Source organism: Rattus norvegicus, chromosome 14 (assembly GCF_021556685.1).
Source record: "Rattus norvegicus strain SHRSP/BbbUtx chromosome 14, alternate assembly SHRSP_T2T, whole genome shotgun sequence".
In the NCBI taxonomy this organism is placed as follows: Eukaryota; Metazoa; Chordata; class Mammalia; order Rodentia; family Muridae; genus Rattus; species Rattus norvegicus.
In genome coordinates this window covers 65,344,712-65,488,890 of record NC_141547.1, presented here as the reverse complement: position 1 = coordinate 65,488,890, position 144,179 = coordinate 65,344,712, and the positions used below count along the sequence as shown (strand labels likewise).

Below are 144,179 nucleotides of genomic sequence, written 5' to 3'. Positions count from 1 at the left end.
AGAGGGCACTCAGCCCAGCCCTTTGCAAGCACCTTCTGGCCCATGGGAAATCCTCATTGGTCTTTCTTCCCACCACCTGTACTTGTTGGCCTGCCTCAAAGCTGTGTTTCTAGAGATGAGGTCTATGTTCTCAGTTCAACTAGAGACCAGCTTTCTTTCCTTGTCCCCATGTACTTGGCTTGACTGTTTTGATTCTTCTTTGTAGCCCAGAAATCACTGAATTGATCCCTCAGCTGACACAGAAGTAGGGACCATTACTTTTTAGCACCATGCAGGTAACGCTCACTGAAGTAGAAATACAGACCTACAAATGGATCTTCATGAATTGCTAAATTCCTAAGAGTCTTCTGTTGGGACAGAATATATCTGATGAGAAAAATTTCAATAGTCAAAGGTGAATAGTAAATGAAGGACCTTCTCTAGGACATAAATGTATTGTGAAGGTAGTATTTCTGCTTCTGTATGGCTTTTCGATCTTTGTTTATACCATTCCTTCTTGAATTAAGACTCTCAGTCAGCCAATCTCCTGTTCACATGAAAAAGAATAATTTTAGCTGGAGAGCTACAAGATATTCAATGCAGGTCTAAGATTGACATACTGTATTTTGCCCTCCAGAAATATAGCTATTCTTTCTTAAATTCTTCTCTAGTAAAGTAATTGTTAATACATTTTTTATCCACAAAATTTCATGTAATTATATCCGTAGTATTTAGTAGTTTCAGTCAAATGAGAATTAAACAGAATTTATCCAAAAATGGATTTCGGTACTAGACTATCGGGTGTGAAACATTCCTTCCTTGATACTAAAATTCAGTCTTTAAGAACATGGCAAAAGCTGGGGTTGGGGATTTAGCTCAGTGGTACAGCACTTGCCTAGGAAGCGCAAGGCCCTGGGTTCGGTCCCCAGCTCCGAAAAAAAGAACCAAAAAAAAAAAAAAAAAAAAAAAAAAAGAACATGGCAAAAGCTGAGACAGAATTTGCACTGCTACGTTGTTTGGTTTGGATTCTTTTTTCAGATCAAGTACTGAAAATTAGCCTCTACTAATAAAGTAAGAAAGAAAGAAAGAAAGAAAGAGAGAGAGAGAGAGAGAGAGAGAGAGAGAGAGAGAGAAAGGAAGGAAGGAAGGAAGGAAGGAAGGAAGGAAGGAAGAAAGAAAGAAAGAAAGAAAGAAAGAAAGAAAGAAAGAAAGAAAGAAAGAGAAAAAGTAGACTGGGGATTTAAAACAGAATATCTGTCATGACGTACAGGCAGAGAATGCAGCCAGGCTTTGGGAACTGCTGGGCCTATGTTTTCTCTGCCCCATGTATCTTTCCACAGCAATCTGCCTCACTGCAGTGTAACTTGTCAGAATGACACGACCAAACATACTTTAAATTTAATAATTAAATCATTAAAAAATTACTTGTAGGGACCCCTGGGGCAAGTCCAGCAGTAATGAGCTGTGCCCTATCCCCCATGTGCTCTGTTTTTCAGTCCACCGCTCTGCCTGCATTCCTAGATGCCAGCTGGCACCAGGGACAGCCAGTTGAGACCTCCTCCCTGCAACCCACCACTCCTGCTACGACCCCAGCAGTGGTGATCTGTGTCCTGTCCTCTGAGGTTCATCTTCCAGCCCAAGGCTCTGCATGCATTCCTGGAAGCCTGGAGGCACTAGGGACAAACAAATAAGACTTCTTGCCCCCATCCCCTGCCTGTCTCCAGGATCCACCTGGGGCACGCCCAGCAGTCAGGAGCTGTGTGCAGTTCCCTGATCTCCCATTTGCTGGCCCACAGCTTTGGCTCCATTCCCAAAGGCATATCAGCACCTGGGACAACGAGGTGAGACCCCAGTCCCAGGTCCCTTGCTTTCCAGGTCCCCTTAGGCACAGCCAGCAGCAGAGGCCTACACCTAGTTCCCTGCACTCCATTTTCCAGTCCACAACTCTGCCTGCATTCCTGGAGACCTGCTAGCACCAGGGACAACCATGCGCTAAAAACCAGGGTAAGAGCACAATCAACAAGAGACAGGGAGTACACTACCAGAGTCCACCAATCCTAAGCAAGCCCTGGGTATCTGAACACAGCTAGAGCACAGGAAAATGACTTTGAATCTAGTCATGTGAGGATGATAGAGGGCTTTGAAGAAGAAATTAATAAATCCCTCGAAGAAATATAGGAAAAAACAATTGAAAAGATTAAGGAAATGAATAAGATTACTCATGAACAGAAAATGAAAATAGAAGCAATAAAGAAATGAGAATCCTAGTGATGGAAAGCCTAAGAAAGTGAACAGGAACTACAGATGCAAGCATCACCAACAGAATATAAGGGATGGAAGAGAGAATCTCAGATGTAGGAGATTTGATAGAAGAAATCGATACATGGGTCAAAGAAAGTGTTAAATCTAAAAAGTGCCTGAAGCAGAACATCCAGGAAAATCTGAGACACTATGAAAAGACTACACCAAAGAACAATAGGAATAAAAGAATGAGAAGATCTCCAACTCAAAGGTCAGAAATTATTTTCAACAAAATTGCACAAGAAATTTCCCCAACCTAAAGAAAGAAATACCTATACACACACACACACACACACACACACACACACACACACACACACACACATACACACACACATGGCGCTTATAGAACACTAAACAGATTGAACCAGAAAAGAAAATCCTCCTGTCATGTAATAATCGAAACACTAAATGAACAGAACAAAGAAAGAATAATAAAACCAAGTATCATATGAAGACAGACTTAATCAGAATTACACCTGACTTCTCAATGGAGACTCTGAAAGCCAGAAAGATATGGGCAGATAGTGACAGTCTCTAAGAAACTATAGGTGCCACCCCAGACTACTATATCCAGCAAAATTTTCAATCACCATACGTGGATGGAGAGAGGAAACTGGGTGGAAGAGGGTTTGGGGAGGGGAATAGGATAGACCAAGTGTGGGCAAGGTGGAAGGAGAGAGAACTGGAATTGGTTGAAGAAGATTGACACGTAGGACAATGGAAACTCACAGGAATCTATGAGGATGACCCTAGCTGAGCGTGCTAGCAATAGAGGATAGATATGGACTCTGAAACAGCCACCCCTGTAACCTAGGCAAGACTTTCAATAAAGGAATAGGGACACCAACCTAGTCACAAAATGTTCAATCTATATATTTTCCTGCCTATAAGATGTTCGAGGATAAAGAGCAAGCAGAAATTGATGTAATAGCCAACCAATGACTGCTCCAACTTGAGACCATGCCATGAGAGACAGTCCACTCCTGACACTATTAATAATATTCTATTAAACTTGTAGGCAGGAGCCTCGTGTAACTATCATTGGAGAGGCATTTCAGAGTCCCACAGTTGAACATTACGGGAGCCCTGGAAATATTGAGGAAGAGGGGTAAGGATTAAAGGAGCCAGAGAGGTCAAGAACAACACAAGAAAACCTACAGAATCAACTAACTTGGGCCCATTCTGGGCTCACTGGGACTGAACCACCAACCAGGGAGGCTGTATGGACACACCCTGGCCCCTAACCACATGGAACAGATGTTCACCTTGGTTTTCATGTAGGATCCCTCCCAGCAGGAACAGGGACTGTCTCTAACTCTATTACTTGCCTTTGGATCCCTTTCCCCTCACTGGGCTGCCTTGTTTAGCCTCAATGGAAAAAGATACCCCTAGTCATGCCAAGGTAGGTCGATATTCATGTGAAGCCTCCCCTTCTCTGAGGAGAAAGAAAGAGGGATAAAAGGAAGGAAGGTAAAACAAAGGGACTTGGAGGAGAAGAAGGGAGGGAAGGAGGAGAAGACGACATCATAGGAATGTAAAGCAAATGATTTATTTATGAAAAAATATTTCTAGGTTCAAATACCTAGGGAAGACACTGCCTACGGTAACGTGGGTCCTATATTAGTTAGGGTTTCTATTGTTGTGATAAAACAGCAGGATCAAAAGTCACTGATAGTTGAAAGGGTTAACTTTTAGCATACAATTCTTACTCCATCACTGAGGGAAGACAGAGCAGGAATTTAAAGTAGGAGCCTGGAATCAGGAACTGATACTAAGGCCAAGTGGTGCTTACTGGCTTGCTTTCCATGGCTTGCTTAACCTGCTTTCTGCCCAGGGTTGGTACCACCCACAGTGAGCTATACCTTCCCACAACAACTGTCCATCAAGAAAGTGTGAGACAGACTTGCCAGCAGGCCAATCTTGCAGGAATATTTTCTTAACTAATGTTCCCTCTTCTCAAATGACTCTAGCTTGAATCAAGTGAATAAAACTAACCAGCACACACCCTGCACTTCTTCCTGCAACAATGAATGCATCATGCATATCATCACACCTTACCATGAACACTCTGGCTGCATTCACATAAATGAATGGTAACATGAAGGTGTACAAAAGACCACCATAGCAGGTTGTTTAAAGGTGTTTTAACATGGCTTTAGCTTTGTCAAAAACCAAGGAGGCTCTTCATATCTGGGCACCTAAATCCTTCAGTTCCTTCAACATTTTCAAGCTTTATTCTTTGCTTAACTTTATCTCTGAATTGGTACCTTATTAGGATGTTTGTAATACTGCCATTTCTGGTTGGATATAATTGCAGTTGAAGGTAAGGTTAAACAGATAACCACCATATCTATTAGAAATAACCTGGCAGAGGTAACAATTCAGAGGCCATATTGGAACCCACAGACTTAATGTTTCCTCTCCTTATAAGGATAGATGTCTTCCTTTGAGTGTAGTCTCCAGTGGATCTCATCTTTCATTGATAATCTTCATACCAAATCCCAGAATTTCTACCACACCATCTGTCTCTGTCCTGTTATGTAGAGGATAGTCTTAGTTAGGGTTTTACTACTGTGAACAGACACTATGACCAAGGCAGCTCTTGTAAGGACAACATTTAAGTGAACTGGTTCAGTCCATTATCACCAAGGCAGGAGCATGGCAGCATCCAGGCAGGCGTACTGCAAAAGGAGGTGAGAGTTTTACATGTTTATCTGAAGAATAGCAAGAAGACTGGCTCTAGAGGGGTTAAGGAGGAGGGTCTCATTGCCCACCCCCACAGTGACACATTTCCTCCAACAAGGCCATAACTACTAATAGTCCCTCTCCCTGGGCCAAGCATATTCAAATCACCACAGGGATGCTAGGAAATAGGATCTGTAATTGCTTTAAAAAAAGAAACACACATACACACACACACACACACACACACACACATCTTGCTCTAAGATAGAAACCAAGCTGGAACCACATTGGAAGCTTTCTGTTGGCAAACTTTCATGATTTCCGGTGTTATGCAGAATTCCGGGCAAGAAATGACATCAACAGTTTAACCCAATTGTGAACCCTATGAATGACAATATCACTTTGACAGGCAAGATGTCCCCGTGGTACAATAATGACATGGCAGTTACTATGGCACTCAGCCACTGCCTGATTATATTTGAGGCCTATTCCACAGGAGGAATTTCAAGCTTGGTACTTATCAACCCAGTTCAAAACCCATGGGGAGACAACACAGGCAAGGGAAAATCTTACTACAGTTGTTTACTAAAATTGGCATGGTGTCAAACTGCCTTCTAAATAATTTGTATTTATGCCCATAAACAAATGGTACTCTCCACGTTAATTAAGGAAGTTTCTGTTTACAATGCAGGTAGCGAATACAGACACCCTTCACTTCTCAAGTGACTGAGGAAAACAGTCAGTTGTGTATAGAACAGCTGTAAAAATGGTCCACCAAGAAATATCCAAGGCTCAGGCAACATAATTATACTTCCATTACTCAGGGAGCACCATAGATGGAATGGAAATACTGTACGAGCTGGAAGATTGGGAGAAGGTGACCACATCCTATCTTCTCTCCATGATACAGTCATTGAAATCAGAATCTCACTGCAGCTGCCTTTGTCTATACTGGGCTTGTATAACACTGGACCTGTCAACAAACAGTAATGCACGGGAAAGAACCTTATGGAGCATAACTACTGGCTAGATTCTGGGAAGAGGGCTGGTGTCACTATTAGCTGTATAGACATTGGATAGCACACATGCATGGATACACAGGACACCTCTAGTTAAACTCAGTGAGTCACACACATGAACACACAATGCACACAAAGATATGAACACTACACCGCAAAGGGAAGTGCAAGAGGAAGAAAATGTTGACAGGGGTGGGAAGGAGTCAAAGCAAGGATGGGGTGGGAATAACTGGGATGCATTAAACATGCATATGAGCTTGCCAAAGAACAAACTCAATACTGAAAGAAATGCCTTTAGTTTAAAACAAAACAAAAAAAAACAAAAACAAAAACAAAAAAAACTCAAACCAGAAACCAAGACCAAAAGACCTAACAGAATCTTCTAGGCATTTCATGATGTCTGTCAGTCTCCTAGTTTATAGTGAAATCAGGGGCTGGGGAGATGACTTGGGTTGAAAGCATTTGTTACTCTTCTGTAAGACCTGATTTTGTTTCTCAGTACCCACATCACAATCATAGTAGGAGATTCACAACTGGAACTCCTCAATCCACAGGATCCAATGCCTCTTCTGGCCTCTAAGCACACCTGGCATAAACGCACAGACACCCACATATTCATAAGTAAACCTTAAAGTTGATGTCAGTAAAATGTACAAGAAGCCCACATGAACACCACTTAGCAATAAAACCATGTTTACAGTGCAAAGTAAAGTTTATTGTCTGAACCAAGTGATTTACCCCTTATACTGCAACTCTCATAAAGCTAAACTATTTTGGGTTTTTTTCTGGGTGAGAAGATGCTTTTAAGTCATGTGACTGGAGAAATGGTTAAACTGGTAGTTTTAAAATGTAAGCCCTTGGAGTCCTTGGTAGAAGAGTACTATCACCTTAAAAATATCTTTCCATTGTTCTTTAGGGGAAACACAAGTAACCTGGTTTATGTTGCTGTTGTTTTTCTGTCCCTTCCACTGCTAAGACAGTTCAAAGGAAAGAGCATTATTTGGGGTAAAGTTCTGGATGTGTAAGGCTAAAGGTGCAGCCAGCATTGCCCTTTGCACTGGCAGTCCTGGGGCAGCACAGAGCTCATGGGGCAAGGGGCGAGATGCTTCTGCGTGTCTCTTCATTTTCCTCTATCTTCTGTCAAGTCACTGAGTTTCAAATGTCATACTCTATCCTATAGCTTCTTTGGCCATGGCTTATGATCACATATGAATTCAAGGGTAACAGGTTTCAAAGTTTACAATAACTGAAACTCTATTCAAAGTCAAATATGGGAGAAATCCAAGGTGTTCCCAGACTCACCCAAGTTGCATCATGCGATTTTAGCCTCAGTTCTCGGCACGCAGCACTTGCACTTTGCAAAAACTCCGGTCAGATGCAAGCTTAAGATTAGTGTATCTCAAGAGCTACACTGGCTTTTTTTTTTTTACTGTGCACACAAGGTTTTCTGCTCTTACAGAAACAATATGTTTCAAATTACAGAGATTATAAATACTTTCAATAGTTTCTTACTGTCACTCAGCAGCACCCGTCACATTGGTATGACTTAAGTTGTGTACCTTTACAATATTTGCTTTAGAAAAATAGCTGTTTGAACAGCAGCTGAATTGAGTTTCATTTAAAAACCCCTTAGATGAGGCCTGGGGACGCTGCTCAGCCATTTAAAGAACACATCCCGATATGCAGGGGCGCTTGGTTTATTTCCAAGAATACACATGGTAGTTTATACCTGTTGTCTGTAACCCTGTTTCCAAGGGATCTGGTGGTGGTGGCTAAGCCTCTGTTCAGAAAGGTGCACCACTGTAACCCAGATGGCTCTCCTTATGACAAGGCCTCAGTCGGGTCCCCACAAGGCAAGGTCCTGCGGGGATACTTGGGAAGAATCTCCTGGCCTTTCCTGAGGGAAGGCTTGGTTCTCTTTTGCCTTCCATGTGCACTTTTGGCTTGGCTATTGGAAGTTTTGACTTTTACTTTGTCTGTGACAGATGCTTCCCCACAATCAGAAAAAGAAAACTCTGATGGTGAATCATTCTTGTCTGTCTGTGAGGATTGTGGGAGTGGAACAGATCACTACTCCTGTGTTTGTTAATAATGGTGATGCAGTCTAGTCAACATGAGAGCTTGGACTAGATGCATCAGCTAATGTCCGGATGTTCTCTTCAGATGAGAACTTAGTTCTGACAACAGTCCCCACTAGCCTGTTCCAAACAACAGGTAGTTGATTATCCAAAGGTTAGGAAGGTCTTGCTGGATCACTGGTTCCAAGACTGAATAGGAAGATTCAGAGGTGAGCCAAGTAAGGAGAAGGAACCAATTCAGGTTACCAATTTGTGGAGAGCCCTGACATTAGAAGAAAATGGATCTCATGATTGGGATATGAGGAGATGCTGGTTGTCAATAATTAAATCAGAATACCACCTCTCTATGCTGTAACTACAATTCTCACTGCCAGCTATAGCCACTTGGTTATGCACCGATGGTTAGATATTAAATGCTTTCTGAAGCTACATTTTCTGTTTCTTGACGCAGTTGACAGGTCAGCAAGAAACAGTGGGGATTGAGAAGGAGACAGAAGAGGCAAAGTACAATGTGCGCATGATTGTTGAGGGCAGGAAGTTCTTAAAAGAGACTGTACGTGGAAAACTGAGATGGTGAATGCAAAACCTTTTTAGCTGTGAAAGAGTAGACAGTTAAGTACAGGGGGCCCGCCTGAGTGTACAGCGCCAGTGTGGGACCTGCACGTCTCAGTCCAAGTCTTCCTTGCGGATTCCTCACATCCTCCTCCAGGATCTGAATCCCCACCCCCACCCCCGGCTGGATTCCAGGAGTCTGGCACCCACTCCAGCCTCCTTAGGCAGAGGGTATATATGCAATGGAAGCACATACAAGTTAGCAAAACATTCATACACATAAAATAAAAATATATTTTAAAATAATAAAATGGACATTTTTTTTTTTTTTTGCTTTGAATTAGGAAATTTCTCTGAAATTGTCATGGATACACATGGGCCAATTTGTACCAGGACTTCGGTGAAGCAGCATTCTCAGCAATGGCTACTTCAAAATCAGAACGCTGTTCAACTCTGAAGTAGTGCAGATGTTCCAACCCCTACAACATGGAATGCTCATTCGAGATTTGGCCTTTAGGCAGAAACAAGCAAGAGAACCATCCTGTCAGATGCATACTCTTTTTTGTCTTTAGCAAATAGTTAAGAGTGTATCAGACTCTAAAAATAAAATTGTCACAATTGTCGGCAAATATTTGATTTATATGCTTATTGTCTAGACCTGCATACCTGGTGTCACATGAAAATTTTTCAGTTGAAAAGGGACCCTGGATAGACATAGCTCAAACCCTGTTCTTTTCCAATGACTCTGCAAATCCTCATCTTTTCCCAAGGTTTCCCACCTCCACACATCCTCTTAATCCTCCACCTCACAACAGGGGCTACATTTCAACAGATCAGTTCCCAGGAATGACACAGAAACCACCTTCAAAGACAGCAAAGGTGTGTATGCAAGCTCCACAGAACTTAGATGTTATTCAAAAGTAGAGATGAGGCCTATGCTTGCCCTAGTTTAAAACAATGTGAAAAGAAAACATGAACCAATAAGTATATATATTTAAAATAAATGTTTTTTTTAAAAAAATGATGAAGAAGCTTGGACAAAAACTAATGACATAAATTCCAAAATGGTGGTAAAAATAAAATACTGAGGAGCAAAAGGCACTGCATTAAAAACAAAAACAAACAGTAGCAGAGGTGACTTCATGATAAATGAATTCAAATGAGAAGAACACTAGTGATGCTGATTTTCATAAAAACAAAATAGGCAGTGTAAAGGGAAAGTGGTGACGGCAGAGCTCATCTTTAATGACGAGAGGCTCTGAAGAATACTCTGGTAAAGTAGTCAACATGGGGGAACAGGGATCGCAAAACAGCACAACTAGATACACCAAACGGACAGACACAGGGAATTTGTATTGTTTGACACTCACAGGTTCATCATGTAGGAGACATTTGTCACCTTGACACTTGCATTTATAAGTAAAGAAACCATCTTCAAACTCTGTAAGCAACATTGTTTTTGTTTTGTATCAATTATATCCTGAAAGAAGTTAATACAATGCTATACATCTGTATTAAGCCATTAACATTTTTCTCAAGTATTTAATTTTAATGATTGTTATTTTGTAATTTAATTTTTCTGAAATAATCTTAGATACTAATATAATATTAATGTCTCATTGCTTCTTCAGTATTCTTGAAACTTTTTAATTTTACAAATTTTTAGCCATCCTATATTTCCTTCTATGATTATACTCATGTGAATACTGATTTCAACCTTCTCTGATCTCAGTAAATTTCTATACTTTTTACCTGTTCATGCTTTATCCCATATAACTTACTTATAATGTATGACAATTTAATACTTTTTTCTTAGTTGCTAATAAGTCTACTATTAAATAAATATGCTCATTTTGGTTCAAGCAGCAGAAGTAAAATTAAGTTAATACGAAGAGAAAGTGCTCACAAACAAAAGCCTAAGGCTCAAAATGACTTCATTTGAAGATTTCAACTTACCTCCAAATACTATGTCCTAGTTATAATATGATTTGAACCTTGGAGAAGTCCTCTCACAGAAAATGCAGTGACTAATGCATTTTTTTCATCTTTGTTAACTTGGGTGTTTCTTATTTACACTTTGATTGTTATTCCCTTTCCCTGTTTCCTGGCCAACATCCCCCTAAACCCTGCCCCTCCCCTAATATATGGGTGTTCCCCTCCCCATCCTCCCCCCACCACCACTCCCCCCCCCCAACAATCACATTCACTGGGATTCAGTCTTGGCAGAACCAAGGGCTTCCCCTTCCACTGGTGCTCTTACTAGGCTATTCATTGCTACCTAAGAGGTTGGAGCCCAGGGTCAGTCCATGTATGGTCTTTGTGTAGTAGCTTAGTCCCTGGAAGCTCTGATTGGTTGGCACTGTTGTTAATATGGGGTCTCAAGCCCCTTCAAGCTCTTCCAGTCCTTTCTCTGATTCCTTCAACAGGGGTCCCGTTCTCAGTTCAGTGGATTGCTGCTGGCATTCACCTATGTATTTGCTGTATTCTGGCTGTGTCTCTCAGGAGAGATCTACATCCGGTTCCTGTCGGCCTGCACTTCTTTGCTTCATCCATCTTATCTAGTTTGGTGGCTGTATATGTATGGGCCACATGTGGGGCAGGCTCTGAATGGGTGTTCCTTCTGCTTCTGTTCTAAACTTTGCCTCCCTATTTCCTCCCAAGGGTATTCTTGTTCCCTGTTTAAAGAAGGAGTGAAGCATTCGCATTTTGGTCATCCTTCTTGAGTTTCATGTATTCTGTGGATCTAGGGTAATTCAAGCATTTGGGCTAATAATCACTTATCAATGACTGCATGCCATGTGTGTTTTTCTGTGATTGAATTACCTCACTCAGGATGATATTTTCCAGTTTCATCCATTTGCCTATGAATTTCATAAAGTCATTTTTTGATAGCAGAGTAATATTCCATTGTGTAGATATGCCACATTTCTGTATCCATTCCTCTGTTGAAGGGCATCTGGGTTCTTTCCAGTTTCTGGCTATTATAACTAAGGCTGCTATGAACATAGAGGAGCATGTGTCTTTGTTATATGTTGGGGCATCTTTTGGGTATATGCCCAAGAGAGGTATAGCTGGGTCCTCAGGCAGTTCAATGTCCAATTTTCTGAGGAATCTCCAGACTAATTTCCAGAATGGTTGTACCAGTCTACAATCCCACCAACAATGGAGGAGTGTTCCTCTTTCTCCACATCCTCACCAGCATCTGCTGTCACCTGAGTTTTTGATCTTAGCCATTCTCACTGTTGTGAGGTGAAATCTCAGGGTTATTTTGATTTGCATTTCCCTTATGACTAAAGATGTTGAACATTTCTTTAGGTGTTTCTCAGCCGTTCAGCATTCCTCAGCTGAGAATTCTTTGTTTAGCTCTGAACCCCATCTTTTAAAAGGGTTATTTGTCTCCCTGCCATCTAACTTCATGAGTTCTTTGTATCTTTTGGATATAAGCCCTCTACCAGTTGTAGGATTGGTAAAGATCTTTTCCCAATCTGTTGGTTGCTTTTTTGTCCTAACAACAGTGTCCTTTGCCTTACAGAAGCTTTGTAATTTTATGAGATCCCATTTGTTGATTCTTGATCTTAGAGCATAAGCCATTGGTGTTTTTTTTTTTTTTCAGGAAATTTTCTCCAGTGCTCATGTGTTCGAGATGCTTCCCCACTTTTTCTTCTATTAGGTTGAGTGTATCTGGTTTGATGTGGAGGTCCTTGATCCACTTGGACTTAAGCTTTGTACAGGGTGATAAGCATGGATCAATCTGCATGCTTCTATATGCTGACCTCCAGTTGAACTAGCACCATTTGCTGAAAATGCTATCTTTTTTCCATTGCATGGTTTTGGCTCCTTTGTCAAAAATCAAGTGACCATAGGTATGTGGGTTCATTTCTGGGTCTTCAATTCTATTCTACTGGTCTATCTGTCTGTCTCTGTATCAATATCATGCAGTTTTTAATCACTATTGCTCTGTAATACTGCTTGAGTTCAGGGATAGTGATTCCCCCTGAAGTCCTTTTATTGTTGAGGAGAGTTTTAGCTATCCTGGGTTTTTTGTTATTCCAGATGAATTAGCAAATTGTTCTATCTAATTTTCTGAAGAATTGGATTGGTATTTTGATGGGGATTGCATTGAATCTGTAGATCGCTTTTGGTAAAATGGCCATTTTTACTATATTAATCCTGCCAATCCATGAGCATGGGCGATCTTTCCATCTTCTGAGGTCTTCTTCAATTTCTTTCTTCAGAGAATTGAAGTTCTTATCATACAGATCTTTCACTTGCATGGTTAATGTCACACCGAGGTATTTTATATTATTTGGGACTATTATGAAGGGTGTCGTTTCCCTAATTTCTTTCTCGGCTTGTTTCTCTTTTGTGTAGAGGAAGGCTACTGATTTATTTGAGTTAATTTTATACCCCGCCATTTTGCTGAAGGTGTTTATCAGGTTTAGTAGTTCTCTGGTGGAACTTTTGGGATCACTTAAATATGCTATCATATCATCTGCAAATAGTGATATTTTGACTTCTTCTTTTCCAATCTTGTATCCCCTTGGTCTCCTTTTGTTGTCTGATTGCTCTGGCTAGAACTTCAAGAACTATATTGAATAAGTAGGGAGAGAGTGGGCAGCCTTGTCTAGTCCCTGATTTTCTAATTTACTTTATGGGGTCAGTAAGTACTACTTGTCTAAAGCCTAATGAGCACATTAAAACAAAGGGAAATGTATACTCACTTCTCAAACTGAATGCAGGAAAACAGAAGACAAACAGTAGAGAGTGACTAAATAATACCTCTAAAATGAGGAACAAAGCATTTCCATCACAGCATTTTTCCGGGCATGAAAAGTCAGAATGGATTTATGTTTTAAGTGCTTGACAATGGCGACAGCAATGGGAGAGACTCATTGTATTATTCAGGTTTCTGTGACTGCAACAAATCCCTGGTAACCTACTTGTAAAGAGAGGAGGTTTGCTTTGTTTGGAGATTCCAAAGAGAGAAAATGGCGAAGAAAAGGTCCTCACCAGATGGATGATGAATGGGGGAAGAAGAGACCCAGGCCCCACAGCTGTCTTCAAAGGCATGCCACCAATAATGTAACATCCCCACTAAGCCCGCCTCCCAATTTCCGTCACCTCCTAGGTGCACCAATTCTTTAACTAGGCCTTTGAAGATTTGTGATTGACATTCTAGATGAAAAATACAGTACCCAGTTACACATTTCACTAGATATAGAAAAAGTACATGATAAAAGCAAAATCTTATTCATGTTAAAACCTCAAAAAATTAGGAATACTTAATTATCACAAAGCTCTCTCTCTCATACACACACACACACACACACACACACACACACACACACACACACTTACTTATATCAAATATTAAAATAAACAAGGGCCAGGGTTGAGCTCAATGACAGAGTGCTTGCCTACATTCACAAGTCTTTGGTTATTGGGATAGGGAAAGCAAAAACACGAAATGAAACACTGGATGATTCCTGACACAAAATGTTTAAACAAATAACAAACAGAATCAAAGCAACCCAAAGTCCAAGGGCACATTATAAACATTATAGACTATAACCCATGTTGTATAAGGATGGTTCCATCTGTGAAAATTATTGTAATACACTAATTTAGGAAGGGGATTTAGGAAATATATGTCTCACTTATACAGTCAATGCATTTTATAAAGTCCATCACCATTTAAAGACAAAAACAAAAACAAACAAAAAAAAAACCAAAAACAAAAGAAGAACAAAAACAAATCCTCAACAAAGTAAAAACAGGAGAAAAGTTTATTGACATAATAAACTTTAAGAAAAGGCCTCAGCCAACATTTCACAGTTTCACAGTGAAAATGAAAACCTTTTTCTTAAATATCAAAGACAAGATAAAGAATTCTGCTTTTACTACTTGCATTTTTCAGGTATTAGGTGTATTTGGGGATGAATAAATATATATTTTACTAGACTGGGTTGTAGAATATGTTCTATGTGGTCCAATGATGTCTGCCTTTACATTGGAGAAGTTACAACTCTATCCATGAGGATAGAACACTTCAGTAGTTCTATTCTACTGCTGAAGCCTGGAGGATTCTTAGACACTAGTCTTCAGTTCCCACTGCAAGGTCAAAGAAGCTGTGTTCTACTGTCCATGAAAAATAACCTCAACAGTAGTCCCAGAAGCAGGAAGATGTCAAGTGTAGGAGAACCAGCCATCTTGATATGAATGAAGAGAAGCACACAAAAGAAAGCTTCTGATTTTTGGACTTCCATTTATCTGAGCTGCCACTGGTAGATACCACCCAAGATTTATGGTTGTCACACCTTAACCTGAGAAAATCCTTTATATGGCTTCTCTGTTAGTTGATTCTAGATTCAGTCACATTGAAAACCAAAGAAGTATGTTAGCTAAATTCAAAAGAATTTGTTCTGTTTGATGTCTTTTTCTGATCTCATTGAAACAAAATCCTCTAAAGGTGATAGAGAGGGAGAATGGGGGTAAGAGAAAGAGAGACAAAGAGAAGAAACAACAGAGGGGCAGAGATCAAGAAGAAAACAGACAGGGAGGGTTGGGGAGGGGAGGCAGCAGTGGAGGAGAGAGTGAGAACTCATGAGTTAATAATTCAGGAAGGCTGAGGGATAGAAAACATGCATACAAAGTCAACTAATTCTGCACACGAGGAACGAACAATCTGAAAAGAAATTTGAAAACTCATCCTTTTTCACAATAGCATTAAAGAGACTAAAACATTTAAGAATAAACTTCACTGAGGAAGCAAAAGCTATGCTGTACACTGAAAACTCTAAGAGATTCACGAAAGAAATCTAAACACAACAGCAAGTGGAATGATAGGCCTCGGCAGGTTAAATGTCAAAATGCCAAATTAGCTGAAGTTATCTATCGATGAAATGTATAGTTATAAATGTATAGTTAAAAAATTCCCAATAGCTTTTATTTCGGCAGAAAATGTCAAATCTCAAGGGACTCTGAATAACCAAAATAACTAATATTAATTATAGTTTAGGTTTTAATCCACCCAGATAAATAACCAGAGCTAAATTGAATACTTCAGAAAGTACAGTTGAAAGCAATTTATAAACCGTTGAGCAAGTTAACATAATGCTTTAAGGACAGATCCTGATCCGATCTAACTGTCCTTGTAAGATGAGACAATCTGGAGAGAGCCGTCTATGTGCACTGTGTGTGAGTACAGAGGAAATGTCACATGAAGACATGCAAAGTAGCCAGCATAGCCAAAGTGGAAGACTCCAGTAAACACACCTGCTAAGGTCTCATCTCTTCAACCAATGTTTTCTGCACTAAGAAGCAAATAGCTATGACTTAATCCACCTACTCTATGTATTTCCAGCAGCCATGGCCTACTAATACAGTCAGCTTAAGAAAACAAAACTAGAACTAAGGGAGCACATGTCTATAGTATCAGCATCAGGACACAGAGGCTGGAAGATTACACGCAGGCTTGAGGCCAACCTGGGAGACATAGTGAGTTCCCATCCACTCACAGTTACAGTTCAGGACCATGGGTGTCTCACAATTAGTAAATGAGAGACTGGACCGACTGCTATGTAATCATGGGAACTGGAGCTCGGGCCCCAACACCCACGTAACAGGCTAGATCTTTCAAACACCTCTAGTTCCAGCTCCAAGACATCCAGCATGTTCCTCCAGCTCCTGTACATAACCAGTACACACCCACACATGTTCACATACACTCATTCACATACTCACACAGACATAGATACATATCAACATAAATAACACATACATATAAATAACAAAATAAATCTTAAATAAACAAAAGGAAGAAGGTTGGAGAGCTCATGCTTTCTAAGTTCAACACTTACCAGGAAACTACAAAAAATCAAAAAAGAAGACAGCACCTTATTTCTTAACACATTCAAGCCATAAAAACTAATTTGAGATGGGTTATAGATCCAGATATGCTAACATGATTGAGCTTCTAGAAATCTGAGGGCACACATTCATAACTTTATGGCTGGTAATCACTTTTTAAACAGTGCACATAAAGTGCTAGTTGTAAAATAAAAATTTATAACTGCTTCATTAAAATTAAAAACTGTTACCTAACAAAAGACAGTATTAAACTAGACAGGGTGCTGTGCTCTTGAACTTGGCAAGCTAAAGAGAAAGGCTTTTAAGTTCTATGATGACCTGGGTTATATAGTGAGATCCTGTATCAACCAGACACACAAGACAAACATGACTTTGGAAACTAATAATGCTGGAGGCTGGAAAGGGGGTTCTGCAGCTAAAGGCACCTGCTGTTCCTAAAGTGAATCTGGGTTTGGTTTTCAGAACTCACAGGCTAGCTCACGGGCAACGGTGAGGAACTGCACTTCCCCGAACTCTGATTCCGTCTCTGACATTCTTGGGCACCAGGCACACGTGTGGTATACAAACATTCATGTAGGCTAAACACTCATGCACATAAAATAAAATAAATATTTTCAAAAGGAAAACATTAACTTAAAAAAAAGACAACTACAAGATTAAAAGGGTCTGGGGAAAACACTCAAATGTCTGACAAAGGCCTTGGAGAAGAATAAAGCCTGACAACCCACTTATTAAATATAATCCTGAGCTAGTGTCTAACTAAAGAAAGGATCCAGGCGATCAGCAAGAACGTGAAAAGGTACACACGTCAGCAGCAGCGAAATACAGATAAAGTCTTGAGAGACTGTGATGGTTTGAATGAGAATGGCCCCACAGATATGTTTGAAGGCTTGGTCACAAGGGAATGGCACTACTTGAAAGGAGTAGGAGGGTGGTCTTGTTGAAGAAATATGTCACTGGGGGTGGGTTGAGGTTTCAAAGGCCCATGCCAGGCCCAGCGTTTCTCTCTACCTGTGGATTAGGACACAGCTCTCAGCTACTCACCAGTTCCTGCTTGCCTGCCACCATGCTCCCCACCATGATGATAATGGACTAACTCTCTGAAACTGTAAGCAAACCTGCAATTAACTTTTCTTTTATAAGCACTGCCTTGGTCATGGTGTCTCTCCACAGAGGATGACGTTGTCCAGCATTGATAGGAGGAAAAGCCCTGTGAAGACTTGTTGCCCCAGTGTAGGGTAATGCCAGGGCGTTGAGGTGGGACTGGGTGGGGGTGGGAACATCCTCATGGAAGCAGGGAGAGGGGGAGGTGGTATGGGAAAGTGGAAAAAGGGGATAACATTTGAAACGTAAATACATAAAATATCAAAGAAAAATTAAATTAAAAGAAAAAAATAGAGATCAATCTACCCAAGCAGAGCAGATGATGGCAGTGAGTATGTGTACTTCAAGGACTCTCCTATGGCACTGGTGGTCATGGCTTAGCTCTAGAGATTAAGTACATGTCTTATAGTCTTTATATATACAAGAGATGAGAGGTCTTACATCTACCAACAGACAAGGTAAGAATATTGAAACTGGAAGGGCACAGTTCTGGGAGACACTTAATGGAATGCTGCCCAGCCTACGAATAGATTCCACAACATGGATAAATCCCCCACGTTCTACAGAAGCATAAATTGAGCATAAAAGTGGTGCACAAAGATGATTTATCTATAAAATACAAAATCGAGGCAAACTAACAGATGGAAGGTTAGAGTGGTGGTTATTTTGGGAGAACATACTGGCTAGGGTGGCCACACTTTTGGGTGATAATTGATTATTTACCTATGTGATGCCACCGTCAGAGGCACACATAACATTTGTGCATTTTACTGCGCTCTATATAAAAAGGAACAATTTCAAAAATAGCTCCAAGGTAATTATTTTTTGGACCAAATGAACTATAGGCTAGTACTTACACATTCCAGTGAGCAAGTCAAATCCACAGGACATGAACCTCTTAACAGGGCCATTTTAACATAAATATTAGAGATATGGGTTATTAGAATAGATGCTATTTTTATCATTGCTAAATTATTTGTAGTGGTGCATCTAAATATTGGCTACATTAATAAAGATTCTCCCAAGAGGAGACATAGATAGTGCAGATATAAGAGAAATTTATTAAAAGGAACTAGTCTAATGAACAAGTCTTTATAGAGTCTACTGGTCAAATGTTCATGTCATCTGGACGTGGAGGCCACATGTGGAGGACTAGCGTTACATAGGCATCCAGCATAGAACCAGAATGCACTACCCTCTCCCCAGACAGTGGGGAGAGCTTTGAGTTGTGTTAAAACCTGATACACTAGAACTTAAAATAAACAACACCTTTATACTAGGATATAAGGTCAGTGCTCCATGTCAAAGGAATGCAAAGAAAACCAAGATTATTTGACACAAACGTGTCCATTCACAAACATTTAAAGCAAAATGAGAAAATACCCTTACCATTTGCAGTTGTCATGTCTGCAGTGGGTCACTTGGCTGCGGCTCATGTTTTCTCCTCCGGTCATTTCTGAAGGGTGCTGACATGAGTATGTGACTACTAGTTTGCTACTGATTATGATCACAGGACATAAAAAGGATGACAGACATTCTGTTTCCTCTGTGGCGTCAAGTCTAATATTCACTTAGTAATCAGGATCAGTCACTGCAACCAACACCACAGCACTTCTTTGCTTACCAATTTAAAGGCAGGAGGAGCCCCAAATCACCATGGAGAACCATAATTCTATTAGATGCCAACATCCTCCCTATGGGAGGAAGATCTCTGGGGCAGCTAAACACAAAAGGGTATGAACAGGAGTAATAATTAGTGAGACATGAGGGGAATGTGTTAGTGAGGGTGCCAGTCTCATTTGGAGTGCTGAGGCAGAAACTAAAGACTACTTTCAGTCTTAATGTGTAATATGATTTCCCTCACTAGGTTTAAGCTTACTGAAGATATTCACCTGTCCCTCATTCTGTCTCCTGTTTGGAATAGAGTTTCATGCTCTGTCTATTCCACTATTGTGTCTTAGAAATACACACTACTCTGATTTCTGTTTCCTGGTGAAAATTTGGTTGATGATATAGCCCAGCTCCTATCAAATTTACATAATATGCAAATACAATATTAGACTTTAAAATGGAGTTGGAAATAAAGACTTCAGAGGGTTAAGGGAAGGAGTGAATATATTTTAAATTTGTGAATGATATGGGTTATGAAAGAAGCTTTGGACTGTTTGTGTTGTCCTCAAAATCCCTATATTGAAACCCCAGACCTCCTGTACTGATGTATGGAAATGCTCTATCTGGGAAATAATTACGTCATGAGATTGGAGCCTGAATGAAGAGTCTGGAAGAAGAGGCTTAATACTATCTCCCCACAAACTGAGAACACAGCAAGCTGAAAGGTCCACTTGTCAGGAAGCAGACTTTCCAAAAAAAAAAAAAACAAAAAAAACAAAAAAAACAAAAAAAAACAAGCATGCTCACATGCTCATGTTGGACAAGCCTATAGAAAACTTAGAAATTCTACAATCTATAACCTTGGATTTGCCATAGCAACCTGTGGCGACTATGATGTTGACCCTGAAACTCATATTAAAACTATCGTTTCTGTTTGGAATCCATAATGGATGGGTACTTAAAAGCAAGACCATGTAAGGGAAAAGACACTGGGACCAAAGCTCAGGTGTTTATGTCTGTATGCCAGTAAGTCTGTTTATGAATTCATTAAACCATCTGCCTTCCCTTCTTGGACTTAAGAGCCTGAGTACATTTCCTGACCTCATTCTTTGTTAACAATGGCTACAATGCCCCCCAGCTATGGAACTGTAGATAGAAATGACCTGTCATCCCCAGGTCTGAAGTATAACACCCTTCCAGATTTGCTACTGTCTGTTCTCTGAGGAAAGTCCTTATGGGAGAGAGATATGGAGGAGTCATATATATATATATACTGAGAAATTATAAAGCATTGCAGTACTGCATTATTATACAGGAGCCTAGACTCAATGTGAAAGATGAGAGTAACAACAAAAACATCAACAAAGAACTTTCATTAAGCAATAAAAAACATCAATCACAATTAATCACTGATTTAACATTTTTTACTTTGTTTATAAAGGCAGGGATGATGCTAACAAAATATTACACAGTACTGGAGTCCAGTCCTTATGTAATATGTTTCAAGCTGGGTTGGTACTCCAGACTACTAGTTCCAATAACAATCCCATATTGCAAATACAGCTCATTTCAACTCTAAGTTCCTGTGTAAAAGCAAATCTTCATCAGTGCTGTACGTCAGGCCAAAAAACCCTGATTATAAAACTGAAAATTGTATTAGTTAGACTCTTTACACTGTTAAAGGAAGCTGCAAAGGGAGCTAAAGAATCCTCTTAAAAATACTCTGTGCCTTTTAAAGATACCGAGATCTCTGATAAAGGTCTTTAGCATCTTCTCACACCAGATGGCAGAGGCAGATAATGGATTAACCCAGATGGCAGAGGCAGGTGATGGATAAAATGCAACATACACATTCTCTATCACTTTATAAATAGGACACAACCAGAAGGTCAACCTGTGTCCTGATCAGCATGAAGCAAAGTTTCCTTCTTCGATGATGCTGAAGGAATATGTCGAATCAAGGCTAACCACTCAGCCATATGAAAGGGGAGTGGATGGTCACCGTCTGCAAAAATGAGAGCTACTTAATAGTACCGAGTCCATCTTCACAGTCTCTTCCACCTTCAGTCAAAGGAGACCTCAGCTTAGTCTACTCAGCTGGGACCTGACCTGACTAGAATGACAAGACGAAGAATATAGGAGACATAGACACATAGAAAAGATAGGATCATAGGGTAGGCCTCCCTTAATCTGCTTACCTCCTTTTTTTTTTTTCTGGATTTAAATAGAATCTTTTATTAAAATTAGTTTCACATACTCATTTTAACTCTTAATGTTGTTATAAGGTAATTTTTAAATTATAAAATAAACATAGGGTTTAGCTCCATTCTACTTCCTGGTGCTGTTTTGTTATTTGAACCATACATTTTATATTTTTCCTTTCTAAGCTTGCTATGCTAGATTAAAACACTCTTCATGAGAGTAAACCAGAGGACAAAGTCTATGCTGGACTTTTCTCAGACTTCCTTTGTCAATGTAATTAATCAAAATCTCTTTACCTTAGCTTCAGACAGACTCTTCAGACAAGGGCAAAGAGCAGCAACATCCTTCACCAAAACAGCCTAAGAACAACCTCCAGAGTTCAAATCATCCTCACCACCAATGTCTTGCATATTCCTACTAGGATGGCTTTCCAAATCCAAAGTCCCCGAATCCACATTCCTCCAAGCAAAACCATGGTCAGGCCAATCACAGCAATATCCCAGTCCCTGGTACCAACTTCTGTCTTAAGGGTTTACTGCTGTGAACAGGCACCAGGACCCAGGCAACTCTTAAAGGGACATCATTTAATTGAGGCATGTTTACAGGGTCATAGGTTCAGTCTACTATCAAGGCAGGAGCATGGCAGCATCCAGGCAGGCATGACACTGGAGGAGCTGAGAATTCATCTTGTTCCTAAGGAAAACAGAAGACTGACTTCCGCAGCTAGAAAGATGGTCTCAAGACCACTCCCAGGGTGGCAGACTTCCTCCAACAATATCATGCATCCTAATACTGCTAGTCCCTAGCAGTATTTAAACCACCACATAGCTGTTTGCTTCCTTCCTCCATTTTTAAGTTCCCAACCAGCTTTAGAGAACCCAATCGGCATGCAGACATACCTTGCCTTCTCCATCTACCTACTCACTCTTCACCAGAATTTGACAGCTCCACTAATGTTTTGCTGTGGGCCTCTGTATCTTTTTCTGTCAGTTGCTGTAACTGACCTACTTTTTAAGTACTTTTGTGTATGAGTACTAGAATTAAATGCTGAAGTAAACGTTTATTAATATTTCAGATGGTTATTAGGTGATTAACTGATTTCTAAATTTATGCTATTTACATGTTATATACATAACAGCAAAATCATGTTCAGTTTATGGGCTCCCAGACTGAACTGACAATCAGGGAGCCTGTATGAGTCTTACCTAGGCCCTCTGCCTACGTTACAGTTGTTAGCTTGGTGTTTTTCTGGGGCTCTGAACACTTTTGGAACCTTTGTCCTCCTACTGGATTGTCCTGTCCAGACTTAATGAGGAAAGATATCTAATCTTACTGCAACTTGATATGCCACATTTGGTTGATATTCCTAGGAGGCCTGCCCTTTTCTGAAGGGAAAAAGGATGAGTGGATAGGGAAAGGAGGAGATGAGGGGGATGGACTGGGAAGAGAAGAAGGAGGGGAAACTGTAGGAGGGACATAACATATGAGAGAATAAATTAATAATAATGATGAGAATAATATTAAACCAAACACAGAAAATGTAGATCCATATAACATTGAGCTATATAAATATAAGTTAATAGTATATAATATAGGATTGGCAAGATGGCTCAAGAACGTAAAGAACTTGTCACAAATCTGACAGCCTGAGTTTGATACCTTGACCCTACACAGTAGAAGAGTCAACTCCTGGAGTCATCCTCTGATTTCCACTCATGCCATCCCATCGGAGAGTAACAAATACAAATGTAATAAAGTATACACATAACGCGTGTCACTCTTGTCATTTGGCACAGTTTAAAGAACAACCTTCATATAATAAATATATTACCAAGTTTTGCTATAAAACTCATAGCAATCAGAAGAAATAATACAGAGTGAGCTCCCCTGGGGCAACAGACACAAAGGCAGCTCTAGGTACAATGGCTCTACCATTAGGAAAGAGGCCCTCATCCCAGAAATGGCGTAACTCAGTAGAAATCCAAAAACTCAAAAATTTGTGAAATCTTGGTTGTCCAATCTTTTTAATGAGAAAAATGAAGTGCTGATAGACTGAAATATCTCTTAATAGGTTATAATTCTATGAGAAATACACAAATCTCGGACAGCAACAGGCCATAAATCATGAATGAGAAAGGTTGAGGTAAAGGAAATGCATTTTTTATACCCTATACACAAACATCAAAATTTAATTCCATCAACTACGACAGATGGAGAAAGCCATTACTCACTGCTTTCCATGTCAAAATAACCCTCCCCACTTAGGCTACCCAGGCAGTCACTCAATACTGAAATCTTCTCCAGTAGTTGGGGGAAAGGAGGCAAGAGGAACAGGCGCCCAGGGCTATCTTTAGCTACATGCAGAATTCAGGGTGAGTATGAACTGCATGATGCTCTGGGTCAAGAAAAAAAATAAAAGCAAATTTGAAAAAAAATAAAAGTAGATGCCTCATTTTGTCCAATTGAATAACTTCTTTCATAACCTGTCCCTGTTGCTTAAATTAGTAACACAAACCAAACAGAACACTTTCGGGAAGTAAGTTTCCTCGTGGTTTTTATCAAGTGCTGGGGAAAGAACGACAGTGACGTTCTCTTCAGGAGTAGAGCTGAGCAAAGTATAGTGAAACAGCCTGAACACTACACTAACAGACGGAGCTGTATCAGAGAAACCAGACAAGCAATAAGAGCCATTGGCTCGGCTCTGGCTCTGCCCCTCAGTTCCCAGCACTTGGCTGAAAAGTAGACAGTGTACCAACAGCAATCTGCTGACTGCTTGCCTTGTTTCCTTACCAAAAGAGACTGTCTCAAGACCTGGCATCACATGCAATAAAGGCTTAGACCTAAGTGTCAGTTTTATTATTGCTAACCAAAAACCAGTTGTTTTCTCTGGCAGCACCCCGACGACTGAAGTGTACTTTGGCTGAGGATGCCCACAGGAGTGAGCACTCTACTCTGAGTCTGACATTTAAGGTAAGCTGAACATGTGCTATTGAGTCTGACTTGATGTAAACTTTGAGACTTCTATTTCTAAGCTGTGTGACTCCTCCCACCCAGCACCATATTTGACAGGAGAGAGACCTTATCAGACTAGGGATCTGAATGGCTAAGGACCACTGAGGCTCTAACTACTGATGTCCCTGTTATCACAATTGTCTCCTATTGACATGGAATATGAAGGCCAGTGCTTTAGCATAAAGTCAAGAACTCTTTCAGTTAAACACAAAGCATAAGGCAACCAATGTAAAGGCCAATGTAGGAGACTCCGGAGTGAAGGGTAGCTTCATTGAGAGCTTCTCTGTATTCAAAGAACAGTACCTGTGCAGAACACAAGAACAACCTCTAAGAAGTTAAACTCAAGGCTACGGATGCGACACGGTTAGTAAAACACCTGACCAGCATGAACAAAGCCCCGAGTTTGGGTCCCAGCACTATGTAAACTGGACCTAATGGTACACATCTGTCATTTCAGCAAGAGAAAGAATGGGAGTCATAGTCAGGTATACAGCAAGTGGGGGTTCAGCCTAAGGTATATGAGACCCTGTAGGAGAAAGGAAGGAGAAAAGGGGTAGGAAGCGAAGATCAACTTTAACTCAACCATAAACTACTGAAAAGCTATGAAACTGTGGAAAATAACATCAATAGGATCAAAGCGATATGGCAAAAATATGCAATTTACACAACAGGTTCCAATGGTATTTCCATTTTTAAAAATGACTCTGTGAGATTAACTCAGAAATCCTTTGACACAAATGTTATATTCAGTAGAGTTAAGCCAAGAGTACATCTGATGATTTATTTATGCTTGATTCACCTTGAAAAACACCATTTCACAAACTTTATTAAAATACAGCTGAAATGCTCTCAAAATGCATGCATGTATGTATGATGTATGTGTATGTATGTATATATGTGTATGAGGTATGTGTATGTATGTGTATATTTGTATGTATGTGTGTATGCATGCATAATGTATGCATGTGTGTATAAGTATGTATATTGTGTATATGTATGTATGCAAGTATGTGTATGATGTATGTATATGTATGTGTGCACATATGATGCATGCATGTATGTATATGTATGTATATGTGTGTGTGTATGTATGTATGTATTTATGTATGTGTGGTGGAAGCCACATGCAGGCCAGAGGACCACTTATGAGGGGTGTCTCCTTCCACCCAGGGATGAGGTCAGTTTACAACTGACAAACCAGGATGCTTGGCAGGCGGGGCCTTTAACCCATGGAGCCATCTCACCAGCTCCTCACATGCTTTTTACAGTGTAAACATAAACCACCAGCACAATGACAAACTTCTATTTATTTTATTAAATACAAACCTCAAATGTTAAGTAGATATAACAGATTCTAAGAAATTATATTTTCAACTTCCAAAATATCTTATTGGTACTTTGATAAGTAAAACAATGTTTAAAACATGTTTTTAACCTCTGGGGAAGGGCAATTTAGGAATATAAAATAAGTAAGTCCCAAAACTCACAAGAATATTCAGAACTGTTTTGTATCCCTGGGGTGGCTGTAAACAGTTTGTTTCTAAGAGTTCATAGCTTAAAGGAATGTGAGTGTCACAGTTTCACCCTGTCTTGGAAGCCCTCGCAGTGCTACACAGTTGTTTCATGTTTCCACAGCCCAGTCCTAATATTGCCAGTAATATCAGTAGCTAGCAGGGGTCCTTCCTGCCCATTGCTTTTAACTGGTCCATTCTGAACAGCTAAGTTCAGGCCATACGACTTCTGCTGGCTTTCAAGGTCAGCTGCAGCTGGCTTCCTTGGCGCATCTTTCTTACTACTAGTTGAAAGAGGCTTTTCAACATTTCGGCCACTTTTGGGAAGTGTGCTACCAGCATCACTGCTGTCTTGTTGGGGCGGGTTGCACTGCCTCTCTCTATAGGCCAGGTAAGCTCTCCGACTCCTCGAATGTCCTTCACTGCTGCCTGGCCGGCTCTTAGGTGAGCCGCTCTGCCCGCTGCCTTCCACACTCGTGGGGACATCATAGGCATACTCTCGCAGGACCGTGAGTCTGCTGGCCCGGTGTCCTTTACTTCGGTTTTTATGATGGCGGCTTGGATGCATGTTTGCTCGAAACTGCACGTCTAAAGGAGCCACATGCATTTTAATATCGTTATCCATCGAGTGTTCGGTCAGGCTGTTATCAAGCTGAGGTGTGGCACTCACAGGTAAGGCATTGCTGTGGTACTGTGCTGCAGCAGCCTGCAGGTTCGTTAGCTTGCAGCCCTGGGAAGAGTTTTTGAAGCTCGATGCGCTTTTGTTTGTGCATGAAGACTCTGCGCTGCTATTCGTGCACTTTGGAGCCTCTCCGTTAGCCGCACTTGAGGTGGGAGGCTGGACATTGACTTGCACCGAGTAGGAGCCCCGTCCCGGGCAGCACATCATGATCCACGAAAGCCTCACGTCCTCCCTGTTGATGCAGTGGTGCACCATGATGAAAGCACTGAAGCTCAGACAAGAGGCTCCAAAGAAGAAGCTGAAAACCAAGTCTAAAGGGTAATCCAGAGAGACCGCCATGGCCCCGAACATCCACAAGGTGATATACAAAAGCAGAGTAAGGCTGGCCCCCAAAAGCTGGGACTGAAAACTGTGCTCATTTTCCAGTGTGGATGTAGAGATGAGAGACAAAGACATGGAGTCCTGAGGATTGATTTCACCATTTTCATTAGCTGCCAATCTCTGCTGCTCTTCTGCCGGCTCCTTGAGCTCGTATTTGCGCTCAGGGTGTCTTTTCAACTGAATAAATATGCTTAGAAAATACATACAGTTTACAAAAGTGATGAAGCTGGCAGGTCCGTAGAAGGCTCCCAAGGACGGTTCCCAGGCCATCCAGCAACTAGGAGAGAACATGGGGAACTAGCTTAGACACTCTGGATTTCAATAAAGCGCTTAGGAGACTGCCGTCAACTGTGCCCACAAACCACCCAGGTAGTGCGCTCAGGTGTACAGAGAACACGGGGTACTCACTAGGGTGCACTGGGCCGGCTGCCATAGTTCTTGATGTTTGCTGCTGCCGTGATACCACACACTATGATGGGGATCCCGCCACCAATCAGGTAGAACCTAGGAGGGACAATGGCTCGTTATCCTGTCTATACAGCTGGTATACTTACTGCAACGTCGAAACACTTTACACGTCATTCTTTGAAGACTAATTACTCTCATTCCAACAACACACTGGGACACTTTCAGTGACTGCCTTTTAAAATGACCTGCATGATTTTGGTTTGAGTCTTTGTCATGCTTTGTTCTGCTTTGCTTTTCTGGTTGTTTCTTTCCTTGTCGAAGGAGTGTGTGAGCTGGGAAAGCTGGTCAGCTGCTGCCACCCTGTGGCCAGATGGAAGAACACTCGCGTCTACCTAGGCTTTAGGCATGTAGTGTTTTCAGGGAAAGTGGCTTCCATTAAATTCAGCTGGTGAGCCAAAACCCTAAGTCTATTACACAGCAACTTTAGAGAGTCAAACACATAAAATACGGTAGGAAGAACTGTGAAGGGTGAGATTTCGCAGACTTCAGCTAGCCAACATTCTTCAGTTCTCTCACACAGTGACAGGCGCCTGAGACAATCCTGCAGCGTGCTCTCCAGGCTGCATGAGCAAACCAGCTGAGCTCAGGCTATCTATCTAGTGTATATGGTGTTCTTTTTCATTCCGTCCATAGTTCATCTACTGGAATCTACCCCAGGATCACCACACTCCTAACTTCTCCCCAGATCCTGCTCAGTGTAAGTGTTTCAGTGACAGCAACTGTGGAAATGAATTGGGTTGAGCATGGTAAACCTCCCTGGGGCTTACTGTGCATGCTATTTTCCTGTAGCATTTCTAGTTGATGAAAACACCATCTGCAGAAGCCAGCTTACTGCAACCATCCAGACATTCTCACCTTTCTGACGCTCACACTCTTCCACCCAGCCAATCCCAGAGACTCCCCTCCCCCAACACACACATCTAGCACATGCTCCCTGGCTCCAGTCCTCCGAGAAAACCCAGGGACGCACTGACATCCCTTATTTTCAGGCGTCCCAACTTATGCTCCACACTAATACCTCACCATCCTAACAGGACACTCTCAGGGCCACTCGCTTCCTGAGGTAAAGCTCTCCAGTAGCTATACTCATTCTAACAGAGCTATCTGTTGTGTACCTCTGGAAGAGGCAGGCATGAAATGCATAAAACTCTCAAGAAGTTTACAAAACTCATGAAGCTTACAACTTACACAACGTAAGAGGCTTTTCCCTGAGGTACTATAGGCAATAAATGGAATTAGTTGGTGACACTTGTCTCAGTCACCCACGTTCCTGCAAGTCAATCTAACGAATCGACGAGTTCCCCAAGATGGACTTGAATGGGCTGAATCGGTTACTTGGTCTCCCACTGCTCAGTGTATGAATAAAAAGAGACTCCCCAGGAAAATTAACGTCAAAGCCCCTCCACCTCAGCCAGCTGTCCCCTGGGACCCAGCTCCTTTGGGCCACATACCCTAGGCTCAGTCAGTCTGATGCTCCTTCATTTAGAGTACGCCTCTACCATTCCCCTAACCCCAAAGTGGCTCATGGCAGCAGCTCAGCACGTGCCCTCCTCTCACGAGGGGCTCCTTTGTATGTGCAATTCTGCACTTTCTGGAGGCCTGACCAACATGTAGTCCACAGTCAGTTCTGCAAACTCTGGGCTGCTTTCAGCTGGGTCGACATCAGGCCTTCAGTGTCTCTACTCACCACTGACGATTTTGCTCATCTTGCACAATCAATCCATTTACAATTCTTTTCATTGTAGAGAGAAAAAATTAATTCTTGAAATTAAGATCAATGACATGTGATCTCAAAAATTTTCAAAAAGCTAGTATTTCACAGAGAGCTGACACCTCCTCTGTGCTCAGCACAGAACCCCGAGACCCTCTCACTCCTCGGAGCCCTAGGGGCACAGTGCAGAGGCTGATGCTCGTAACACTGAGAGCCAGTCAGTCAGCCGTCACGTCTTTCCTTTCACCTCTCCAAGTCCACACCAGTGTAAGTTACCACTGTGGTTCAACTAAAGCAAACCCAACACTTAATGAATACTCAATACTTAATGAAAGAAAATAAAGGTTCAGGATACCGCAGCATGGGCCGTGGGGGGGCGGGCGGCTCGTCAGGATCCTGGCACCTCTTGGCTTTCTTCGTGACTTGTTTGTAGATGTTTCTAGCAGTGACTCCGACCCACAGCACCGTGGCAAGGGTAGAATAATGAAGAATGATCCCAACCTGCAAGTAAGATCGGACATGTATGACAATTAGAAGAACAAGTGTGTGCGGAGTCTGATGGAAACGAAGTAGGAAGGCGTATTGTGACGACTCCTTCATGTGATCAGGGAGAAGTTGAGGCTCATCACGGAAGACCGATTTATCAGTACGTTCACCTCCTAACTGCCACTGCAAGGAGAAGCAGAGAAGGGGAGGCTCTGCCTGAGAGCCACCATATTCCGCATCAGAGTGAAATAATGAGGCAAGGATTAAGCAGGTAAACTCAGAAGTAAAGCTTTCCCTCGGTTTAAGGCTGTATAGGTCTCCCTACCTGACTGAGATTCCAGCCGTCGCACGGGCCATCTCAAGCATTTCCTAAGAGGACACATTGTAAGGGCCATGTTGAAGAAAACAGCGGACCCTGAGCAGGCACAAATCAAGGGCACCTGACAGTGTCACCACAGTGCAGCAAACAACACAGACTGGACTCACTTGCTAATGGTGACAGGAAGTATGCTGATCCCATGACCCCTCTGGGTAAGGTTGCAATGGAGGCTTAGAACCTTTTTTTTGTTTTTATTAAGAAAATGAGCAGCATACATTAGCAGAGCAAGGACACAATCTAGAATCTTGTTTTCTTTTATGGGATAGGGGACAGAAGGTCAGACTAAGACTGAATCTGTAGCCTAGGGTGGCCTGTGACTCACTATGTAACGTATATTGGCTTTGAACTTGCAGCAATCCTCCTGCATCAGCTTCCAAAGTGCTAATATTTATAGGCATGACATATCATGGCCAGCTTCCTAAACTAATGGCTTGCTACCTTTTCCAACAGTTGTTGTTCTTGACTCTTTGCTTATTTTGAAACAGAATGTCGAGGTCTCCAGGTTGACTTTAATGTCACCGTGTCGTGGACACAGACTGTACTCCTTCTACAAGACCCTGAAGTACCGGGCAGTCCACTGCACAAAGCCTTACCTGGTGCTGAGGACGGAATCCCAGGTCAGTACCTTTGCCTCTCACAGTTATTACAACAAGAAAATCTTCCCATTAAAGGGGTAGCTCTCCAACCATCAGGAAACTCCTGCTCACACCGCCAAACCCAGGTGGGTAACAAAAGAACAAGAGCCAGTCTGCAGCTAAAGCCTAGAGGTGCAAAAGCCCCAAGAGGCTCTTAGCCAGGACAGCAGTGACCCAGAATAAACCTTGCAGACTCTGAAGTGCCAGGACAGTGGATCCCACTTAGCTGGACTAGAAAATCAGAAGTCGCCATCTCCTTGGTTCTCAGCAGTTTCACTGACTTGCTAGGTAAAAAAGGTTCGTAGAGAAAATCATCACAACCCTTTGTGCCATCTGAACCATCCTCAGGGCCTTAAGCAAAAGGAGCCCATGCAAACTTGCTACATAGAAACCAGTAAATTTAAGAAGAATCACGGGGTTTTTATTCAAAACGACAGGTTCTATTGCTGGTAAGTTAAGTAAGTTACAAACATTTCAAAACAGAGGGGAAACAAACAAAACACTTTTCTAGGAGAAAAAAAAACTTACTAAATGGCTTCCATGTTTCTATGGCGTTTCTAAGTTTCTAGAAGTGTTCACTCTTCAAAATCTCTCCCACTAAAATGGTCATGAAAATAGAGACTTTCTGGGTCACAGTGACAAATAACAATCCACAAGAACCTGGAGAATGGAGCTGAGGTCCAGGAGAGAGGCTCCTGGTAGTGTGGTACTTTCCCCCCAACACTTGGGTTATGCAAAAAAATACAATCTGGTAGTCATACTTCCAAATAAACCAGAGTCGAGGAATTTTCTCAACAGTTTAGAAATAAGTAATCCACAGGGCACGGAAAGGACATACTAAATGCAATCTATCATTCCTTAAGAAAGATACCTTGGGCCAGAGAGAAGCATTCTATCCTGCAAGTTTGAGGACCACTGTTCAGCTGTGCAGAATCAAAAGGAAAGCTGGGTAGGTGTGGCATCCCCTGTTACACTACTCAGGACAGGAGATCTCTAGAGCAAGCTACTTGCATGGAATAGCCCTGTCAGCAAGCTTCAGGCCATGAGAGAGACCCTACCTCAATCAATAAATACAAAGTGACCCAGGAAGACACACACACACACACACACACACACACACACACACACACACACACACACGTCTCTCTCAATGGGGAGGGTAGAGAGGACAATTACTTCCACACTACATAAAAGGTATAAATGAATGAGCCTCAGGGCTGGAAGATGGTGCCAAGGGTAAAAGGGTGTTCTGTTCCTGCAGAGGAACCAGGTCCTGTTCCCAGTGTTCATGTTGGGATAAGCCCCACTTACTTATATGTTACTGACATAGTAATACAGACTCATATACTTACATTGCCTTTTAAAACTAAGCCACCATAGTATGTATACACCAACAGCTATACCAAAACCAAACCAAACCAAACCAAACCAACAGCAACAAAACCCACCTGTGTGTTGAATATAATCACAGGTGAACAGGCAAAACTGATAAGAAACAGCTTCCAGAAGTCATAGTCATACGCTGTAAGCTACTGACCTAACACTTTTAGCATCTCCATGAGGCCAGCACTACTAATCCAGGGCTGCAAGACAGAGGTCCACTGGCAAGCCAACAGGCTCTTCCCACTCAAGTGTGATGCTCTACAAGGCCCCAGCCCTCAGCAGAGCACAGGACCAGAGGCGGGAGGATCAGATCAAACTTGAGTATTTTAATCACGTCTCTGCTGTGTAATGGCACAATAACTTGGGGCACTTTACCTCTATGTGATTCAGTTTACATATTTATATATTAGACCAAAGGGTCTTCTAGGGTTAATATAAAAGTTAAAGGTTTGGTTGCAAGTAGATAGCTCTTCCTGTTTCCTGATTAGATTTTCCCCACTGGCTCTCCCGGGCCAGCACAGCAATTCTCTAGATAACAGATACAGAAGGACACGGTAGAAGGGCATCTGGCACGGTATTTGTAGATTAGATCACGGGACAGCAGAACAACAAGGAGAGTTAAGTAAGGTGCAGCCGAAGCCCTCTATGCATGGCTAAGAAAACCAAGGGCAGAAAAGGAACAACCAAACAATTACTCAGTGGAACACAGTAGAACACAAATTCCCTAAGTCCGGGCCAGGTCTCTTCAACCTCGCACCTCTGCCTCTGCTTCCTCCAACTCCTTCTACAAAACAGTTAAAGGTAGCAGAAAACTGGAACTGATTAAAGAACCTGGCAGCACTTTCAACCAATCATCATGGCACAGAATGTGCAATACCTCCCATCCTCTGTTGGTAAAGTACGTGATTCCTGAAAGAGGTATGAGAGAGACTGCTACATACATGTAATTACATGCACAGTGGTGCCTAAAAGTGAGCACATTAGGGCTCAGTGATTTCATGGCTGGTCTACTTTGAGACCGTCAAGTACAAAAGAAAGTAGCTAACTGTGGTGCCTATTAACATACGTCTGGCCTGTTGGCTCTCTCAGTATTACAACTACCTGTGCCCCTCCTCACCCTACCCTACCCTAAACTTCTCCAGCTCATGGACCTCCCTTACCCCCTTCTCGTTCCTACATAATCCTGCCATTTATTAGCAAATACCTTCTCTTTAGTCCTCTCTTCGTCTCCTTTGCTGACACTCTTTCTTTCTCTCTCAGCTTCTTTCCTTCCTCTCATGTCCAAGTGCAGTCTGGTGGCCATGTTCAGTGTACTACTTTCTCTCCATGCTCTGGACTCTTCCAGATGCCTCTGGCCATACTCTACTCCATATCTACAAAGAAAACCTTACCCTCAACTATGCCTTGGAACAGTCATGTTCTCAGTTCTATGCATCTCTGCCAAACTCCTCAGTTTATAGAGAAGCAGGGTACTGTGCTAGTCTGGAGCTCTGAGTGTAGACCAGACTGGCCTTGAACTTACAAAGATCTACACCCCAGCCTCCCAAGTGCTTCAATTAAAGGCGTGCCTATTATAGCTCAGTTTTAGAGACAGAAGAACATAAAGATCATTCTATTTAGCCACCCTGATAGATATTTTACAGGAGAAATACAGATGCCTTAACCAGGTAAACTAGAACAAGTGGGTGAGGCAGACACAGAATGACTACCACCCTGAAATCCTCACCAGGTTTCTCCACACACCCTTCCTAGCCCAACCAACTGAATCCTCCCTCTTCCAATGTGAGAGCAGAGCAAGCGGAGCAAGGAGAAGAGCAAGGAGTCATGTACACAAGAACAACACTGCTATGTCTGCTACATCCTGACAGTCTACTTTGTAAACCATTAACTGGAACATGTGTTCTGAGTTCCTGAGGATTCCATGCAATCCCTCTCCCTTTCATTGTAGAGAGGCTATAAAACACCATTTGGTCATCTGTACAATATCTCTTCCTACTCATTTCCTTAATGAATAAGTGAACATGTCCTTCAGGAAGCCCAGGAACACTTTGGGATGAAATTGAGGACAGTTGTACCAAAGTGCTCTGAGGGCTGTACTATCAGGAACCATGCTCAACAATGCCTGGGGCTTGATTTCTATCAACAAACACAGCCTTCTTTTTGTCAGTAACTGCAGAGAACATATCATAGCTCAGATCGTATGTTGGTTTCTTGATAAATATGGACAAACCAAACCATATAATTCTCACTTAGAATCCAGTGGCAGCTTAGAGTCCAGAGACAAGGAAGAGTAATTAGCTATTATGAAATCTTAGCCAGCCCTGACAGAGGTACATAAGAAACAGTATCTCTAAAACTGTGACTGACAGTACCTGCAACATAAGCCAGAAGCAGAGATGTGAATGGTGAGGGGCCAAGAACAAAGCAGCTGCCTTCTGTCTGTATTGTCTGATCCAAGACTTATCTGAAAGTAAGTTTTCAAGGGCAGAGGAATGGCTGATACAAACACATCACACAGCTGAGATGTGACTGTCAATACAGGCAGTGTTAGAAAATACTTACTGAGAAGTTAGTGTAAGTCTGCTACCATTAAAACTCAGTTGCTAAATCCTCTCGGCGATTGTTACAACCACGCAACTATTTTCAGGTAGTTCTTAAGAATACAGTGATGAATTTATCCCCAAAGGCAATAATACAACATGATTGGGCCAAGTATAGCCGGTGTCTGTGATAATAAATTATTGTTTATCATGTAATAACATCCAAAAATCCACCGGCAAGATAAACTTCCTACCTTGACAATAACCTGTATCTAACAGTGTAAACCTGATTCTTAGGTAATTAACAAACCTATTCCTACTCTTCAGTTTTCTTACAACTACCTTGGATGAAAGAAAGTAGGTTACATTATTCATTTTTATCTCAGTAAAAATATTTATCAGCATAAATATAATTCCTCAGCGTTTCTCACTGGCTTTGTTCCTCACTATTCACTGCATGCCCAAGTGTCTCACTGTGCATGGCGGCATTCATTTGGTTGCTTCCAGGTTTCTGCTACTGCACATAACACTCCATGAATACTCATACCCATATGCATATGCACACTCACAAGAGCAAAGGCATTAAGCCCAAGAGGGAGACTGCAGGCTCCACAGTTTGCAAACCTTTTACTTTGAAGGTGAAGCCTCACAGGATGTCCACTCACATTCCCACCCAAGAGAGTCCAAGGGAGCCACATGTTCATCGGCACATGTGTAGAGTAGATGTAAACTCTCTATGTGAGGGGCACAGTAAAGAGACCACTAAAGCAGCGGCCCTATGATTGGGGAAAGTTCTTCTTGTGAATAAGAGAGAGAGCACCCAGAGGCATCTGAAGGAGTTTTGAGCAGAGAGAGAAAGCAGCAGGCTGGATGTGACCACAGCTATCTGTCAGAGATAGAGCAGCAGGGGCAGGGGAACCTTGCATTACACAGGCATTATAATAATATATAAATTAGTCTGGGGGGAGGCAGCCAGTGCCAATAGCTAGCATGAGGGCTTTGAAATGCATAATGGGCACTTGTGAAAAGGACTAAGGGAGCCTGGAGGCCAGCATGGGCTTGCATATGCCACCCCGGGTATATGTTGCTGGAGACTCACAAGTCCTTTCTGTTCAAGGCAAGGGAAATGACACTTTTGGTAAGCAGGTACCTGTTTCACAAGTTCCTGAAGTGTGCTGGCTTTTACATAACACCCGGAAGTCCTAGTCCAGCTGGAGCTGGTTTCTGGACATATGCACTTCCTGAGCCCTAACCCACTCCTCTCCAGTACCATGCAGCACAGCTGCCAATGCTCCCTGCCATTGATCCACTATCGTCTAGAACAACGAGTCTCATATTGAATGCTTTCTACTGTAAGTTCTCTTGATCATGGCTTGCTTGCTTTCTTCCTTCCCTTTTTGAAGGCTGGCCTTGAACTCACAGAGATCTACTGGCTACTTCCTCCCAAGTGCTAGCAATAACGAAAGGTGTGAGCTGCTATGGCCAGCTCATCATGGTGTCTTATCATAGTAATCGGAAAGTAATCTGCATATTGGCAGGAGATTGCGGTATATTACTCACATTTAGTCTTTTTTAAACTTTCATGTCTTTTCTAGTAATATATGTGGGAATTAGTTTTGTTTTTTTTTAATATATGTAATCATATCACCCAATAATTCAATTATCACTTCAATTTGCAGGTCAGAAACTGAGACAGACACACTGACTACATGAATCAGGATTTCAAACTGATATTTATATTTATTTTCACTGTAGCTTTACTAAAGTCACGGGATAGAGACAATTCCTATTTATAATAAATACACAAAGGCACTAAATGGAATGTCATTCGATCACTATAAAGAAGGAAATGTCATGTCCAACAACACAGATAATTACACAATGGTAGAATGTTACATACCCACAGAAGTCATAGGCAGACAAACAAGAGAAGGAGGGGACACCAGTGCTGTTAGAGGGGCGGGACCATGGGAGAGGCAGTTTGGTGGGTATAGGGTGGACACTCTGAGTTCCGTGAAGCAGGAAGTCTGAGATGAGATGCATGCCTAGCACTGTCTACAGCTCACCTGTGTACTGTGAGCTGAGGGCAGATCTCATGTGCTGAGTTTTAGGTTACAATTACAAAACAGTTCAACAAACCGCGCCCCTCCCCACTCAGCAAGGGGCAGAACCGAGATGCACGTCCGAGCAGTCCAACTCCTCATTCCTATGTTACACGTCTTACTCTTAGGTAAGCGATGCACAAGCAAAAGAAGGAAACTACGTATCCCACTCTTATATGGAGGACAGTAAGGTATAACCTTATACCTCAAGAGCAAATGTAAGTTAGAACAAGAAGTAAATTCTGAAGTCTTTACACTGAGCAAACCTAAGGTTTCTCAGTTTCGCCCAGTTCCTCTTTTTTCATCAGTGGATTAAGTCCTCCTTTAAAATCTGTCAGAAAAATGTCATTTCTTTTTCACTCAAAGTTGGGACTTTATAAACATTTAAATGAACTGTTAAACACCGTAAAGGGCCTGACAGATAACAGGCAACTGCTAAGGACAGAGACAAGCTTTTAAAGCTAATCATAGGTCTGGGAATAAATATTCAAAACCTTAAGAACACTGCTAAACTGCTTGGTGGGTAAGTATTAGGCAGGGTTGCAGGTAAAGGGAAGAGTCCAGAGAAACAGGGTTTTCATTTTACAGTTAATGAAACACAAAGTTGTTTTTTCTACTTTCATAATTTCTTTCCACCCTAAAACCTTTCAAGTTTGACTTACTGCTTGACAGACGCTGGCATTTCTGGTCTGGGTTATTCCTCCCACGAACACCACGCAGGTCAGGAAAATATGAAAGCATAAGTTCACGAGCATGTGCCAGCTCTTAAGACTGATTCGAATCAAACTGTGGGGGGAAAAGAGGAACACTCAGTCTGGAACACTGGCAGCAGGGCTCCAGTGAGCAGCTCCAGGTAATTTCAGCTGCACAAAAGATCACGTTTATATGCTTTAAGTTTAAAAACCTTACTAACTTAGCATATACTACACACACACACACACACACACACACACACACACACACACACACACACACACACACACACAGTTTGACAGTCCATTTAACCTAACATTGTTTCTTAACACTTAGCTTACTAAAAAGACATGGACCCACAGCACACACAAAAGTTGTACACATTCTCCATTGTCAGAAGATGGACAACTGTCACTGATGATGTTGATGAAGCCTGAATTACATGCTTCACTATGTAGAAATGTCTTTACTGCACCACTGAGTTTCTGTCCTGCCCAAGCTGGATTGCACACATGGCCTAAATGCCCAATACATTTCCCCCTGGCCTTTTATAGTGAAACGTTGAAGCCTCTCTTCCCCCCCCCCCCTTTTTTTTAAATACATCAAAATCACCTTTTGTTTCTGAAGCAAATGTCAAGAAATGCCATACATGTCCAACTTAAATAGGAAAACAAGTTCTAGCGGAATCCTTTGTAAGGTACGTTTCCTGCTTAGCAAATCTTTTAGTTCATCACTTCCAATCAGAAAATAAAAGTTTCAATAGCTGTGTCTCCAATTACAGAAACCAAATCCTCTATTTAAATGTCATCAACTTTCTTAACAGTGCTGTCTTTAAAGATACCACAGCAGTGAGAAGGTTGTAAAAGACAAATATGGACAGTCTACTACCTAAGACAGCTCTTCAGGGACCACTATACTTGAGAAAACCCCACTCTCCCACATTCACTTCCAGATACAACCCCTGCAGACTGGAAATGGAAAGATGTCCTCCACAGAGGAAAGAAGGGATAAGAAATTAGCTTTGGAGTCTTGAGTGACAGCTCTTCATATCCCAGATGGCATGGAATGAAGGCTGTGGGCTGTCAACAGCAAGCATCGTTATTTTGGTACCACTGGTATCATCACACTTAAGTTTATCACAACTAAGTGTGACAAAGTCCTCCTTCCAAATGCACAGATGAAGATGGTCGGACGCGCTCTCTTACCTGTGGTGGTACATGTAACTGATGATAACGGCCAAGAGACATAAGAGGAGAGTGATGGCGGTGGTATAAACCACAGGGTGCAGGAGACTGGCTGCTGGGGTGTACAATTCGGATCCGGTCAGATCCTGAGGGGACAAAAATTGGTCATGGTTATAGACATTTAGCTACTGGGCATTTCTTGAATGCTTGACATGATGTTGACCAAAACCTCTGGCCCCGACTGACATCTCTGTGTTCTATTTGGACTAATGTCTTCCTATCTTACGTTACGTTAACTATTGTACAGTTTTGTTGGTTTGTTTGCTTAGGGAAGGAAGAGTTTCTCTTGGCTGCCAGTTTCAGAGAAAGAAGAGTCCAACACTGCATGCGGTGGCTGCAGGAATAGTAATCTGGGGGTCTCATTTCCCTCACACACAGGAAACAAAGACAGACGCAGGAAGTGAGGTGAGGCTAATAAATGCTTAATGCCTACCCCGCCGCTGCATGTCCTCCATAAGGGCTCTACCTCCTGAAGATTCCATACCACCACACACCACCATCAACAGTGAACAAAAGACCACTAAAAAACTGAGGTACTATAATTTACACAACACTCAAAATTAGTGTTGGCTAAACAGTGAAACCAAATGTGATAGGAAAATCATACTAGAAAACAAAGACAAAAAGGAAAAATTTGAAAGGGGAAAAGGCAAGTAAAAAGACCCTTGTGAACTTGGGATAGGCTAGGACTTCATAAACAGGATGTAATGATGCTTGATTACAAAAAAACCCTAAGAAGTCAGGCACAAAACCTCTAAGGAATCCTGTTCACACAAGGGGCAGGAGGAGAAAAGGAGTCTGAAAGGGCTCTGCAAAACCTATGTGTACCAAGAGCGTGCATTCATAGTCCACCAAGAACCCGGAAAACAAGCCAGGTACCTTCTGGTTAGCCTTTGCCCTCAGCAAACTCTCTAAGAATCCACATGCAGGCTCAACATCCCAGTCACCACCACTCTTGTAATGCCAGAAACAGAGTGAATTCACTCTCATCAAACTGAAGATTCCAAGGAAGGGGAGAACGACAAGCAACTAAGAAACATCCTCACAGCCAAGATTAAGCTGGTACCAATGACTCCATGAGCTGTGGGGCACTAATGCTGAAGCAGAGCATGGGAATGCTCAGTCCTGGCCTCCCCCCACCCCCAGGACTGCACAATCAGATGCACACACTCATCAAGGTCAGTCTCCACCAATATAATGGACAGATTTCAGGATTTTCATTGCATGGACAGAACTAATGCACATGGACTAAAAAAATACATGAACTGCTGCTTCACACAAAGAAATCTCCCCAATGGGATGTCAGGGAGAGCAGACACACAAAGCAATACCATGTGAGAGCACAGTCACAACTTATCTATGGCACGGAGTGTTAGAAAAGGGGAGAGAAAGCATGGGGCTCCTAAGGGCTGGAGTAGGAACCACGGTGGGGAATGGTGGGCATAACATGGAAATGGCATTAATCCAAACTCCAGGGTTTATGTACTTTGCTCAGCATTGAACGTTAATGAAAACATGAAGAGCTGGTCCCTCTGATCCTTAGTTTCATCTTGCAGAAATATATCCTGTATGGATAAATTACACATCATGAAATGTGTAAAGTGACAGTAAACAAGCAAATGGCTGGAAACAGACCCAACGGAGAAAAAAAAACCAAGGCCATTAAGGCATGGTTAGAAAACACTCCTCAGAGGAAGCAGGGGAAGAGAGGTGTGGGGGTTGGGGGGGGGGGACAGACAGACAGATAGTGTGTGTCTCTCTATGACATGTAAGATGAGGTTCTGCAGCATGGTTAGAATAGTGATACTGGATCATACTGTTCTAGTCGCTGTTCCAAAGCTAACCTACCCTAGTTCCAGACCTAAGGACAGGAGACTAGGACAAGCGCCTATAGCATAAGAACCACAGAGCGTGCCCAACACAGGAGCGCCTGCTGCGGATCAGCTATCACACCTAGCTCCCCTGCCTTAGCAGCAGCAGGAGTGTGTCCAGTGTCTTCTTAAATCACTTTCTTAGATTTTGCTTTGGGGTGGTTGTTGTTGCTTCCCCATGTAGCCTTACCTGCCCTAAAACTCTCTGTAGACCAGGCTGCGCTTAAACTCAGAGAGCCATCTTATATTGAGATGGGTTCTCTCTCTGAGCTTGGAGTTTACCAATTTAAATGGACTGGCTGGTCAGAGCACCATGGGCCCTGCTGTCTCTACCTCCACAGTGGAATTCCTCCATAATGGTATCCACAATGACATCTGACTTTTTACTCCAGGTCCTCAATCTTTCACAGCAAGCACTTTACCTCCTAAGCCATCTCTCCATCCAGGTTGCATGGTTTAGGAGAGCGTACACAACGAGCAATCATGTGGGAAAATGGGTGAAAACAGGGCTACTTATTCATGTTGTGTGAACATAGAACCCTCTTCAATATGCAAGGAGCTATTTACTAACTGTAGTTAAACTGATAGCTGAGGGTTCCCACTGTGTCTTCACACACACACACACACACACACAATTGAGACATCTGATGTGATGAGCGGGCCGTTGAAAGGTTGTTTAGGCAGAAACCTTGCTGGCATTCCGGCCAACTATGTACCAACTAGAGCTGGCTTGCTTTACTTCGCACACTCAGTTAGCATTATTAAAGGAATAAGGAAGTAAGCCACTGGTCTTTATAGCTCAACAATTCAAGCCACAGAGGGAAAGCAGACGGTGAGCATGTTGGCCTCACTGTTCACTGCTGAAGGAGGCGCTAAGGTCCTACATGGTGTCTACTCCTATCTGTAGATGTCTTACTGCCCAGGGCTCCTCTGACTCTTCTGACCCTACTGGGCACTTCTGACAGCAATGCAGCGATCCCAACTTCTGCTGACAACCCCCGCCCCTCAGGACCTGGGCAGCTCTGTAACTGACTGCAGGGATGAGCAGAACCAACCAGGATATCATCTACTCTAGACACAGCAGCAAAATCAGTAGCCGTGTCTCACTCTCTAAAGCACAGTTCTCGACTGGATCATAAACAGAAGCACAAGGCATAGCTCCCTAGAGACACGGGCCTTCAGGCTTCACACAAAGACATAAGGAGACACCATTCAAGAAAAGCAGGGCTATGTTTATGAATCAACACAGGTTAGAAGAAAACAAAGCAGTTTCACCTTTAAAAAGGCATTACTTCTGCCTTCACCTGATGGAGAGGTGTAATTTTCTCTTACAGTCTTGATGAGGGACCCCAGGGATCCATGCGTGCTACACAGTCGCTCAGTGATATGCCTACGTTAAGTGGGTTTTATTCCACCAAAAGTCTGTATGATGAAGAAGCAACTCTAAATTTCCAGTCTATGGTAACTTATTTACAACTTTTCAGCAATCCCAGATGTGTTCCTATCTTCTGCCTCTAGGTGGCAGTTACATCTCAGAAAACAAGATTCTCTGAAAATAGGGGGGAAAGATCTTAGCAGTTTCCCAGCTCTGAAAAACTGTTTCACATTTTTTAAAAGATTAAAAATCTGAGAGATAAAAGAATAGCTTATTCCTTCTAGAAAAGGATTATACTAATTTAAATAGTTTAGAAGAACAGTTAGGAAGTTCAAAAATAGAAGCTTTCAACCAGTATTAGATTAAACAAAAACAAAAGTTTCACATGGTGCAGTATCACAGCAAAGCTTAAAATGCAGTATTTCTTTTTCCTTTATTTTGCTCAACTCTGACTAGTATTATATACATTTCAGACAATCTTGTATTTCCTATTGTTTCTCCTTCAAATGCTACATGGTTTCCAAATATTTTATTCTCAAAATGTGAATGAGAAACATTTTAAAGCCAGAACCAATCAAAATGCAGAATTGTGAAAGAGTCTCCACTGAGACAGCTACCACATAACTATTGCTACCAGAGCTATGCGATCACCAACAAAGGGCAGGTGGGAAGATCTTAGACTCCCAGAGGAACAGGGAATTTACTGTAAGATTCTGTCTCTCAGGTATGTCAGAAGCTTCATCCATGAAGAAGTCTCACCAATGACTCCCCAAACATGAGCTGAGCAAGGACACCAATGGACATGCTAATGTGGAGGGCTGAACTCACAGGCCTTAACCTCACACACGAAAACTGCAGGCAACTAAACAAAGCTGAGAGCCAGAGAAATAGTCTTCTCTAGGGAAGACACACCAATAAGTTGTCTAATACCCAATGGTCAGCCCTGAAAACATCTACAGTAACATTACAGGCTGTACTTATGTGTTTAGAAACACACACACCATCACCACCAATAATAATAATTAAAAGAAAAAGAAGTCATGAATTTAAAAGAGAGCAAAGAAAAAGAGGGAATAATGTAATTGTAATAAAATCTCATAGGGAGGGTGGCTAAAAAGAAACAGTCTCAAACTTTCATTAATGCCCACTTAGGGAACAATCACATTTTACTCATTATCTTGTGTGTGTGTGTGTGTGTGTGTGTGTGTGTGTGTGTGTGTGTAGGAGGGGGGTTTGAATGCCATGTGGCATGGATAGAAGTCAGAGGATAACTTGAAGAAGTCAGTTCTCTTCTTCCCTCATATGTGGGACCTAGGAAGGAACTCAGATCTTCGGGCTTAGAAAAAAGCACTTCACCTACCACAGTCTATTAATGCTTTAATTAAAAGACAGTTGCAAAACAGTGAAAAGAGAATGTACAGAAACCAGACATCTCATTACCTATAAACACTGGTTTAAAGCACAAAAGGGTAAATAATAATAATAATAACAATAATAATAATAAAGTCGGATCTAGCGGTATGTAGCTCATTACTCACTAAGATCCCTAGAATTTGCATGCTGAAGTATAGGTATGTTGGATATGGTTCAAATGTACTGCCTACAGCTGTGTGCAAAGATTCATGGTGTCACTGTCATGACAAACCTATCACCTGCAAAATACTCGCTTGCCTCAGAATCATTTCTTTTGGCAAATGCTATCACATCATTTATATGAATATATGTAGTAAGTATAAGTAATTCTGTCTAGATATCAGATTTACAATTGAAATTAAATAACCAGGGAAGTCTTGGCTATTTCAGGGCAATGTTTCCCTTCATGCAGTGATCTCCCTGTGCTCTACACACACATCCAGGATCGTGGCACCATGTGACAACCGCAAAGTGACTGCAGAGTAGCTACAACAGTAACGAAGGTGGGTCACTTCATCCTGATGTGCTCGGGACAGAGAAGACTGAAGCAAGTGTCTCTAGACTCAGGCAAGCATTTTAGGAGACCTCACTGTATTCACAGAAAACGGTTAACAGGCAACAGCAGTGGTGAACAAGAGTGGGTAGTGGGGCTGACTAACAACTGAGTGATAAACTGTCGTAGCCTCAGTACTATTCCTGCAGCCACTAAACTTACTAAAGTCACTGCCACCCAGTGCCATGGTCATCGTCAACTGAAAAGGCTAAGGATGTGGTGTGTAGTCAGAAGGCACGGCAGTAAGCAACCCTTTGTTACCTAATGTGCATCCTTCAGCCAACAAATCCCCCAGACTGCAGGAATCAAACTGCAGAAACCCAAGCTACCTATCTCTTCGTGTTAAAAGGGTCAGAGCTTAGCTGATCTGATGCCCTTTTGGTTCACTGAGCATCCTCTACAGAATATAATCTCATTCATTTCCACTTGGTAGTAACTCAATTTCCCTTGAAATTCAGAGTCACCTCTTACATAATTAAATGGAGCCGGCTATGTTAAGTTAGAAAGTAAATTCTTCGTTTGGGCTTAATTATGCAGAGAGGACCACTAGAATATATAGTATTTATACGCCAAGCCAACAACAGCCACACCATTAGCACAGCATAGTTGCCCAGGGAGCCGCACTGAATGGTGGTGATGTTCTCATCCGAGTAGAGTATACAGCAGCCATCTGACTTCCAGCCTCCTTGTCCGTTCAGCAAATCAAAGTCCCACTGTGCAGCGATGGCGTCTGCTCCGTGGGCGATTCGCCGCAGCGTCACATTGACAGGGACGTGGTGGGTATCTGTGGTCACACCATCTGGAGAAAACGGCAAGGAACGGGATTTCTCAAACCAACGTCATAAACAATTAAATGCCAGCTTGTACACGGATGGGCACTCCGCAAGATCTTTTTTCACCAGTGATTCATTAGAACAACGAAGAACAAAAGCAAGCATTGTTAGGAAGAGCAACCAATAAAGCCACAGTGCCCAGCAACCGTTGGGCACCATCTACCACACAAACCTATTTTGGTGAGGATCACAGGAGTCACCACTGTCCGCCGCTTGCCATCATCTGCCAACTTGGTTGAATTTCCAGTGGCTGGAAAAAGCTTTCCGTTGCGGAATGCGATGAGTTGAAGCTTGTAGAGGGAGTCATCAGTTGCTCGGACTTCCCGCTTTTGTTTTGGTGAGAAAAGGGAGGAAGGAAGCTGAATAGAGGCCTCCATGATGGTGTTCTGGAAAAAAAAATATACATACATACATATATATACACACACACACACACATACACACACATGCGCGCATACACACACACACACACACACATGCGCGCATACACACACACACACACACATACACACACACACACACACATGCGCGCATACATACACACACACACACACACACACACACACAAAACTCACCATACTAGTATAAAAAACTTGACCAATGTCAGGTAGTCATGAAAATGTTCAAATTATATGCCAAACATGTTTTCAAAAAGTACATACAAAAAAATTAACATTTAAAACAACTGACAAGTTCAGAAAAAAGTCTGAGCAGCACAGAATGGCATAGGTCAGAAGTATAAAACAGAAGTGCAAGTTCTTTTTGCAAGCATTTAAAAACAAGGAAAGTGTTAGTTTTCCTGTAAGAGCACACACAGCTCCAGCAGGCAGCCTTAAGCAGACCAAGAGTTTCATTCATCAGTTTATCATTAACAGGAAGAACCAGGAGGGCGAGCACAGTAAAAGAGCAGAGTTTTACAGAGAAAACAAGTTTAAACTCAGCACACTGTTATGTCAGCAAACCATAACGAACAGAAGGACAGTGCTTGATGGCCACAGAATGTGTCCTCACTCCTTCACCTTGACCTCAGCCAAAAGGTCAAGCAGCAATATTTCCTGTTTTTACTGAGGAGTTTAAGTTACACATTCAACCTTAATAAAAACACATTAACTTTAATAAAGTTAAGCATTCAACTTTAGTTTTAAAAAAAAAAAGACTATATGCTCAGGAGATATAGAATTCAACTACCTTGAAAATATTCACTAAGGGAAGAATTTATCATGAAGTCATTTTCTTGGCCACCAACCCCGTTCTCCCCCCAAAGCAATCTTTAGGGAGCCAAAAGAATTTCCCCTTAACAGACAAAGGTGACTATTATTTACTTTAATAATACTTTCCTTGTGAGGCTTTTAGAATGCTGCCCCCACATCCTAGGCACCATATAATTTGACTACGAGTCCTGCTTCCATCCATGTCCTAGCTCAGACATGGTCACAAGAGCTCCTCAGAGGGAGCCTCTGCTCTCCGGGTCTAGTGTGCTGGGCAGTCGGCCCTGACAGCAATGCCCACTACTCGGCTGCCTGACAAACTCTTGAATCCATCTATTTGACTTGCTGTGTAACAAGGCGGTTCTGTTTACAACAGAAGAGACAGATCAGAACGCATGGCTGGCAGCCAAGAGAAAGACTATACACAAGTCTGAACATCATGCTCTTTGGTGGAACAGCCCTTCAGTGGCTTTCTACGTGGCTGTCCCCTCTTCTGGACTCTAAACAGCCTGCACACCTGTGTTACACAACCAAGGCAGGCAGTTCCAACACATGTCTTACCCTCTGCTTATTAACCAGACAGGAAGAAATTTGGGCTGCAGATAACATTACTAATATCTTTTAGCTCCTATATACTACTTCCTGTCATTTACATTTACTGAAAATAGCTCACTGTTAATAAATTTAACCAAGTCAACATGGCATGCTTACTGAAAAAAAAAATTAAAAGGTTCTACTGAAGCAAATGATTGACTTTGTAATTATTTAAGTGCTCTGCTTACAATGCGGGCACAGCAGATACCAGACAATAATCTGTTGGGTGTTATTTGAGAAATTTACATATTACTTTTAAATTAAAGATGTCATGTATATATGTGTCAGAATTACTAAGGAAAACCATGCAAAAGCTCCCATTATTCTTACAAATATGAAAGAAATCCCTCCTCTCGGAGCCATGGAGAGGAGGGAGAAAGAGCGTAAGGGTCAGAGGGGATGAAGGACGCTGGGAGACCAAGGCCCTGTAAATGAAGTGAACAAAGCACACCGGAACGCAGACTGAAGCAGACGGTACAGCAGCAAAGTGTTGTGAGTGGCCCCCTCATGCTTGGGAGACAGGGTAACACTGCTCCATTTCCTTCAACTTGTGTCTCAACTTCCGAACATGCCCAGTGGACTCTCAGTGGACGGACAGAGGGCACAGAAGCTGCAGAGCTGTGAGTACACCTGACGGGTCTGCGGCGCCTGACGGGTCTGCTACCGGCCTTCTGAGTATTTATCATAGCTATGAGCTTAGTGCTTTTATGGACTCCTGAGTGTGAGAGCAAGTGGATCTCTGACTCCTCTGCTTGTTTTTAGGGCTTTTCTCTTTGATATGAAAATATATACATGTCTTGTAAATGTATAAGAAGGTACCTAAAGATAAAAACCAAACCACCTTTCAACTAATAGTTCATAATCCTACATAATAGACATCTAATCAAGCTTAGAACTACAAAATTCATAAAATAGTCTCACCAAAGAACTCAAAATTATTGGAAAGTAAGCAGAGTTCTCTAGAAGAGTATTAGTAATGATAAGCCAAATTGATTTTTGTGGTTCAAGAACACAGGGCAGCCTGTTGTTGGTCTGGACTTTCCGGCATACTGGAAGCCAGAGGGAAAAACAGTGGGTAAAGACAAAGGAAGAGAGCCTCCAGCCATCCTAACTCAGGCTTACATGCCAAATTGATTATTAAAATGTCAGAACTTCCACTCACCATGTAAAAGTTTGAAATTAAAAAAAATTCTAATCATAAGCTTGTAAAACTAATCAAAACCAATAAAGGAAAAGCTCATAGTAAGAGCTACAGACCCACGGCCTTATATAGTCAGGGCTTCTAAAGGTCCTTCAGAGCCCAGGAAAGAATTACCGAATAATTACGGTTCCATGGGATGAGAGAAGGAGCCCCGGGTGCTGATGAGATGAATTGCAGCTGCATCGCCAATGTCCACAATCACAGTAAGAAAGTAAAATGTGCGTGCGCTTCTTCCTTTAGAAGAAGTTGCTCACCACTGACAGGAAGGCTGCAAATCTAATTCTAGAAACCACTGAAGAACACGTAATTTGCTACATTCCTCATGACTATACCTTTATCTGCTGGCCTGGAGGCAGGAAGCAGTTTATAATTTCAATTAATCATATGTGGGCTTTAAGATGGTGTGGATTACAGCAATGAGCAAGATACACACACATAGGAATCCCGGCTAATAAGTGGGAAACTTCTCTCAAGGAGCTGTGAGACCTGCAAGACTATGGCTTCTAGTGATCGTGTTGGAAGGGGGCGGGCCTTGCTGGGGACAGCAGCAAAGTGTTGTGAGTGGCCCCCTCATGCTTGGGAGACAGGGTAACACTGCTCCATTTCCTTCAACTTGTGTCTCAACTTCCAAACATGCCCAGTGGACTCTCAGTGGACGGACAGAGGGCACAGAAGCTGCAGAGCTGTGAGTACGCTGCAGTGGGAGGACAGCGGTCAGGGTCCAGGAAGGTCCAGAAGTGAACAAAGTCCAGAGCCAGATGTTCTAACATCTGTAGTTTTGTTTCGTATCAATTTTAATACAAATAGGTAAAACATGAACACATATGAAAGGCATGTTGTCGTGGCCTTTCAGTGTCTTCCATGACAAACTATTAAAAGAAGCACATACACATTAACTCCAATCGGAAAGCACTTTGGATAGACATCGGCATCTTACGATGTAATATGTCCTTCCTCCATAAGGAATATTCAAATTTTAAACAATACCTTTAACTTTTATAAAATTCTAACGGTAAAGTCAGGATGAGATAAAAGCTACTGAATTCAAAACAACAAAATACCAATTTATTTACTCAGACAACTGTAAAAAGGTGGCATGTCCTAAGGTATTTTCTTATCCATAACTAGACATTTAACTATCTCTGGCTTATCTACTTGCCATAGATAATGAGGGTGGGGTGCTTTTAGGATTGATTTGACTGATTTTCTTTGTTAAGAACGTTTAACTGTTAATTTTAAACAGTTTTTAAAGATTAGGTTATTTTGTGTTTGGCCCCATGTGGTCACCAAAGACACCAAGTCCTTGCTGTCAATATTCATAATTTAGACAAGAGAGATCACAGTTATGCCCATTGCCACAACCAAGGAAGAATGAAGCTAACCCTGAGAAAGCACTGTTGTAAATGTCAGCATAGGTTCTCCTTTCATCTTACGTTTGGTATCATTTCAGGAGCCCCCACCAATAGCACAGAACTGACGTCTGAGAGTCAGAGACACTGGTCTCTCTCTGTTTACACAGCTGGGGAATAGGGAAGGAGGACACAAGGAATGCAGGCTACCTGTGTAGCTGCAGAGAGCATAGTCAGTCACATCACGTGACCTTGGAGAGCCAATGCACCATCAGAAGACTTGCAACACCTCCAGCAAGTGCACAAAGCACCTTGGGTTAACAGTGACTAATTCTGTGAAGAAGGAAAAGCAGCAGCAGTCTGCACAGACGCCAGAGGGAGAGATCAGCAGAGTGTCTTCCAAACCAGGAAGAGCTACACACACTTGAGAAAGGACAGGAATCAAGGTAGGAAGAATAAAGGCACTTAATGACTGGCATGGGAAATGATGAGCTTCAGCTGGGATAAAGCCCCAGGTGTCTGCGGTCAGAGACGTATGGGATGTTCAAGGATAACTGGTTTCTAGTCAGTTATAAATGGCTGACTCTTAGTTACTCAAAACACTAGCTGACTGCTCACACCCTTGGCAGTTCACTGGCAGTGCACTCTGCTGTATTAGAGGGGCATCCCTAGATTATGTATCAATAGCAAAAGGAATCGCTGGGGAAGGAAACATCAGAACAGTTTTGCACGCAGTACATAGGAGTGAATTTGGGCACCTGCAACTCTTACCGTGGAGCCTACGGAGGCCAGGCTTCAGAATCAATCTGTGGAAGCTGACCTGCCTCACATGATCCTTGTACCCTCTACACACAACCATGACAACAGTGGGCACTGAGGAGAAACCAAGGACCCAAGCGTAGGGTATGAGAGGACTGACCAGATAGTGTTGGCTAAGACTTACTAGAGGTGACATATGCACTGGGTCTTATCATGTAACTAAAGGAACTAGGGAAGTGGGGAAGAGCATAAATTCCAGTAAAAGGGCTAGCATGTGCCTGGACAAGTGTGAAAGACAAACCAAGGCAAGTCTGCTATCATTAGTCAGAGAGGAGAAGCAATGACAAGGGATGTGGGACAAGAGAGCTCAGGGCAGATGCCCAAGCCAATGGCAGACTCTTCCACAGACTTGCTGTCCTTACAAGAGGCACAAAAGATCAACTTTGCATCAGGGTAGACTTGGGGATGACACTATGTAGACATCGTAGCATCAACAGCAGCTACTCACTATGGAAAGATCTTCACAGCGCTCCAATGGAAACCCTCAGGGTCAGTGCGCACTCAAGGGCTGGAGCAGCAGGTACATGGCAGGAGGGGATTTCAGTGCTGCAGGAACTACCAGGTTAACGATGGTGCATGCGCGCATCCAGCAGTCAACAGCCCAGGTAAAGAAAGCATTTTAAGGAATGGCCTCAAGACAGAGGTTGAACAGGAATGTGCAATGGCTTGGCAAATGCAGGCAGCTCCTAAAACATAGCATGACTTCTTTACTTATGAATTTTGACAAAGGAACACACTCAGCAAAAAACACCCTTTGACCTTTGGTTCTCCCTAGGCTGACAATTGGCAGTGTCACACTCTCTTATAATACTGGGCAGCAGCGGCAGCAGCAAGCACAGGTCCCCGCTGGCCATGAGGACGTCAAGATTCCACAGCATCACGTGCTGTTCAGCTAGAAAATACAGGATCTCAAGTACATCCCCTATATTCTCAACGGCATATTTGCAACCAAAACTTGTTCTAAAGGATGAGGCTATACTACAAGCCAGGAAAATCTGCATGGGAAAGTATGGATCTGGCTAGGGTGACAGCATGCAAAGATGCACAAAAGCAAACCCAAATATGCAAGGAGCCAGAAGCCAGATACCTTCTGCTCTGTAAAGGTGCCTTTCATACAAACTCAACTCAGGTGTTAATGTGTGCCCACACTGAAGAGGGGTGCAGTGAATGATCGGATGCAGTAGTTCAAGTAATCTAGGCTGCATATTTCTGATTACACACAGACGGAACAAACATTCCCAGCTTTGATTTTTAAGGGTTAGGAAAGTCCCCTATTAGTGACAGAGCTGAAGTTCATCTGCTCCTACTGACATCCAACATCTAACTGCATGGTGAAGAACATGTTCCTCCCAACCCTGCCTCACCATGACCATCCAGGGACAATGACAGAGTGCCTTGTTCCCTAGCCATGGGATGATCTTAAAAGGAGAAGAGTCTAAGGTGTAGCTCCCGGAGTGTTCAAGAGATGCCCTCACTGTTAGCTGAGAGTGTACTCCTGACACAGAGGAAGCCTGTGAAACCCAGGAAGAGTACGGTGACATCACTTCCGTCCCTTTCTACCAACTATAATCCATCAATCTCAAGTCCTCCTCAGAAACACATGCCTATCTCAAATGCGCTCAGCATGCTGCTCTCTCTGCTTCACTTTACAGAGTATTTTTTGCCAAGAAAGGTACAGGAAGGCAAGCCAAGCTAAACTACAGGTGGTGACTGTGGTATCTTGTGCTCTCACCCGGCCAAGAGTAGCAGATCGATCTGGCCAATTCGCCAAGGCATGGCATCATCAGATGTTCTCGCCCACTCCAGACTGTCTTAGTGGCTACCGTATTCCTACACTCAGCATTCTTGGCTGTCCTTATGAAGGGCATCAGGGTAAACTATGAGGAAATACAGGAGTTATCCATCCTCTGAGTGGACACATATTAGGCACCTTGAGAATGTCAAAGCACTTCTGTGATCAATTATTTGGTAGGCTCCTTCTATTGAGAAGCCACAGAGAACATGAGAGAGCTAAGTGAAAGGCAGGCAAGTGGGGCTGCCATTCTGTTACCAGTGCTTTGTTTCAATGTAGCTGAGACAAACTCTAAAAGTGTGCAAATAAGCTTTGTTTTCTTCATTGCTCAAAGACAGTAACAATAACGATACTTTTGAAAATATATAATGCAAATTTTGGACTTTTTAAAAGAACATGTCACATATTGACATTTCCAAAAATAAGAACATATATCAAGGCTGATTTCTGTAGACACTGTAGGCACATTGTCAAAAGCCATAATAATTCTAAGGCTCATGAAAATGCTTTAAAGCCTTAAAAATCAAAAGTAGAAAACTTTTATATAAAAGGAAATATTTTGATAAATATTAATATATCAGCCTTTATACCATGGCAATCAGAGAAACAGTAGATTTAAGTGGAGAAAGTTAGTATGAAGGCAAAACGTGTGTGACCTATGAAGTCTCCATGGTCTACCTCTGTCAGAGTCTCCTTTAAAACAGCAGCATAATATCCCAAAGCTTCTCACCAACCCCTTTCAAAATACCTACATGAAAAAACAACAAAACAAAAGGCCCAGCTATTGGCAGCATTGCTGAGGAAGAGACCCCTCCCTTTTGCCAGCTGCAGTTGGGAGAGCTGGCCCTGATGAGGTCTTGAGAGAGCACGAGAGCTGGCCCTGGATATAGGGTTGTAGGTGAGCTGGCCCCAAGGGCATGAGTGTCAAAGAGCCAGTGGGCCGAACAACTCAGATACCTCTCAGGCCCTGATCCAAAGCTTTGAGTTGGCTCACACCAACATCTACCCAACTGAGGAACTGCTGGAGAGCATGAAAGTACCTATCCTACAGATCCACAACTACAGGATCTTTACGACATAAGGCAACAAGAGGATATCCAACAGGAGTCCCAGTGAGATTCCAATATTCACAGAGTGGCAGAATCCAGAGGCCTCATACAGACCAACAAGTCATTGCAACCAACATTTGTAAACAAAGAAGTATGGACAGAGGGTATACTGTGGCACACACTATAACACACTGTAGCAGCCACGGTGAAAATTTTTTTCCTCTGCTAAGCGGGAGGTTACAAGGCTATGAGGGAGGAGGATGAGTATGAGGGGAGGGAAGAGAAGTAGTATTGGAGTGCACATTATGACATTCACAAAGAAGCAATAAAAAGTGTAAAACACACACACTTTAGCAAGATTTCTGTGTAAAGTTAGACTGTATTCAAATGTGAGGGGAGGTAACTTTAAGTTGAGCAGTGAAGACAGCACACCTTCAGGGCCAGGCTGGAGAAGGTGCTGGAAACATTGCACTTGAAGCTGAGCTGCTTGTCCAGGTTCCCGTCTGGGTCCCTTCGCCCATAGTCAGAAAGACCTGTGCGGTCGGAGGCAGCCACTTTCTGGAACACGGAGCAGGTCATCCCTGTGAAGCCAGCAGCCTTGATGACATAAGCTTCCAGAGCAATATTGGGCGAATACTGCAAAAGTCAAGCAAACCAGAGTTATGAGAGCTTTAGCATGTGGAGTGAGACAGCAGGCACTGTGGCTCAGAGTAGAGCATTTGCTTAGCACACACGAGGCACCGAGTGTGAACCTCAGCACTACAGATAAAAAGAAATAATAAAAATAATTTGAAAAATACCTTACAGCTAATAAACTAAAATATGAAGGTTTTAACTCACACAATGAGCTGTGAAAACAATCTGTAGCAACCCCCACTCCCAACGCCGATGCACAGAATGACTGCAGAAAGAAGAGGATGGAGTCCTGGTAACGCTCAGCCTACCCACACTGTCTCTTCATGTGGAGAGCAAGCAGGCTGTCTGCACTGAATTCAAAGAAAAAACCAAAAATCTGCAGACTCATTCTAAAGTTGATTTTTTCCCCCTAAAAAACTAAGGCAGATGCTGATCCAAATGGCAGAAAATAAACTGAGTTAAGTAGTAAATTAGGTCAGGATAATTGCCTAAAACAGATGGCACCTGCTGACACTGTAGCTTTAAAGGAATTCAAAGGTGACCTGAACTTAGGGGACCACGCTAAGATGTACAACCTGTCAATACACAAACCACCATGTCTGTATGATGTACAACCTGTCAATACACAAACCACCATGTCTGTACCCTGGAGAACCCCCAGCATGCCTCCCATTCACAACCCATGCCAGGAAAGGCACAGGAAGAGAAAAGGGGACAGTTTCACTTTCAAACCTGCCAAAGTGGCAGGATTAACTGTGCGTCTAACGAAACCGTGGTCACTCGCCTTGCTGGGAGGACGATTATATATGCATTAGCTTTGGCTTCACACAGTAACCCTGTAAAATCAGCATTAATTACACATATAAACTAATAACATATACTCCAAATAACTGCTGGTAACAATGCACAAAAATCCAGTAGAGTTTCTGAAATTTCACATCAACCACAATTGGTGGATGGAATTTCCCCGAGGAATAAGAAAGCTGTCCTTCTGGAGAAGCCCTTGTCTTCATATTCTCATACACCATCTTGACTTGTTCTACCAACCCCCACCCTCACCCTTTCCTTGGTTTACTTCCTCCAGGCTCAGATAGCCGTAGTCAACCATCATCTTAAAGTACTAGGTAGAAATTTCCAGCTATAATACTCATAAATATCTTTCCTCACTGTTAGAATTGTTCCACGCTACCATTGGTGTTATATCAATCTCTTATTGTGCCTGATTTATAAGCTGGGCTTAGCAGGTATGAACACAGAGGATAAAATGGCATATGCAGGGCTCTTGACTACCCATGGCTTCAGGCATGCACTGGGGTCTTAGAATGTTTTACCAGGAATAAGGAAGGCAGCTGTGTAAGCAGATGTGTAACTCTTGGAGCCTGTTTTACATGCAGAAATGGCCTTCACTCATGTGCCATCACTTTTATGATGCCCTTCTATGGCAGAAGGACCTGGGAGGTACAGCTAAGTAATAAGGAAGGCTGTAAGACGGGACCAGGTGTAAACAGCTGGGGAGGCTATTGAAGACAAGTTGGCCTCAAGTCAGGCCCTGCATCCAAGAGCAAAACTGCCATGAACCTAGCGGTGAGACAACAGCTACATTATGCCTCTAATTACATAATTATTTGGGGACAGAATTCTAACCTTAATTGAGCTAACTGTACAATAATGCACAGGATGATCAAAACGGCTTCAGGAACCATAGAACACTCAACTTCCCTGGAATAGTCAGGAGCTGAAAACCATTAATCAGATCACAGAACGATAGCTAAGGGAATAAGACATTTATTTATCACATTTTTAGAACAAATATAAGCAGTACACAAAAAAATTTACAAGTTCAACTTAGCATGAGCATAATTTAATGCTATTTAACTAGAGGTTATTATACTGTACTAACTGCTTCCAAATGTTGGAGGGCAGCCCAGCCCTTTAGGATGGAGCCCGAGGCAAGCTATCAGACATTCTCCTGCAACATCCTTGGCGCTCAGAACTGAGAATTACCTTGGATGGACAGTGGGTGGCATGCCAGGAGAGCCATACAAATAGTTCTTATTTTTGTTGTAGAATTCACTTCAGTGAATTAGACAGTGACAGCCATTCAAATTACATAATACAAACGTATTTCCCAGTTTCTGAGAAAACAGATTACTCAGAAGCAAAATTAACTTCTCAAATGGTTTCAGAGAAAGACATTCTGTGCTTATCAGCAGTAGCAGAGACAGTGACACCATGAGAGGGTAGAGACGAGGCCCTTCTAGGTTGGAGTGGCCATATGCAAATCCTCCTGCGGGCCTATGACGATGCTGTACTTACTGTGGAGTACACGTGAGCCCCACTGGCCAGGCGATGTGTGGCAATGCGCTGCAGACACTGGACAATTCGGCTGCAGGCCTTTGCCTCCCTCTGTGCCAGCCACAGCACCCGCTCATCAGCCAACATGATGTTGCTTGCCACATCAACCATCACATCACCAAGCTACAGAACAGACCAGAGAGGAGAGAAAGATGTTAAAAGCCAAGGCAAGCTGCTGAACAGACTCAAAATAAAAACTTAAAATGAAAAAAAAAAGTTTTAAAGGATGAGATTGGCTTCTGTATAGATCTGATGTATGAAAACAGTACGTGTTTCTCATGAAAGCCCTTGGATAGGAACAGCATGCTCAATTATGGCCATTTGGTAATATTTAGCTCCAAACAGTACTTAAGTAGCCACTACATCACTGGTGACAAGACTGCTGTGTATCATCTCAGAGGAAAAGAAAAGCAATTAGATTAATTAAGGAGGAGAATGTGACACACTGTCAGAGACAGACTTCAGTTCATCACCTAGAAAACCATTATGAACACTTTATGTGCATCAGACTAAACTCCTATTAATTACACACACTACCTACACTATCTCTTCCATCTCCTGGAGTATTCAAAATACCGATCACCTTCACCACCCCCCAGTACCCAAAGTGTACTGTGTACATGTGTGATTTCCCCACTGTGAAGGAACACCCTCCATTCTTCACAAGTCAAAGAGTGCCAGAGTGCCCAAAGCCATGTAACGACTGACCCTAGGAGGCGCTCCTCCCTCTCCTCTGCTCCTTGCATCTACTCGGCTCTCACTTGTTCAATTGCACTTTATAGGTACCAGCATGAGGCAGTAGCAGGAACAGATCACTGACTTCCTGGTTACTGCAGTCAAGTTACCACAGGAAATACACTCAGCAGCCTGTTTGCTAAAGAGACCCACCCACCTCAAGGGAGTTCGGAACAGCATCAGATGTTCATGAAGAGAGATCCTGGCAGAGGAAACGAGAAAAAAAAGCATTCCAGAGGCTGGAGCAGAGCTTTGCAAGCCAGCTTGTTCTCACACCACAAGGCAAGCATCAGTGGCGTTAAGCTGCAATGCCAAGCCAGAAAGCCAGCAAATGGCTTTGGATCATCCCAGAAGAGCCCAGCTAAGGCCCTCAACACTGTTCTGCATCCAATACTCTGTACAAGAAGTATGAATAAGACGGCTGTGGAGGGTTAAGGAGAAGTCCAGTCTACCCTACCATGGTCCACTTAGAAGACAAGTCAAAGGAAAAGCACCAGATGCTCACTCTATGACCATGGCAGAGCAATCTCAGAGGGTGGGTGAATACCAGCACTCTGGATGACCGGCCAGACAGGCCCCTCTCTGACCCAGAGGGAGGGAACTACAGTCCAGTGCCTTCTGCACATTTAAGTGCCAGCAACAAATATCAGGCTCCCAAAACCAAGCCTCACACACAGCAAGAACGAAAACGATGCTGGCCTTTTTCATTATTTTACTAGTTACTTGGGGGGAAAGGTAAAGATAAATAACCATTTTGGTCCCTGAAGCAGGCCTGCTTTCTAAAACAGAAGGCTTTGTATTGGCCAGAGCCATAAGAGGGCACCTCGTTCTTCAGATTTTCTCTGCAGAGTTAACTGGCAGAGTAAAGAAACCTGATGAGGACCCCTAGACTTATCATTTTGGAGGCTCATCTTGGATTTCTTTTGGGGGTCACCTCTATAAGATGCTACTTCACATATGACAAGTTCTCCAAACATACCATCAGCAAATGGCTGTCTGCATCACCATCATTCACATTGGCACGGTTCTATTCCGGCCCCTTAATAGACAGACTTCCTGTTAGGCAGACAGATAGGAAGGGGGACCATGGCTAGGTAATAAAGGGGGTGAATTTCCAAGATGGCCAGCTTCTTCTTCAACGTCTGACTGGAGACAAAAGCCTGGCAACTCAAAGTTCTTGTATGCTTTTGTGTCCCACCAGCAGACTCCCCGCTGAAGACCAAGCTCAAGGACTGCTCACGATCTGTCGTGAAATAGTTGTGGGCCAATCGGCTTAACTTTCTTCACATCTTACATTAGGAGAAAAACTCTTTAGAGGCCCTACAGAAAAGACTGGACTTTTCAGCTTCTGAGTTCTCCCCCTTGTTTCTCAGGGTGCCTGCTGCATGTGTGTTTCTTCAACCACAATACGAGACTTCCTTCGGATGGTAGGAAAGGAGGTGGGGGCACTTTGTATATCTGTTTTTTAAATATGAGGGCTTAATGCCTATTATCTATCACAAACCTGGGTCTAACTATTAACAAGTCCCTAACTTTGTACTGCACAGAACATCAAAGCTTCATTCCGACTTTAATTCCCTATAGTCAGGGGACTAAAATGTATTTCCATATATACCTTAGTATCTGTGCAAGACTAACCAAACTGCCAATAGCTATCAATGGTCATTTAATTCGTGGGTCAATGTTCACTAGTGGTGCTCACTTACATAATCACTAAATAAACACTGACTGACTGTGGCTCGCTATGCTGAGCCGTAGAAACGGAGCACTGGAAGAATCACACATGCTCCACTTTCCAGCTTATAGCACAGAAAGAAAACAACCTTGGAATTCTCATTTGAAAATGTGATTCCCACTGAAATCACTGCCATGACAGACTTATCAGGGTAAAAATGTGACAGAGAATGATGACATATAATCAAAACATTCCATTTCCACTGACTCCCACGCTCTCAAGGAGCGTTCCTCCAAGCATGAAGCAGTATCGGGGTCAACTGACAGAACAGTTAAGAGGAACTAGGCAGGCACAGTGGTTACAAGCCAGACATGTGGAAGGCGGAACTGGAGGACTCTTTGTGTCCAAAAGCTGGGAAGACCAACTTGGGCAGCAGTGAGACCTCCTGTCAAATAAAGAGGAAGAGTAAGAAGAGGAGGAAGTGGAAAGGAGGAGAGGAGGGAAGAGGAAATGAAGAGCGGAGGGCAGGCACAAGAGAAAGGAACAAGAACAAGAGAAAGATGAGTAACTGGAGAAAAAGGAGGGGAAGGCAAACAGGCGGAAGAAAAGGAGGGAGGGGAGAGAAAGGCAAAAACAGGGGAAAGGATAGGAAAGGATAGGAAAGCCATGGCTAATCTGTACAATGTCACTCATTTAACGTCATAAAAAACATGGGCCACCCATATCCTACACTTTCCTACTAACAGGTACTGCGCTGGTAAGGACCCTTATTTCTGAGTATAAAAGATGGCTACAGACTCCTACACCATTTTCTGTACCTGCCAATCAGATCAATCAGACATTTACAAAAATGAACTAATGAACTCCATCCTTACATGCAAATTGAGAATGGCTGGAATAATGTGTTTTATGTTCTACCATTCTGGTTTGCTGTTACTTCAGGATTTTATGCAAAAAATTTAACAGGCAGTGTGATGAAGCCCTCAGACACGCTCAGTGACCATCTGAATTGAATTGCTTTGGTTATGAAAACTTCAGAGATAAAATACACAAAAGCCCTGATTGCACTAAGGCAAAGCCACAAATATGAGCTACTACAGAATAGCATGATTTTAATGAAATGGGCTTTATATTTTATTTTTTACAGAATTAAGCACACGAACTTTCTGAGGATCTGACAGTGAAGCCTAACAGTCATGTCACCACTCCTGAAGCCCTATGGTTATGACGTGAACCAAACACTCTGACCTCCAGGTCATGCCAGGATCAGAAAGAAGCTAATCACTTATATAAAGGAAAGAATGACCCACATAGTAGAAGTCACAAAGCAGCTCTGAGAAGTTCTTTTTGATCACACACACACACACACACACACACACACACACACCCTGATTCTTCTTCTGATCCTTTCATGACTCTGGCGCCCTACAAAGTAGAACCCTAGAAAACCCATGCTTAACATAGGCCATAGTTCCATCCTACTTTTCTTTCTTATACCTGTATGTGGGCTTTCAGGATTATTTTCTGATCTACTGGAGCTTCCCCACAACTATGACAGATTCTGAATTCTTTGCATAACTGAGTCACAGAAGCATGGGGTATTTTGTGACTATCTGCTAAAGGAAATATTCTGGTGACAAATCCCTTTCCTGAGTTCTTAGCCATTCAGCATGGAAGGATGAGAAAAATGGCTCATTCTCCGCTAAAGCAGTCATTCTCGTTGGCTCTCTATCTCCTGCAGATAATGTGCGTACAGGATCCAACTTGGGTTTCCAGGTTTAGCACCGGGCTCCATCACCCAATGAACCAGCCCTAAAAAAGTTCTTTTTGTTTGGAAAAATTATGTAAAACACAGCAAGTAAAGTCAGCTCTTAAATACTCCATTGCTGAGGGAGGGGAGGAGGCTGGGTGGGGAGAGGTGGGAGAGAAAACTAAACCCACAGGCTATATAAATAAGATTGAGGACTGAAAATCCTCCCAGTTAGGTGAGAAGATGAGACAGGAGCTAACAATAACATTTTCAACACTCCAATAAAATGTTCACAGGCGCCTAATCCCAAAGGGAAAAAATTTAAATGAACAATATAATGTAAAAAATGGAGACTCGGCAGCCCCTCTCAGAGCCTCTGCTGAAGAAATCTTGCAGCAGATTCCCTGAACCCATCCTAGGGTAACAGACTCACGCACAGACGGAGACAAGGAGAGCCATCTGTGTTAGGAACACAGCAGGTGACTTCTTCAGGAGGCTCACACTACTAAGCACTGGGTCTTAGAAAAGCTTAGTGAGCAAAGCGTGGCAAGTACGACTAGGTGAAAGAGCTGGGAAACACTGGAAACAAAGATAACCAGAAGCACCAGCATGGACGGCTACATTACTATAGTGTATGTGCACAAATACAAATGGGTAGACAGAATGCACAAAAATGTGCTGAGTGAACCCACAGGGGCCCTTTGTTCACACAGTAAACTGAAGCGCAGAAAAGGACTTGAAGGCAAAACCAATCCTGCTGTTCACGAACCTCTTTCTCATCAGACACATTAAGTATTGGCTTCATAAGAAAACCTCCTCCAGTAAATACAGAGGACACATTTATCCCCAGACAGGGAAATTTGGCTGCCTTTTTATGGCCACTAAATCCACCTTTTAGGTCTGTCCTGGTGGTGTCTCTCAGTAGCCATGCTCCTGGTTTAAAGTGGCTGAACTCAACCTTGGTTTTCAGAACAACAGCAATCTGTGAGCTGTGTACAGAAGCATGGGCCACAGCCATGCACAGGCCTGGCGGAGCGCACTTGAGAAGGCCTTTAATACTGTCATATCTTATGTATCTGCATCTCAGGCCATCTTATCATAATTTAATGCAGTGGTAATTAACTTAAAGCACAGTCCTTAAATCCCATGATTTCTACTTATTACCCTAATAACCAGTGAAAGGCAAAGCCCGCAGTTCCCAAAGGACTGTACAGGATGGTGTTTCCAAGTCACAGGGAATCAGTGTATACTTCCAGGATTCAATCATGAAGCCTATTTTTCCTTTGATTTTTGATAGGTTGACATCAATTCTTTTTGACGAAAACTGTAAACTTTACTGTATTAACCAGAAAGAGACAAAAACACCCGCCAATGAAATGTTCAGAAAACTACCTGAAGCCCTGAGTAGTTCTTAGATCGGGCTGGAGATCAGAAGGCAGGAGGCCATGGGTCAGACCCACAATGCTGTCCAATAATAAAGACATCCATTCCGAGATGGGAACCTTCAGAATCCCATAAAAGGAGACCCAGGCTTGGAAATTACTGTGCCACACTGTTTCTCCTCAGTTCCTTTACTCCTGTATAGAAACTCTGTAAGCTAAACAGAACCAATACCATCCTAGTTTTAGAAGTGAAAAAAGCCCATGATAACCATTAGGTCATAACCCAAGAAGACACTGTCAGCCAAGACAGGGAAGCAGGCACCAGAAGCACCAGGCACTGTTACTCAGCTCACAGCGCCACCCTGCTCATTGTGTTGTGCTTTAATTTTTTTAAAGTTGTATTTATTATTGTCACTCTTGTGTCCTCTGTCCATGTGTGAGTCCAGGTGAGTGCATGCCCTAGGGCGTGTGTGTTTGTAGGCAGCGGACAGTGTTCAGGAATTGCTTCTCTCTCCTTCTACCTTAAGTTCCGTTATCAATCGGGCTTGCACTGGCAGCATTTTTACCTGCTGGGCCATCTCGCCAGCCTCCACACTGCCCTTTATAAGCTGAGAACTGAAAAGCAGTTCTTCACATCCAACTGCAGCACAGACATTACAATGTTTCAGAGCTCACATTCCAAATGTCACTGTAATTATTCCGATAACTCGAAGCACTCCACTTTCTGAGAGTAATAGCAATCGTGTGGGCAGCTACCCTGTGATTATCAGCAACAACGGAGGGTAACAGCACCCGTCAAATCCAAACAGTTTCTCCCAGGGCTAACAAAGCTTCCCAGGGGAAGTGGTTGCTGCCAACAGCCTGGGACAGTTTATCTGAAAACCAGGGTCCGTGAGTTCAGACCACAGCACTGAAAAGTCTCACTGTCCCTCAAAGTTGCCTATTACCCAAGTTCCATTTATATACACATACCATTTTCCCTCCTTCATTAACTACACCCTATCAAGTACACGCCAACTGCAGGAGGGCTGCAGTTACCAAGTCGCTAGCAACATGCAAGACTGCAATATTCTAAAAAAGGAAAGAAAATCCTTGGTTAAATGATGTAGACAAAGAGGGCATATTATTTATCTAAAACACTACCAGCAATGACTCTGTGGTGTTTAGCTAGGAAGTCCCCAGTGGTACAAGATAGGACATGGCTGAGAGCAAACAGCGCACTACAGAACATACTTCTGGGTCCTTTGTGATGACTCCCACGATCTGTGTTCAGTTCAGCCTAACTGAACACTGATACACTACTTCACTTTAACTGGCTTCAGTGTGTACTTGACTGCCTTTAAACCCATCTCAGTTAAGTGGTTATATCATAGGAGAAACAGTGTACAAAGTTCTTAAAGAGCTCAAAAACCACAGCTTAAATGAACATTACTTACCTTTGCCTCAAAACTTAAATATTTTTCTTTTATTTGCTGCTCTGAAATCTGGAGGTATGACTGCCCTCTAAAAATGACACGTTGACAAACATCACAGTTTTAACATCCCTATTTAAATACATATCTTCTCAAAAATCATGACTTCTTTTATTGGACACAGAAATTGAACACGTCTATAAGTACCATGACGTTTCATATAGGTATATGTAAGTTCCTCAGAGACTCTCATTTCTGTTATATAATGAAATATATATGACAGGGAGGTTTAAAACACTGTCCAGGTGACTAAAACAGTGAGAGGGGCACAAGCCTGTGTAGACAATGGGACTCCCAGAGGCTACCAGAAACAGGGTGGAGGCTGCTTCTTCCCTGTACCTCCCTCTGCGATACAGAGCTCCTCGGAGTTCAGAAACTAACAGCTCATCACCATCTCCCAGATACACAGGTCCCCATCACTACTGGTGCATAAGCTTTGCAATGACAAGTTTGGAAATCAAAAAGGTGTATGAAGTCCAAATACGGAAAGCATAAACCAGTTTTAAAAATAAGCACTCCACTCTATCCCATTAGAGGCCACCATTGGCTGACATTTACACTGCAAGTCTGAATTTAGGAACTTACCTCTTTTGATTTTTCCTCTTTGGTAAATCTTCCAAACTTTTCTATCATTTCAGCCACAAATATAACATCCATTTTGTCCGAGAAGTTGGCAGCCTCTACTGTGTAAGCCAGCAGCTGCCGAGCCGTAGCTACCGCATTCGTAAGATTGAGGGGCATCTATTGAGAAAGGCAGTCCAAAAGGACTATTAATGCTGACACTGTTAACCCACTCACCACATCTACTGAGAGTTAAAACCAATTATCAAATAGTCTTTCAAATTCAAGAGTTAGATTTTGTTGTGAATGCTTCACTCCTTCTTTAAATGAGGAAAAAGAATACCCTTGGCTGGGAAGGGAGAGGCAAAGATTAAAACAGAGACTGAAGGAACACCCATTCAGAGCCTGCCCCACAGGTGGCCCATATATATACAGCCACCCAATTGGACAAGATGGATGAAGCAAAGAAGTGCAGACCGACAGGAGCCGGATGTAGATCGCTCCTGAGAGACACAGCCAGAATACAGCAAATACAGAGGCGAATGCCAGCAGCAAACCACTGAACTGAGAATAGGTCCCCCGTTGAAGGAATCAGAGAAAGAACTGGAAGAGCTTGAAGGGGCTCGAGACCCCAAAAGTACAACAATGTCAAGCAACCAGAGCTTCCAGGGACTAAGCCACTACCTAAAGACTATACATGGACTGACCCTGGACTCTGACCCCATAGGTAGCAATGAATATCCTAGTAAGAGCACCAGTGGAAGGGGAAGCCCTGGGTCCTGCTAAGACTGAACCCCCAGTGAACTAGACTATGGGGGGAGGGCGGCAATGGGGAGAGGGTTGGGAGGGGGACACCCATAAGGAAGGGGAGGGGGGAGGGGGATGTTTGCCCGGAAACCGGGAAAGGGAATAACACTTGAAATGTATATAAGAAATACTCAAGTTAATAAAAAAATAAAAAATAAAAAAAAAAAAAAGTTAGATTTTGTTAAAAAATATACTGCGGGAGGGGAGGATAAATTAAACTGAGAAAGAAACAAAGGAATGCTTAAAGACACATGGGAAAACACAGAGCTCTATCTATGCTTTGTTTAACCAAATTCTATACAGAATCTCTCCCGGTTATTGAGGAAAAGCAGGTCCCAGTTCTCTAGCTGAGAGAGGTGGACACACCCCTCACTGCCCAAAGGGACACACACCCCTTACTTACTTAGTACTATCTCTATGCCCATGTTTTTAATTTACTGACACTGTGACAGCAACAACTGCCATAGAAGAGTTAAGCTGGAACTGAGGAATAGAGAAACTGCTAAAACAGACCCCACATTGGGAGAGGGAAGGTTAATAACAGTTCACAGAAGCAACAACAATGAGAGTCAGCAGAGAATTCGCAGGGATTGCTTCTGATAAAGGGGTTATGAAGATATACAGTCAGAATCCCAGATAAGTCTGAGACTCCAGCTGGTCCAGCAGTAACAGAAAAAGATAGGGCCTCACAGAGCAGAGATATAAAGGAATTTTCAGCCCACACTTACTCTTATCTGGCATGTAAAAATACCATATTTCGTACTTAACGTAAGTGAATTAGAATGTCCTATAGTTACCTGATTGAACATATACAGAACTCTAGTGACATCATTTGCATACTGGCACCGAGAATAATCATCATCTGCCCAAAAGCCACCTCTGTCACATCTGCGCCATGCCTTCCTTTCATCCTGTGTGTTTCCAGGATAGACCCCACTGCTGTGGCTGTTCCGGGTACACTGGAGATATGCTGTGATGCCTGCCAGTGTTCTGGGCCACCTATACAGGTAGAAACAAAACAGTCTAAGAAAGCCCAGAATGGCAGGGGCTAGTAAAAAGGCAAGAATTAGGACATGAATATGATCACAGAGAAAACACACACACTCTCTCTCTCTCTCTCTCTCTGTCTCTGTCTCTGTCTCTCTCTCTCTCTCTCTCTCTCTCTCTCTCACACACACACACACACACACAAAAACTTAAGACAAAAAAAAAGTTACAATGGGTCTATGGAGGATGCATTTATCCAGTCTCTCATCTGAGAATATTTTGATAGCATAATGTAATAATTTTTCAAAAATAAGGATCTAAAATCTAAATGCTGCTATGAATGTTCAAGGAAATTATATGAACCCCATGACAAGTGAAAACTGGTGTTATGAATCAGATTATTTTTCTGTTTAATAAGTGTTATTGTATCTTTGGCATTATACAACAAGTAGGAAGTAGGACACGAGAGAAGGTCCTTGCTCAATAAAGACAGAACTTGGTCTTTTGTACAAGTATGGCTAGGAAATTTGACAAGTAAAAATGCTACAGCAGGTCCTTCAGTGCCATCCTGAAAAACCTGTTTGCACAACTGACCTCCTCAGTGGCTGTGGGAACTGGGGTAAGGGTGGGGTGGGGGTGGTAGCTGCCTGTTACTGTAACCAGCTGTGCCTATCCTGCAGGATTAGCTGAAGACCAGCTTCCCTTCTGCAGTCTGAGGGAGGTCTGGGGAGAACCCAAAGGACCAGAGAGAATCTAGCACTCAGCATCACTTAACAGCAGCCGTGGGTACTGTGGCTCTGAGGAGTTCTCCTTGGCAGAAACCTGCGTGAAGGCTGTTGTCTGCTGTTTTCATTCTACTGGAGAAGTGACTGTGTGTGAAGCTTACTCATGGATTCCTCCAGAACCTGACTATGTCATTTACCTTTGAGCTCCAATTATGTGTACTCGACAGCACCATCAGTGTTCAGTGTAATTTATCAGTGAGGAGTTACTGGACCAGGAGTCACTCAGACCTGCTGATGTTGCACATCACCCCTCAGAGCTGGGAGAAACCTTTGGTATGTGAACTCTATTTCTCTAAAATAAAAAATGAGGTTGTGCATACTTAATACAACCTATAACTGATGCATGGCAGTGGGGCTGCTGAGGCAGTCATACCAAAACAGAAACCATAATCAAAACCTACGTAAACAAACCGAGCCACCCCAACCCAAACACCACTAACGCAGCAGTGCTTTTCATACTGCAACACCTTACGGAGCGTCAGAAGATAAGCGATCCACTGCAATCAATTAAACACATAAAACACTCCAAACTGAACAGAGACAAAAACCCAACCTAAGTGGAAAGCATTATTATTACCTCATAAAAGATGTTGAATGTCACAAAATTAACAAATGCTGCACATTATGTTCTGAAGTACTCGGTGTAAGCATCATGTTCAATGTACATGAAAGTCACAGTGGCAATGATGAATGACGAATTACACACACACACACACACACACACACACACACACACCCCTTAGGAAGGCAGAAAAAAACAGAAATGTAGAATATATTGATCGAAAGACATAACCACTGCAGTATTCCACAGATTGGAAAGACGAACACTAACACTAACAAGTCCTTCTTACTCTGAAACTATTGGGGCTACAGCCAAGAGGTAACAATAGCCCCCCGCCCACCAGAAACAATGCAAACTTAGTATTAAATATAGATTTTAAGAAGCAATGTTATTTCTTTTGCTTACACTAAAAACTCATTATTAAAAACCTCTAAACACTAGGATAGGGTAATTTATCTGGAAAGATGAGTAACAACTCTCACAGTAAGAAAGAAAGCCTCAGGGAAAGCTGTCAACGCTACAGGCCCGAAACTTTCCGGGTCTCAACTGCTTCTGCAGCGTTTCCAATGGCCCCGGAACCTACCCGGTCCCAGCAACTGTTTCAAGCTATGAAACCACGTTCCTTCTTAAATTCCTCCTCACTCACTTGTAATAATTATTGAATGGGGGCAGAAAGGTAGGTCTGTGTCTCCCCTGATGATGTGTTATATGACTAAATGGCTTAAGACCAAACACCTGGGTGATGGTGGTGGTGCACACCTTTAGTCCCCGCACTGATCCCGGCAGGTGGGTCCCTGTGAGTTTGAGGCCATCCAGGTGCATGCCCCTTTCAGGGTTCATCATAAAGATTATTGGAAAAAAATACGACAGTCTCATCAACCTGTCAGAAGCTGACTCCCGAATGCAGGAGTCTGTGACACTTGTAACAAGCCATCCAATAAGGTGAAGGGAGAGAGCAAGAGCGGATGGGACCAAGATACACTGCATGCACGTAGGAAAATTTTATAAGGACTTTTTCCCCCCAAAATGATTATCCTTCCAGAGGGTCCTTAATAGTTAGCAAAAAAAAAAAGTTCAAGTATCATTTTTTTCCATAAATAATTCTAAAATTATCACTGCAAAGAATATTCCTTAGACATATACCTATATATGAGTATCCATTTGTGTATATATGGACACACACACGCGCGCGCACGCACATACACACACACACACACACACACACACACACACACACACACAGAGTTTTGTTACTGAAGTTGAAAGACCAATTATGTGTCTTTGAAAATACAAAGCTTTAGGAAAATAGTCTTTCTAGTATTTTCCATGTCACCAACCTGAAATCACCTTTGTTGTTCACAACCCTCTCCGGTGGACAGTATTGGGCAGAGCTTTCTAGTACCACAATATCAACAGTTCTTGTATTATTCCCACGTTTGGTCTGAATATGACAGCCCCAATTTCCAGTAGACCCGGCTTGAATGTTAGAAATGGTCAGGGCACTGCACAAAAAACAGGGGGAAAAAACACTTTAGAGGGTGAGAAACAACTGCGATCCTGAAGATGGAGAGCCAAGAGAGGGGCAGGAACAGAGTGCAATGCTTTGTAACACACAGGCATTCCTGAAGCACGGTAAGGCACAGAACCCACAGCGCAGAAGTGCAAACATTCCTGTAAGTCGCACCATTTCAAAGACTGAACAGAATAGTCACGAGGAAAGGTCAATTAGGAAGTGATTTGAAAAAAAAAAAGCACTGAAGAAGACAAGGCGGAGAAATGGCTCAGTGGTTAAGGGCAGTTGCTTCTCTTAAAGCAGAACAAGGCTCAATTCTCAGCAACCCACGTAGGAGCTCACAAAGGATCTGTACCTCCCATTTCAGGGCATCTACTGACCTCTTCTGGTCAAAGGTACTGCATGCACATGATGACCATAATACATGCTCACATATGAAAGCAAATAGTGTTTAATGGGAAATACTTCGTGGAGAAAACTTATAATAAAAATGAGGGTAGGGGAGGTCAGTGGGCAAAGGTGCTTGCCAGGCAGGGTGACTTTAATTTGACTCCTAGAACTGACATGTGGCGAGAATCAACTCCTGCCTTAAAGTCCTCCAAACTCCACATGTACAATGTGGCATTCATGCAAAAATACACACATACATTCTGAATAAATGTAAATCCCAGGAATGATTAGTAAATGACCAATTAATGACTCCCAAAGAAGTTTCTATGTGGAACTATGTTTCCCCTTAGACCTGTATCTCTCTACATAATGGTCAATAAATCTCATTCTCAAAATGAAATTATAATTCCCTAATCTAAAAACTATTAATTAAAGAGCAAGTGTCAAAACCTTCAATTAACCTCTATTCCTCTATATGATTCACTGTACTTTGTTGTTATGTAGACACAAATGATAAGAAATAATTAGACATAAAGCATGTATCATCTTAATTAACTTATCAAGTTATGTCTGGAAGTGAACACACATTTGTCTGCTCTCCTAAATCACCGAGGGCTAATATCCGAATAGAGGCTCTGAGGCACTGTCACATTGTGAATCATCAAAGAAAACGAATATTAGCTTCCCGAAGTTAAATAAGTCAAGAGCTACAATAAATATTTTAATGATAAAGTACATTAAAAGGGAAATTCTTTATTCAATAACCATTAACTCTACAGATCTCTATGTTATGTGGCTATAATGAGCTAGGATGAAGCATAGAGAGATTATGGTGATGAAAACCATATATAATCCAGGTTGTAAACCCAGCTCAAGAGCTTTACTACTATGGGCCACACATCTACATATCTATATCTATATCTATATCTATCTATCTATCTATCTATCTATCTATCTATCTATCTATCTATCTATCTATCTATCTATGTATATGTAGTTCCGACTAGTAAGATATATTTCAAAACTGAGGTGGGGTTGGGGATTTAGCTCAGTGGTAGAGCGCTTGCCTAGGAAGCGCAAGGCCCTGGGTTCGGTCCCCAGCTCCGGAAAAAAAAAAAAAAAAAGAACCAAAAAAACTGAGGTAGTTGTTGTGGTACACACCTCAAATCCCAGCATGGCCAAGGCTGAGGCAAGAAGACCAGGAGGTCAGCCTAAGCTCAGAAGCAAAAACCTATATACCCCGTGTAGTAATTTGTGCTAACAAATTCCTAGCCTAGCCATTTGAAAGATACAGTTAAAACAAAATAGAATTAAAAACAAGAAAAAATTAACACTATTTCTAAATAAACAATTATTCCGCTTGGGAGGTAACTGCCTGCTGGCTGCTAACAAATCTGACAGCTCGGACTCTGACAGAATCTGCTTGGGCAGAGGACAGCGCCCTCCTCCATACTACCCTGACACAATACTTGACCACTACACACTAAATAAAGTCCCACATTTCAAAGCATAGTGCCATCGAGAGATATGACATGTTTTGATGGGGACACTGTACTAGTAGCTAGCAGTCACATGGTGTCTAACCAATGCCAGTGCTTCTGAGGATTATTCTGTGTGTGCCCCAGTATAGGTGGCACCCTTCTGTAACCATGGCTCTTCATACACTAGGCCAACTGTTCCTGTGGATAACTTTTAACAATGTTTTCAATGTCTAAAAGCATCCACTGGACTAAAAGTCTCAGGAATCGTCCAGCAGCAGGTCTCGAGACTTAAGGAGATTCCAGAAGAAAGAAACAGCCCGAATTTCATCTTCTAAGAACACCTTGAGCATGGAGTCTTACAGATGAAGGATGACTGACATCAGGAGACCTATCGGGAATCAATAAGCTTCAACCTCACCCACATCAACAGCCATGTGCTTCCTCTCTCTACATATTCTGGGGTGAACTCTGGGGACTGGGCGCTCCATCTTCATATGAAAGACTGTCATGTCAGTCAAGTGTTTCTAACAAGAAAATCGTTAGGCCAAGTTGTTTTTCTTAGAATTTTCTTAGAATTATTTTTTTTGTGCTGCTATAAAAAATTGAATGTACTTTAAGTATAACTTCTGAAACAGATTTTTAAAGTAAATCCACCTTAGTCATACAACTTTAGAGTTTTAAATTAACCAAAGCTCTTGTATATAGAAGAGTCTATTATTTGTAAAGTTTTGTTGTAGCACTGGGTCAATTATTATATATACAATATTAATTAATTATATATTAATATATATTTATATATAACAATATATAATATATATTAATATATAAATTAATATATATACAATAAACTCCTTAAGAGTGCATAACTTGATGCATCTTGACATATGTATATGCCTGTGTAATTATCACCACAGCAAAGACAGTGTAACAATGAATGCATCACTCCTTACAATTAACATCAACTCTAGTAAGGAGTTCAGCTGCTGAGGCCAAGCCCCGGTACACCACCCTAATGAGATATTAATAAAGTGCAGGGATGTGGAGACTGGGGTACAGAAAGAGTGAGCAAAAGCGGACAGAAACTAAAGAGGATTTGCTATAGGAAGAACGAAGGGCACTGGGACGTTTGTAAGTGGCTGTGGCCCAAGGTTCCTCTAACACCAGAAACATACAACTGTGGTAGCCTGAGAAGTCAGAGGAGCAGAAGGAGCAAAGGAAAGGCCTGACATCTTACACAGCGAATCCATTCGGGAGCTATGAATACAGCTCGGTGCAGGGCATAGCCCTAGCATTGTGAAGTCCTGTGTGTAAACCCCAGTGAGGCGCTCACTAAACACAGACACACACATTCAGTTGCCACGCACCAGAGACGCAGAGCTACATGCATGTTAGCCGAGCAAACTGCCCAGTCAAATAAAATTTAGTTCTCCTAAGACGAATAAAACAGAACCCAGAAGAATCAAGTCATAAATCTTTTCCATGAGACTAAATGTTTTAGATTCTGTAAGCTAAAAAGCAACACGAACATGAAAGATATTATTTAAATGCATATATAATCATCTGCAATACGACTGCTTAGAAATGCCAGTTCTCAGTGGGCCACAGTTGGCCCAATATCTAATGCCTCCACTGTATTTCCTTCACTGTACATTTATAATAAAGTATGGGATTTAACTCAACACTATTATTCTAGAGACTTTTTTTAAAAAACCATACTCAAAACAAAAGTAGTCAGGAGTCCTGACTCCCCTAAGACAACTCAGCTATTTGACTAAGAGAGCAAGGGTTCAAAAGCATCAATTCTAAACACTGGGAGACACTAAGTGGAAATATGCGGGCGGTGGGGGGGGGGTGGCCTGTAAAATAGAGAATTCAACCCCAAAGTTCCAGAGTTGACTTTTGGTTTCAAGAATCCTTACTTTCTCCACAAGTTTCTTACAGTATCCCTGCCTTGGCAGTGTGGAAGCTGATGTTTTACTTTAGAGAAAATCCAAGGCACGCTCTAGGCAGGCAAGTGGGCAAGAGAGAAGAAACCAAGAGGATACTCAGTACCATATCCCGAAAGGGGAGCACACATGTGTTTGGCTGTTTTACACGTTATAGAGTTCATTCTGACCAAGCAACCACAGGATTGACATCTTAGTTACACTTTTACACTAGCAGTGAGTGGGTGGGGATATAAAGGGGAGATAAAGTTTCTTAAAACAGCATTATTCAGAAGACAAAATAGTGAAAGGGTAGTGATTCCTAAAAGACAAATAAAAGCTCAGTAGCAGAAATGGCTAGCATTTAGGTTTAGCACTAAAAGTTTACATTTTCCTCTTAAAAGTTCAAAGAAAAAGACTTCAACTTTTAGTGTTTCCCTTTTATATTCAGCTTGTTCTTCCAAAACTAGATGAGAAGATAGTTAACTAATTTAAAAGGGTGACAATAATAATCAAGAGAAAGGAATGTCCTATCTAGGGTGTTTTTAAATGGGGGGAAAAGAAGCAATTGGCAAATTCTGGCTAGACACTGCAAGTCCAAAGGGCAGCAAACTCAAGAGCACCGTACCTTGCAATCAAGGAGCAGTTGTGAATCATGCTTTTCTCCACAAAGATCCCTTGAGACTCATCGGTCTCAACAATGCGCCCATCCTGATACCACAGCACTTGCATGTCCTGGTCTATATAGGAAGCCATACACTGGAAGGGAAGGCTGTCTCCTTCAAACACAACCTGGCGGTGTGATGGAGTCATGTAGAAGGACGGCAGTTCAAGGGGAGGATCTAGACCGAAAACAAAGAACCAGGTGAACAGAAGCCCAAGCCAGTCATGCACTACACTGAGAAACTAAAGACATTCTGTGGAACTTGATGAAAGCTGAAGCACAAACACGCCTCAGAACTGCCTTCTACTGCTGCCCCAATGTGTCTTTCGAGTCCACTCACAGCTATGGCTCCCAACCTCCCAGGGTCATGCCCTGGAAACTTGGTGCCCAGTGTGGCAACGCACAAGGTGATGAAACTTTTAAGAGGACGGATCTCCTGAGAGATGCTTAGGTTAGGGGAGGCGCTGCCCTCACAAACTGATCTCCTGGAATGAGTCTACCAAGAGAAGTAGGTATTGCAGCCAGAGCCCGACGAGTCTTAACATGTGGCTTCCTGTCTTGAGACGTCAGCCCCTATTTCCACACATACTCCTATCTGCATGATGCTATTACCATGATCAGAGGCCAAAACAAGCCAGAAGCATGATCTTGAGCCCCAATCCAAAACTGTGAACCAGTAAATAAATCTCTCTTATCTCTAATGCTACTTGGCTTTATATATTTTGTTATAACAGAAACAGACTAAAGGTCATAGTTTATAACAATGTTGGAAATGAAAGCATCTGACATTCATTCCTGGTATGCAGAACTCTTCCTTTCCAGAAATGCCCCAACAACACACCAACAAAAAAACGGAAGCAAGGAAAGGCCAAGTCTAAAGTACTGAGATCTACAGACCAGAGCTACAGAAGAAAATGTCTGTTGTTGCAATATAAAGACACATTTTGATGATCTTATTTCCTTGGATTAAAATGCTTTCTCCCGGTTACAAAATTATGTATATTGTGGAAATTTTAAAACATTTAAAGAAAAAAGTTTTTTAAAAAATAAGATCCTTTCTTTCAATCACTGTTTAAAACATAATTCCTTCCTGTGTCAGGAAGGGAAAGATTTTACACATATTTTGTGTACAAAAAAAGGTATACAAATACCACTGGGTTATTAAAAAAACTTTAAAATCTTTAGCTCATTTATCTAACATAACAATTCTGTTGTTAAAAATCAAAGCCAAAAATATGCAAAAATATATACAAGGAAATTAATCACAGTGTTATTTATGGAGTGAGAAGTTATTAACAAGCTAACCATGCAGGAATGAAGCTGTTACATTACAGCTACAGGATGGACTCTATTTTATGCGTAAGAAGTGGGCTTACGTTATTTCACCTTTCCCCAAGCTATGGTTAGGAGTAAGATGGCTTTTTTGTTCTAGAAAATACAGGAAAAGCTGCAGAAGTTATGCATTAAACTCTCAATCCTAGCAATCCCTGAATACCATGAACTAAGTACACAGTTTGCTAGCTCTCTTTGAGCTTTTGCTTCATATTTAGTCTTAATTTTCATTTGGAGACCATACCTTGCTTGCAAAATAACAATGTTACTGGTAATAAGGACAAAGGGGAGAAAGACAAGATCATTTATTTTGTGTCTTTTTGTCCCTATGGTTCATTTTTATCATTTTACACAGTAACTGTGCTATTTCTCTCACACCTGCAGAAATTTCCCAAACTCATGATTTTCAGTAACTGCATGCTACGTTATTGAATGGAAATGCCAAATGTCATTCAACTATTCCTCTATAATTATGAACATCTGCATATGTTTATATACAAAGAGATCAATTCCTTTAAATTAACTCTAAGATATAGAATCCTTGAATCTAACTATATCCTTTTTGAACTGACATACACTGCTGAACCAGAGTTCAAAGGTCACATTACAAAGTTAGGAGTGTGACTTAGTGGCAGGACACTTGTGTAGCTTGTGTAAGGCTGAGTTTGATTCCCAACACAGCAAAACACAAATTATAAGCAAAACCCAGAGGCTACTATGGAGTCTTAGTCCTACAAAAAAATAGTGAAAGCATTCTGAGATGGACTTACTCTCAACACCTTTCCCATGTGCCTACTGGAGGAAACATGGACACTCTGCTAGTCTCTGAAAGTGTCTTTCAACCTGCTCAGATCCAAGAAGAGCCACCCTAGAGGCCAAGGGAAGACTGTTTTGTAATCTGGCTACCTTAAACACTGTACATCATGTATTACTAAATTCTTCAAGATTAATCGTTGTGCTGAGATTCTGTCACAAGAACTTCAGAGTCTATCGAGAAAAACATGATAGCATATCAAAACAGGATACACACTTCTCAGTTTGGTTTCTCTCTTACCACAAGTCAAGAGCTCCTGCTTTACCCCTGTGACTGGCTGGGCCTGCAGTGACTTGGGATAAACACATCTGGTGTCCCGCACAGTGATGTTTCTCTCCTTTACCCAGCGATGCATCCACAGAATGTTACAGTCACACAGAAGGTACTCAGTCTGAAATTCTCTGTAACACACAATTGGGAAGGCTGTGAAAGCATGATGTAGCTGTGGGCTCTGGACTGGTTCCTTTCTGTTATAATATGGGCCTTTTTACTGTAAAGCACAAGGTGTATATCGTAAACTGGTTACAGTCCTTCCCTGATACCCTGTCTTTCAAAATGCCAAATCCCACCAATACAGGATCCTGGGACTGCTTCTTATCAATGCTAACATAAATAATAAAACGGAACACTCAGTCAGACATCTTCCTTATCCCTCTCTTCTATGCAAATCTCCGAACGCTGGGGTTTTGTTTTGGAAGACCAGGTCCCAACATCCTAGCAAGCCTTTACTTTTTACTGGTATGGGATGATCTTGAAGCCTTCCCAAATTTTACAGCATCACTGCCATGTTCTTAGATCAATTGCTGTCACCTCTATTGTTGACTTTGGCGATGAAATAGCAACACAGAGGAGTACAGGCCTATCTGTGGTTATATTCTGGACAGCTGGCTGGACTGTAAACTTTTAAGGTGGCGACCATTTTATGACGCTCTTCTCCTACACACTGGGTGACTACACAGACAGTAAGAATAAGAATATTTCAAAGTCACTATGAACAACAACCGAGACTACATTTAACAGAACAGTTGGCCTTGTATTCCTATGAGGAAGGAAGATTAGGTTATCAGCCCATTAATGTGAGCACTCCTTTTACTAACCAATGACTGTCCCTTTGATGCGCAGTGTGAGAAATCTAGCTGATAAACTAACTGTGGAGGCTGCCCCTGCAAGCACGGCGGGCATATCTAGGAGGAGGAACAGAGCGTCAGCACTAAGTCATCACTATGGAATGTGGGCCTTAAGATAAATCACACAAGTGCAGAAATGGGCAAGCTTCTAATTCATAGTGGGTTAGCACATGGGGTCATCTCATAGTTTTAGTCAAAATTAGGTGAGAGGAAGGACACAATGCAGCAAAAGGATAATAAAGTTTCAAATATTACTATAAGAATGGTTTGATGAATCTCTATTCATGAGTAAAAACATTGCCAATGTCTCCCATTTCTTGGATGAAATTATTTCCCGGATTCCTGCAACTAAGACTCAAAGGCAAGGTTGTCCTTTGCCATCTTATCTGAAGTCAAGCCAAGGCTGGGGTGTGGCTTGGTGACAGACACTTACCTGGCAATGTGCAACGACCAGCACTAAGAGTAGGGATGGGATGGGTGGGGGGCAGCATCTACTAAACAAAGGCATCTGGTCAAGAAAGAGCTCCCTGGAAAATGACTCAACCAAACAAATTATACTATAATAAATAGAATAAAAATGTGATAGACTAGATTCTAGGTGTGATTCTAATAAGAATCAGTGCAATTTATAGGTTAAAACAGAGTAATGATTATCTGGAAATAATACTTTTCAAACATGACTCCTTTGTAGTCTCTGTTTGAAGGAACGAAATATAAAGAAAATTTATATTTAAAATAAATATAAAAAATATAAGGAAGTACAGAAAACTGTGGACATGACTGTCCACTGAGGGACTTCTCAATAAACATTCCTCAGAATAGCAAAAACAAGCAGAGAATTTAAAGTGGAACAGAAATTACGGGACAGAATTAAACCCTTAAATTGTAAAATAGTTCCAGAAATGGCTTTTAGCATTAATTAAGACAACAAAAGCGTGTGGCTCTGACAGTGGAGTCATGGGGACCGACTCCACAGGTCTGCTCTTTCTGACCACAGCAGGGAAGGACACATTGAGAGGAGGTGGCCATCTCATCTGACACATCTCCTGAGTTTATCTATCTCATGGGCTTCAGGCCAGAAGGTGGTTCCTCACTTTGGCAAATCTGAAAGACATTTCTCATAAAAGCTCTTAAGCTACATAGCTAGTTTGTTTTTTTAATTTTCAAGACTGAATATAAATTAAATACAAAAAAGAATTCTTACTTACAAAGACCGCAATGAGCCAAGATAATCGAAAGTTCCTTGAGACAGTGAAGTAAACAGGTTCCCTGAAAGGTTTCTAGAAGAAGAAGAAACAGGTTCACGTCTTAAATTACTCAGCTCCACCCCACTTCTATCTATCTGATCTCATCTCAAATGTCTTATGATCAGAACAGAACGTAACGAAAGAGTTCATGAAGCTGCTTGAATTCTAAACAGAGGGACTGTGCAAACGCCCATGCAACCAGAGGGCAGCAATCCCCGCTTCTCACCATGTGCTGGGCAAAGGCTTTAGCAGGAGGTAGGAGTCTCCTGCCCTACCAGGAAGACTTAACAGATTCCTCATGGCTTCCCGGCTAGAAGGCCTGATCACATGTCCACTCAGGATCATCCAGAAAAGGAACAAATAAGTAGTTGAAGAAAGAATGGCCATCATGACTGAGTGAAAAGGTAAGCAATAAAATATGCCCTGGTGTGGGGAGGGCTCAGGGCATACAAGGCCATTCTGTAACCTCTCCTGCCCTCTCCCACCCAAACGCTGGACTGTGCAAACTCAACAGGTGTATGCTTCAACTCAACAGTGTTAGTACTATGGTGTGAAATGGGCCAGGGGCTACTCCAAGATGCTTAGACTAAAGCATCTTCCACACCTCATTACATGCCCAGGAGTGGCAATGACGAAGGCACAGTGTGTTTTCTTTGGGGGTGTACTTCTCGCAGGTTGGGGGATAGAAAACAGGTATCCTACATTTTATGGTTCTTTAACCTTTGTTCTATATATAAATACATGTACACATATATGGAGAGATTATACATGCACATTCGCATGTACAGAGAAGAATTTCCATACATAGAAAAGTATCTTACTTAAACATTTGACAAGTTGAGAATATGGCTCACACGTAAAAAGAACAGTATATTAACTCGTAGTGCTGTCATGGTCAACCTTATCATTTTATCATCATAAAAACATAGAAAATAGGTACTTAATATATGATGATGGTGAGTGTTCAGGACAGTCAGCGCACCCTCTGGGGTTTCTAACATTAAAGTAGTATGTAAACTCTGGAAAAAAAATGACAGCACCATTCAAACACCACAAGATCTAGTCTGTGCACCAAGGACAGATAAATGTGTAGTTTCCAAGAAGGGGAGGTGGGGGCAGAACAGGACACAGGAAGGCACAGGACAGAGACTTGGAGCTTGTGTAAAGGTCAAACTCTCCTCCAAGATATAGGCTGAAACCTTTAGTATGACGGTGCCAACTGTGGAGAGTAGAGAACGATAAGGTGGAGGCAGGGGGACAGCTCACAGCTGTAACAGGGGATTCTTATATTGAGATACAAGCCCTGCTACCACACAGCACTAACACCAAAATCAGTACACAGTGACCTCCAACGAGATCACAGGACTGGTGTGCTGAGATAGTGTATTAGAAGTCCTTAATCTGAAAATCTGAAATCCAAAATGCTCCAAAATATTTGAACTCCATGACAAGAGCATGGAAGATTTCATACCATGAAACTTGTGTTTCATGCAACAGAGTGTTTAAAATATTGTGTAAGATAATCTCCAGGCTCTGATTTGTGGGGTGATTGTGAAAGAGAAATGAATTTGGGTCTCACATACTAAGCATCTCCTTGTGCATGGGAGATCGCCTCAAGTCTGAAAGACTCCTTTAGTGAGGGATTCTCAGCCCATCTTCTATTCTAAGGATACTACATCTCCTGACCCAGTTGTAAGCTTCCTGTCCCTGTGGCCTCTGTAAGTTACTACTTGAGTATTAAATATGCCACTGATGTTTGGAGCCTCTTGGGTACCTACTGGTTCAAATACCTTACATTTTAACAGGGTAGAAATGGTACTTACAGCCGAACCAGATTGGTGAGTCCTCGAAAAACGTCTGCATTCAGACAACCTATTCGGTTGTTTGTCAGGTCCCTAAGGGAAGGGGAAGGGAGTGTCTTTAATTAGCTCTCCTAATTAATACATTCCTGATAGACACAGTAGTCAAGAACAGTAAGACCCTTCTTTTCTGCATCCTCCCTCACGTGAAGTACAAAGGGCAGTCCAGCAAATGGGTCTTGGTTTATCTTCCTTCTGGCACACAGAGACAAGACACTATTTAATTATACTCCAACCACTGGCTCTACAAAATTATTCAGAATAAAACTAGAGTGCTAAAACGAGACTACTCTATCTTACTATGTGCCAGAACTCTTGAGATGCCCTGCAAGTCATCCAAGGCAGGAGACTGAAGAACTTAGCCCAATCCTCCAATTGCATTAACAATTTGACTTCTGTAACTTCATCTTTTACCTACTCAGACTTTCTGACTGTAATGAAGGGGGCACTAAATTAGCTTTTACAAATCTGTCATTTTCTCTCAAGCCAACTGATTTTCAACAACATCTAGATAACAGCCCAATTATTCTGCCAGTCAACCCTAACGTCTAACAATTCCTAGCACACATTACCTTCTAAGTATTTTCCTCTCACTAATCTATAAAGTGCCCTCCTTTCTATTTATGCATAATTATTAACTATCCTTACTATTTAATATTAGGGGAACATACATAAGCAGAAGGGTACCAAGTACCACAGTATTCTCATGGAGGCTGTAGATAAACTTCTCTCCTTCCACCCTGACTGAACTGTTCCACTGACTGAACTCAGTAAGGCTCGAGCACTCCTGCCTGCCCTGTGGTGACATTCTAGCTGGTACATTGTTGCATCTTCCTCTCTTATTTTACCTCCCACCTGGAGGAAGGGATGTAGTGAAGGTTACATTTAACCCGGGTTTCAGGAAAACCACAAGGAAGGCAACTTCAAACATCTCCCTGAATGGCATGCCTTGCATCTTTGTCCCCGCTGAACTTGACTAACTCTGGTTAGCAGTTGTTACATTTTGAACAATTCGATTTTCACTTGGAATGTTCAGAGAAAAATCAGAAATTTATATAAACTAAAATCTCAAAAATATTTATCTATTTCCTTTAATGTCCACATCTGTTTCTGTCATGGAGAAAGACATCCTTTGTTACACTCTGAGCTACACTATAAAAAGGAAGAGGGTACTTAAGGTGCCTATTTCCAAACAAAAGCCTCTCAATTCCAAACCCTGCACTTGGTCACAGCAGAAAATGCATGGTTTTGACTATAAATTGGAAGAACAGAGCATTTGACCTGGGGATCTCCTCAATGAGTTTCCCCCTTACATATTTCAAAAGCCGCCCTAAGTTATCTGGGCAGAACAGGATGCTTTAGCTCTGGTTTCTGCTATGGCTCGTAACCCTAAGCCCCACAAAGCTTGCTCTTATGCTCCTATTGCTCGAGCTCCTTAGGATATTAAAGCCAAGCACTTAATTGTGTCAGATTTCTTAAAGTGGATTTTCCTTTTATTTCTGGGTTTTACTGTTTAAGAAAATGAGGTATCATCTTGTGGGCTGTTGCTTGAACAAGTGTGCCTTGGTACTATTCATTATCCTAGCTCTCTTCTGAGCTTTCAGTGATGTAATTACCATTGACTCTTTGGGAAACAATTTCATTATAGCTATGCCTACTTAAATGGAACTTAGGTATTGATAATGAGTTTCATTTGGATTGAGAATCGGCTTAAATTCGTTGATAAAGCCAAGAAGAACGTGAATGGGTTTGGGTTTCAACTACTCCTGGTAGTTAATCTTTCAAAAGCTACTTAATCTTCCTGACTCTAATTATCTATAGGTACAGACAAAACCATGGACACTGACAAAACAGTTTGTGTGGCCATTGAAATGAACAACTTGAAGCCTTGCAAGAAAGCCAGTCTGGGTCTATAAAATCTAGCAACCACTGACTAAATGGCTATCTTTACAGCCCACTGAGTCTACACGTAGGAATCTTTCAGCTTGCAAGCTGTATGCCATAAGCTCAATTACAAGTCAGCTGTTTGGAATTAAGAATGTATTTTCTGGCAGGAAGAACACTGTAAATGGCAATTACCTTCCAAGGCAGGAACACCAGAAGAGCACTTACTGCGCGAAGCAGTGCAAACAGGCTATGGCACAGCCTAGCACAATTACCAGTAATTAAGTTAAATGCTACTGAACAGGATTATTAAACTTTTAGACGGCGGTACTTGAGACATTATTTAGGATAAGGAACTAAGCAAAAGCCTAAGGTTTTCTGAGGCACCTTCGAAACACTGTAAGGAACCCGTCTTTAACTGACAGTTAAGCTCCTTGGGCTGTATCTCGGCATGGAGATGTTACAAATATTAACCTTTCTGCTACCCAAGCAGCTGTGAAGACAGTGGTGACCCAAACAGGGAAGAGATAATGTGTGATGAGAGAAGGAAGAAGTCAGAGGGAAAAAGATCATGAAATGTAAGCATCAGTGACGGGGAGGAACGATGAGAGCTTGGCCCAGGGTAGCACTTTAGCATTCACTCATTGACCTTACTATGCACAGAACCAGAGTTCTTTTCCTTTGTCCTGCTACTCCCCTCTAAATGCACTTTCATCCTCTCTTAAAGAGGCTCAGTAAGCCAGAGTCCTAAGTCCTTGTCTGACAGCCATTCACTCCTAACTCTGGCCACAGAGTATACAGCACATCTGTGTTAACAAATCAAATTTTCTGTCTTTAGTTTGTCTTTTTACATACAAGTCCAGACCAAGGACTTGGGAAGTCAATTCACCCCCACCACAGCTTTGTGCATGCATCGAGAGCCTGAGTTCTTCTACAGAAGTGGGAGTGTGTGTAAGTGGCCAGAGCTCAGCAAATGTCTTCACAAAGAACATTGTGTGGCCTGGTCTATGTGGCTTTAGTTCCTTCACTTTCCAAATGTGAGAACTGTGGCAAGAGGTTAGCTTTCAGAGTAATAAAAGCAACTCTTTAAGCTTTGAAGGAAAAGTACACAAGGAAATGGCAAGCCATTAAATCATTAATAAGAGAGGCTGAATTTCTGTAATTCAAAAGAAGAAGAGTTTGACTGGAGTCAGAGCTTGAGGACTGTCTGTACAGGAGTTACGGCTACAGAGCTGACATGGTAATGAGTTGGTTAGTACAAGAGAGACACCCAAAGCATACTGATAGAACACTTCACTGCGCTCGGATGGCAGGGCCCTGCCCAGATGAGCCTCTTGTGTCAGGCCGGAATTCACTGCTAACTATTGAAGGAAAGGTTCAGACTCACAAACTGAGCAATTCAAAACTCACAATCTCTTCAGTGAAGACAGTCCCCAAAAGGCACCCGGGGCTATCCTACTAATAAGATTGTTCCGGAGGTCCCTGTGAAAGGAAAAGTAAGAGTTAGTCAAACAGTCACCACGACATCAAATATTTGAGCATGCTACACATTCTGACACAGATAGAATAACCAGTATGGAAGAAAAACCAAAGCAAAGAAGGTTAGGCCAAGATCTCCCCAGCACCGAGTAACAAACTGTGAATTCAAACTTAAGAAATCTGACCTCAAAGCTTCTTTGTTTCAAAGAAAAGCAGATGTCATAAAAGGTTACAGGCTCCTAATCATCCTGAAAATTCAACCAGTTTAAAACATGTGTATCATTTCTTCTGTTTTAATTCCTCTGTCATTTTTATGTATGTGTGGTATGCATTGTTTATAGGCATGTTTGCACACACGGAGAGTGCATGTGCACTGGCTGCATGTACAACATGTGCAAATGCATATGTGCATGCATGCATGAGCCCAAGGATGGCGTCAGGAGTCATGCTCAATAACACTTCCCCCTTACTCATTAAGGAAGGGTCTCATCACATGAGAGCTTGCTGATGGTCTTTGCTAGTCAGACTGCTCTGGAGATCTCCTGTCTCATCCTCCCTAGACTGGAATCACAGGCAGGTTGCCATGCCTACCAGGTATTTATGTAGATTAAATTATCGGTCATATAAACTATGGTCCTTACTCTTGCAAAGCTAGCATTTTAACCACTAAGCCAGGTTGCCAGGACCACACACCCATTGTGTGTATAATTTCCTCCTTAGCAGGCTATACTTTTATAATATGTCTGTGTGCATCACATATAATATGATGTGATATATTATATATGAGATATATATCAATCACATCAGTACTTGTACTAATCACAAACATCATTAAACTGAGTTATTCCAAAAAATATCTTTAAAATATGTACTCTGGAAGTCATGTGATTTGCTTTTTTATATTTTTCCCTCCCTGGGATTCTATAGTGATGTTCTCTATAAAGTGAGGTTATAAATAAACACATTATAAATCACAATATATAGCCCAAAGCAAGAAAACCAGGAATCCTGTATCTCCCTTCATTTTTTTCTCCTTCTCAAGCAATCGGCCATTCCCATGCCAGTATGTGAGCACAGCAAGGCATCAGTGTCAGTCATGTCCCCCTAGCCAGCCACCTAGGAGAGGGTCAGGTCTAGGAAAACAATCCATTCGAGTATGAGCTAGACCTCTGCAGAAAGTCAGTATTTCCACCAATCTTATAGTAGCACATCCCTTCCAGTAGGTGGCCTGCCCAGATGCTCTAAGTAAGCCTGTGTGTCAGGACCAACTTCAAAATCTTGTCCACTGAGTCAGTGTCCTCTGGTCCTCTGTCTGCAAAACAGATGCCCACAAACAAACAAAAAGTCCTTAAGCTTCTCTTTTCCCCAAGTCGATCTCTAATGGTGGCAACGTTGACCTACGCAGCCACTCGATTCTCCTGTGCCACTTCTCGTCACACATGGGTGCTGACATATACAATGACGGCCAGACAACATGAATGGAGAGAAGAATGCTCACCAAGCCGGAATGATAGGTAACTCGGAATTCCAGAGTCTCTCCTATTTCATCTGGGATTTGAGAAGACATCTAGAAGTAGATCCTGGACTTTAACAATACCTGTTCCTACAACACGGAGGTGGCCTGCATTATAGGTATCTAAAGACTATGGTTCTACCAGACAGTCAAGCCCATGCTCATGCAGTCTCCAAGACTTAGACACACAGTCTCCAGGCAGCCTTCTCAAACCCACTGCAGCTCACATGTCATCAGAGTTCCTGTCTACTTACGTTCAAGAAAAGACTCCAAGGAACAAGCCTTCCAGGCTGAGCAAAGACCTGGGTTTTCTTCCACCTCACCGGAGAGGCGCACTCCATGTCACTGCCCTCTCAGCCAAAGAAGACCTGTGCAGTGCGACTCCCACATGCGCTTCTATCTCTTCTTTTAAAAGCATATTCTAATTACCAAAGCAGCAAAACGACAACACAGGGGCTGCTTTCTGGAAAAGTCGCCTTGGAAAAGTCACATGGCAGAGGCTAGTCTCTGCTCATCTGTGGCAGGTCATTCCCTACTGTAAGCCAGCATTCCTGATGTGTCACTTCCCACTCTGTCCCCGAAGCTGATGCGATGGACTGGAAACCCTGCAGACCACTGCAACTTCACTTTTGTGATTCCTGCCAGTGTCATGGCCCCACTGAGTTCTGTTCACTCCCTTGAGTGTTATGCTTCGGAACTGGAATGTCCCCTGTGGGCTCACGGGTCTCTGCGCGGCGGTGCTACTTTTTAGAGGTGGTAGAAACTCTGGGAACAGAAGCCCCCTGGTTGAAGGGGCTCACTAAGGGTGGGACTTTGAAGGTAAATAGCTAGCCAGCCCTTCCCTTCTCTACTTCCTGTCTGCCATGGTGTGAGCTACTTTTGCATACCCACCCAACTTTCATTTGGACTGGAATGGGGCAAAAATGAATCTTTTCTCCTTATAAACCCTCATGCACAAAAACGAAGAAAATGTGGTCAAGTTCTTGATGTCAGGATTTAAGTACATTTTTCATGCTGTAGGAATTCATTAAAGGAACTAAATAAATTTATACCTAGAGCAATTGAAAAATTGATAACCAAACGTGCCATGAAGTTGGTCATCATTAAATCAAGGTGCTGGAGGTAATATTCTTTCAACCTCACTGGATATTTGAAAATGAAGTTGAAAAATAAATTATTGTATATGATAATAATGTCTCAAGTCACACGGGTCCTGTTCAACCCCCATGGCATTATCTGAGTGCAGATTTTAACACAGTTTTCTCATGTATCCTACCTCCTCGGCTATTCTCCATTGCTAGTGATCTTCCTGAGCAGAATTTTGATCATGTCTTTCGGTTAAAACCTCCAAAAGTTCCCACCAGTTGGGGGCGGGGGGTTGGGAGAAAAAAAGGAAAAGTCTTTAGAGCAACTGGCAAAGGTCCCACAGACCCTGACCTTCTAGGTCTCAAAGACAACTCTCTCTCTCTCCCACCTTCCCTCTTAAGCCTTCCCTCTTTCACCTATTGTGACCATATTTTGCAGTGAGTCTGAAAGGACCATTTCCATGCCAGCCATGTAGTCACTGGCGGAAAGCCTCCCGCACAATAGAGACTTCTATCCCCAACATCACAGCCTGCAAGAGCATGTTCTACTGGCCTGAGGAAATGAGATACTCAGTCTACAGAGGGTAAGGTGCATAGACAGACAAATGGACAAAACAAGCAGAGTTGAGGAACACAGTTTCATTAACAACCTTCACCTATCAATACATCTATCAGTCAACAACCGAAAGCCACAACAATCACCCAGCTCCTTATCAGGCCAGACAGTGTAAAGAGCATGGGTCTCGCACACTGTTAACACTTCTCAGAGATGACAGTGTCTTGCTGTCTGTCAGTAACTTCCAAGTGACGCTTCAAATGTGTACATGATACAACAGCATATTCCAAGAGGGAGCGATGGTAAACTGCTAATCATTATTAATTGCTGAGTGGGAGTAAATTGCTGAGTTAGGAGATAACATGATCTTTTCACTTCTTTAGTTGTATGCAAGCATCAATAATAAACTTTCTCTTGGTCCTAACTTGCTTAAGTTTGTAAGATCTTAACAGAAGTTTTTCTACATCCTATCTCTTCACTCTCCCGATGAGCACCACTGTCCACCTCAAAGAGGTGAGCATTGGTGTGTAAACAGTCCCTATTTTTCTGATGTTCAATAAACTTAAAAAAAATCTCTGCAAATAGAAATATATAATGACAGTCCTAGTTTTTTTTAAAGCATAAGTTTCCTTTCTCTGATTCTAAACAGCTTCAACAAGAGAAACTGACTTCACTAAAGCAGTTCATAAATCTGTGGTCAGTGATAAACTGTGTGTGATTCTACAAAATACCTCTCATGAATAACTGAGCAGTGTAATATGATTTAAAGATACACTTTTTCCTTAATAATAAAGAATTCTTGACATATTATATAATATTTAATAATAGCCATATTAATCAGACACTGCCAAAAAACATTTATAGGCAGACTTTCACATTTAATATTTCTCTCCCAAACAATGCAAACTGTGTCTAGTACACAGCAGTCTAATGTTAGAATATACTGCTAAATCAGAAGGTATTAGGTCATAAAAATCTACCTGAAAAGAAGCATAAGACTTGTTTTCACAAAACTGAAGGCTTGTTTTAGGTGCCTGGTCTCACTGAGGAATGTCACCGTGCAGGCTTGTGTGGCAACACTGGTCCCCAGCTAATGGCACTGTCTTGGGAGGATGAGAAAGCTAAGGTGGGAGCCTTGGCTATTTGATGGGGGGGGGGGGGGGCGCTAGTCTTTCAGAATTACAGTCAACCAGCTTCAGGTGGAACACTCTACCTCCTGTCTGTTGGCACCCTGGGACTGTATCATCACTCTGTGAGGTGATGACCTCACACAGCCCCAAACAGTTGCTCCAGCCGCCCAGCCTATCCAGCCTTCCATGACCTCTCTGTGAACCGTACCCACTGGAACAGTACGCCAACATAAATCTCCCCGCCACTTTCTAGGCAGCAACAGTAAAGTTCCTGTGGTGGCCAGAAAGAGAAATGTTCTCCAGTCCTGGGCACTTGAAGACTTGGTTCCCAGTTGGTGGTACTATTTGGGGAAGTCTAGGTGCTGTGTGGACTCGCTGAGGAAGCATGGCCCCAAAGGAGTACGTCCACCTACTTCCAGGCTGTTCTCTTTACTTCACGCTTACGGTTGAGATGTGAGCTGTCAGGTCCTGCTTCCGTTATAAACCCTCACTGTTGCAGCCAATCTTCGCAGTCAGGACAGACTCCTATCTGTATGGAATCTGAAACCTAAATAAACTCTTCTAAAAATTGCTTTGGTCATAGTGTTTTCTTGTGACAACAGAAAAATTACCGAGATGCTCGGTAAAAGCACTGACTTCTTTAGACAAGAATACATGAGCAACAGGATGAGACGCCTTTAACTGCAGGCATCCCAACCTCGCCTTAGCTGGGCGTGGCAGCCACAACCTGCCAACCCAGCAGGACACTCTCTGCAAGTTCAAGGCCAGAGTCCATGTCTAAATAACAACAAAAGCAGCAACAAATGTAGTAGTCATCATAAAACTAGCATCTCACATTAAAAGACATGAGAAGCCAGCAGACGTAGCTGGCTCCACACCTCTCAGAGCCATGTCCTCCACAATGGAAATGCATAATCCTTACTCATAAGCTGGTGTCCCGGGTGCCCACATCCCTCTCCGCACAAGCACGAAAGAAAGAACAAAAGAACGGACACTGTGTTTTCGAATCTCCTTATAAACTAAGAACTCTTTCTCCCAAGCCCTTCATCTTTTAGGAGCTAAAGACACTGTCATCTGCTGAAACAAGACGCTGAGTTAGTTACTCAAGTGACCCCAGCATCGCATGTGAGACTGATTTAACAACTGGGAATGAACCACGCTAGTCAGCAGGAAACCCTAAACTCTGTCTGGTGTACAGGCATAATTTTTTCCTCACAGAAGCCTGGTGGTATTTTGGAATTTCAGGTATTAAAAGGGCTAAAAAAATTTAATGTATCTTAATATACCCACAATGGCAACTTAATTTATTTCCACTATGTATAGAGATTTATTATCAACAAAAGGCAGAAAATATGGTCAAAGGCAAAGCAAGTTAAAACCTATGTGGAGAAAAGGCACAGTGCTGGGTGCAGCCGTGAGCATTAGCCGTGTTAGCCAGTGTTGCTGGCAACATGAGCAACCACATGAGGCCAAGCTGTGTCTCTCTACAACACACAGCACGGACAAGCCACCAGCGCCTGTCCCTGTGCTCTGACCACGAGCTCCCTCACCTGCCCACACACACTAAACGCCCAGCACTGGGCTGCATGCCGGCCGGTGTCCTGACAGCACTGTTTTGCAAGAAGAATGCCTTATGGGGAAATGTTGCCTTCTCCATTCTAATGCCCAGTGATGTGGGTCCAGCAGCGTCTCCCCACTGCCTAGAGTCACCCTCACTCCACTCTGGTGAACTGCTCCCAGAAGGACAGGCTCCTTCTTTTCTCCTGATAGCAAGGAAATTCATTCCCTCAAGCTTCAGGCACATCTCCCCTCAACCAAACTGATCCAAATATCCATTCCTGAAGCAGCCACAGAATGTGTACAAAGGATTAGTCTCAGCAGTAGGCCCAGAGCTGCTGATGGAGGTAACATCCTGGAGACTTTTGGACTGTGAGGACCATGGAGGAGTAAGTCAAAACAAACAAACATACAAAACGTGCACACTAAGTCCTAAAGTGCCAAAAAAGCCTGTATGCATCTATACATGTTTGTACGTAGTCTTTCTGCATGTTCACATGCTTTGTACATGTATGTATAAAGTATGTAACTGCACCACTACAGATTTATAGGGACACATAGGAATATCAATACACATAACTTAAAGTCATGCAGTAAAATGACTTTAAGTATAGAAGGAGACAGAACTCTAGTTAAGCCAGACTTCAGCAACCCAAGCAGTCAAGTGCTGGGGGAGCTGGACTGCAGAAGGCCCTGGATGAATGGAGAAGAGAAAGCTGGGTACAGAAAAGTCAGAATTTTTTGAAGAGCAGAGAATCAAGAAAACTAGGCTAGACTGTAACTTCACAGAGATGTTCATATATGATATGGCTCCCTTATGTACTTCAAGTTGTACTGTAAATGTTCACCTACCAGTACAATTTTAAACATGACCCTTGATCCAGCATTCAGAACACATGTGAATAGCATTTGCATTCCCTAAAATCCACCTAAAACAACTGTAACACATCAGCTCATAGGAAAACTTCTAAGTAAAATATACTATTATATTCCAAGATACTGAAGAAAGCACCAGTTTACCTAAGCGGTACTCCTTGATATATTTGCCTTCTATTTTAAGACAGACACATATCATTTTAGGATACAGCTTCCAAACATCTGTGCTAAGCTAGTGAGTGGTCAGCTGAGTCCACAGCTTGTTTAGTAAATAGCTTTACTGGAAGCTCTGCACAGACTCCCCCACTGTCACTGTGCTGACACGTATAATAAACACATCAGTAATACCAACTCAGTACTGTCGGGATTGTTTGACCACTTCACAGCAGAGCACAGTCACACACTGTGAGGCCCACATACACTGGGACTGGTATCTGACTCTTCCCAGAAAGTGTACTGACCTCTGAATCAATAACCACTTCTCACTTAAACATCATTTCCTTAACTCTGGCATAACAAAATGTAGGGAAACTAATTTTAATTGAAATTGTTGGCCGTTCCATTTGGCAGGTTTACAATTAAAACACATCTAAAACAGGAGAAATACTCACAGTCTTTCGAGGAGACTTAACCCAGAAAATGAACCATTCTTCAGCTCGGATATCTTGTTGTTGCTCAAAATCCTATAAAATGACAAGAAAAAAAAACATGTAACTTGTCTAGCACATCCCATGAGTATCAAAGTAAGTGAGCTCACGCTGTCTAAACACAGGGACTTCTCAGACATCATCAGCCAGAGTTTTAGGCACTTCAGAATAATGTAGTTTCTTTCCCAAAATAGCTTCCCTATCTTGTCCCATCTTCAATCAGTCTTGTCATATTTAGATGAAAACATTAAAAAGGAGAAAAAGGAACTGACAATAGCTATAGGCTCAATACAGGGTAAAACTGGTCACCCTGTACTGATTCACTCAGTCAGCTCAGGAACATAAAGACCTATGCTACACCAAGAAATGTAAGAGGACACATGATATGTGACCCAAAGGGTACCGACCTAACAGAGAAATCTATCAGATACTGTGTGGATACTGCTGGGTCTTGCCTGCAGTTTAACAATATGCAAGTGTGTGTGTGTGTGTGTGTGTGTGTGTGTGTGTGTGTGTGTGTGTGTGTGTGAGAGTGTGTGTGTGTGTGTGTGTGTTTATGTGGGGGAGAGTATGGGGGTACTTTGCCTTAGCCCTCACTGACAGACAGAGTGGTCCTATCATCATGGCTTATCTCACGGGCAAGGAGAGTGCTCATTAAAAACCAAACTAAAACCACAGAGGGAAGGGTGCTCCTGATAGGACCCTCCCCCAAAAAATGACTGCATGTATTTTATATTGCTTCCTTTCTACAATCTAGAATGTCTACGGTGTTAAGCACCTGACCATCAACAACCTGCACCACGAGGGTAGGAACATGAAGAGGAGGAAAAAACAAGAAATCAGAGACAAGAACTAAGCAAACAGCCAGATGACATCAGCAAATGGCAGGCAGACTGCAAAAACTTTATTTTTACTTATATGTATGTTTGTGTGTCTGTGTGTATGCAGCACATATGTGAAGGTACCCTCAGGGGGCAGGAGAGGGAGTTAGCTATGATGGGGCTGTAGTCCACAAGCAGTTGTAAGTCACCTGACAGTGGTGCTGGGAACTGAACCCAGGTCCTCTGCAAGAGAGTGCAACTCCATTAGCCAGATTTTGAAGCCAAACAATGTCTGCTCTGCCCACATGTCTCAATATCCAACCAGGTTGGTCAGGAGCCACACAACTGCCATTTGAGACAGAGAACTGTGTCACACATGATGTTGCCACTCAGGAGCAGCTTTGTGACAGGTAGAACAGTCATTACATGGAGACACAAAGACTAACAGGGAACTTCTGCAAGGCAAGAGTGTAGGTGTGAGTCTCTGTCATTAATAAAACAAGTAAAAGGAAAAGCTAGCTGCCGTCCGGCTTTCTTTGTTTGAAGTCAGATTTGTAAAAGAAAGAACAAACAAACGCAGGGAGAGAAGGGCAGAGGGACAGATAGGGGGATCCCTCCCTGTGATAAATATAGCAGAGTAGCTACTGTGGTGTGCTTGAGAGCTCTGAGTCAAGCTTGCCCCGGCTCTACCACTTTTAAGTCTCCTGTTCTCCAGCAAGTCTCGCCAGCTCTGTAAGATTTCCCTGACTCATAAGATGTAAGGAGTAAGAACGGGCTCATAAACACTAGCAGGAAAATTTAACAGGCACGACACACTCAGTGAACAGCCATTAAGGTACAGGATTTGTTTTCCTGATTCTGCTGTAGCTGTCTTCCCTCGGTTCAGTGTCTGTGCAGCCAGCGTATACCTTGCAACCAAAATATCACATTAGGTAGTGTTCTGTCCTGTTCCACAGTATCACTTAAAAAAGGCAGTGCCAAAAACTGTAAGAATGGGAAGAAAACAAGGTGCGAAAGCATCTTCACCAAAATACAACAGTGTTTTCTTCATTGAAAATGACAATGCTCTTTAAAAGAAAGAAAAGTAGTTGGTTCAGACCAGGAGAAACTGAGTCATACGTATGACTCCCAACGTCTGTGCCGTAGGCTTCGCCAGTCAGTACAGAGCAAGAGTCTCAGCCCTCAATACCAGGCAGAGCCTGTGCTCAGTCACCAATTACAGCTTAATACCAAGTGCATCCTGACCCTGACGCCACGATTTCAACATGATACACAACAGACAAATGCTTGAGGATCCTAAAAGGCCAAGGTCAGAGGACAAATACAATCCAAGGCAGGTTTACACATCCAGTAAAGCTGCTACCTAGGGGAAAAGATATGATCACATCAGTTAAAGAGCAAACAAAATTAATACCACGGACAGAAAAGAATCTGTATGTAGCAACAAATAAAGGACAGAAACAGGAGACCCAGAAGGCTTGCAACGTTACTGCGGTGATGTGGCTGACATTACTTCTCTTTGATGGTTTATAATTCATGTTGTGAGTTCTGAAATACTTTCAGGGTGTACTCCGCCCCCAGTAGCAAACATGTGAATCTTAGAAATTTTTGCTTTAAATTGAGTTAATTTCGAGTACATGTATATTCCAGAGGTAAAAGCTAAAAGAAATGCATAGTGATTTGAGATTCCAGAGCACATTTATTTATTTACTTATTTCGTTTTTAGATCAAGCAATGCTCATGTATTGAAAGAAGTATCGAGAATGGTCACATTTGGAGCCCAGGTATTAACAAAGACTCCATCACTTCACTTCTTAAGTAGCCTTCAGCATCCTTAAGACTAAAAAGGAAGATACTACATCAGAATGATTACTGAGATCCCTCCCAAATGTTCTACACTGAGTAATGTTCTAATAGGCAAGGCTGCTACATTTGAGAATGGCTAAGAATATATAAGTATTAACCCAAAAATCTGGGGGGGGAAATATACACTACTCAGCTCAGTGACTTAAGATGCCATTTCTGAGTGAAGGATGAAACTCAGATATAGAGGAAACTTGCAAAGGACTGGTGGGCACTGACTGAGTGGCTCTGTGTGTGATTTGGTATGGCTTCAGCAATGGGACTGTCATTTCCTCAGTCATAAAGGCTTTACTGCAATAAATGATAGCTTTTATTGAGGAAAGTAAAAAGGAAGACATTTCATCACACTTAAAAAGTTATAACTGTAACCTTAAAATATAGTTTACAACCTCAAGTTAATATATTCCATCTACACATTACTGGATGTGTTTAAAGATTTTGTGCAGGAAAACAGGATCGGAAAGAATAAATCCACGCTGCAGACAGCTTTTATACTCAATTTTGAAATGGGGGGCTGTGGAACCAGCAGGTGCTTAATATCGTATATCACGATGAACCTAAAACCCATTCATAATCAATATTTTTGCTGACACCTTTGAAAATTCAAACTCAGCCAGAGTTATAGAGCTTATATAGACGCATTTCTGTTCTATACTAATGATGTGAACAAGACACGAACTACAGACAACGAGCTAAATGCTATTCAGACTCCCAGCTCTGCGATTCCGAAACTGTATGGAAGAGTGATACCCACTATCATTTCACACAGGACCAAGTTAGTGTCCTGTGTCATCTCTACAAGGATGAAAAAAGAACAAGACTTAAATGCAGACAGATTTTTTAAAACATCACAAGCAAACAGAAAGATATGGATTAGAAGTTCTCAGCTGCTTGCTGCTAATTAGATCCAAAATGTATCAGAAATCCGAGAGCTGTCAATAGAAACCACTCCCTGGATCTCAGGAGTCACTAAAAGACTTCCCTTTTGAAAGGAACTTGAGCACTAACCACTCAGCTCAGCTTCAGGAATATAATGTGGGATGTTGACTGCGGGAGACCAGACCAAGATGAGCAATCCCTTGGGCTGGGAGCCACACTGAGTGGCAGTTGTGCTGCTTAGTTTTGACTATGACCACCTGAGTAGCCTCAGTGGGGGTCTGCCTTAGCTAGGGTTTCTATGGCTGTGAAAAGACACCATGACCACCGCAAAAAACTTTTCACTGGAGTCGGCTTTCAGTTTCAAGGGTTTAGTTCTTTATTGCCATGCGGGAAGCACAGCAGCATGCAGATGACAGACATGGTGCTGCAGAAGCTTAGAGTTCTACATCTGGACAGGCAGAGAGCAGGAAGTGAACTAGCACACTTCCTCCAACAAGACCACACCCCCTGAGCACTGCTTCCTGTGAGTCTCTGGAGGGCGGGGAGGGGGGGGGACTGGCATTTTCTTCCACACCACCAAAGTACACTGGTCTATGGGGATGTCTGGGGTGGGGGTGGGGGAGTGGGGGGGCAGAGGAGGTTGTCTTAAGTTGATTGATTTGGGAAGACCCAGTCCACTGTGAGCTATACCATTCCCTAGGCTGTGTATCCTGTGTATCCTGGGTGAGACCACAAGCTGAACACAAGGATGAACGTAGTTTTCTCTGTCCTCGACTATGGATGTGCTATAGTTAGCTGTTTGATGTTCCTACTTTGAAGTCCCTGTGATGTTAGACAGTAACCTGGAAAGGAACACTGCAGTGAGCCCCTTTCGCCTCTACGTTGATTTTTGCCAAAGTGTTTCACACAGTACTAGATGTGTGTGAAACTATTACAATGTGGGATGGGACAGACGATGTCTACCCAGTACCTAGGAAAAGACTTCACTTAGGACCAATGAAAACGTGGACATATGCAGAAAATACAGAGAGGGCCAGAGGAAAATGAAATCAGATTGTTAAAAGAAAAAGGAGTCAAGATTGAAGTGATAACTCAAAACACAGAACACAAGCCCGGACATCATATAAAAGGGCCTGTAGCCTCAGTACCGAGGGCAGCCGAGACAGGATGATGATTGATCATTTGAGGCCAGGAGCTCAAGGACGGAGGGAGACCCATGTCTCATTTAAAGTAAATAAGAAGAGAAAAAAGGATGGTGACTTTATAGATGACTGTGCATCCCCAATCAGAAGAGAACATTGGCTTCATCAAGACACTCAGTGTAAGGCACTTACCGCATGGAGACTATAATCTGTTATGGGGGAACAACCACTAATACTTTTCACCATCAGTGAGCTCAACCCCTCAGGCAGGAAAACAGGCCAGTGAAAACACTTTTTATATCTTTGCAAAACCTTCCAACAGACAAAGGCATTTAGGTAAAATATATTACATGCTACATGTCACATACTTATATGAATATAGTGAAATTATCATCATACAACTAGAAAAAGCTAATTACTAAATATACTATGGGTTCCAATAATGTTTTGTTTTTCTGTCTACCAAATGCATATTAAAATGATCAAGTATTGCGGTTACAAGAAGATAGAAGTCCTTAAATAGTCACGTAGATCAAAGTACAGGATCTAGGGATATAGTTTGCTTAGTAGAGTGATTGCCTATCATGCACAAAGCTCTAGCTTCAAAACCTGCCACCATACAAACTAGATATGGGAGTGCATGACTGTAATCAAGCACTGGGGAGGTACAGGCAAGAGAACATGCATGCACGTCACCTGAAGCTACAGGCTACATGACGAGTTTGAAGACAGCACGGATGTTTTTAAGACCTAGTCTTCAAAAAACAAAAAAAGGAAAAAAGGAAAAAAAAAAGATAAGGCATATACTCACATAGGAAGTTTCCATGCCTTGACAGGTCTAGTTTGCTCTTATACAAGCTACAGTACAGATTGATACACATTAGACCTACTGTGTAGAATAATGTGTGCCCTTTCTACAACCTTCTCTACAGAGTAAGGAGAAAAAGAAAAGCAGCCAGGTTCAGAGGCAGATGAACCATTAGCCTCTCTTGGCATGCACCCTAAACCTTTACGGCTACCTGCCCTCAGCTAAAGCCACAAGTGGAACTCCTTTAAGTGAATGTAGTGTTTGGCTATTTGGTTCTTGTTTGATTTTTGTTTTTCTGCTAATGAAACCATATGCCAAACAGTTCTCGATGTTGAAGTCCAGAGTCTATTACGTGCAACTGAGTGCGCTGCTCACCAACGGTTCCACTCTTGATTAGATGAATCAATTCATTCACTTCTGCAGAAAATCACTCCACGTGGTATGTTTCAGTTTACATGTTTCAAAACGTTCTGCCATTACTCCACTCATTTAACACACATCTAAAAACATGTAAGATACATAAAGTGCATGTATCTTTTCATGTTTGAGTATGGCTGATAAATCTCAGAGACAAAAAGACAACCATGCTGGAGAATGCCTGAGAACCATGCTGAACAGCCTCTCCTCAAGTGGATTTCAAGAGTTCAGCTCTAACAATACCAGGAAACAATGTGCCATCTGCAACCACCAAAGTGGTGCTCAGGTGCCTTTCCCCAAAGCCACTCAGTAAGACAGCAGCTGGTCAAAAGGTCCCAGCTGCAGTTTTCTGAAGGTGCTCACTCTGTAAGAGTGCCCAGTCAGTGGGCTGAGAACCACAGTAGATTCCAGCTGTCTGACCACCACAGGCTGCCCCTTAGGCAGTGTCCACCCCATCACTGATGGGCCAGCCCAGACTAACTCATAGCTGCAGGGAAGACAAAGGCCTCTCCTAGCCCATGCCCATATATCGTAAGCTTTCATAGATGCTAAACCTAGACCCTTCCCGCCCCCTCCTTCCCTTCATTTTCTTCAGTCATTTTGTTCCCCAGTAAATTATCTTGTACTTCAACCTCCATCCTGACCTGATCCCCAAAGGCCCCAAATGACAAGGTGCTCACAACATCTGTTCAATAAATGAATTAAATAAAAATATGGCTGGGTTTAAGTTTCTCTGTTCAAGGATCCTCCCCTGAGGACAGTGAGATGCAGAGTAGGTCATTTACTGGCCTCTAGTGGTACAGAGAAGTATAAATCTAGCCCACTCCTTCCTCTCTGAGGCTCCAGGGATTTTTCTGAGAAAAATCAGATAATGCCCAGTTGTCTTTCTCCTATTCCAAAACCCTAAGAAGTATGTCCATGTTATTGCCCTTCTAACGTTTGGACCATCTTAAAACCAACGTGGAAAGAAGTCTCCAGCTGCTGGGGGAGGAAGAAGCCACGAACTTCTCAGTAACTGTTGTTGGCTCATCTGTGCTTGAATTTTATGTCTGGATCTTTACTTGTGGCTCAGTGTTCATAACCACGGTTTCACTACAACGCCACACTGAAATTAAAGGTTGTGTAATAGAAGACAGGACAGTCAGTGAGTGAGGACAAGCAATGCCTCTGTCAGAATTTAACATTTCAGTGAGTGGGTGTCTGCATTCCTGTGCCATAGAAAACTTTGAAGCCTCATCTCTCTTAAGTTCACATCTAATCTACCTATAAAAGGAAACTGAGGCTTTGGAAAATGCTCTCCAACTGAGGGCCAGGGAGGAATGAAAAGAAGCTCAACGAGTTTTAAAAATACTTCAGGGCCATCCAAATTATATTTTCATGACTAAAGATATTCTTTTAAAAATATCTGTTTTTAATACCCCACTGCCAAGCCAGACAAATTCGAGTGCACACACACACACACACACACCCAGAGTGAGAAAAATGGGTTTTCTTCTGACCTCTGGTGCACAATTATACGCCAATGCATAAACACAAGCGTACACACACACACACACACACACACACACACACACGGGGGTGTGGAAGAGAAAGAAGAGAAGAGAAGAGAAGAGAAGAGAAGAGAAGAGAAGAGAAGAGAAGAGAAGAGAAGAGAAGAGAAGAGAAGATAAAAATGAGTTTTCTTCTGACCTCTGGTGCACAATTATACACCAATGCATATACACAAGCACACTCAAAAAGCAAAGCACATTGTCATTTTAAAATCCTCAGGATTAATGACACAATGCAACACACAGCACATGCCACAATAAAGTATCGGACACATACCAAAAAGAAGGAAGCCCTGGGAAAAACAGTAAAGTGTGAATAACACAAAGGCAGGTCTGCGGGGTTACAATGTTAAGTAGTTTCTCCTCAGAGTCTGCTCCTTAACCTCACCTAAGCTATTTTCAAATCGCAGCTGGAAAGACATTGTGTAAAAATGACCACGCAGACCCGGAATGGTTAAGTGACTTGGAATTCTGGTTGAGAGGACTGGGGATTGGCAGAGATTCTAAAGACGTGGCTCATTGTGGTGTGGGGAAAAGAAACCTCCATGTTTAGAGAAGCCAGCTCTTGAGAGGAATAAATCATCTCTCCAGCCCCATGGCATCTGAGAATCTGCCTACGCCTGTCCTCCACAGTTCTTAAGGCTGCTTCACAACTTCCACCTTAATCCTTCTGCTTTGAATTTGCAAATAAGTCCTCTGCTCAATTTTCCAGACCACTAATTCTCTATATCCTGAGTCACTTCCCTTCTGCCCTTCAGCCCAATCATTGACCCCAGGACAGGCTCCTTCACATCTCAGTCCCACACCAACTCCGCAGAACTCCCTTCTCATCCGTTCCCACGAACTACTCTTGCCCTATGGATCTGCTATTTGGATCTGAAATACAAACTAGAATTCTCCTGAGTTAACATTTCACCAAAGCTTCCAAAACACTGGCTCCTTGCCGGCTCGCAGTGTTGATTTCTCAAATGTACAATGACCCTTTCTGGTTGTTCACTGGACTGATCAATACTGAGGGGCAGCAGAGGACTTCATTAGCATATATGAAAATGAGGATGGACAGATACAGCACAACTCCCTTCATGTCAAGTTTGGGAAGTCTTGTAATCTTAGAGTGGAGCTACAAAAGCTGCAGGGACTTAATAACTTCCTGCTCCCATCTCCACTGTTTAGCCTCCGCAGATCACAATGAAATCGTCAGGAAACAAGCAAGGTTGTTCTGCAGCTGAGGCAACCTCAGTTCTGCAGCCTCCCCTGGGCCCAGCTAAACAGAGCATCTGTCTCAAGGTCGTCAGTTCCTGGCTGGGCACTCTCATTACCCACGTCTGCTGCCACTCCTCACATTCTCAGTTCTTGGGACTCTTCCAGAGTGCCGTTCAGAGACGTCATTTTTCTAGTGAGCTGGCACTTTCTCTCCTGGGCTGTAAGTTCCCCTGCTGTGGGGTCTCTCCATCAGCCTCATCCATCTGCTGTATTTACTCCGAGTGCCCAGTGCTTTAGGGCCAGGGGAGCGGCTCTCTCTCTCATTTTTCAGCCCTGTTTTGGGTTTCTGCTACAGTTTTCACCATGATCTTGAACAGGACAGAAGTGAGCAAGAAAGATGGGGTGTGGGGAAGAAAAATCCAAATATCTTATTAATTATTACTTTAATCACAAAAGTGCCCTGTGAACCAAAGTTCAGGTTCAGACCCCATATGAAACAATAGGATGTCCCTGAGCATAAATGTTCATTTGCTCTATGCCCTGGCCATGCTACTGGGGGTCACTGCATCACCAAAGTGGGTCATATGATGAGCTAGAACGAAAACTGTGACGCTGTTCCCTGACTGAGCAAGCAAATCTGTCTGGGGTCCCTGTTCCGGTCCCTGCTTTTGCCCCAGTAGTTACTGAACAGGTAATACCATGACAGAGGGGAGACTCTGGTACTCAAACTACCTGGGTTATAAACATTAATACCAAGATCTGGTGTCATCATTTTACACAAGGTTCTTAATCTCTGTTACTCAATATCTCATCTATAAATTGTTCTAGGTATTTAGAAAATGAAAGCTTTTAGTGGACAAAGAAGCCAGCATGTGGGAAGGTACTCAAACTAGGCCTTTAGCAACTACTTCATAAGATCCAAGCAAATCACAACAGCCGGACAGGAGGGTTTCCATTCAGCCCTGCCCACTGGCACCTGCCTACGTGACGAGGCTACCATGCTGCCTTCCACAAGGCCCGGAGCACCTGCGCAGCTGGCCCTCTCCAGCAGTCACACTACTGAGGTCCACGTGCGTCTCTCCCATCTTTAGGGTAATCTTGTGCAGGCAACAGAATGGATGGTACCATGTAACAACTAAGCATGGGGTACACACATAGACCCACAGGGGTAGAACACTACCACTGACAAAGCACCCAGAACTAGAGCAAGGCGAAGCAGCATCCTGTTAATGAGCTCTCTCAGCAAGCACACTCAGAAATCCCTATTAACCGGAACGGAAGTCGCCTGAGTCAGACATCTCAGATTCACTCATCCAAGGAGTCTTTTCTACAGAATTCAGCCGGCAGAACTTAGTGTCGTTCTCAAAGCCGTACACAACGCCCAACTTCAATTCCCACAAAGTTAACAATTATATAAAATGAGACAGCAAGTCAAAACCATCAGCATGTAAGAGTGATTAGAGTCTTAAGATTAAAAGGTGCCGTTAATAACCACACAAAGACAACAAATACTGTGTGCTCTGGTACACAGTAAACCTTGACTCCCCAAATGTCTCGTTAAATGGCCTTCCGAGTTCCCAGGCAGTTTTCTCAAAGATCCGACACTCGAAATAATACATAAAGGCCTGGTTTGTTCCCTCATTTGCTTTCAATGCTTTACTTAGCAGTTTCATAAATAAAAAGTAAATAACCTATTTTTCAGCATTAACATTAAATACTGTGAATTTACATAAAGTTAAACAGCATGTAGTTGATTAAGAAAATCTGAAAGGTTTTTAACACCATACTAGATATCTTTCAACAATGTCTAAAAATGAAAAACTGTTTATTAAACAACACTCCATCATGTCTTAAAAACACATTAGCTCCTTGAGAAAAGGAAGCCCATTCTTCAATGTACTGTGTCAGTACATCACAGGGAATGTTGGACACTTAATATTTATGAATACAATAAAAGTGAGTTTATTTGGCATTTTAATCAAACAGAAAGCTTTCTACTGGGACTACACTGAGGTTCTTGAGGATTCAGAGTTTTGATTTTTCAGCTGAAATTTTTGATGATGTATCAATTACCCATTAACTCAGAATATATTTGAGCAAATACTCTGCTCTGGGAGTGACGCAACGGATACAGAAGTAGACCTCAAGGACTAATATACTCATGGGCCAGGTATTACGTGCTTTCAGAAGGATGTATAACTGTTCCAAAGTGAATACAGACTTTAAGTTGGCTGAAAGTGAGTTGATTAAGAGAACATATTTCTGAAATAAATGTATGTATGTATGTATGTATATACTGTACGTTGTCCCCTCCTGGACTCCAGTGGGTGGGAAGTTAAGGACAGACAAACAGTAAAGAGCCTTGTCCTCTTGCCAAGGTTTCTGTAAAACAGTTCACAACTATGCAGCTCAGAAGCTATGGCAGGGAGTGGACGGAGTCTTCTACCAAACAGAACTGGTCAGAGAAGGCCTACACATCAAAGGCATAGAAGACTCTGGGTTCACAGGAAGGGAGAAGGGAAGAGGCAGGCACAGACCACTGTATTTACAGGGTAGCTGCAAATGTTCAGGAAGCTGGGATTTTACAAGGCTAAGTAAGGAAGTCAAGTGCGGTTTCCTAAAGCCCACATTCTCAGCACAATATGCACAAGAGCCACACTTAACCTTATACCTCCTGCTCACTGCAGCACTGTTCAGACGGACTGCAGCAGTCCTGAAACCCTATAGCAGTAAACTGTGCCAGGTCTCCAAAGCTTAACCAGCAACGTTGTGCAATATCCAAGATAGCAAGTAGGTTCTTTAATAAGATGGAGAACAAATTTTTACAGTATGTATTTTTTAATTTCACAAGTTTTAAATGACAAAGCTCAAAATATAATAACAGGGCAGGATTCCCTTCTAAAACCCCTGCGCAAATGTTCTCCTTGAACAAATTTTAGTCAGGTGACTCAGGACCCTCCTCTTTAACCTCGGACTCTGCATCTTTAGCATGGAGTCTAGTTTAACAAGGATCTTGTTAAATTAGAGGGTGGGGGGAACCCACCTTCTCTTGATAGCTGATCAAAGTCCTCACTTCCCTGACATCCCTCAGACAGCACATCGCCTGGCTACCTTCAGCAAGTCAGCAAGAACCTTATTAGGCCAGGTATGCAGCAGTCTGTCCACCTCTACGTCTCCACTTAGTAATTTTCAATCCAATGACCCTCTGCCCCAACCTCCTTGGCAATCCACCCCCATCTGCTAGTATTATATTTGGAGTTGAGCCCAGTATCTCTGGCCCAACTAACATCCATCGAAATGATCGTGAATAAAGTTGTTGCTCTCATTTTAACAGGGATCCTAATCACTTTCTCTTTAACACACTGTTGAACGGAAAGAAGAATGCATTGCTTCTTTGGAGGAGATAAAATTTCACTAACCGAGGTTCTGATCATCAAATCTACTTCAAGCGTAAAACCCCCTCTTGGCTCCCAGGCTGCACAAAGCCAGGCAGAGCAGGAGTGTTTACCCTTGCTCTTAAGAATGTATAGCTTGAAGGGAATAAAGGTTGCCAAGGACCCGTATCCAAATTCCCTCCCAGGCAAGTCCCACACCACTGCTTTACAGTACCCAGGAAAGGGCACTGGTGTGTGGGAAGAAATACAGGAACAAGACATTCGCTTCCTGTGAAATGGCATATTAGAAAGAAAATGCTATGTGCATCCAGCCCTCTGTGCTCTCCTTCTCTTGAGCCTGGCTGAATTAAGAAAGGGGGTGGGGGAGAGGCAGAGGGTGAAGGTAGGGGAGAGGAAGGTAGGGAAGAGAAGGAAGGTGGGAGATGAATGACTTAATGTGAATAAGTAATGGACTCAGGCAGATCTTAAGCCACAGACTCAGAGGCAGGTGTGGAGCCCCCTAAGCACAGCTGAACGTTTAGGAAAGAAGATGCTAAATCAGATCACTTCTCTACTACAGTGTTCAAGTTAGGCCCCAAACAGCCTCCGTCCATACTGACCTACCTTGATCTCACTTACAAGTGTTCCATGGACCAAGCCACTGAGTGTCTGGCCAATCACAGCAAGGAAGTCAAAAGCTACGAACGAACGAACGAACGCTGTGAGACAAACTCCCCAACAAGCCCAGGGCCCATCTCCGCGGCCACTTCCTCACCTCTGCTTATGAAGATAACCTTTATACATGCCAGAGGAGCATGTACTAAACTGTTTACAGACCTTTGTGGTGACCACCCAATTCTAGAAACTTTCCTACAGAAGTGACTTTACAGAAATAAACTTTATTTAAACCAAGAACTTTTATGGTTTAGTTTTAAAATACCGTTTAATACAATATTCCTAAACTTGACTGAAACCCTCAGTTCCCTCAGAGAACTCAACATACACGCACATTGATTTTTACTCATCAGGTACTTGGTGATGAAGATTTATTGAGTGTGGACTGCAGGCTTGAGAGCATTAGAGATGCCGGGGGAAATAGACCAAAATAAAACTCCAGTCTTCACCAATGCATATTCCAGTGGCAGCGGTACACAACCAAAACAGCAGGGTATGCAGTGTGTCAGTTGGTGAAAAAAATCTCTTGAGAAAAATAAGAAGCCGATATTAAGGTCTAGTTAAGGTGAAGAGACCATTGTGAGTATAATGACAATTCCCAGTAAAAATTGGGCTTGCTTTTAAGTAATTTTTATTTCCGTAGCAGTGACCACATGCTTAAGAAATTAGAAAACAAAGATGAACATGAATAAGAAAGTAAACAATTCTTATGTACAGTCAAATATGCCCACACCTTCAGAGCTCAGACTCTTGACACTGTCAACCATGTACATAGACAAGTATAGATTTTGTAAGCATAGATCCTATCACAAACACCAGGGATGCCACCTTCTTCAGCTACCAACTCAACCTTTCCAGTTCAGTCTATTTTCATATCCAGGTCATAATCAAATTCCTAAGTATCTCAGAAATATCTTTTACAGATCTTTGTCTAAACCAGTATCTAAGACCACACCTATATTTTGACTGTGTCGCTAGCAACATAACACAGCCTAATCCTACTGCTTGATGAACAATAAATAAATAAACAAGAAAAGGAGTGACAGCTCGTGGCTAAGAAGGTAAGATCGTGAGGCCATCCTGAGGTACACAGTAGGTTCCAAGCTGACCTACTCTTCATTCAGAGCCCTGTCTCAAAATCAGTCATCATCATCACTATCAACATAGACACTGTGGGAGATCCTCTGTGGTAATGCTTTAACAGTCACAAATACCACGTCCGGTTCACGTGGACTGACTCTATCAAGAAGAGAGGTCAGAAATCCTGTTGTACCTTGCGCTGCTTGAGTAGAGTGATGAAGCATCAGGCCTTAAACTCGAAGACTTGTAGTCAGTTGAACTTAGCCTACACGGTGATTTCAGTTTGTTCTCAAGTCTGGGAACTTGCCAAAAAGCACATGCTCCATCCTGTTGCAAAGTACAGTACTTACACATACTGTATGAAATGAAACTACCACGAATTACTACCAGCTATAGCAGAGCTCAACATTATTTGACTTGTTTTGTTAGAAGACTAAAGACAGGTCTGGGGAGAGAATCAGGAGGTAAAGCACAAAATACCCAGTCTGGCATAAAGTCAGGCGAGGTGGCATACATCTGTAATTCCAGCCGTTTTAGGGAAAACAGAAGGAAGAGACGAGAAAATCCCTGGAAGCTCCCAGTCCAGCTAGCTTAGCTTGGCATGTGGAGAGGTGAGCGACAGAGAAATTCTCTCTCAAACAAGAAACACAAAGACCCAAACCCATGGCTGCTCTCTAACTTCCATATATATTCTATTACATGATCTCCTGCATACACACACACACACACACACACACACACACACACACACACACCCTCACATGTGCTTGAGGGGAGTGCTATCATATAGTCAAAATACTAATTTCTAAGCAAATATAAACTCCATTTTCAATTTAAAGGATTCTTTTTAACTATTAACTTGTAAGACAATTACATGAGTAAAGGACTAAAAACTAAACGGAGCCAATTCTTATTGGGTAAGAAAGTGATAAATATCCCATCTTGTTTGTCTTGGGTAAAGTTACTTCAAGGAGGGAAGGTTGGCTCGGCAGTCAGCACTTCAGAGTGCAAATGCCTACAGTTCTTACAGAGATACAGTTCCCAGCACCCACATCCCTCCTCACAGCCTGAGTGTAGCTCCAGGGGATACAAAGGCATCCATGGGCACAAACCCATACTCCAGAGACACACCTATATATGTAATTAAAAATAATAAAAATACATTTTAAAGAAGTAACTTTAAGAAAATCAACCAACAGATCAGGGAAAGCTTCTTTGATAAATATAGATGAGCCACGAAATTAATAGGGATGATAACAAGAAAGAGGCTGCAGGCATTTTCCAAGTCCTAAAATATGATTGATTTGGGGATGATAAGACCCAAAACTGTTAACTAAGCATTAAATAGAATTAAAGCTATTATGGCCTCATCAGTGTAGGTGCATGGATCACTGCTTGCCAGACGAGAGCTGGACTCTGAGAGCTGAGGGGTCACCTCAGAAACCCAGCTTACAATGCTGGCTGTCAGTGCCAACTCCCTGAGCTCAAACCTGGTTCCATCTCTTAGCTGTCCAGTGACCTCGCACCTTAACGGGGTGCTTTCTCTGTCGGACTCCCCAAAGCAAGACACACCTCGGGTCTTGAAAGTAACTCCAACGCTCCCACACATACCACAATTATGTTCCGAACGGCCCTGATTTTTGATGGCTGCTCAGTCCTTTCATTCTCCTTTAGTTTCTCCGAATACAGGCCCCAAAGATCTGTGGTTGCTGAAGGGAGCTACTCTTGTCAGGATGACAGAGAATATATGAGAAAAGATGCCGGATTCAACCTGGTTTGGGTTTGGGATTGGGGGGGTGGGTATTTTTGTATTTAGGGTTCCATCTGCCTTGATTTTTTGTTTGTTTTTTTTCTAAATACTTATTTATTACATACACAGTGTTCTGCCTGCATGTGAGAAAAGGGCATCAGATCTCATCATAGATGGTTGTGAGCCACCATGTGGTTGAGGGGAATTTAACTCAGGGCCTCTGGAAGAGCAGTCAATGCTCTCAACTCTGAGCCATCTCTCCAGCCTCTTGTGTGTGTGTTTTTTTTAAGATAAGCTTTCATGCATCCCAGGCTGGGAGAGAGCTCAGTACTCTGAAGCTGAGGATGACCTTGCATTTCTGATCTCCTTTCTCTATTTCCCAGATGCTGAGATTACAGGCTGGCACCACTGTGCATGGATCTAATACATGTGCCATTGGAGACCACCCAGGACGTGCTACATGCTGGGTAAGCACTCTACCAACTGAACTACCCAGCCTGGCCTGGAATCAACCCGTGGACAATGTAGCGCTCTCTACTCTATATAGAACCTAAATAATTACAGGAGTATTAAAAATTACTAAAGAAGAAGGGGGTGGGGAGGAAGGTGTGTATGGCGTGCGTGTGTGTGTACGTGTGTGTGTGTATGTGTGTGTGTGTGTGTGTGTGTGTGTGTGTATTCCACTGAGGAAATTTTTACTATCTAACAAAAATGCCTATGATTCCTATATAATGGATGTCCAAACATTCACCCAGAGCTCAGAAATTCGGACAAGCAGCCTGGCTACTCATTGAGCTGGGAACTTAAAACTCTATTCCTGTGGTGGAGGAAGAAACAAGGATATATCAGGGTTCACATGCTTAATGGGCTCCTCAAGTGCTCAAGTCCTAAAGACAGGAACTGAGACAAGAGAGAAATCGGGTTAATGCAGGGAGAGCTCATGATCCCAATGTTGGGGTTTGCCCTGGGGAAGAAGGGCAGGTCTCAACTGGCAAGTGAAGGGCAATTAGAGCAGCTAAGAGCAGTGAATAAAGGCAGGAAAGGAGCCAGGCTGGCCAGATGCTAATCCTAGCAGCCCCCACCGTTTCCAGCCCTCCCTGGCTGCCTCTGCCAAGAAGACAGCCCCTGTACTTACTGTGTGAATACCAGATAATGATGCAATGAATCCCTCTAATAAAACTACTGGGGCTTCATTAACGTCTGTGCCTTTTAAAAAACACCTCAGTGATCTTGTCAGGTTTGATTTGGTTTTGTGAGCTATGTAAATTCACAGAATTCAGGCATTTAAATAGCCCTTAAGGACAACCCAGCTCAAAACCTCCCTTCCCTGTGAGGGAAGCGAAGGCCAGAGTACCTGTGAGGAGCTAAGAGCTACAATCTGGTTACACTTGGCAAAGCCAGTGTGAATTCCCCAAAACCATCCAGTCAGGAGGCTTTCCTCTGCTTCCTCCTTCCTCGTGTCATTATTAAACCGGGATCTTGGAGCACAGAACCACAGGGAACTTGAGTTAGAAGAGTGGCAGACACTGATTTCATCTTCTGATGAAGACATTAGGCAGCTACCCTGCCCTCCAACACCATGATGGTCTTAGTCCTCCCAGGTATGCAGGGCAGCTGAGGTAAGGTCATTTGTGATTCTAGGATAGAACAGTCAGTCTCAAGAATGCTTGAGCAAGGCAGACCTAATTAATAGCCAACGCTACATTACAAACCAAAGCAGGACTGTCCTGGTCACTCCCACAACTACTGCAACGAGAGCAAATGGGATAATAAACATCTTCCCTTCAACAACTGGTCCCTGGAACCTCAAATGCTAGGTGCAATGTCTCAGCTCCTGTCTCCCCATCAGCCAGCCTTCTCTAAGGAAGCTGTTCATTGAGCACCAGTCTCCTGTGACAACTATTTTACAAGGGTTTACCCCCAAAGCTACTACCAAAGGTTGCTTTTGTGGTATAATAATAGAATTGTAGACCCAGAGTCACAGAGACGGCCCACAAGTCAGGCTCTGCAACTCTCAACCTATCTAACTGGAGATGAATTTACCTTTTTGTGCTTCTGCTGGAGCACCTGTAAAAACCATGGACACTACCTGCCAGGAATTTGCTGTTTGCGAAGTAGTTAACTCAGTAGCCGCTATCTGACAAGTATCAAGATGTCAGTTATCTCTAGACCCTGTAGCTGCTACACACGATTTCTCTGGAACTGGGTCATCTGGGTGCCTGAGAGTTTCAGACCTAGGATGGACTTGCACCAGGACAGCCAACTACTGTGCCTTGACTCCAGGATGAGTCACACCACAGACTCTCCAGTTTTCCCAGGTTACACAGTGGGTTATTCCTTAGATAACAACCAAATGAGCCAATTCCTGTAACATTCCTTTCTCTTTTCTCTCTCTCTCTCTCTCTCTCTCTCTCTCTCTCTCTCTCTCTCTCTCTCTCTCTCTCTCTGTCAATGCTTTCTAAAATCCTATACTTAAAAAGAAAAGTTGAGAGCAGGATCTTTCTTACTGTCTTTCCCTGCAACACGCAACAGAAACTGAAGTACCCGCTGGAACACAAACTGCCATACGGAACAAAACAAGAAGGCATATGGGAACTCTTTCTCTGGGGAACTGTAAACTGAGGTCTAGCCTCTGCTTATAGGGCACAAAGCACAAAGTACTAGTCCAACATAGTCCACTTTGGAGAACCAATGAGTTTATTAGTCACAAAGTACAGATGAAGTGTTACTTACAGGAACATGAGTGAGCCCACAACATCACCCTATGATGGATGATGACCTCCCAATAGCTGCAGAGAGAGGGCACCCACCGCACTTCATTAACTTCCACCCTTCCTACTGCACTCTAGCACCTCCAGAGACTACCAAGGGCCATCAGGACAGAGCTGTAGACAGACAGCAGGGAGGTGCAGGATGGAGCTATCAAAATCTCAGGCGGAGAGCAAGCACCATTTCCCTGCAGCCCTCCTTCCTGTGAGTGACCGCCAACAGTGAAGAGACTGCTTGGACCTTGTCACAGCTGCTCTGATGAAGATGATGGTGGTGGGGCCAAAGGATGGAGCTCCATAACACACGTGCCTCATAGACCAGTGTGAAACAGACATTCAAGAGCATGCAAACCTCTGTGTCAGCCTTGTTATCCCACCTCCAGGTCAGGAAGGGAAGAGCCTCTTTTTCACCCAGTGCTGGACTTAGGGATCCCCCACACACCCTCCTTTGCCACTACCTGACAGAAGAGTTAAATAGGTTGTTATCTAGGAAGTTAAATAGAAGCGTTAACTAGGATTGCTGAAGCAACTTAAAATAATCTATATATTATTATATTTTATTATTATATTATATCAGTTTATATTTCTCAGAGGTTCACACTGTTATGACACCTACCCTTTTGCCCCAGGGGCCATTGTCCTTCCTGGGTCTAGACTGTTCGTAAAAGCTTTCTGGCCCAAACCATGTGAGGTGAAAGGATGGATTCAGAGGCTGAAATTCAATGATCTGGGAGTGTGATATCAAATATAGTCATCAAACTAAAGGACAAAATAAGAAGAAAAATGCAGTGGGGCTGCCAGAAACTTCAGAGTGTGTGCTGGGGCAAAAACTTCAAAACAACAACAACAAACAAACAAACAAACAAAAAAGGCAGAAGGAATCCGAGCGTGAAGTTGAGGAACTGAGTCATGGCGCACGGCGTGCATGCAGCACATGCTGCGGGGCATTCCTGGGGACCTTTGAACGGAGGAGAAAGCCATGCATGGCAGATACCTCCGGGAATCATGTGAGACGCTGAGAGCCAAGATAAGGCTTCCCACAGGCAGGAAGCAACTGGAGGAAGGAGCAGATCTGTGTGGCTCAGACACGCCCTGCACCATCAAATGAATGCTGCAGGAGGTAAAGCTGGACTCTTTCTAGGGCTTAGCTACTACATTTCATCCCATCTCAGTTAAGAACTAGGAGAGATGACTCCCCAGTCCAACAGAGAATTACTGAATGCCCCTGAGCCGGAAACTCAGTCAGAGCTCAATGTGGCCACCACGAACCCACAGTCTGATGCATTCAGAGAGTGGGGTACCATATTGGGTCACCCCACAAAAACACAAACATCACGTAGGAAGTGGCCACCAGCAACATGAGCTAACCTTTTTCAAGCAGGGTACAATGCAGATTCCAGGCTCTGGCTATGAAGAGAGTTTACTCTTGTGCTTGGAGAATGACAAACCAGAAACCAACCTTAATATTCTGTGGAACGGAAATAGCCTGTGTAAGCCTCATGGTACACTGGACTGAAAGATGTTAGTATAATTAGAGAGAGAGACAGACAGACAGACATAGCTAGACAGTTATGCATTCACATGCATACACACATATCACTAGCAAGAGGTTGCTGAATAATAATACATGCATGCTATAGGTAGATATCATCTTATGTAATAAATAAATTATGAGATATGTGGATATTAACAATGGATTGGCTCATAAACATAATGGTTATTATTTTTAAGACTATAAAGAACATCATCCTATAAATCACATTAAGGAATGCCCAAGAACAGTGGCCCATGGATTCAGACTGCAAGTGTAAGGCAGGTTGTCAGAGCTGGAACATGAAGCACCCAAACCTCGAGGTGACTGGCAGTGACAGGAATACAGGATGACTTGGGAGCACCTCAAAGCTCTGGTTCCTAATCCCAGGGGCAGCTCCATTGAGCTTACTGAGGCACTATCTAACACACTTATCACTATATTTTTCTACTCCATACTTAATAAGAAAGTCATTTAAAAAGCAGATAAGACTAAGAGAAAGGGCATCTTAGACACCGCCCTGCGATCTATCTTCACCTTTGCCACAAGAAGTTGGGAGAAACTGCACAGTCAAGAAGGCTTTTTAAGTCTTATCTTGATGGGAAAGGAATCAATTTAATTAGACTCCGAATCAAGCAGGCCTAAAGAAAGAAAACATTAACACCAGGTGTTAAAGGACCTTCATTCCCTTTCCACATAAAGGCTGCTCCGAGTTTCCTTCAATTAAATCCAAGGGGGATTCAGACAGAAACGCCAAGCCAGCACAGGAGTCTGTGCTAACTGTCTGCCTCTGCAGCAAGTGCTCCTGACAGGGGGTGAACAGCCAAGGGCACAGTTTGGATGGGGCCAGTCACACTGGAGAACCACAAATCCCAATCACTCACATTCAAAGCATGCCCCTGGGGAGGGGAGGCACAGAGATCTGAGAAGAACTCTCACCAGGGGTCCGTTGTTAAGTTGGGGGGAATGCCAGCCCCTTTGAAAAACAGCATGGTCAGCAAATACAACCGGCAACAGGTGGGCAGGGCTAACAAGCCATATAAAGGTTTTTCTCTTGCTATGATGACACTGTCACTGGGCAAGATCTTAAATGAGATCAATAAAAGTTCTTAACAGACTGTCAAGGTAATTAATTCCGCCTTCTTTGTGCAGAATACATAATTCTACAGAACTGTGTGCCCTGGTCCCCATACCCATGGTGACTGTTCTGGAAAAACAGGACAAATATACAAAGATTACTTTGGAACTTAAGAAGGCAAAACATGGGAAGAAATACAAAGAGCAGCAGATGTAAGATTTGTGTTTTATTTAAATTCAGAACCAAGAACGCAGGACAAGTGAGCTGATAAGGAGCTAAAAGCGACTGGTGTGTGCCTGAGAGCTGAGCTGACTCAGGGTCTGGCAAAGGGGCTTTGTGCTTGGCAATCTCCAGCCATGCCTCCAGCACACCTGCCAATCATGAAGTTGACAGCACAAGGACTGCCTCCGTCAGGCCCAGCCCAAACAGCAAGAAAATGATGAAATAAATATCAGATGATGAATTATCTCCATAGAAACCTTGTGTCAAGGGGGACAAAAAATATTAGAAATTTGAAATGTTCAGAAGTTGGTCAAACACAGATGACCATTTTATACGTTAAATTACATTAAACTGCCCTGAGAACTATACTATCTCTCTTTTTTTAATCAGACCAGTCATTTAATTTTGTGCTTCTCTTTCAGAGCCTGAAGAAGATATGATTGCAAGGGCAGAGCTCAGCACTGTGCAGAAGGCCCTGTCCCCTGCCACCTCCGGCTTCTTCATTTTCCTTCCTGTGTGCCTTCACACTGTGAGGACGTTCATTCTTCGCTCGCATGTTCTTCACGGTGCAGATCCTACGGTTTGAACTGCTGGAACTCATTCAGCAACTAGCTGTTCAGACTGGGGTAGTTTTAGGAAGATTTGGGTGACTCAGCACCTCGACTCCACAGCCCCTGCTCTCTGACAAAGGTCATGCATGGAAACTGGACCTTGAGTTTTAAATCTAACAAAGAGCATTAAAGGGACCTTGAACCATGTCTGTTTTGTTGCCCGTCCCAAATCAAAAACACACAGCATCAGGCCCTCAAATACCAGTGGGACAAATAGTGGCAGTTGTCAGGCCCTTTCAAGTTCAGTCTTCTATCTCCACACCATACCTTTAACACCATCCTGCCTCACCCACCAAACTAACATTAAATCCGGTGTTAGATAGCACACCTGAGTCTCCCAGCTATTCATCTAGTCTGTGAACAAGGCCCCAGCCGGAACCTCTCAGCTAACTGTCCCAGGAATGTTTCGTAATTTCATCCCTCCTGCCCACACTTAAAACAGCCCACCTCATTCTCCTGCCTCTCCCCTTCCCCCTCCCCCCACCCCTCCTCCCCTCCCAGAGGCAGCTGCCCTCAGTTTGTTTCTGGGCTCTTCCTCCTTCCTTTGTAGCAGAGGACAGCTGGTAGCCACAATTAATCCTTAACTGGGATACCTTACAATTTTTTTGTAAGATTAATTTATTTTACCCATGTGAGTCTTCAGACACACCAGAAGAGGGCATCAGATTCCATAATAGATGGTTGTGAGCCACCATGTGGTTGCTAGGAATTGAACTCAGGACCTCTGGAAAAGCAGTCAGTGCTCTTAACCGCTATCTGTCCAGCTCCAATAACGTTGGTTTTTTGTTTTGTTTTGTTTTGTTTTGTTTTTTTGTTTTTATTTTTAATCCCAGTTGACATTGGAATCAATGAAAATCACTAATGTCTGGGACCCATCCCTGAACAATTGCATGGGAACAGAGGTCTGTGCTCCAGATATGGGAATATTTAACTCTCCTGGGTGGTGCGAATGAAACTACCAACAGCACACTCTCAATCAGGCTTCAGGAAAGAAGATGACCAGTCCCTTCTTCCCCAGGGATGGGACAGATAAAGGCCGGGAGCGTCCCTCATCACCCGACTTCTGGACACAGCCTGCAGCATCATTCACCACTTCACTTCACCACTATCTGCGCGTGCCATGTCCTGGTGTGGAAATCTTGGAGAAACTCCCATGAACAACAATGCGACTGTGTGCTGCCGGTCGGAAACACTCGGAGCTGCAGAGGCTTTGTGCCCGGGAGACGGACGAGAAAGAGAAAACAACACAACCACGGTCAGTGGAACAAAGGACCCACGACTGGGCCTCTTTGGCAAAGTCCTGCCTAAACCTGTCTTCCAACCCTCCCTTTAGAAACCCTTATTGCCTCTGACATATCAAGAGCTGCATCTCAGTGCTCTGCTCTGTCCAGTGCGGAGGGCATGGGTCATATCTCATCCTACAAAGCTGGACTGACAGGCACATCCACTCTAGGAGAGGGGTATGCCAGATACTGTACGGCTAGAAGGACCAGGCAGAGCTCCAGAATGGCAGTGTCAGACTGGGATAGAGTTGATCCAACAGGCAAAACACATCACATCGAATTAATTAAATATTAAAACAGTCAAATCCAGACATAAGGCCCAAAACTACCACAAATCTGAACAGCTAGTAACGAAGTGGATTGAAGCAGTTGCAGACTCAGATACTTATCACGAAGAAAAGAGAGGAGTAAATGTTAAAAGTGACATCTGTCAGTCTTCGCTGTGTGGAGGGAGTACAGGTTCAAACCCAGGCCAGCAGACTGCAGGCAAGGGAGAAGAGGCTATCGCTTGAAGGCGAGCATGGGATGGGGTCTGACCTACTTGATCCGCTCAGGCTCTAAACAGGAAGAATCACAGGACAAGGAACACTTTGCTAAACCATGTGCAAGAGCAAAGCCAGTGTCCGCTCTGCACGCAGCACAGCACCTAAGAGGCAAGGAAAGTGATGGAGACCTAGGAGAGCCTGTGGAGGCAACCCTGGCTTGCAGGACCCCCCCCCCCCCAAATGGACACACAAAATTGATGGAAAGCCAGTCAAAAGGAAACCTTGGCAGGACTGCTACCTGTTTAAAATGCCTCCTGCGGTAAACTAAATTTGAACACCAGACAAGATAAACCATACAAAGAATATTAAAATCAAACTGAGTTGCCGGCTAAGAATCAAAACCTTTAGGGCTGGAGAGAAAGCTCAATGGTTAAGAGCACTGGCTGCTCTTCCAAGGGTCCTGAGTTCAATTCCCAGCAACCACATGGTGGCTCGTAACCATCTATAATGGGATCCAATGTCTTCTTCTGCTGTGTCTGAAGAAAGCAACAGTGTGCTCACATACATAAATACATCTTTTAAAACAAAAACAAACCTTAAAGACCAAGTTTGCATGTACAGCTTTTTAATCTTGAAGACTGATTTAACATGCCACATAAGCTCACAGTACAATTGGTATGTGGATTTTTTTTCTATTTACAGAGAAATGTTAAATAGTAGTGTGTCCCTTGTAGTCTCTGGACATAAGATGCTCAAGGCAGAGAAGCATCCCTAGGAGCTGGTGGACTAAAGTCACCATAAGAGACTAACCCACTATGCGTGGTGCTACAATGCTTGTCAGTGAAGCTCAGTACTCTGCATCGAAAAGACAGAGGCAGGAGGATTGCCAGGAAGGGAGGCCAAGTAGAAAAGGGAAAAATAAGGAAAAAGAAGGTCTGTACCCTAGATCACTTTCTGACTTACTTTCAAGTTGTTGCTATTATTATTACTATTATTATTTCACTTCTGTTGCTTGCTCTCAAAAGCCATCTGTACAGGACTCCTAGAGACAGAGGAGCGAGCAATGGAGCAAACATCTCCAAACTTTCCAAGGTTTCTTTGTAACTTGATCTGGCATACTGCCAAACCAGGCAACTGCCCTCCAGTATTCCCGATGCTGAAGGACTCTAAATAGGCAGGAAGCAACAGGACCTGGGGGGCGGGGTTATGTAAAACCTTGACGTCATATCATAAAAACTTAAGACAGGAGACAGGTGCTCAAGGATCAAAAATCCTACGTCTATCCAACACTCTGGATTGTTTCTGAAGTATTCCTTGTAGGAATTTAAGTCGCTACAGATCAAGTAGGTCAAGTGTAACTGTAGATGCACCTACTACACCCATCTCTGAATTATGGGTTCCACAGCTATGCACTACTGAACCAGACTAAAACAAATAAATGCCCTCCTTTGCTGTACCGGTGTGAAAGCTTCGCCCTCCACTCACCTTGATTTTCTAGCATCCGCTCTTGAATCATTAATGACAACATGCTTGCCAATAAAGAATACTTGCTGTATCAGACAGGTCTCCAACTAACCCTTCCCCTCAAGGCTATGTGCATGGCCATCCAGTACCACAGAAAGGGACGCAGGAGTACAGGAGAGACGTATCTCAGTGCTCCTCAAGTGGTTAGTCCACACTGAGCCTTAGGAGTAGAGAGACAGGACAGGAGAAAGAGAAAAAGGTAGAGAACAGAAATACAAAATAACCAAGACCAAGCCATGAGCACAGTCAGTGAGGAATACACAGAGTTGAACCAGACTGTGAAGGATGCAGAATTTACCAGAACACAGATTCCAAGTTCTCTAGAAAGCTAAGTACAAACTGTGTTCAAGAAGCAATGAGAGGCATAGCAGCTAGAAGGAAACAACCCGCAGAGTGAAAACATGAGACTCCCTTCCGCTGATCCCTGACTTTTCACTGGGACACTCTGTAGAAAAGCGGCATGCCTTCACGGGTCAGAGCCACCAGCACTCAGCCCCTTAAAGTGCAAGAAGGTGTCCTTCAGAAAGAAAAACTAATCTGTGCCTGAACATAGGGCAATAAGGTTACAGAGGCAAGATCTTAAAATCAAAGACAGCCACCTTACCCAGTAGCTACCTGGGATCACCACAGCTTAATTAAAGGGGGAGAAAGGGTAGTTCATAAAAGCCACTCTCTGTGTGACTACACTTGTGTGGCTAGGGAGCACCCGGCTACCCACTAGGAGCTGTGGCTACGGCTAAAAGCGACTGGAGAAGGCAAGTCTGCCGGCTCCTTCCTTCTGAGCTGGAGCCCCACCAGAGGACAGACCTGGACAGGACTCTACCCACCGACATTATGCCAGGACTTTCCAAAAGGGCCCTCCTTCCCCTCCTCTTCTGGCCTTCTTCCTTCAACTTTCTTCCTTCACTTATGTTGTTAGGGAACCCAGAAGCCCCTCTCCCTCCCACCTACAGCTGCTTGTGCACTTGCTCCTTCATGCCTGGTTTATCTCGTCTTCTCTCACTCTGGCAGGGAGGGCAGTCTCTGCTGCCAACAAAAGCCACACACTCTACGCATGCTCAGCCGTCTACCTTCCCTCTCCAACCCATTCAGCATACTCCCGTATTTGCCAGGAAACCCAAATCCTTTAAGAACACCTCTGCCTTCTTTCACGCAGAACTCCTGCCTCCTCCACATGTGATCACACCGTTCTCAAACCCCTTCTCCCTTTAAGCCACATGGCCTGGCTTCTTTCACTTGTGGTGTATGGCCCTGGTTCTTGATGGGCTGTCAAACCGTCAGCTGTCAAAGACTAGTCTTGTTCTGCCTGCACATGATCTCTGGGCACCTCGCCACCAGGCAGCTTCTCCCACCTTGAAATCTCATGATTAGTCTTCTCTTTGCTCCATCAGTTTCAGTGGCTCCTCCAGGAGAGTAGTCTCATTTACAATCTCTCCCAGGGCCACCAGCCCCTGGTTTCCCCCTTACCCCTCACCCCCCAGCCCCTCTCATCTCTTTCCCAGCTACACCAACAAGGCAGGTATGTGAAATACCAAGTGTACCAAAGTCATTGTCCATAAGCTATCTTTACACTAGTGGCCCAACACAAGATTGAAGTCCAGCTGGGCTGGCAACCAGCTGCCCTTATGCCTCGAACGACCTCCTTTATCCTCCAATCGAATCTGTCCCTTCCCTGAAGCCCTACCAAGTCTTTACTTCTTCCAGGAAAGAGAGAAATACTTTCCAGGGACTCTGTTTCTCTCCAGAATTCTCCCCCTTTTCAAGTCTCCCAAAACATAGAAAAGCAGTGCAGGACTTTTGTGTAATTACAGGAATTCTTTAATCGTTTCTGAATGATACCCACTCTTACTATCCTTTCTCTCCAAAGTTTAAGCTGTAGAACACTCTAAGAGTTCCTTTTCTGTACTTGATATTGGGCCACACCAGAGGTGTCTAAACAATTACCAACTGACAGAAGACATTTTACATAGTAAAAACACAAACTTGGGCTAGAGAGATGGCTCAGAGTTAAGAGCACTGACTGCTATTCCTAGAGGTCCTGAGTTCAATTCCCAGGGAACGACGTAGTGGCTCACAACCATCTGTAATGAGATCTGATGCCCTCTTCTGGTGTGTCTGAAGACAGTTTCAGTGTACTCACAAAAAATAAAATCTTTAAAAAAAAAAAAAAACACAAACTTGCACATACGTTTTCATTCATCAAACTGTCTAAGAGAAAACCAGATTTCATTCCTGAGGGACAACTCCTAACTTAATTCTTTTCCTGCAATAACTGACGACAGTACACATGGACACGTGGCTGTAAAGTTTTCAGCCAATAAAGTTCTCAGAACTTTTAAAATAACATATTGAATAATATTCCATATAAAATATAGGAATGTAGCAAATAATTTGTTTCCTGTAAAGCTATTAAATGTTTTTTGTTCAATTTACCAGTAAAACTCATAAATACAATCTACTCCCTAACAAGTTCTACAAGAGAACCTGGGAACAAGCAAGCTCAGGCCAAAGACGTTTGCTTGGCTTCTTTTGATAAGCACAGCTCCAGAAGTAAGAGCTGTTCACTCTCTCAGTTGAAAGGTGTCACAGTGTCCAGCTAGAGCAATGTCAAATTCCTCACCAAACAGAAAACTAGCCTGTCCATGTCATCCTCGCAATCCAAACCAATTAAATTTTCTTCTTGGCAGCAACATGAACCACACACTTGAGGCCTAAAACCTAACCAGGAGGCCAGCTATCTTCTAATGTCTCTCTCCTGCAAGCATCCAGGCAGGGCACATTTGCCCCTAACACTCCAAGGCCACCCCTGTACAGCATCCATACTGCTCTCTGGAGCCTTGGCAAGCTGGAGCACCCTGACTTCAACTTCTTCTTTGCCTCTCCAAGGCAACTATTCAGTTTTCTTCATTTTCCCAGAATTAGCTCAGGATTTTCAGACCCTGGATTGCACCAAGTGTCAAGGCTTGCTGTCTTCCTCTGAGTGGGTCCTTTTCTGCTCACTCTGCATCCCGGTAATAAAACATTTACCATACTGCTCTAAGATGTATTCAGAAACTGTTCTCCAACTATCTGTGTATCCCTCAAGAAGAGCAGTTGTTTGTTTTTGCAGTGATGGAAACCAAACTCCAAACACTGTAGAGAACAGGCCCATCATTCATCCAATGAGCTACCTGCTCTCCTCATCCCAGAGCTTGTTTTTACTTCTGTGTCACAATCAGATACATGGTAATTAACAACCCCCAAAAGATACTTGCCCAAGTCCTAACTGTCCCTATCCTTGTAACTTTACTTGGAAAACAGATCTCCACACGTATAACAAAGAGAACCTGACAAGAGATGACCCTGAAGTTAGAGTAGACCCTATCCCAATCCAAGACTGCTTCTTTTTTGAAAGAGAGGGTGAGAGATGGGTAGGGAGGGAGGAAAAAAGAAGGGGTAGAAGGAAGGAAAGAGGGAAGGGGATAGAGAGGGGGGCACCTAAGACACAAGGAAAGAGAGCCAGTGAACTCAGATGTAGGGCTAAAGTATACTAATCATAAACTAAAAGCCATCCGATGCCAAAAGAATCAAGGAAGGAGTCTACCAAGTTTGTGAAGCTGACATCCTAGACCAGTCTCCTGAACTGAGGAAGAATGAATTTATTATTTCAAGGAACCAAGTGTATAGCAATCTACAGCAGCCTTAGAGAACTAACAGGCAATTTCCAACTTCTACCCAGAACCTTCTGCCAAGAAGCAGAAGTCAAAGGACACTGAACCAACAATGATGACGGGAGGTGTGAGTGTCTGATGAGAAACATCTCAACTGCAGGACAAGAATCTGGCACCAGGAGCAGACAGACACTCACTATGGGAACTTGGACCTGCCGCTTACCCACAGTTCTTCTGAAAGCTTGCATAGTACTATGAAGTAGCCTATGAGGTCTTCCAACAGGCTTGGGATGCTCTGACCATGCTTCAGCGGCAGCTTAACCGACCCTTTAATTACTTCCTAGTCGCTTAATTTTATTAATTTTATTTTTATCTAAGCTTTTGGACATAAAAAAGCATCAAAATGACATTTCAAAGGCCTTAAATGGCTATACTCATGTGAAATCCAGTGCAATAATTGGTAATAGGCCAAAAGGTGATTTTTATACAACATCAATGTTGCCGATAATTTACATGTAATTGATCCATTTCCGGAAAAGTAAATATAAACAGGAATCAAGGTGAGTGCCACACTGACCCAGAATTCATTTGAGTGTTTGTCAAGTCACTACTTAAGTGAAGTCACTTGTGTGATTAATTTTTCAGGCCATAAGGGACTTCTCCAACACTGGGCCTTTCTCCACTGGACTTCGACTGTAATTAAGGTACCCACATTTTTCACTTCCAAGCTTCTGGCCAAAAACTAAATAAATAGAACTCCTGACACCAACAAATGGCGAAGACAACATCCAAGTGTTGTCAGTAAGACCCTAGGAAAACAAAAACTACTTCACCCATCTTCAGCCTGAGTGAGCAGAAAACACGGCTTCTTGTGTTAAACGTCTCCTTGAAGAAAGAAGGAAGCAAAAAAAGGAAGGGAGGGGGATGGAAATGAGCCAATAGAGGTGTTGACAATGCTATTTGTACTCAGCCCATCAAATATCCTTCTGTCCAGCTAGACTACATTGAAAATCCTACTTTAAGTGGTCTCATAGATCACACATGTCTTTCTTTGCCTTTTTATGTGTGTTGAGTGGCAGCCTTGATTCTTTTTAAAGAAACCTACCAAAACAACATAGGGGAACTCGAAGACCAGGGACTCAGATTTCAGCCTGACAAAATGTCCACTAGAAACACTCTGACTCAAACTTTTCCAGACCAATTCATCTTTCACAGAAAACAGAGTCTAAAGTCAGTGGGCCAACGGTTCAGTCCAATTGGCACAAAGAACCACGTTTCCAAGACTGAACCCTGGATCCTATAGCACAGTTCAGTTACCAAACTTTTCCTTCTAGGTGAAAACCCAGTCTCTCCAGCCTCTGGAGGGCTCACTCAACACACACAGTTTTCAATCCCGAAGTTCCTGGCTTTCCACTGAGAGCTCCCAGACTTCAGCATGGGGCTGAAGTGGACATGAACAACTTTTATCTTAATCTCTTCGAAATTAGTCACTCTGAAAGTTGTTCTGAAAGAGCACTAAAGAAGCTAAGACAGAAAACGGCAAGGGCTTCGTAGAGGTTTGGGAACCACACAGAGCCTCTCACCCTAAGCCGTGGCGTCCTGCAAACTGGATCTACCTCAGGTGTAACTTCATTTCCACAGTTAGGATGGATACTTCCCGAGCATGTATGGTGTTTCCTAAAAGCCCCGAGCCAGGATGAATGAGCTTTGCTGCACCGACTGAGTGGTTACAAGCATCTTCACGTGGTACTCGGCGGCCAGAGTGGAGCAAAAGCAGGGATGGGATGGGACGCGCCGGGAACCCCGAAAACTTTTCTTTGCAAACTAGCAGAGGAGGAGCAGAGGCGGTTGCGAGGGCGACGGGCCACCCAGGTCCCACACGAAGCCGCAGGGCTTCTCCAGCACCACCCCCAGCCCGCCGCCGCGCGCACACAAAGAAGCGTGTATACCCCGGAGACCCCCGCGCCCATTCGGTGCACCCGGGAGCGAGGGAACCCCAGGAAAGGGCAGCGAGGCGTCTTGGGTTACTCACAGGGTGACCGTGCGGTTGGGCAGCGTGTCCGGGGGCAGAACCTGCGCGAGCTCCAGGCTGCTGCACACCACCTTCCCCTCGGCTCCGGCCGCCCTGCCGGTACCCCGGGCCCGACCGTCGTGCTTGCAGCCCGCGGGCAGCGCTACGGCCCCGCGCTCTCCTCCCCACAACAGGGCGAGCAGCGCCAGCGGCAGCAGCAGCGGCGGCCGCTCCATGCCGCTGACCGGGCCTGCGGGGCCGAGAGGCGGCACCGGCCTAGCGGGTGGCGGCGAGGCGGGGCGGGTCTGGCGGTGGCCCGAGCCTCCCGGCGGCCCGAGGATCGGTCCTGCTTCGCAACGACATGCTCCTTTGTCCGCGGCCGCACTCGCCCTCCGCGGAGCCGCGGGGTCAGGGCCGCCGGGTCGCCGCTCGGCGCTCGGCCCGCGGGAGCGCCGCCTCCTCCCGCCGGCTCCTCCCCGCGCGACCGCTCCTCCCACCCCAGCCCCGCGCGCTCTCCGGGCGGCCGTACGACCCGACCCCGACCCGGGCACGCCCCCAGGTCCTGGCCGGAACTCGGCTACTCCTGGACCAGGCGGAAGAAAGTTCTAGACTAGTCCCAACTCTAGCAGCCCTGCAGCTCTGCTCCACGTTTCCTGGCGCCGCTGCCAGGTAGACAAAGCCGCCCTGCACACCCCTAAGAGCCCTGACCGGAGGGGATGAAGTTCTTTCCTTCAACCTGAGGAGGGGAAAGAGCCTGAAATCAATTTTCCCAAAGAAAGGCAAGGAAAGTTTCATCTGCCTCATTACCCGCCAATGCAGGAAGCAGGTTTCTTCCCAATAAACTGAACTCGGAAGCTGTCCCTGGCCTGCAGCGCCAACAGCTGTGGGCTGGCTGAGGATGCATGGGGACCATTAGACCGAAATTTCTGAGTCCACAGGTAGTTCAGATGTTAACCAGTTGGAGCAACAGCAGCCAAGAAGCCCCAGCTGAATTTGATTATTCATGCCTAAAACCGCAGACCCCACCCTAACATTTGCAAGAGCAGCATTGACCTACCCTATGTTTAAAGTTTATAGAGTCTATACAAGCCAACAAAATGAGTTTTATTCTCCCTTGAAAAACAGACTTCCTTAACATTCAGGAAGAGCAACTTGGTATACAGAAACTTCACGTCACGTACTTTGGAGTTCAACCCTGTAACATTAGCAGGTAAGAAGCAAGTGAATACAACCCAGAGACCTGTCTATCCCCTGCTTGCTTTGTTTCCTGTACTGGCTCCACTCAACAACAGGTGGGGCGTGGCACCTGTGTGCTCACCTGTGCAGGATCAGTCTGTCTGTCCCTCGCAACACAGCCATCCCTAAGGATGCCACAGAGACAGGAGTGGACATTCCAGCTGCTTGGAGGGTCTTACATTGAGAGAATTGAAAGAGAGGCAGGGTTCATGGCAGGCATTTTTTTACTTGGATCTAAAAGATCTCCGAAAAAAATTATTTCCAAGATCATGTCCCAGATACATGCATTTGGCTTTCTCAAGAGTAAATACGTTACCCATATAAGTTACTTAGATAAGTGCAAATAGCGAATCATTTGACATTTCTTGAGATTGAACTAATACCTAAACCCAGTAGTGCATAGCATCTGCTAATACACTCAATGCTGATAGAATTATTCGGGCTCTGGAACTTGGCATGTGAAAAAGAAAGGAGGGATCCAGACCTAGAGTACCCATGTTAGCCAAGGGTGGCTATATAAAGCGTAAAATTTATCTACAATTATGAAAGAAATGGGGTTTTTATTCTATATCATATTTATCCAACTTTAAACACTACTACATAGGTGTTGAACAGCACAAGTCTGTGCCTACAATGACTAAGAAAAGTAAGAAATTATTGCCACTATTAAGTCATTTTTACAACTAACTATAGACAGCAAACTTGTATTTTCTGTTATGATGAGGTTGGTCATGTTTCTATGGAAACTATTTGAAGATGATTATCCCCCCCCCAAATAAAATCATTACCTGTTCTCCCCATAAAAATAAAACCTTAGTATAATAATTTGAAAGCTTTTATTTGCCATGTCGCTGTTGGTACAGACATAGACTGGCCTGGGAACTTAGACTATATGAAAATGTCGATGCCTATCACGGAGGTAAATGTGTTTGACTGTTCTGAGACGTACTTAGCATATGCTTTAAGTTTGGCCTCAGATTGTACTTCACTACGGTTGAGAACATTAAAGTATAAAATCACCAGAAAATGGGCATGTCACCAATGAGACCCTGGATCTAGAGACAAGCACAGAGGAAACGGTCATTTAATGTGGGTAAGTAAAAGCTTTCTTCCAAGGAAGTCATTCAGATGACCTTTGAAAATAAATCATTAAAAAGTAAATTTAAAAAAAAAAATCACAGAGTAGAGCAAGTTTTCGGAATTCCCAGCAATGCAGACTTTAGAGTGAGCAGTGCACTGAGTCTATACAAGCACCAGGACGTGAGGGCAGATCCTTATAACTGCATGGATGTCAGAGGACAGTGTGGCTTTACAGTCTCACCAAAACCTAAGCTGGAATTAAGCTACTCTCATCCTGACATCTTCTTGCCAGACAGGTCCAGTGACTGCTTCTCCTCCCTCAGGCCTGAAGCACATGGCAACATTGGAAATTGTAGGTCTCCCTGGGTCCTGAGTTCTCACTGTGTTTGTGACTGCCCCATGGTAGAAAGTCCTATAGAAACTGGGATGCTACTTCTTTACCATAAACACACAGGACGAGATCACTTCCCCTGTTGCCTTAAGGACACTGTGTGGACCATGTGGACCATGTTCAGCATTTCGTCAAGAGGGGTGGTTCTCAGACTTCCTAATGCTTGTGAGCCTTTCATACAAGTCCTCATGTTGTGATGTTCACGTTTCGTTGTTACATCATAACTATAATTTTGCTACTGTTATCAATAGTAATGTAAATATCTGATATAGAGGATATCTGATAGGCAGCCTCTAAAGGGGTTGAGACTCCCTAGTTGAAACCTGCTGGTCCTGTAAGGTTCATAAGAGATATCAAACATGTTTTGCTTTTCTTGATTTTAAAAATAGTACTGTATGTATCTGCATGAATGTCTGTAAGCAAAATATGTTTTAATGTATGTGCTTATATATTATAATTGTGTCTATCTGAATTTACTGCTAACAATTCCTTCTTACTATCTTTTTCCTTCTCTACCAGACTATGAGCTTCCAGAAGCTTTTCTTGCTCTCTCTCTCTCTCTCTCTCTCTCTCTCTCTCTCTCTCTCTCTCTCCTTCTGCTCAATTTTGTGCCTCTACAATCTGGATTGTTTAGATCCAGGGTCTAAATGTTTATCTTGTGTATGAATTTTACTTCTATGTATGTTAGTTCTCCCCTACCACAGTTTCAGTTCCATGACCTATTTCAGATGACTTTCACTACAGGTTGCTGACAAAAGGCCATTCTTAAGATTCCTCAGGTAAATCACTTATCCAGCCATCCGTGTCACTAACTACTGGTGGCATATGACATAGTGAAAGGAATCGACAATTATGCTGTTCAATAATGTGTATAAATTTCAGTTTGTATAAATTTAACCTAAAAGCTTGACAAGATTTTAACCAAACATTCTATTTCTTAGGTGCTCAGGTCAGCGCTTATAACTGACGGATATTGGTTTGACTGTAGTGACTTTACAGTAGTTATAGAAACTTGTATGTGTTATCTGTTTTCAAAAGAGGCTGGATTCTAGAGAAGAGGCTCAGGGATTTAGAGCACTGACTGCTATTCCAAAGGACTATGGTTAGGTTCCCATCACCCACAGGGAGGCTCACAACCATCTGTAATTCCAATTGCAGGAGATCTAATCCCCTCTTCTGACTGCTGCATGCTTGGAAACAGAAGCAGGCAAAACACCCAAGTAAATGAATGAATGAACGAATGATATCTGATGTCTGCCATGTGGTCCTGTTAAGTGGTAGGTGAGGGAACAAGAGAAGTGGGTGCTAATAACCCATCCCTTTCTCTCCACAACTTCTGTTTTCCACCCAGAGATAAGATGTGTATTTTGTAATCAGAAGGGAAAAAGCCTCAAGGGAAACTTTAAATCATAGAAGGGTGTTTAAGAACAGAAAGCATTCAGCTTACTAAGACCCTGGATGAACTGTCAGTCAATCCTCTGGACTTCTTCTCCTCAGTGGTGAGCATTCACATCACCGTTGTTTGAACTTTCTACCACCTATGGGCAGTCCTGGCACACAGAAGGAACTCAAAGGCATTTGATAACTCACATCATTTTAGATTTACTCATTTTTATGTTTCGGATATCTGCTACTGTGCCTCAGCTATGTTGGCTAAAGATAAGTTTTGTTGAATTAAGCATTTGTGTAAGCTGGGTATAAATTCTCAGCTAGTGTCAACTAATGTGAAATGGTTGAAGTTCATTCTCCTAGGGTCAGGATAGTCATGTGTAATATCACACTTAAATTTACAGCAGGAAACAACAGTAATTGTTAGCACTTGAAAGGTCTCTGTAACACCTTTAGTAAGCCTTACTAATAAACAGACATTCTCAGTTCATTTTTTGTGTCCTTGGATGATAATCTATTAATTGTGACAGCTGTGGTTTGTATTTTTAGTATTTTCGTAGCATGTGCTAGAATGTGTGCTTGGTCGTTACCCAGGACCCAGATGGAGCCACACTGCTATCTCAGATGTCCTGCCAGCCTCCTAGACAGCTTTGGCCCTAGCTCTGGCTCACTGATTATGAGATACATTTCCCTTCAGCAAGTCACTGTTTGTCACCTTTTTAAATGAGGGCTTAAACCGGCACAGGGTTTAAAGTGTGATTTTTGTCCTGATGAACCATGAATTCATTGTGTACGGCAGCTGGACTATTATTGGAATGTATCTTCATGACACCAAATGCTCTCTTTAGGTGACCAAATATTTTTCTGAAATGATATTTTCCCTCTCCACTACATTGTAATTATTATTGGTTATTAATACAAAGCAGAAATATGAGGCAAAATCCAACCAGCCCTGCCACGTGATAAAACACCTTGATAAAACAGCAGGCACCAACTGTTTTTACGGACAGATATGTTAGCACAGATTCATGGAACAAAGAGGCTTAGTCTATGCTCATATCACACGATTTGCTTCCTGCACAGAGAGGCAGTGCTGGAGAGGCGGTTCAGCAGGGAGGAGCACTTGCTGCTCTTCCAAAGGACTGAAGTTCAGTTGTGAGCACTGATATCGGGCCGCCCAGGAGCGCCTGTACTCTAGTTCAGAGGATGTGTCGTCCTCTCCTGGATCCTGAAAGCATCTGAATGCACACGTGTGGGCATATAATGAAAGTGCAGACATGAACATACACACAGATAAAATTAATAGTTTTTAATAATAAAGAATTAGGAAAAAACCATGATACAAATTGATAAAAAAAATCACTCCTTGATACTGGCTCACAATATCACTGGTCACTGTCTGTATTAACTCACGTGTTTGTCCTTCTGTCTTTGATCTCAAATACATCACTGTCCTTCACTGATGGGGCTTTAAAGGCTCAGCTCTGAGATTAGAAAGCAAGTTGAGCTGACAAGAGACAGTAAGGAGCACTTGTTTTGCTGGACAGATGGAAACAAAGCTTGCTGAGCACACTTACAACTAGCCAAACGGTCCAGGAAAGGGCTGTGGACTAGGCATGTGTCTTCTGGACACAGCACACATGAGGCCAGGTTAGAAGTCACTAATCAGGCTGATTTTCAACTCAGTAAGTACTGAATACTTCACACATCCCATGTGTATTCAGGGAGCCATGAATAGTGGGCGTCTCCTGAGCTTATCTTTTTGTGTATAACTACGTCTCTCATACATTCCATCGCTTTTATCTGCTTACCACATCTACTCTGTTTACTTTCCCATGTCTGCCAAGTCTCACATCTCTTTGCTCATAGACTTAACATTGTTTTACTCTCATCTCTCCCACATTTTTTTTCCTAGAGCACGATTAAATCTTCTCGACATATTTAAAACACATAACAGAGAGCACACTAGCCTTGGAAAAATCTAGAACTATAATGTACTACAGAAATACAGTGTCTTTTCTGAAACAGTGTTTCCTGAGTGTCTGCGTCACATATATGTCACTACCTGTCCTGTCCTAACTATGTATATTATCTATATGGAGCTTCAGCCCTACATACAAAATCATAATATTTAACACCTATTAGCAGACTAGCAACTATCGATGAAAGGCTTAGTAGTAGATTTATCAATCATGAAATATCCACCTAAATCTTTCTTTTCAATAATACCTTCCTCGAGGTCTGTTGATAGGAGCAAAATTCAGTTTTTGAGCCAAGCAAAAACGAGATAGTATGTTTGAAACTCTTCCTTTGTCAGCCAAGTAATTACTTCTTTCACTTGGCCTGTGATCAGGAATATTAACCACTATGCATCCTGTCTCGCACAGCGCACGCGCGCGCACGCACACACACACACGATCTGCTGTTATGTTTGATTTTTGATTTGGCTGTTAAGCTGGCGATGAAACCCAGGACTTGCTCTGCGAATGCTGCACCAGGGCTTCAGCAATGAACTATAGCCATATTCTGCTGTTTTCCGCGTCCTTTCATCACTTAGAGACCTCAAACAAATGTTTCCACATCCCAAAACTGATGCTGTACATTAGACACTCTTTAAAACATTAAATTAAGGTGTATTATTTCAAACATGACACAAACCATTTTTATTATTCTAAGTTGCTTCAGTCTATACAATTCTATTGTATCTATATTCAATTGAGCCCTGCCTACATGAGCACTTCTTTTAAAATCTTCAATTTCCTCCGAGTTTAGCTGGGATGGCAAAGTTGTTTTAAAACTAAAGTTATCATTAATTCTTAAAAAAAAACAATTATTGTTTTACAAAAAATATTATTCTAGCCTGCATGTTAATAAATTTAAATTTGAATGCATGCATATTGTGACTCCCAAACTGTTAAACTATACACAAAATGTAAAAGTACACAGAACACTGATCTCAAAGATGGGAATCAGATTACTGCATTGACTACATTCTTTCCTAGGCTACCACAAGCAACATGAGTGCTTCAGTTTTCTTCATATGTTGTGAGGATTGGTTAAAATTTAAGTTAATCTAACACTGAAAGCACACAACACATGACTTGCCGACAGCGGATCACTCAAAACAGTAGAATTGAAATCTAGCCCTTTCCTCATATTCCAGATGACGAGGCTGAGCCTACAGAAATTAAATGAATGTGTCCAAGCTTCTCGGTTCTTGAAAAGCCTGAAGCAGATAACTGGGGAAACTTTGCAGGTGTGATTTCTCTCCCTTAGAGACCTATAATCAGGCATTCTTATACACCTGGTCAAACACTGACTTACAAAGCTTGCTTGCTTAATGGTGGTAACACTGAAGATTAGTGATAACACCTTACCCCCAGGTCACATTAGAAAGGTTAAGTAATGCATGGGTGAAATCACTGGGAAAAACTTCTATGCAACGATAGTATTTCATCACTACAAATTATGAAAATATTTTATCTTTAATAACACTATAATTAGACGTATCAACTCCTTTCATCACCCACTCTTAACTCCTGGGAGATAATTATCTTGGAGAGTATTAGACTGTCTTTCGACTAACAAACCAAAACAGACAACTGAGGCAATCCAAAGGAAGATTTCATGGAAATCAAGCCCACGTTGTCCACGTTTACGGCTCCTTTTGTGCACTTCATTACCTTGATTGTCCTTCTCACTTTGGAAGAAAAGACCCATGCCTTCACAGATTAGGACACATGCACTCTAAGTTGGGTTCCGTGTAACTGAGATGCTTTGAATGTACAGGGCATGAGGGGGAAAGTCTTTGTCATTTGTTAATTTATTATTGGGTCTGAATGGTAGTAGGCATGCCAAACGTGGATTTATTAACTTCCTGTTGCTATGCTAGAATACCCTGACAATAACAACCTAAGGAAGAAAGGGTTTATCTTGACTCACAGTTCCACAGGGACAGTCCACCATGGTGGAAAAGGCACTAGGATAGCATGGTGACAATAGCAGGAGCTGGCTGATCACATCTTCATCCACAAAGAGGAAGCAGAGTGAGAGAACAGGAAGTGAGGGAAGGCTAGAGACTCTCAAAGCCCCCTGCCTATGATGTCCTACTCCCAACAGGGCTTCATCTCCTTGAGGTTCCATATCCTCACCAAACAGCTCTACCAACTGGAGACCAAATGTTCAAACTCATGAGTCTCTGGGGAACATTTCTCAACCAACCCATCGCATAAAGAATAACTGAATGGTGAATTGATTAATGAATAAACAAGAGAATGAATAATATTTCTCAACTCATTAACTTGTCATTTTATGACCACCAAATATCCACAATTAAATACCTACCTGATAACTTACACAAAACTCTTGTTTAAGGAACTGGACTCCCAGCTCAGCTGAGTGTGCATTGAAACTTAGCACAGTTTTTAGATGCCTCGACTGTCTGATGCTTTGCTGCTAGATAAAATGATAAAACCCCAGTAGTCTGACTTGGTAGCCAGCCCCAATCAGGAAAATTACTCATGTATTTGAAAGCTGTTTGGCAGTAAAAGCCCTGTATATTAAATTCTAAATCCACTTAATTAACTTCTCTAATCTTCATTAAATAAAGCTCGGTCCACTTTGATGGAAATATGTAATAAAAACAACCTCTCTGGCAGCTCATCCGGTAATGTGTTAAGTCTTGAGCAGAAGATTCTGCCCTAGGGCCCTGTCCAGCACTCTGACTCATCTATTTATACCTTAGCCAGGTCCTTTAATCAGCTAGGAGTAACTTCTGCTTTTATTGCTGTTTTCTTTGCATATCCACATCCTCCCTTCTCCACTGTAACAGAACCCCGAAAAGATGTGAAGCCAGAGTCCTTATCACAACAGCTGCAAATACTATCAAAACTCTTTCACTATCAACCAAAGCAACTTCAATCGAAGCAGCACAAATGTAACTCCAACTAGTTTAAACTTGAATGGAAGATATTGGTCCATGTCAATAGAAGGTTGCTTAATAGCTGAATGCTGAGTAGTTAGAACAATGCTTTCCTCTATTAGTTCAGTCTTACCTTTGTTCTCAAGTAAGAATTACTCACCTGTAAAGGGCAGCCATTCTCCCAGACAGTGTCCTCAACTGTAAAATCTCACAAGGTAAAATACAAACAAAGCAATAATACCACACTCCACCACTCTGCTAAGGATTGTGATTGCTCCATCTTGAGACATACATACCTAAAGACAAAAGGTGGAGAATTCGTTGAATGTACAGGGACAGACTAGAGGGTGAAAGTTCTCCAAATAGAACACTGATGGGAAAAGAAAACAAACCAGTGTTGTCTTCGGTTCTAGTCTCTGTCCTCTTAGCATATGACATAGACAAAACAATAGAAAGAAAAAGAACCAAAATAGTTAAAATGGATAACAAAGAAATAGATGAGTTTTGAATTATGTTTTTAAAACAATATTTGCTTTTTAAATGTACATAAACTATGACTATTATTTTAATTATTACTTTCTTTTGTTGGGTGAATGAGTATTTTGTCCAGCATCTAGCATTAGTGAACCACGCTTTCCAAGAGTGTTAAGAGGGCTAGAATATAGCTCAGAAGTAGAGCATTTGTCTAGCATGTACAAGGCCCTCAGTATCAGAAAAAAAAGGTGTTGAGAACAAATGAGACTAAGAAAGAGTGTAGGTGCTGCTTTGTGATGCGATGCCACATGGGGAGAGTAAAGAAGCAGTGACTTAGCTGCTGCTACAAGAGTTAGTTATAAATCCCTTCAGCCGTGGGTCATGATCACTTCAAAGTCACCAGTTATAAATTGTCCATGTCTTTTCTCCTCTTCCTCTCCTCCAAAGGACAGACCAAAACTTTTAAATATAAAAATGTAACTTTAACAGGCTAAAGAACAGGTCAACACATGAATGTGTAATCATTTACGTTTATGTGTGTTTATACATTATACCACTGTAAGACACAAACTGATAAATGTAATCATTTGAAAATTTAAAATCAGCCACAGGGAATCAACAGGTAAATTTATTTTAAAGTTTTCAATATATACCATAGTTATTTTTTAATATGTAAGAAAATACACCGGAAGCTAGAGAAGACTCAGGGATTAAGAGTACTGATTGTTGTCCCAGAAAACCAAGCAATTCCCAGCACCCACATCACAGCTCACAACTGTCTATAATTGTAGTTCCAAGTATCCAGTGCTCTCTTCTGGCTGTGGAAGGCACCTGGCACACAGATGGTACCCAGATATACATGCAGGCAGCACACCCATATACATTAAGAAAAAACAATACAAGGTTCGTTTTATTGATCGGCATGAAACATTTACAACCATCTCAGAGAGCAATAGAAACAGGGTTTATAATAGGAAAAATTCTTGGCCCCATAAAATAATTAAATAAATATAAGCAAACATTTCAACCCATAGTCAAAAACTGAGACAATAATTTTTACCCAGCAAACTGGAAAGAAGTGGACTGACAATACTTAATGGCCTCTAGTCATAGAAAAGTAGACATCTTCTTATAGACCATACAAAGGATCTTTGATAAAGAAATGCTGTTACCAGGAATTTTTTTCTCAGAACCATACCTACATGTGGAGAGGGAGCGGACAAGTAAACGTTGCTTGATACACTTTTTGTTATAACAAAATCTTGAAAGAGCATCCATGATTATCTTAGTTACTCTTCTGTTGCTGGAAAGAGATACCATGAGCAAGAAAACTAGTAGTTTTATTCTGTGGCCTGATTACAGTTTCAGAGATGAATAGGGTCCAGTAACCATCATGGTGGGAACATGGCAGCAAGCAGGATGCTGGTGCAGTAGCTGAGAGCTTACGTGTTGAGACTACAAGCACAAAGCAGAGAGGCAGAGAGCTAACTGGAAATGGGGTGAGCTTTTGAATATTCAAAACCCATCCCCAGTGACACACCTCTTTCAATAAGCCCACACCTCCTAATCCTTCACAAACAGTTCACTAAGGGTGGAATAACATGTGCACCTACAGGAATCAGTCTCATCCAAGTCACTGCCATCATCGATAGTTAAAGACATAATATGAGCTTAAGAAGTTATGATGGAGCATACATGGAGAGTAATGAAGCCCTGAGGAAGGAAGATGTGAAGATCTATGTGCATCTATGATGATTCCATTCCTGTAAATGCATCTGAACAGATTTGTACTGTTTGTGTACGGAGTATTCATGGGAGGATATGAAAGACAATGTTGATAATGAATTCTTTATGTCAGGGGAGAAGGTCAAAGACCTGGGAATAACTCACATTATATTGCACATTTATTTATATTGCATTTGTATTAAATTATTTGATTCTTTAAAAAAACTATATACTTATTATTTAAAAGAAAGATTGATTTTACTTTTTAATCAAAAGACATATTGATTGTAAAACAGACAAAGCACAAACTATTGTGAGCACATTTTTCAACTTTCTGGCATCAATAGACAGAAAATGATCACAGAATATATTGTGTTTCAGGGGCCCCTTGAAGGAGCCTTTTCATTGTGCAGACATAATAAATAAAAATGACAAGGAAAGTAACCATGGCCTTACAGTAGTCTTAAATTTTTTTTCAAATAGGTTGACTAAAACTCCTTTTCGTCATCGTTGTTGGTGGTAATATTGTTTCATCCCTTCACAGGTAGATCAATCTAGTCACTGGGTGAAAGATACAAGTTTTCATGGGTGTCATAGAAGATTCTCAGAAGAGCCAATCTGAAGGCCAAGATGCATCTGAGGCTCAGTGGCTTTTTATCTGTCTGATGGACTTCATTAGTCTTCAGTCTATTGGGAATAAGAGATGTTTTAAATGAATCTCAAGGAAAGGGAACAGTGTGTAGAAGGTTCTTGCAGCTGAAAAGAAAGTAGAACAGGACATTGGAAGAAGACCAGACACTGAGAAAAACATGGAAAGAGAGCCATCTGCTGAGATCTGTGGTGTGGGCGCAGGGAAGACCTTTCAGGGACAGCATCATCATCATCATCATCATCATCATCATCACCACCACCACCACCACCATCACCATCAACATCATCATCAACATCAAGAATGTTTTGGAAAACAAGAGAATGCCATACACAAGGCCCTTCATTCATTTTCTAACACACACCTGCACATAGGAATATACACATGCACACACATACCTTACATATAAACATGTACTACATACACACATGCATACTAGCAATGTGCACATATGGAAGCACACACTACACACACATGCACATGTATACATGAGTATACACATGCACATGAATATACTACATACACATGAGTACCATGTAAACATGGACACATCCACTAATATGTGAACATATGAATGCATATATGACACATGTACATGTGTGCATATGAATATACATGCACATGGATATACTACATACACACATGTTCAATTTACATGTGCATACCTTATATATACACACATATTAATACATACATGTACATACATATAGTACATATACTTAAGTACAATGTACACTTGCACACATTACACATACACAAGCATACACATATCTTAATAACTCTTGGAAGCTGTTGAAGACTGTAATGGAAAAAAGTTACATGTTGTATGTTTCTTTGAACTCAGGAGTGGGCTTATAGAGTGAGAGGGCACTGTATGGGGTTCTAGGAGTGATTAGGAGCTTGTAGCTGTAGATCAGACAATCTAAAATAGGATGATGGGGATGATGGTGAGGAAAAGTTTATACGCTGAATCCTATAGTATTTCAGAAAACCACAAAGCTCATTTTTGTGGTTGAGTGGAGGGAATGAGGGAGAAGACATTTAGTGTCTTGATTTGCCTTGGTGATTGATGACACCATTCTCTTAGGAAAGACCCCTGGAGGAAGACCGGTTTTCATAGGAGGGTTATGTCAGGGCATGCTGAACCTCAAATTTATTTTCAAGTTAGTGGCTATATTTGCAAGGCAGCATTATGAAGGTCTGAAGTTTTCAGCACTAGCTGGGGAACTATTTGTTCTTTTAAATCAGAGTACAAAACTGTTTTTGAAACCACAGGTGTAGATGAGATTTCTAAGCAGAAAAATTAAAAGAGAAAGCAAAATGGAGTGTTTGGTTTCTACCCTGGACCTTTAAGTATTGTAAGAGGAGAAAGAAGAAACAGAAAAGGATTTGGTGGCAAAGAAAAAAGGGGAAAAAATTAAGAAAAAAGCCCAAATGTAGCATTTCACAGGGTGACAGGGCTTGAGGAATAATCCCTATACTCATCTGATTTTTGCTCGCTTTTACAGAGTTAATGAAATCCCTTAGTAACAAATAAAATGCAAAAAGAAAAAGAAAACCCTTTGTTTATCAAGAACAAAAAAAATTGTGTTTTAATTTAACCATTCTTAAGTTGCCTTTAGGAGGAGCCAAACACCAGTTTAAACTGCAAAGGACCTGTCCTTATCAGCTGTGCTCTACTCTGGGTTACTCCCAAATTCTGTAAAGCGAAGTGGGTTTCAGGCTGTGCACTGCCCTAGGAGACCTCACTGACAAGCAGATTACAGCTCCATTTTGAGAGAAAAGAATGACAATAGGCCCTGGGTGGGCCCAGAGTCTTCGCCATCTGTCAGGCACCACCTATGCAGCACGGGCTGATAAATGACTTTTTCCTGGGCACAGAACAGGAGTCACCCTATGAGTTTATTGACTTTGGGCGTACATGGGCAAATTACACTAATATCATGAAAAACAGTCTGGGAACTCTCAGACACACCAGGTAGAGCAATAATTCTCAAGCTTCCTAATGCTGCAAACCTTTAATGCAGTGACCCCTTCAACCATGAGACTATTTCATTGCTACTTTATAACTAATTTTGCTACTGTTATGACTCATAATGTAAATATCTGATATGCAGGATAACTAATATGACCTTTGGAGGTCCTGACCCACAGGTTGAGAACCTCTGATGTAGGGGAAAGGGTTACATGTTGTATGTTTCTTTGTAAAGAGTGCCCTAAGTGATGAACCTAAAATTTCAATAGCCTGGCCTCACGTCAACTTATCATTTGATGCCCACTGTGGGCCTCAAGGACCGAGGACTCCCTAACCCAGTTTGCCCTTCTGCCATTAAAGGAGCCTATTCAGCCATCTGCCATTCCGACTTGGACCTGACCTGACCTGCTTCTTGCTGCAGTCTCTCATCTGCCTGTGAACCCCGCAACTTCACCCTCAACCCTGACTCCAGCTGCTCCAGTATCTTATCAGTCCAGACTTTTCTCTCCAAACCTCTGAGACCTCTTAAACTGCACTGCTGCCTCCTTTTAAATTGTATCCATTATGTAACCCATAGTTATATACATATATATGTATATATATATATGTATGTATACACACATACACACACTCACCATGTATTAGTGGTATATGATATGAATTAATCTTAAAAATTAAGACTGAAATAAAGTACTTACATTCTCCTCAGCCAAGCAACCAAGCCAGGTAGATTTTAAGACAAATCATCATTACTGAAATGGCTAATACTCATAAAATTATTTTTATTAAATATATTCTCATACTGGAGAAAGACGCAAATGAGTTCCTCTATGTTTCTGGCATATCATGTTGAGTACAGGAGCATGCAGGACTAATATCAATAACTCATCACTGTCCTCATCCATTTCACACAGGAATACTCCCTCCTTCCCAGACTTCCCTGCACGTTCCCACTCAGATGTTAACATACCTGTCTGCAATTGGTGGCATAACCTTTCCCGAACTTGTGTCTGGGTTACCTAAAAGTATGGGACTTAGCTGATTCCCGTTCACCTCCTTTCACCTTAGATTGAATGCTTGAGAGCAAAAGCTAAAAGCTCACCTGACAATGTGCTTCTCAGGATTCACATTACAATGAAAGACTACCTTCTCCATCAGTCACTGAGCTGGAGCCAACTTTTGACCTTTCGTGCCTCTTATTCATCTAGGATAGTCTTTTTATAAACATTCCGTGAAGCAGAATTTCACCCCTTGGGAAAAACAAACAAACAAACAAACAAAAACAGGTGAAAGGATTAGGGCTGAGGCTCAGAGGAAGTCACCTTTGTCTCATAGATACTACAGCAGGAATCAACAAACGTTTTATGCAAAGAACAGACTCTAAGCATGGGAGCCTCTGTTGCTGTGTGGTCTCAGTTGCAACTACTATGGTAAAACCACTGGGGTGGGGGTGTGGTGTGCATGAATGAGTCAGTACAACTCAGGTCCCATCAGACTTTGGATTACAGACATTGACATTGGGCTTCTATATAATTCTGACATGAAATTGTATTGTTACTTTGTTTTTAAATTTTGCTTATTATTGTTATTGTAGTAGTAATAGTAGTAGTAGTAGTAGTAGTAGTAGTAGTAGTAGTAGCAGCAGTAGTAGGTGGCTGTGTAAATACCCTAGCACACATGTTACAGCCCAAATGAAGTCAGGAATCAACTTCCAAGAGTCAGTTTTCTCCTTCTGTTGTGAGATCCAGGAAGGAAACTGAAGTGCTTGGGTTTGTAAGAGAAGTGGTTTGATCCCAGCGAGCCATCTGGGTAACCCAGTGTTCTTATTTTGGCCCCTCCCATCCATATAAAAAGCAGGTAAAAGACAGCATAACTAGTGAGTTCCGCATAACTAGATAGTAGGGTGACTGACCATCAAGGCGGGATTTCATTTGAGCTGTATCGCCCTCTGTTAGACTACCCCCAAAACTAATTTGAAAAATTAAATTCCAATTTTTCAAAATGAAAATGTTAAACTTTATAGGGCAAAGTGACTGGGAAATATTGGCGTTTAGTCCCACCAGCACTCTACCTTAAGGCAGTCCTAGTGGTGAGGACTCTCCAGGAATGGCTATTTGCTGGAGGATGATAAGACAGAATGGTGACAGTTCAGATAAGGCTCCCAACTGCAAATTCTCACAACTCGAGCTGAAGCTGAATCAGAACTGTTGTCAGTAGAGATGCTGTCAGTCAATCTGTGTTGCAAAAACCAGCACAGAGCTGTGACTGTTACAGCAGATGTTTGAAATGTAATTATAAGCACTTAGAGCCATTTTGAGAGGGAATTTAACACATGAAGTTCTTCTTTTGGTATCAGCCTGCAAAATCAATATGAATTTTTGAATTGCATATTGAATGCTCAGGAGCCCTTAGCCTGAAACGACCTTGAACCAGTATTATCTAGCAGACAGATTCCCGTGCAACATTTTTACTTTTACAGTTGTTTCACTCTACAGCTCTGTCTCAAGCTACCTGCTATATAGTTAAGTAAAGAGCTCGTGCAAATTTCTTCTGCCTAGTTGACACTCAAGATGGGCCGATGCCTGACTTTCAGAGATCAACATTATTTCTCTATAGCATGCATTCTTATATAAAACCAATTTGTTCTGATGACCTGAGACCAATTCTTCCCCTATTTCATATTTTCATCATTTTCTTTCTTTGAAATATGGGACAAAGGTCCCATAGCCACATCACCAGTCAGAAGACAAATATTTAAAGTCCCCAAGACTTTGATAATATACTATACTAATCAGCAATAACAAGCATAACAAAACAAACACACAGACTAGGTGGCTTAAACAATAAAAAATAATTGTTTTTTTTTTTTTCAGTTCTGGTAGCTAAGAGTTTAAGATCAAATGCCAGTACATTGGTATCTTCCTGTCAAACAGCTGGCTGCTGTGTTCTCAGTGTGTTCTCTCGCATGGACGAAAGAAAGGAAGAGGGGAAGAGGAGAAATGGAAAGAGGGAAGAATGGAAAGGATAAAGAGAGGGAGGATGGAGGGAGAGAGCGGTGGAAGGAGAAGGGGAGGGAGAGGGAAAGAGAGGAAGGAAAAGCAGGAAAGGGAGGGAGAGAGGGTGGGAAAGAGAGGGAGGGAGAAAGGTAGGGAGGGAGATGAAGGAAGGGAGAGAGAGAGAGAGAGAATGAACCACCTTTTCTCAAGTACACACTGAGTCCATTGGGTCACAGATCTACTCTTAAGAGTTCCCTTTAACCTGAGTTACCTCTTAAAGGCCTTTTCTCCATTACATCCACAATTGGAAGTAAAGATTGCATCATATGGATTTTAGGAAAACCTAATTTGGTCCATAACAGCTACCATAAAACTCTATACTTTCTAGGCCTTCCAAGAAAAGCCCTCAGAATCAGACCTCAGCCTGGTAGATTTCTGAAGCTCAAGGAAATTCCCTGGCTGACAAAATCATAGCCACAACCCAAGAAAACTCTTTCTCAGCCTACCCATTGTTTACTTCACTCAGCCTATTGTAGAGAAGACTTCAGTGTGGAATGTATGTGACCTAATTAATCTCGGTATTTCATAGTAACCTGTATTTCCCCCTATTATACTGGTTCAGGTGAGATCAGTCACAGTGGATCGAATTACTGCCCTCCCCACAGATAGCAGAAGCAAGACAAGCTGCTATTCACACTGAAAGCAGAGAAACCTGGGAGTTGTGTGCATGGTTTTAAGGCCTGAGAGTATGTATCAGAGTTCGAACAACCATCCACAACAGCGTCAGGTATGGTAGGTAGCACAAGACTGGAGCCTTGGCACACTGAATGCTGAAGCAAGTAGATTCTCACAAGTATGAGGTCAGCCACAGCTCCACAATAAGTCCCTGGCCAGCCTGGGCTACAATAGCAAGACACTTTCTTAAGTGGGATGGCAGAGAAGGGTGGCCATTAGAGACCTATTACTACCCAAGGTATTAAATTTCGAAAATGATCTTAAGTGCTGGTGAAGTTGCTTAGTAAGAAAAGTCATTTGCTACCAAGCTTAATAACATAAGTTTAATACTCTTGGACCCACATGAGGGAAGGAGGGAACCAACTCATGTAAGTTGATCCCTGACTGCAACATAATTGTCTTGGCATGCTCATTGCACTCAACCTTAAATAAACCTGAAATCATGCAGCCGAACAAGCCATGTTTAGGAATATATACATATATATGCATATGCAGTATGCTTATATGCTTGTAATAACAATTAATTGAAAAAATAGCCATAAATTTAACAAAAAGCATGGGGAAGTATATGGCAGGGTTTGGAGGAAAAAAACAGGAAAGGAGAAATGATGTGGTTTTATTATAATCTCAAAAATAAAACTAAAAATAAAATGAATGCAAAGTTAAAGAGAAAGGACTTCAAGCTAATAGGCAGACCCCTAAAAGTCAAGCGAATTCCTTAGGTGACAAACATGCTTAGGGATCTATGATCTCTTCCACAATCACACACACACACACACACACACACACACACACACACACACACACACACACACACTCCCTGTTCTTCCTTCACAAGAAATTCTATTCAAGGAGTCTGAGACATAGCAACTGCCAGGCACCTGAGGCTGTGAAGCTAATTGGAAACAGACTGAGTTTTATTCGCTCAAATGGGCTCTGGAGATATGCAGATGGCTGAGTGTCCTCTCCTCATCTTTTGCCAAGAATCCAGTTCACTGCATCTGTACACTATGCAGCATATACAGCAGCAGCAACAGGAAAAAAAGAGTAAAGATCTTCCCCATAACTCTTGGTAAGGAGACCTCAATCCCTCACATGGAGGGCTTTCTTTCTCCCAGGTAGATAATCCTGGTAGGCACCCATGGGCTCCGAGAGTTTAAAGACTACGCCGTATCCACTGTGCTCTTTCTACCTTGTGCTTGCAGTGTGAGGATAGAAGCTCTCTTGACTTCCTGTGCCAGCCTCCATGCCTCCACTCAACCAACATGGACTCTTATTCTTCTGTGAGATAATTATTATGATTTTGCATTTGTTCATGCCTGCAGGTCTGCTGATACTACAGACTGTACAGCTCTGTGTGCTTACACCTTATTAGAGCATGTTTTTTACCTTGGGGTGAAGGTCAAACTTACGGAGGAAAGGTTATGCTATCAACTGCTAGAATCAAATTGTCTCATGGGGGCTGTGAGATAGGGCTGGCTCATAAATAAGATATGATTAACCTCAATGTAGATAATTGTGAATTGGGGAAATGGATGCATGCCATTTTAGCATAAGCAGTACTGTCTAATTTCATGTAAGTTTGAAAAAGTTAATATAAAGTTGAAAGTAAATCACTATACATTTAATTTAGAAACTGTTCCTAATGGTCATATTCATTTGCTGTCACATGGGTTTATTCAAATGGACAATTCTGGTATAATCAAGCAATACTATTTAAACAGTTTTTAGTAATATGAAATCAATCTTGAAGCTCTAGGAAGGGGTGTGTGTGTGTGTGTGTGTGTGTGTGTGTGTGTGTGTGTGTGTTTGTGTTTGTGTTTTCATAAGTTAGTGTTTTATGTCTCTGTGACCACACTCCCAGGAAAAAAAATTAAAGATAGAAATTACATGATTTTGTATCCTAATTTGATTTAACCTGTTAGCCTTGTGTAGCCTTGTGACATTAAGCAACTAAATCACTAAGCCACCTCATCTGTGAAGTGAGGAACTAAGATCATTGCTTCATGTGCTGTTACAAAGAAGGTATAAGGTGGTGCCTCTGAGGAACTTGGGTCTCTATAGCTATAGCATCAATGATCAGGAGGACATATATTCCTTGGGCAATAACATGTATCTTACCATTTTCCTTATCAGAACACAATAGAGAATTCTGACATTTAAGGAACTGAGAAATAACTTAAATTGACCTTAAGGTGAGAGAAACATAGGGATCAGACTATGATAGAATTAGAATATCAAGTACGTTGAAAAAACAAAATTGGGTTTAATCTACTGCCAGAGACCTTTCAGAAACCAACCTATATCAGTTTTCCCTATACTATCACAGACAATGTGCTGGACAGGTTCTTTGTCAACCTAACACAAGCTAATGTCATCTGAAAGGAGGGAACCTCAAGAAAATGCCTCCATAAGATTGGGCTATAGGTAAGCTTGTAGGGCATTTTCTAAATTGGCAACGGATGGAGGAGGGCCCAGACTCTTGTGGATGGTGCTGTTCCTTGGATGGTGGTCCTGGGTTCTGTGAGAAAGCAGGCTGAGCAAGCCATGTGGAGCAAACCAGTGAGCAGTACTTCTGCCTCCAGGTTCCTGACCTGCTTGAGTTCCTGTCCTGTCTTATTTTGATGATTGTTTTACTTAGAGTTTCTATTGCTGTGAAGAGACACCATGACCACAGCAGCTCTTATAAAGAAAAGCATTTGGTGGGGCTTGCTTACGAGTTCAGAGGTACACAGGCAGACATGGTGCTGGCATTAAAGCCAGTGTTCTACATCTGGGTCTACAGGCAGCAGTCAGAGAGTGTGAGCCACTGGACCTGGCATGAGCCTCTGAAACCTCAAAGCCCAATTCTTCCAACAAGATCTACTCCTAACACCCACTCTAACAAGGCCACACATACTAATCCTTTCAAATAATGCCACTTCCTATGAGCCTATGAGGACCATTTTCATTCAAACTACCACAATGATAAACTATGATTGTGGTGGTTTGAATTGTTTTGGCCCCTTTAGACTCTTGCTCCATGGAAGTAATACTATTAGAAGGTGTGGCCTTGTTGGTGTAGGTATGGCCTTATTGAATGAACTGTGTCACTGTGGGGGATGGGCTTGGAGGTCTCTATGCTCAGCTCCACCCAGTATGGAATTTGAGCCTTTTCCTAGTTGCCAGTGGAAGACAGTCTCCTCCTGGCTTCTTGCACCAGACATTCATTCCCCTTTGGCTGCCTGCAGATAAAAATACAGAACTCTTGTCTCCTGCAGCACCATGTCTGGCTGGATGTTGCCGTGCTTCCCATCATGATGGTAATGGATTAAACCTCTGAAACTGTAAGCCAGCCCTAATTAAATGTTTGCCTTTAAGAGTTGCCTTAGTCATGGTATCTCTTCACAGCAATGAAACCCTAACTGAGACAATGATGTTTAAGTCTAGGCCAAATAAAATCTTGCTTTCCTGCCAAGGCTCTGTTTCCTCGCCTGTCTCCCAAGGTCATAAGAGGTGCATCCTGAGCCAGGAAGCCAAGCAGGACTGGCAAGTGGATGGAGACCTCAAGGAGCAAGTGAGCTCGCTAAGACCAGACTCTCGGGGACAGGCTTCAGTGAGACAGCTCATTTAACTGGGAGAACAAAGACTATTTAAATCTTTGGGGAGTGGGTAGGAGAGTATACACCATTGGCTGGGGCCAGGATGCTGAGGATGCCTTGTATGCATAGGGCAGAATTTCCGATATTGTTGGACATATACTTATAAAGAGAAGGGGTCCATGGAGCAAAGGAGGGGACATAGGATTGCATGGGCCAAGATATGCAGGGCTAGGGCTGGTCAGAGGTAGAGGGAGCAATCCTACTCCTGCCATTCTTGGGATGCGCCTCAATCCCATACTTGATCCAGGTTGACTCCCTGTGGCTTCCAAGGCTCTTCAGCCCCACACATCCCCAAGTTGCTTTGTTCATAGTGTTTTATCACAGCAACCTAAATTAAGACAGGCAGTATTGGACATACTAACCGCCTAAGAGTAGGCGGTTGCATACCTACTCTTGGCCTAAATCAAGCCTGTCCTGATAAGTCATCTGCTTTCCTAAAGAGAATTGCAAGAATGATTGTGTCCTTGAAATAAGTAGATCTGAAATAGTCCAGAGGAAGGTCTGAGCTGGACCAATAAGGTTAACAGGTAGAATCAGAAGACAGGCCAAGAATGAAGCCTTCCTCAAGGGATTACAGGGTTACAGACATGGAGTGTTTCTACTGACACATGTCACTGAGCCAGATGTATGTTGGAAATGGTACAAGATGCTTTACTTCTCTTTTTCGTTGCTTAGCCCATGAGATCTTTACAAAAGCCTTTGAGGACCAGGAGTGTTAAATAGCTCAACTATTAAGAGCATTTGGTTTTCTTGCATAGAACAGAGTGTGACTTCAGTTCTAGGGAATTGGATGCATAGATTTGCATAGACACTCTCATACACTACACTACACTACACACACACACACACACACACACATACACACACAAACACACACATGGGGTGGGGCGTGGGGGTAAAATATCTATTTTTAAAAAAGCTTTTTGAGGCAGTGGTGAGTATATAGTGAAGAGAGAAGGTAAAAGCTAGGCATGCTAGTGCATGCCTTTAATCCCAGGCAGAGGTAGGTGGATATCTGAGTTCAAGGGCAGCCTGGTCTACAGAGCTTGTTCCAGGGACTCAGAGAAACACTGTCTTTATAAAACCGGGATGGGGGGGGGGGGCTGGTTTACAGTGTCAATCAGGAAGAAGGGATAAATCCCGAACTGTGTGCAGTTTCCTGACTCTGATGTTCAGAGGCTCCTTCGTCCAGATCTGTTCCTTCTGTATTTAAAAAACAAAAAGAACAACTTCAAAGCAACAGCAGACCCCTTCAACTCTTTCAATCCTTTCTGTAATTCCTCCAACAGGGGTTCCGTTCTCAGATCAATGGTTTGAACATCAATGCTAACCATCCAGAGCTCCCAAGGACTAAACCACTACCTAAAGACTATGCATGGACTGACCCAGGGCTCCAACTGCATATGTAGCAGAGGATGGCCTATTTGGGCACCAAAGGAAGGAGAAGCCCTTGGTCCTGCCAAGGTTGTACCCCCAGTGTAAGGGAATGTCCGGGGTGGGGGATGCAGGATGGGGTGTTGGATAGGGAGGGGAAACACCCTTATAGAAGAAGGGGAGGGGAAAATAGGTGGCTTATGGACAGGAAACCAGGAAAGGGAATAGCATTTGAAATGTAAATAAAGAAATATCCAGTAAGAAACAAAACAAAACAACAACAACAAAAGCAACAGCAGTGCAAACGAGTTCCACTTTGATCTGGTGTTATAAGCAGTCTCCTGACATATATTAATTATATCATGCATCGCTATGACAAAATACACATAGTGACATCTTAAGACTAGTGCTCTGGCTTAGGTGAGCATACCCTCTGTCATGGAGGGGAGTCATACATGTAGGAACATGACACAGCCTGTCATTCTGCAGTCATATCAGAAAGCTCAGGGTGACAGACACTAATGTTCACTTCAAGTTCTCTTTCTCCTTTAGGCTAAGACCTTGGCTCAGGAATAGGAGCTACCGGCAGGCTGGGGGTGGGAGGGTTATCCTGAAACCTCAGTTAGTCTATTCAAGATGATCCCTCACAGACTTGCTGAGCAATTTGTCTCCAGTGAGACTGTTGAGCCCGTCACATTGACAATCAGCATAAACCATCAATAACACTCAGAAGCATCGCTTCATTTCTTATGTATTTAAAATGTGCTAGCAAATTTCAGCCTTAAATGTTGCTTATGTCTAATCCTTGAAAACATTATATGTTGCATACAATGTAAAAAGCAGCAGCATAAGGCTACTTCAAGTTTCAGGCTTCTACACCATTCCTCATCCTAAATAACAGTGCTGAGATTCCATCTACAAATTCCCTCAGCTTCCGAGAATGTAATTTGCTTGGTCTTGGAGAGTTAAATTCACTTAAAGTGGTTCTGTGCCTTTTTTTATTATCTTTTCCACTATCTTGAGCCAGAGTCTTTAAAAAAATGGGGCCCTTTTTAACTTCAAAGAGACCAAATAGAAATATTGTAGCATGCTATCACCTTATAGCATTACAGCAGGTGCGCGCGCGCGCGCACGCACACACACACACACACACACTAACATACACACATATGTGCACACACTCACACACACACACTAACATACACACATATGTGTACACACTCACACACACACACTCACATACACACTTACACATACATTCACACACATTCACACACATTCACATACACATGAACACACATACGAATACACATACACAGAGAGACGGGGAGAAAGTATGTGCTACATGGATAAGAGGATGCATGCACACATACAGCAGTCTCTCCCTTGACAGAT

General features: G+C 42.6%; 1 protein-coding gene and 2 long non-coding RNA genes across 4 annotated transcripts; 1 reads left to right on the top strand and 2 right to left on the bottom strand.

The window, feature by feature from the left end:
• Positions 1–25,704: 25,704 nt before the first annotated feature.
• Positions 25,705–120,662, bottom strand: Adgra3 (adhesion G protein-coupled receptor A3). Of its 2 annotated transcripts, none has more exon segments than NM_001432811.1 (19): positions 25,705–27,266; positions 27,398–27,493; positions 29,524–29,669; positions 37,356–37,479; positions 38,592–38,716; positions 44,433–44,641; positions 44,848–45,061; positions 53,120–53,323; positions 55,640–55,801; positions 63,278–63,433; positions 64,858–65,059; positions 67,732–67,896; positions 72,332–72,545; positions 74,754–74,914; positions 76,849–76,920; positions 78,711–78,782; positions 82,041–82,112; positions 89,438–89,509; positions 120,220–120,643. In NM_001432811.1, coding segments are annotated over 19 exon segments (3,924 nt in total). In that variant the 5' UTR covers positions 120,435–120,643; the 3' UTR covers positions 25,705–26,023.
• Positions 110,626–115,538, bottom strand: LOC148001375 (uncharacterized). The gene is made up of 2 exons (XR_015637057.1): positions 115,365–115,538; positions 110,626–112,453 (listed from the first exon to the last, which is right to left on the bottom strand). It is a non-coding gene; the product is annotated as an uncharacterized LOC148001375 (long non-coding RNA).
• Positions 120,663–120,755: 93 nt separating the features above from the next.
• LOC148001374 (uncharacterized) lies at positions 120,756–124,783 on the top strand. Its single transcript, XR_015637056.1, has 3 exons — positions 120,756–121,408; positions 122,401–122,527; positions 124,064–124,783. It is a non-coding gene; the product is annotated as an uncharacterized LOC148001374 (long non-coding RNA).
• The last annotated feature ends 19,396 nt before the right edge of the window (positions 124,784–144,179 follow it).

Excerpts from the sequence above, each read along its gene's own strand:
- Adgra3 (XM_087583096.1), bottom strand. The coding sequence starts at position 120,434 with ATGGAGCGGCCGCCGCTGCTGCTGCCGCTGGCGCTGCTCGCCCTGTTG. Across the intron at positions 55,802-63,277 it reads AAGAGGAAAAATCAAAAGAG|CTTGGTGATGTGATGGTTGA; the intron begins GTAAGTTCCTAA and ends TCTGTTCTGTAG. Across the intron at positions 37,480-38,591 it reads AGTTACATGTACCACCACAG|TTTGATTCGAATCAGTCTTA; the intron begins GTAAGAGAGCGC and ends TTCCCCCCACAG.